This window comes from Acartia tonsa, chromosome 15, assembly GCF_053477335.1.
Source record: "Acartia tonsa isolate MP-2025a chromosome 15, ASM5347733v1, whole genome shotgun sequence".
Taxonomy (NCBI): domain Eukaryota; kingdom Metazoa; phylum Arthropoda; class Copepoda; order Calanoida; family Acartiidae; genus Acartia; species Acartia tonsa.
The window spans coordinates 15,076,551-15,220,729 of record NC_137274.1 but is presented as its reverse complement, the minus strand read 5'-3'; the positions used below and the strand labels follow the sequence as shown (position 1 = coordinate 15,220,729).

The 144,179-nt window shown below is 36.4% G+C and overlaps 6 protein-coding genes across 13 annotated transcripts in view; 3 read left to right on the top strand and 3 right to left on the bottom strand.

Annotated features, from left to right (window-relative positions):
* The first annotated feature begins 25,109 nt into the window (after window positions 1–25,109).
* Window positions 25,110–39,254, top strand: LOC145306935 (uncharacterized). The gene is made up of 16 exons (XM_080149274.1): window positions 25,110–25,589; window positions 25,839–25,916; window positions 26,894–26,959; window positions 27,197–27,231; window positions 28,434–28,569; window positions 28,717–28,747; window positions 29,430–29,504; window positions 29,587–29,702; window positions 30,475–30,537; window positions 31,744–32,006; window positions 32,485–32,835; window positions 33,338–33,525; window positions 33,740–33,782; window positions 33,995–34,032; window positions 34,205–34,352; window positions 39,161–39,254. The coding sequence occupies exons 1-16, from the start codon at window positions 25,236–25,238 to the stop codon at window positions 39,252–39,254; spliced, it is 2,079 nt and encodes a 692-aa protein (XP_080005400.1). The 5' UTR covers window positions 25,110–25,235.
* Window positions 39,255–39,840: 586 nt separating this feature from the next.
* LOC145306934 (uncharacterized) lies at window positions 39,841–82,898 on the top strand. The gene is made up of 16 exons (XM_080149273.1): window positions 39,841–40,045; window positions 40,146–40,231; window positions 69,443–69,541; window positions 69,635–69,727; window positions 69,834–69,860; window positions 70,524–70,616; window positions 72,322–72,420; window positions 73,083–73,181; window positions 79,087–79,185; window positions 81,029–81,130; window positions 81,587–81,622; window positions 81,776–81,868; window positions 82,003–82,104; window positions 82,320–82,418; window positions 82,625–82,708; window positions 82,867–82,898. The coding sequence occupies exons 1-16, from the start codon at window positions 40,029–40,031 to the stop codon at window positions 82,896–82,898; spliced, it is 1,260 nt and encodes a 419-aa protein (XP_080005399.1). The 5' UTR covers window positions 39,841–40,028.
* LOC145307510 (uncharacterized) lies at window positions 54,087–55,679 on the bottom strand. Its single transcript, XM_080149966.1, has 5 exons — window positions 55,498–55,679; window positions 55,202–55,258; window positions 54,724–54,764; window positions 54,215–54,386; window positions 54,087–54,097 (listed from the first exon to the last, which is right to left on the bottom strand). Exons 1-5 carry the CDS (start codon window positions 55,592–55,594, stop codon window positions 54,087–54,089), a joined length of 378 nt encoding a protein of 125 aa, XP_080006092.1. The 5' UTR covers window positions 55,595–55,679.
* Window positions 82,899–82,907: 9 nt separating the features above from the next.
* Window positions 82,908–86,181, top strand: LOC145307262 (uncharacterized). The gene is made up of 6 exons (XM_080149630.1): window positions 82,908–83,008; window positions 83,148–83,249; window positions 83,379–83,477; window positions 83,697–83,795; window positions 84,286–84,326; window positions 86,061–86,181. The coding sequence occupies exons 1-5, from the start codon at window positions 82,957–82,959 to the stop codon at window positions 84,312–84,314; spliced, it is 381 nt and encodes a 126-aa protein (XP_080005756.1). The 5' UTR covers window positions 82,908–82,956; the 3' UTR covers window positions 84,315–84,326; window positions 86,061–86,181.
* A 7,932-nt stretch (window positions 86,182–94,113) lies between these two features.
* Window positions 94,114–117,523, bottom strand: Syn1 (Syntrophin-like 1). 7 transcript variants are annotated; one of them, XR_013875558.1, is made up of 25 exons: window positions 117,436–117,523; window positions 116,678–116,733; window positions 114,406–114,519; window positions 113,708–113,747; window positions 113,056–113,117; window positions 111,942–112,010; window positions 111,397–111,449; window positions 111,001–111,041; window positions 110,391–110,452; window positions 109,295–109,363; window positions 108,611–108,705; window positions 107,958–108,005; window positions 107,049–107,105; window positions 106,496–106,551; window positions 105,857–105,960; window positions 105,139–105,230; window positions 104,724–104,795; window positions 103,719–103,779; window positions 102,758–102,841; window positions 101,245–101,325; window positions 100,054–100,097; window positions 99,236–99,367; window positions 96,750–98,795; window positions 96,305–96,379; window positions 94,114–95,804 (listed from the first exon to the last, which is right to left on the bottom strand). XR_013875558.1 is itself a non-coding variant. In XM_080150163.1 (23 exons), the coding sequence occupies exons 2-23, from the start codon at window positions 116,699–116,701 to the stop codon at window positions 98,786–98,788; spliced, it is 1,470 nt and encodes a 489-aa protein (XP_080006289.1). In that variant the 5' UTR covers window positions 116,702–116,733; window positions 117,436–117,523; the 3' UTR covers window positions 94,114–98,785. The 7 variants fall into 7 exon arrangements, 2 of the variants coding, with proteins under 2 accessions (XP_080006289.1, XP_080006290.1); XR_013875553.1 differs by having other exon boundaries at window positions 94,114–94,279; window positions 94,483–98,795; XR_013875557.1 differs by having other exon boundaries at window positions 96,305–98,795.
* A 25,871-nt stretch (window positions 117,524–143,394) lies between these two features.
* LOC145307288 (protein C19orf12-like) overlaps window positions 143,395–144,179 on the bottom strand; it is a 25,341-nt gene continuing 24,556 nt past the window's right edge. For both annotated transcript variants that reach the window (XM_080149652.1, XM_080149651.1), the window contains exon 8: window positions 143,395–143,475. In XM_080149652.1, coding sequence (XP_080005778.1) covers window positions 143,404–143,475 — 72 coding nt within the window. In that variant the 3' untranslated portion in view covers window positions 143,395–143,403. The remainder of the gene's footprint in view (window positions 143,476–144,179) is intronic.

Sequence of the window (144,179 nt, the reverse complement as noted above, 5' to 3'; positions counted from 1 at the left end):
GATCTTAAGGGATAAGACAATGAACAACAATTTATGTGCATCTCTTTTGATAATAAACAAATTACCCCCTCTGTAGATTAAAATTATTGGTTGAAAATTTTGGACACTAAAAGTTCAAAGTTTAAAATTGAATAAAAGTACCCAAAGTTTTGAGTTACTGCATAAGGTAAAGTTGTTATAAAAACTTTGGGTACCAGCATAGATTACAGGCCAAAGTCCCCTTCCTCTCTATAAAAACTTTATTATTGAACTAGCGGCTTCGTCCCTAGCCTCTAGGGACGAAGCCCCAAGAGGTTTAATTACATCTTCTATTACCGATAATATTTCGGCCGAAATAAATGTGAATGGATCGCAAATAAATGGCGAACTCGAAAAATTCGTAAAAATTCATAAAAATTAGTAAAATTTATAAAAATTCGTAAAAATTTGTAAAAAAATTTTTTTGGGGGGTTAGGGATGTTACACCCCCCCCCCCAAGAAAATAGCCTAAACCACCACAGGACCAGTAGGTATATTCCCTGAAGGGTAGAATCCGATCGGTTCAGTGGTTACCGAGATCTTAAGGGACAGACGGACAGACAGACGGAGGGGCGGAAAGACATCATTCTACTTTGTATTATTGAATTACATAGTAGTTTAATCATTGGTTGAAAGCTTTGAACACTGCCAGACTGGAACCAACCAATTAAAATTCAATCAAAGTACCCAAAGTTTTAGAGCCAACGTTGAAGATAAAAACGTTGGGTCCCAGTTTAATTTACAACCTAATGTCCCCTCTCTAGTTATATGGAAAGCTTTATGATTAAACTAGCGGCTTTGCCCCAGGAGGTTTGATCAACCTAATTTGTCGTATTTTAGATTAAAAAGAAAAAAAAGAAAATATTTTTTTTGAGAGGGGGGGGTATTTTTCATTTTTGAGGGGGTTGAGGGTGTCCTACCCCCCAAGAAAATAGTTATAAACCTTCCCGGGACCTATGAGAATCTACTTAGTTAAGGAGAACCCGATCAATTCTGCGGTTAGCGAGATCATTCGGTACAAACAAACAAACAGACAGACATCGTTCTAGATCGTATTATAAGTTAAGTAAGTAAAATCATTGGTCGAAAACTTTGGACACAAATAGTTAGAAACCAACCAATTAAAATTCAATAAAAGTACCCAAAGTTTTAGAGCCAACGTTTGAGATGAAAACTTTAGGTAATCGTGTAATTTACAGTCCATGTCCCCTCCCTCCGTGGTTTATAGAAAGCTTTATTATTAAACTAGCGGCTGCGCCCCTAACATCTAGGGGCTATATATTAGAAGGAATATGGAAGGGCAGAAAAATAGCCTTAAACCACACCTGCCTAGACTTTTTGTAAAAATAGAATAGCCTAAAACCATCCCGAGACCTATAGGTAGCTTCGCTGTAAATGAGGACCATATTAATTTAGCGGTTAGCGAGATCCTTCGCTACAGACAAAAAAAGCTTACTACTTTATATAATAGGATTAAGTATTAGTAAAATCATTGGTCAAAAAGTTTAAACACAAATAGTTTGAAACCAATCAAAATTCATTTGAAGTGTCTTACATATAAGATAAAAACTTTGGATACTAGTGTAATTTACAGTCCAATGTCCCCTCCCTCCCTCCCTGAGTATATTTACAACCATTGCAAAAAAAAAAAACTTTTATAGTTGTTTAGTTATTTGGAGACGGTGTACTGTTTATGACTCTTTATCCAAGATGATTAAAGACCCTTCACAGATTATGACGTCATACGATAAAATAACAAATAAGAGGCCAGCATAAATTTTACCATTGGTCAATTACGGTGTATACTGGCCTCTCATTGGCTATTCTATCGTATGAAGTTATAATCTGTGGAGGGACTTTAATCATCTTCCTCTTTTTCTTTTGTTATTAATTAGTTTTCTTTAAACAGTTAAAAAAGTTATTAAATTAAGTGATTAAAATTCGGTTTAAAGTTATTCTATACTTTTAAAAAGCGAAGCCTTTTAATAATTAAGGGTCCGTCTGTCTTTCCGTTCGTACGTCCGTCCATACGTTAGCTCTTTTAGTAAAATTAAACTTTGTATGATGATTCCTGTAACAGTTAGGTACGATTTAGAAAGCGTAGCAACTCTATACTCGTTGTCAGATTGTCCGTAAGTCCATTATGTTGTTATTTAACGTTTTTGACAACTATTTTTCATGTGATGTAATTATCCTATTCATCTGATTTTTGAAATACTGATTTCTAGGACAACAAAATACAATGTTATAAGAGAAGCGTCTTTATAATCAAGTCCTAAAAATTTAACCCCTTACAGTCGGGCCCCTTGCCGCACCTTAATCGGTCGGGGGGGGGGGGGGGGGGGCGTTCAACGCCCACCCCCTACTATCTCAGTTCCTATTAGAGCTAGAGGGCTAACAATTTTTGTGCAAGTCCCCTGTGTTATGATAAATTTTCGACCTTAAATAAGTCAATATCAATTTTCGCTTCCTTCACCCTTTTATTTAACAACCTTTGTTTTTAGGTCCTTTTTTACTTAAAAATTTCAAACGGCTGTAATTTTTTTATTTTTGAAGCTAGAAGAAAAATTTTTTTTTGCAGAAAATGTTTATTTTTATGTAAATTTTATGTTTGAAATATCAAAACATAAATTTAAGCGGCCGCAGCTGTACTTGGCAGCTGCCAGCCGCCGCAGTCGGCGGTCGGCGGGAAAACGGCGGCGGATCTTTATGAAATTTTAATACATTATGTAGACATGTAAGAAAGGCTTAAGTTTAAAATTTGAAGTCTCTAAGTCAAAAATTGCGGCCACAGGAGCCTTTTAAAGATTTCTGGAGACCTGGAGGATCAGGACCTGCAAGATCATACCTGGAACCTGAAATTGACTTGAACACCTGTATTTAATATGAGGATGTACTACTAGAGGATATTTTAGTATTTTGGTAAGATAAAATGCTTTGTTTAAGTCAAAAAAATATTTTTGATCTTTACAGGGATGACCCTGCCAGGTTTGCTGGCATCCTGTGCCCGCCAGGATGGAGATATTCAAAAAATTCCAACTCTCAGTTATGTGTCATACCCAAACTTAAAAAGTCAAGCAGTTTGGGCTCTTTATCTTTCACACACAGAAAATGAGATAGAAAAAACCGGATGGGGGGGCGCCCCCCCCCCCCCGACCGTTAAGGGTTAAGTATGTACTTAAATAGTATCCTGTATTTAATCAATTTTTCAATAAATATACTTACAACTTTGTTTATAACTATATACATTTACATTTTGATTATTCAGTTCTAACACTCTACAAGTTCTATGTTCGTTTGTCTTTCCTTTTTATTTTAGAGTTTTGATTTTATGGATGTTGTCATACTTGTTTATTTAGTCTATAGGAGATTCGCCTCATAAATTCACCCTTCTATATTGAATCGTTCGTAAAACTATAGATATATTTTTCAAGATTCTCTCATCAAATTTACTTTATGGCAAAATTTTTTTAAAAATGATACAAACTTCTCCATTTTTTTACAGGGGAGCTTTACCACCCCCCCCCCCCCTCTTAATTGTTTTTGATTAAAAAAATTAATACATACATTTCCTGAAGAGTAGAGCTCAATCGGTTTAGCGGTTATCGATATCTTAAGCTTTAGACAGGCGGATGTACGGACAGACGAACGGACAGACGGACTAACAGACGTATTGACAGATGGACGTAAAGACCTTCAAACAGACAGACGAGCAGAACGACGAACAGATGGATGGACAGTTGAAAGACCAGACATTGTTCTACTTTGTGAAAAAACTCAAAAAAACTGTAAAAATTATTAACGCTATTGTTAAAAAGTTCTTATTTTTAAAAGCGATGCTTTTCTATAATTAGGGTCGGTCAGTTCGTCCGTCTGTATATTCTTCACGGTTAGATTTTATAATGTTGCGGGCTTATTTCATTAATTTAGACATTTAGAAACGTAGCAATTTTTAATCGTTACCAAAAAGTCCGTGCATCAATTTAAAACATGTTGATTTTAACACTTTTTGAATTTTCTTTTTATTTGAGATCATTATTCTAATCATCTGTTTTTTGGAATACTGATTCTTAGTACAACAAGGTGATGCTGTGAGAATTGGTGCAAAAAATATGACGTAACAAAAAAAATTAGCCAATGAGAGGCCGTTATTGACCAATGGCGGCAATGGTAGTGGCCGCCATTGGTCAATAACGGCCTCTCATTGGCTAATTTTTTTTGTTACGTCATATTTTTTGCACCAATTCTCACAGCATCCAACAAGGTACAATTTTATAAGCGTAGCATCTCTATAATAAAGTACGTATGCCCTTAAACAGTATCCTTTAATTAAGCCGTTTTGCAATGAATTTACTTTTGTTTAAACTTACACATTTATATTTTGCTCATAGAGTTCTGACACTCTACAATTGGTAATGTTCGTCTGTCATTCCGTTTCAGAGCTTCACTTTTCTGGATGTTGTCATCTTTGTCTACAAAATTTGTAAAAGCAAAGCTTTTCTATAATTAGGGTTGGTCAGTCCGTCCTTTTGTCCGCGGATAGCTTTTTTCGTTAGTTTAGGCATGTTAGAATTGTCCTATCGATTTCAAACTATACATGATGATTCCTGTAGTAGTTGGGTACGATTTAGAAAGCGTAGCAACTCTATAATCGTTACCAGAATGTCTGTACGTCCATTTTAAACATGTTGTTTTTTTACTTTTTCAACAACAATTTTTTACGTGATAAAATCATCCGATTAATCTGATTTTGGGATTTCTGATTCAATTACAATAAGGTACAATATTAGGGGCGAAGCATCTCTATAATTAAGTCCTCAAAATGTCAGTATGTCTTCAAACAGAATTCTGTATTTAAGAAATTTTGCAACAAATTTAAGTAATTTAATTTTGACACTGTACATAGTTAATGTTCGTCTGTCATACCGTTTCAGAGCTTCAATTTTATGGATGTTGTCATCCTTGTTTACAAAAATTGTTTTGAGGGGTTTTTAAATTTTATAGAGGGTTATTACCCCTTACATCCTTTTTGGGGATGCCACCCCCCCCCCCCCCCTCTAAAAACATTGAATTACCCCTCGTATTAAATTCTTTTACCCATTCCCCTCAAAAAAATGAAAGCTTTTATGTTCTTTAAATAAATAGTTATAAAATCAATATTATAAAAAATATTTTATAGTGGGCGGGGTAAAGTCTAATTTATTTTGAATTTTTATTTTTTTATGGGGGGGGGGACACCCTTTGCACGAATCTGATAGATTGGAAAAGAATCTTTGAATTAAAATGGGTATCATCAAGTTTCGAATCGATAGAACAATTCTAACATGCCTGAATTAATTATAAGATATATCCTTTTGGACGTACGGACAGAAAATCTTTCAAAAATCTAATTAACGTATAAAAAGACCCTAATTGTAGAAAAGCTTCGCTTCGAAAAAGAAGAATATTCACTTGATATATTTAAATATTATTTTTTTAAGGAGTGGCGTCTGGGAATGTTTGTATAGGAAGGGAGGGGACGTTGGACTCTAAATTATTACTAGTACCCAAAGTTTTATAACCACGTTTTCTTATTCATGTATTTAAAACTTTGGGTACTGACTATTTAAATTATGATAGGCTAGTTTCAAAATTGTGGTGACCAAACTTTTCAACCAATAATAAATTGTTTATTATTATAAGAGACATGAGGGATAAGACTATGGCCGATACATTTATATATATCCTACAATAAGTATTCCTTCTGTAGGTAGCAATTAATGGTTGAAACATTTGAACACTTAATGAAACAACCAATCAAAATTAATAAAATGTCCACAACAGTGTAATTATAAAAACTTAGAGGACTAGTGTAATAAACAGCCCAATGTCCCCTCCCTACTTGGATTTTCATGGTATAGCAATAAAGTTTGCAAAAAAAACAAGCTATGCAAATTAATTTAAATTCTTTGTTTCAGAGAAACAGCGTATAGTTTCCAATAAAAATGACCTCATACAATACAAATTACCAATGACAGGCCAGTATACAATTTATTATTGTTCAAACACAATGTATACTGGCCTATCATTGGTCAATTTTATTGTATGACGTCATTTTTTATTGGACACTATACGCTGTTTTTGTTTCAGAACCATATTCAAACTTGTTGATTTACCAAATTCAAAAAAGTTGGAAAATTTAATGTGAAGGTAACAATTTTCTTATCTATAATACAAAGTAGCTTGATGTCTATCTGTCTGTCTTAAGCTTAGGCTTGGGATCTTGGTAACCACTGAACCTACTGGGCTCTACGCTTCAGGGAATAAACCTACAGGTCCTGTGATGGTTTTAAGATATTTTCTTACATCCATTTAAAGGTAATATGATATCTCTAAGTCTTATTGTCTGTGTTTTCTAAATGATCTCATTAACCGCTGAATCGATATGGTTCTCCTTTACAATATTGCTTCCCATAGATTCTGTGATGGGCAAAGGGTACAACCACCCTTTCATGAGAAATCACCCTAGAAAAATTTTCACCCCCCCCCCCCCAAAAAAAAATTAAATTCGAAATTGTGGAGAGTTTTCCCCCTCCCCTTCACGAGCCCCTAGAGGCCTCTAAGGAATACAGACTTTTTGATGCAAAAATTGAAGAAAGTTGCAACTTGCAATACGGTATCCAGTATCATCAATAACAACTGGTTTTAAGACACACTGAAAAACATATATCCTATCATATGATAGACAATTTTCCATTTATAAACAAATAAAAATCCTAATATTTCTTAGCAGTTTTTCACCTTGGCCTTTGGCCCCTCGTGGCCAACAAACATGGAATTGATCTTTCTTTATATTTTACTATTCGTGGAAAGTTGTCTGTAATACATGCAAATAGAATTCAAATAAAAGTTTCATAAAGAGTTTATAACTAATTTATGTCTATAAAGAGACTCAACAAAGTGTCCGACAAAATGAGCCGTGTGACGTCAATAGATCCATCTCTTTTTTAGGGGTTTCCTTTCCCACTTCTAATCTCATCCCTCCCTTTTATGACGTCACACGACTCATTTTGTTGCACACTTTGTAGATTCTTCTATGAATGCTTACTTATACATGTTTCTTATATAGTACATTATACCCTTTAAGTTGAAACAAGGATGACAACTTCTAGAGCATTGATTAAAATCTCAGATGGAAATATTTACAGACAAAGAGCCTTAAAAGATTTGGCCAAAAGTAATTTAAAGATCAAATTGTAGTCTCAAATCTTTTTTGTTAGTAAAGCCACTTTATAATTACAAATGTCCGTCTGTCTGTCCATCTTTCTGTTCGGAAGACATGGATAGGGGGAAACGTGATTTTCTCGCCTTATATAAAAGATAGAAGACTGAAACTTTTTGGCATTATTCCCATCATTAAGGAGCATAATCAACTGTAAAACATCAATGGCGGTCGGACTGCTTTTTAGAAGGTTTTTAGCTATTTTTATATTTTTCACAATGTATTTGGTGTTTATGGTCCAATTTTCAAAATTGTTTTAAATAAGGATATCAAAATTAAATTTCCCATCGCTTACAGAAAACGTCCATAGTGGTCCAACTGCCTTTTAGCCGGTTTTTTTTTAATTAAACACATTTCCCCCCATATTTTTGGTGTTCATTGTCCAATTTTTAAAAGTTTTTTAGTTAAGTTCATATCAAAATGAAATTTCAATTCATTTTAAGAAAACATACATGTACTGGCCTTTAGCGGGTTTTTGGCTATTTTTGAATTTTTACATATTTACTCATATGTTTGGTGTTTTTGGTCCAATTTTCAAACTTTTTTGGGATGACAGTATGAAATTTTTTTTTTTTTTAATTTTCTTTGAACATCAGTCTGTTAGTTATCATATATTTAGTTCTTTTTTTCCAATAAAAGTATATTTGCTTTTAACAAATACTTTTAAAATCTACTTGTATGTATTCCTCTTAATGATTTTTGGTGTTATCCTCAATTTTTTCAATTTCCCAACCCCCCTCTGACAAAACTATGAACAGGTTGAAAACAATAACTCTTTTTACAATTAGGTTGTTTTGTTTTACATTGTTAACAGACAAAGAGTGTTCTATATTATTCCTCACATTATCTGTTTTTATGACTGTACTGTGTTAAACTAGTCATGCTATTAGAGTGTTCTTAGAGTTAAAGCTCAAAGAGTATATTATTGGATATGTCACAGATGATTATAACATCCTCTTCTAAACATCATCCTATTCTAATTTCTCTCTTTTTTAAACAGCTCTTTCTTCCTAAAATCCTGATAGAAAAGTAACAGCATCTCTATTTGTCTCTCTGTTAGTACTAAAGGATCTCACAAAGCTATGAACTGATATGGTTTTCCTTTACAGGGTAGCTGAGAAGGTCTAAAACTAATTTGGGGAAGGGTAACACCTCCCTCCCAGGAGAAATCACTAAAAGAAAACAAAAAATATAACCTCATCCAATGCAATGGCAGAAAAATATTTTGTGGTAAAAATATATAATCTTAGCATATATCACAAAAAATGCTCCTAGAGGCGTCTAGGGGCGTAACCGCTAGTATAATAATAATGCATTTAATGAAATATGTATGTTAATGTGTGGTATTCGGCAACCGTGAGCCATGCCTATGGCACCCCTGACCGGGGTTCGGGGAAGGGCCAAAGGCCCTCCCCCGAGTCCTGGGGAAGGGGTCTGCCGACCCCCTCCCTATGCCTAGAATTAATGATTGAATCTGACAGCCTTATTATGGTTAAGCTGCATTGTTAATTCCCCCCACCCTTCCCAGGGATGGGGGATCATTATTGCCCAAACTGACTATTGTATATGTATTATATTGCTTTTATCTATGATTATTTATTCCTATCTGTGTAGCTATTGTTTGTTGTATATAACTTTAGTAATCCTTAGACCTTCAATAAAGGAACAACTGAATAGATGCTGTTTGTTATTTAGTGATTGCTAGAGAAGCGTAGCTTCTCTATAGTATAGGTGTCCACGTCTGTTCACACTGCCGTAGTCATTTTGAACTCTGGTGTCTGCCATTTATCCTAGGCGGATACCACAACTTTTGGTGACAGCTGTGTGAGATTACGGCAAACCACAAGTGTAGAGCAGACGCGCAGCTGAGGCTAAGGTACTCCCAGCAGTGAAACTGGCAAAACTGACACAAGCAACCTGAATTACCCACCCTGGATAGCAAGGTCTAACTCTGTATCCGGCAGTTGTGGAAGCGAGACAGCGAAACTTGACGGAGAACCACGAGAAGCGCCGACATCTAACGGAGAATTGAGCGCTCAAGGGCTGAAACAGGCCTGCGGACCGGCTGAAACAGGCCAACTAAGTGTAAACGGCTGAAAATAGGCCAACATTTACTGCAAGAGATAGCAGGATTCGAACCAGCGGCGCTGCAGGACGGGACATTCCCTGCCGCCATCAGCCGGATTCAGATACACGTCGCTGCAGGACGGGACATTCCCTGCCGCCGATAGACTGAAACAAGCCAAGGATTCGAACTAGCGGCGCCACAGGATGGGACATTCCCTGCCGCCAACAGCCGGATTCGGATACACGGCGCTGCAGGACGGGACATTCCCTGCCGCCGATAGGCTGAAACACGCCAAATAGCTGCGAGCTGCGAGCCAACATACGAGTGTAGTGTACCAAGCAGAGGAAACTACGTCAACTCCAAGTATCCTGAGAGGCTACAGCGCAGCCACCCATCTAGAAAAGCAGATATTATATCACATTGTAGGGATTACCACCCTAGTGTGATGGCTAAACAATAGATTTATGAGCAAGGATTGGCAAACAATTTGTTGTGTATTGTGATAAAACTAAAAATAGAACAGGCTTGGTAAGCAAATCTGTTATGTATTGTGATAAGGCCAAAAATAGAATCTAGATGTAATATAACAATGCCTTGATAAACAATCTAACCACCCAAGCCTCCAGCACAACAAATACACCCCTTATTCCAGAGGAAAGGGAGGGGCCCACCCTCCATTGAAGAAAATACAATCAAGGTGACATAACAATAAGCCCAGGATTAAGGAGAAAGGGCACCATTACCTCACCACACAGTTACCTCAAACCCACAGCACTCCCCCTTCCCCACAGGGGGAACGGACGGTTTTACCCCGTCCCCTCACGCGCTTCCCCCCTCCTACCCACACTTGACTAAGTCCGCCCACGGTGTGGAGCTAGCGACCGGGAGAACAGAGCGCCATTTACGGGTCGCGCAACAGAGTTCGGGACATATCATAAAATTCAACGGACAAAGCGGACCAATGAGAGAGCGAGTTGAGGGATAAGTGCGCGTTTTACCTGTGTGCGCGGATTTGACGGTGCGTAAGCGCGCTGCAAGGGAAGGATATTTCACGCACACACACACACACAGGAGCGGAGCTACTCCATAGCATCTAACAGAGATATTTTTAGAAAATAAGAATTACAAGCTTCTCCCTCCTATCTATAGTGTGATAAAGGAAAACCCAATCAGTTCCTGACAGCAGTTCAGACCCTCAACAGCTATCTACCCCTACCAGCCTACTCTACAAACTCAGAATAAAACTAGTGACAAGTACATCTAAGTTATATCTTTGTAGCTAAACTACCAACCTAGTGATAAACAGTGTTGGCTGCTAGGCTAGAAAGCCTCAAGTGTAAACCATTTATGATATTGCCTTATAACTTTGTGTCCCGCCGCTGAACCGTTGACCCGATGGAGCAGCCGCAAGCGCCAGGAGGCGACCAAGCCCAAGGATGGCTCCAGGATGACCCCCAGCCGGCTCCAGCCGAGTACCGCAAGCTGATGCTGAGTAACCTGCCGGAGTATAGAGGGCCGCCCAAGCAATCCTGGAGTTCCCACATCCGCAGACTCGAGATGTCATGGGCGGCTTACCGCGTGCCGCCCCATGACACCCTCAACCGCTGCAACGCCCTTTTACTGTCACTGGTAGGGCAAGCGGCGGAAATGGCTTCTCATCTGTTTGGCGAGGCAGGCCAAGCCTTGACATACGAACAAGTCAAGTGTGAAATGTTATTTCGTCCAGCCTTTGAATCCCAGACTTTGAAGCAAGCCTTCAGGGATTACAGGCAACACTCGACAGAACCTATACAAGCATACATATCCACAAAGTGTGCCTTGTATAGGGAGGCCTACAGCCATGAGGATCTCGAGTTATTAATTGATGAATTAAATCGTGGCATTCGTAACGCTAATGTGAAACGTGAAATGATGAGTCATGAGATCGCCTCTGTACCTGAGTACACGAGGCGAGCCATGTTCACCGTCACAATGATTACCAAGCAGCTGAAGGAGGGTGTGTGCCTAGTGGACGCCACCGACGGGCTCACGGGATCAGCCAGCGTCCAGTTGCCCAACTACGACGAGTCGGAGCCAATGGAGATTGGCGCCTTGGCTCCGGGTCTCCACCAGATGGGGAAGGTCGCCCCAGATGACAAGACTTCAGGCCGCTGTTACCGCTGCCAAGGGAAAGGCCACCGAGCCCGAGACTGTCCGACGCCTATGGAAGTCAGCCTGGAGGAGAGACGCACCCAGCCACGCCGTGACCGTCCTGCCAAGTGCGAGCGTTGCCACTATGCTGGCCATACGGCGGCCGAGTGCAGAGCCGACTGGGACCAGGTAGCCGGCCGGAGGCGCACTGCAGACAAGGGCGCTCCCCCAGGAAAGCCCAGCAGAGTAGCCAACATGGAAGGGAGCGCGCCCCCAGCACCACCGCAGCAAGCAGCCGCCCCCAACGCAGCGGGCCGAGCCGACGGAATGCCGCAGTTTGGAACCGTTCCAGCTAGGATCAACGTACTGGGAGGTGCGGCTGAACCCAACCGGGTTGGCCTGGGCTTCAGCCTCAACCACCTGGGGCCGGAGTTTGTGCAGCCCAACAACATTGCCGAGCCAGAAGTTCTGAGGCCCCAGCCCTTTAGCCTAAACATGATGGGGCCTGCCCGACCGAGCCTACCCAGCAAGAGTGGAGGGGCGCTACCCAGCGTCACTGAGACGGTGTACGGGGAGGCCCTGGCGGCCGTTGAACGAGAGAGGCAGGAGGCGCTAGCCAGCGCATCAGAGTCGATGTATGGGGCGCCACCCGGCGCCGCCACCTGTGATGACTGGGGGGTGCTATCCAGCGCCTCCAACCTGGTGCCTGGGGCGACAACCGTCGCCGCCACCGAGATACCTGGATCCTGGAACGAGCCATCAGTCCCAGAGGAAGGGGTGACACCCGTCACCCCCAGTCAGCCAGCGCCACCAGCCTGTAGGGAGAGCCCAGCCATACACCATCCAGCGCCCCCTGCCAGCCGAGGGAACCCAGCTGCCCAGCACTTCCAGTCGAGCCAGGATAAGTTCCTAGGGCAGGGGAGGGACGTGAGTCAGGGCGAGCCTGTGCCACACGCACTTCAGCCCCATGCCACTGGGCATGCCATGGACAAGGGAAGGGACCCCTTGGGGCTAGGGGAGCCGACACCCAGGCAGGCGCCAGTCGCCTGTCAGTCTGTCATTGGGGAGGGTATCGGGGTGCCCCGGACACACAAAGATGACGCTCAATGGAAATTTGTATCTAGCCAGGAGCAGCCCAGCCATGTCCAGCCCCAAGAAGCAGCCGTGACCCGAGCCGAAGATCCCCAGCCGCGTGCGCGAGGTAGATGGCTGTCTGGTAGCTTCTCACACTGGTGGATGGTTCTGTGGGGACTACTGCTGGCAGCCGTGTGGCCTACAACTAGCTACGTCCTGGTAGGGTGGGACTGCGCCAACCCCACCCACGTCACAGCCTACAATAAGGAGAAGATGTGTAGCACGGAACCGCTACACCAGGAGGTGCCCCTGGGCCATGAAGTACATGTCCTGCAGCAAGTAAGATTAGGGAAACAACAGGATACAGTTGTCAGCTCACCGTGTCCCAGTGGACATTCAGGTGTGGGGTATGGGGTCACCTCAAGGTGACCTCGGTCCCCACCCTCATGAGGCCAACCAAGATTGATCCAGAAACGTGCCGAGACCTGGCCAGGAACCGAGTCTACACGCTGCCAGGCAAGACCCAGCCACTGACGTTCCAGCTGAACCATCCCCTGTTCTTCACCCTCGACATGGTGGGCGCCCTGGTCAACAGCCCCGAGGGGGTGGGTTGTGAAGGGGAGGACGTCCACTTCGAGGGCCAGCTGTACCGCAATGAATTAGTGCTCCAGGAACGATGGCTGCTGGTCAAGGAAGAGACCTACGTAGTAGAGGATGGACGGGTGGAGTCCCAATCTGACCACCTGACCCTAGAATGTCCCCATTCTGAGCTGTCTTGCATCACTGGGGAAGCAACCTACGTGTGGGACCACCTGGGGAGAGATTGCCCCTTGAGGCTGATCCGCAGCCTCCAGCCTAGCCTAGTGATGGATGCGTTCCTGGTTGACCATTAAGCCCAGTTCTTCATCAACATGACCACCCCCACCTCAATAGTGAACTGCGACTTTGAGGCCCATGCCACCAACCACCCAGCATTGTTCGTGGCAGCTGACCCGGCCGCGGCCGCGCTGCCCAGAGTATCGGCCAGGGATGTGGATGTCCCCCTGCAGGCCCAGATACATGCAGGCTACATCGGATTTACCCTGGAGACACGCATGAAAAGCACAGCGGCAGAAGAAGTAGCGGCCAATTGCTGGAAGCTCCAGCAGCTAGACCCGGCCCACCCGGTGCGTGTCCAGGGGAGCACGTTCTCTGTGTTGAGGGGAGATGTCCTGCTCCAGCTTACCTGCCAACGCAACAAATACGTTGTCCGTGAAAGCAATGAATGTTGGGACAAAGTACCAGTGGAACCCACAGGATTTGTAGACGCCGTGACACGGGTGTATAGCGGCCACGCCACCAAGATTCCCTGCTCCTCCACCTACCCCCTGACTGTGCACGCGGAGGAAGGCTGGATAGAGCTAACCCCCCCACCTAAGAAGAGGCCACCCCCGCTGGATACGCCCAAGCAGCTGCTGACAGAGCCCTTGGATGACTTTGGTTCAGGAGGCTTGTATTCGCAGGCTGAGTTGAACGACTGGCAGCAGCTGCTAGCGTTCCCAGCGTATAAAGCCGCCATGCTGACCGGCCTGTCCTATGGCTCATGCGTTCAGCAAGGTAGCTGTTTGGCCACCGGAGACCATGGGATCGTGTCCTACAATATCGACCGACTGGCGGAGGAAGGAGAGGCCGCCCTGGATGTCTGGGCTGGGTTCAGACAAGCTATTCACGAGTGGGGAGATGGCGCAGCCATACTGTGTTTGCTGTTGTTGATCCTCAAACTGCTGGGGGATCTGACCATCATTTCCCTGGCAGCCGCACAAGGAGGTGTACGGGCCGCCATGAATGCGATGTCACAAGTGTTCCTGTACCATCCAACCTTGTACAGGAAGGCCTTGGCCAGAGCCCGGCTCACCCATGCCAAGTCCCGGGACATTTTGAACTCTGGTGTCTGCCATTTATCCTAGGCGGATACCACAAATGCACTAAACTTTTATTTTTTTTCTTTCCATTTCATTTGTCATGTAAGTCTTTTTGAATTCAATTTATCATACCAGACATGCAAATTTCAACCCTACCCCCCCTTGAATGTCCTTCATATTTACATTACTTGGGTATGTAAAATTTACAATGTAACATTCCTAATAGGCCTTCTAAAGCTTTTTTCCTTTAATTGACAAGAATATCTTATAATCAGATAACTTGGAACACAGTAAAAGTGTCTGACTGATTATGACGTAACAAAAAAAAATTAGCCAATGAGAGGACATTATTGACCAATGCACATTGGGGCAAATCCAAAAACAAGGGGATTTAAATCAGAGAAATTTGAGAATTTTTCAGTAGCGCAGCTACTCTATAACGTACTTTTTGGGCCCTTGAAAGTGTATCTATGTCAATTGTAGACCGATTTTAGTGTTCAAAGTGTCAAATTAGGGTTGTTGGGGTCTGAAAATTCATTTCAGTAGGAGGGGAGGGGATGGTGTAAAGGGAGTGGATGGGGAATCCTTATTTTAGCTAGCTACAAGTTTCACTTTAAGTAAAAATAAATTCATTTTAAATGAGGGCATGATTGACATCAATTTTTATAACTAATATCTATATTTATATTGATATTAAGATTCTTGTTTACCGTTTTAATGTATATTAGCGGCTTTGCCTCTAGCCTCTAGGGGCTTTGCCCTAAGAGGTATTAAAAAAAATTAAGTATCTCTGGTGTTGCAACCAATACATTAAAAAAAGAATAAGAGGGATTTTTGTTTTTGGGTGGGTTATGGGTGTCCAACCACCCAAGAAAATAGCCTAAAACCACCACAGGACCAGTAGGTATATTCCCTGAAAAGTAGAATCCAATCTGTTTAGTGGTTACCGAGATCTTAAGGGATGGACAGACAGACAGACATTAAGCTACTTTGTATTATAGACTAGCAGCTTCGCCCCTAGCCTCTATGGGCTTTGCCCCAAGAGGTAATTTAAATAAAATACCTCTGGTGCTGCAACCATTACATTTTAAATTAACTGCATAAAAAAATTGAGAGGGATTTTTTGTTTTTTTAGAGGGTTGAGGGTGTCCAACGCCCCAAGAAAATAGCTTAAAACCACCACAGGACCAGTAGATATATTCCCTGAAGATTAGAATCCAATCGATTCAGTGGTTACTAAGATCGTAAGGGACAGACAGACGAACATACATCAAGCTACTTTGTATTATAGATTAAAACCCAGGAATCTAGGGGACAAAACAATGGCTGATTAATGTATGTAAATCCCTAATATTGATGCAGCAAATTGTATTACAAAAAAATTAATTGTCTGTAGATGAAAATTAGTGGTTGAAACGTTTTAACACTCAACTTAATGAACCAACCAATAAAAAATCAATCAAAATTCCTAATGTCGCGTTGTTAAGCCAACCAATATAAAAACGTTATTATAAAACTATGGGGATTAGTGTAATAAATAGCACATGTCCCCTCCCTTTCTAAATAAAACTGCAAACATTAAAAATGAAGACCATGTAACTACATAATATAAAAAAAAGCATTACCAATAGACAGACAGATAGGCTAAAATAATTGACGGGGATTTTTTCTTTTTTTGGAGGGTTAAGGGTGATATATTCCCTGAAGATTAGAACCCAATCAGTTCAGTGGTTACTTTAATCTTAAGGGACAGACAGACGGATAGACATAAATCTACTTTGTATTATAAATAAACACCCAGGGATCTAAGGAACAAAGGGATCTAAGGGACTGATTAATGTATGTAAATCCCCAATATTGATACACAAAGTTATAATACAAAATTAATTGTCTGTAGATGACAATTAATGGTTGAAACGTTTTGACACTGAACGTAATGAACCAACCAATAAAAAAAATTCCTTAAGTTGTTAAGCCAACGAATATAAAAATATTATTATTATTATTTGATTCTTTATTTGTCTTAACTATATACATAAAAAGTTAACATATGAATTATAAGAGTTATTATAACAATATTAAATAAGGACTAATCCAAGATATTCTCTTATAAAAAGTGTAAGTTCATTGTAAAGCAGAAGTAAGCAATACAAAGAAAGAAATTTTGCCGTTTAACATAAAAAGTGTACATTTAAATTAGGTCAATACTAATTCAACATTATATCTTCTCAAAATATGTCCAATTTATACAAAAAAAAATAAAACTTCAGTAAGTTCCAGAAAGAAAAATAATCGTCATCGAGAAGTAAAATATAATATTCATGATAAAAATATTAGGTCAATAGGTACTAATCCTTAATATAAAAATGTGTATAATGGATACACAGCTGAACTTAAAATTGTTAAGGAGGGATAAATAAGTGTGGCCTGTTAAATGAAAACTGCAGAATGCTTTAATGGGCAGATCACCAAAAGCTTCACCTCAAGATTATTGTTAAGGTTGTATACTGACCCTCTATTGGATGAGGTAATTTTTCTTGAAGGTCTAAACGTCACCATATGAAAAACAGGCTTAAATTCATATGGTTAAAGTTAAGAATCACAAGAAATAATTATCCTCGGGATCATTCTTTTTTACCACACTTTATTTATCAATACCCACCTGTAGATTTTACAGGTGAGATGAAGTTGAGGTGAAATACTTAAGTGTGTCTAAAGATTTGGTGTGTTTGTTGTAAGTGTAGAGTATAGTATATATATATTACATACGAATTTAAATAAACAAACACTTTTTAAAAATGCCCTCATTTGCAGGTAGTTTTCTTTCTATACTCGAAACATGACATTTATCCCGGGTCAAATTGAAATGTTGTTAATTTTTCATATCCTAATTTATAATTTTTGTTTTTAAACAAAAATTTTCTTTGAAAGGAAATAAATTCAAGTAGATTTGAATTTAATGGAAGCTTTTTTTTCAGTCTTGACTGAAAGATAAAAAATAACACAAGTGTAATTTCAATATTAACTACATTAATAATATTACTGGTGAGTGTTTTTGGGACGCCTACTAACAGCCAGCTTGAGTCGAAATTAAATTCCATGTTCTGTAGAAATTCTGTGAAGTAGTTTGTTGTAAAGTTTGTGGTGACGGGACAGTCCAGAAAAAAGTGTTGTGTTGTTTCTCTCGGTGCGGGTAGATTCCGGTCCAGCTTACAAAGTGTACATTCTGGAGATTCTAGCCTAAAATTTGAGATATTAGCGTTAAAATAGTTATAATTGTTTATGGACCTAAATGCGAATTCTCGTATATTTATTGGTAAGAAGGAAAAAGTCCATACTTTTTGCCATTTACGCTCTCTCTCTATGTCAAATTCTCTTATTTTTGCCCAGTTAGACCTATTTAAGTAAGACTTACACTTTTCTATCCTCTGATCATCATTTGATAAGAAGTAACGAAAATGTTTTGACTTTACATTTGTCTTTAAAAAAAGTGAACTGATTTTAGTTTGGGGTTTTGAAAGTTTACACCTATATAAAGCAATATTGTGCTGAACAAATCCTCGAAGTCTCAAAAATTCCATGTAATTGAAGTTGACCTTTGATTTGATGTTAAAGTTTCTATAATCTAGACATATATTATCAATATTTAACAGGTCTCCAAAACAAATTGACTTAATATCATTTTCATAGCGTACCCATGTTGTTTCTGTAAAAATTGCCCTGCTTACAATTTGTTTTTCACTATTACAAAAGAAATTATTTTAAAAAATTCTCATATCTTTTATGTTATCATGGTTTAGCCAAAATGAATTTGAAAATATTATATATGATTCAATAATTCTAGATAAAATAGGATTAATATTCTTATCTAATTTTTCATTGAAATAAAATGGATCATTTGCTTGACATCTAGTATTTTTTATTTCTAAAGCCCAAGTATCTACTATAGATAAGGATTTTTTATACAATAAAATATCTAAAGAGCGTAAAAAATCTATTACATTTGGTATTCCTAAACCTCCATTTTCAACACTTGAAAAGATTTTAGATTTTGCAATTGGTCTACTTTGACATAAGAAGGAAATAATGAGATTTTCAATTTGCAAAATTATATCTTCAGATGGAAAGACAACTGCCCCTACATAATTCAGTAAAGGTAACATGAATCCCTTTATAATTGCAATTTTTCCAGGTGTAGTAAGGTAGAAAAGTGCCCAAAAATTTCTAACTTTTGACATTTTAGCGACAATTTTGTTCCAATTATTTTGCATATTAGACAGTTTTGAATCAAAATGTAAACCTAAAATATCAAAATCATCAACCAATTCAATACCAATTAAATCCAATTCCAGAAAAAAATCATTTGATGGCTTCCTTCCTATAAAAATATTATTATAAAACTTTGGGGACTAGTGTAATAAACAGCCCAATGTCCTTCCTAAATAAAACTGCAGACATTAAACATAAAGACCATGTAACTGCATAATTTTAAAACAAAGCATTACCAAATGACAGACGGATAGGCTACTTGCTAATTCCGATTTCAATTGATTATAAGAACATCACGTTGTTTGCATATTGATTTTACCTTTCCGCAGTGAGGGAGGAGACATTAGGCTGTTTATAACACTAGTCCCCAAAGTTTTAAAGTTATGTGTTCAAAGGTTTTAAATACTAATTTTAATCTACACAAGATAATTTTGTGTATTATCATTGGGGATGTACATCAATTTATTGAACTTTGTATTATCCCTTATATTTGTAATAATCTATAGTTACATTAAAACCTCGAACATAAAGAGGTTTAGATTTAGGTTTAGCCCCCCCCCCCCTCTCCCCTCCCCATCATTATTGCAATAGAACTTGAAAATATTTATTATTGACTTTAATTCAAAGTCTGAATAGCTATTTCCCAATATACCTATATTTTTAGTAGCGAAGCTACTCTATAATTCACAATGTCCGTTCTTCCGTCTGTCCGTCCGTCTGTCCGTCCGTCCGTCCGTAATTAATGAATTGGGGGAAACGTGATTTTCTCGGCTCCTATAAAAGATAGAGAGCTGAAATTTTTTGACAACATTCCCATCATTAAGGAGCACAATTAACTTTAAAACATCAATTGCGGTCGGACTGCTTTTTAGCAGGTTTTAGGCTATTTTTTATATTTTCCAAATTTTCCCCATATCTTTGGTGTTTATGGTCCGATTTTCAAAATTTTTTCTGCTAAAGATATCAAAATTAAATTTCCCGTCATTTGAAGAAAACAACAATGACGGTCAGACTGCCTTTTTGCAGGTTTTTGGCTATTTTTATATCTTTCACATTTTTCCCCATATCTTTGGTGTTTATGGTCCGATTTTCGAAATTTTTTCAGTTCAAGATATCAAAATTAAATTTCCTGTCATTTGAAGAAAACAACAATGACTGTCAGACTGCCTTTTTGCAGGTTTTTGGCTATTTTTGTATTTATCACATTTTTACCCACATCTTTGGTGTTTATAGTCCAATTTTCAAAAATTTTTCAGTTAAAGATATCAACATTAAATTTCTGGTGTTTTAAGAAAAGAAACAATGGCGGCCAAACTGCCTTTTAGCAGGTTTTTGGCTATTTTTATATGTTTGACATATTTCCCCATATCTTTGGTATTTTTGGTCCAATTTTAAAACCTTTTTCCATTAACAGTTTCAAATTTTTTCCCCCATTGTTATGTGCATCTAGTTGACTTTGACTTGAAAGGTATTCTGTCTCGTAAGACACTACCGCCCATCTCTACACTTCCTTCTATGTCTGGCTAAATTTTGTACTGTGTACTGTAGACCACAGTGTTCACATGGGGCTCTTCTGGACCTCGGAGCTTGCCCCTCATTCTCTGCGTCAGGATTGCACTTCTTCTTGTGCCTGGCAAAGTTAGACTTGCTGACTATCTTCTCACATTTATCACATTTCTTTCTGTCTGCGTCGATGTATGATCCTGTACAGCTCTTCATGTGTGTTGTTAGATTTGACTTGTAGTCAAAAATTTCTCCACATAAATCACATGTAAATTTCATTTTTTGACTAGATTTCTCGTGGACTCTCTTTCTGTGGTTAATGAGACCTGTCTTGTTTTCGCAAACAATACCACAGTTTTCGTAGGTGCAAATAAAGTTGTCGTCAATGTTGTCTACCGGATTTCTAGGGCCGCTTTCTTCCGGGATTCTCTTTCCTTTCCGTCTTTCCCAGGACTCCAGGTACTTCATCCGTTCCTGGACTGTTGCCTTCCACACTTTCCTGTCCTCTGTCAGCTGTCCGATCTGTGTGTAATCTATACTGGCTTCCCTCAGTAGCCTCTTCCAGTACAGTATGGTTTTTCTCTTCTTTCCTGGAACTTTGTCAAATGACTCCAAATCTTCCATCCAGCCTAATACTACTGCTTTCGTCATTCTGTCGTCATCCATTCTGAAAACATGTCCAATCCGTTCCATTACTCGTTTTTCAATTTTCCATCTTACACTCTTCACGTCCAATTCGTTTCTGACATCTTGCATGTTATAACCGTCCTCTTGCATCTGAATAAGTGGGGGTTTGATTTTCTTACTCCACAGCCACCTATATTTTTTGTCCATTGTGCTCTGGAGTTGCTTGATTTCGCTCAGGTGCCATGTCCTAGTCTGACAATCAAAAAGTAAGGTAGATTCAACACAGGCCTCAATGATTTTTGCCTGCATTTTCTTGGACAATTTAGAGCCTTTTAACCTGTTTTTGACCTTAAGCCAGGTGGCTCCAGCCCTCTTCTTTCTCTGTTTGGTGTCTTCACTCTCACCCATGTAACATCCAAGCATTCTGATCTTTTCACTATCCTCCCTTCCGAAATTTAGTGTCTCCTCCTTGTCATCATTATTTCTCTCCTCAAACATGTTCATGACCTTCTTTGTCTCGTCAACACCCTGATTTAGCTCTTTTTTCTTTCCAGCAATTGTTGTGTCATCAGCAAACAGTCCTTTGTCAATCTTTATTCTCTTAGCTTCTGAATTGTTGGGTTTCTCCCATGTTCCAGTGCTTGGAAAGGCACTGCCTGGGATCCACTTGAAGCTGATGCCTACCTCCATATCTGTCTCGTCCGCTTTTCTTTTCCTTGCTTTGGCTCCTATTCTCATCACTACTTGGTGAAAAATGTTGAATAGGACTGGGGATGATGGGCAGCCTTCTCTCAGTCCCCTCTGTGGTGTCCAACTCTCGCTTGTTCCTTCTCTGCTCTTGATTTTGTACATTGTAGTCTCATGCAAGTCAGAAATAACTCTCAAAGCTTTCTCTCCAATTCCGTATTTCTTTAAAATTTTCCATAGTGTTGGTTTATTTACTCTTGGGTAAGCTTTCTTCAGATCTAACAGACGGGCTCCTGGCATTTCTCCTTCGTCTATGTTAGTTCCTGCAGCTGTTGCTCTGTTAAGTAAGTCTCTGGTGTCCTCTTGTATCCTAAACATGATTTGCGTAACATCTGCTGTTGATCTGTTTTTTCTAAAACCGGCTTGGTCGTCGTCCAGTAGGTTCATTTTCTCTGACCACACTCTTAGTCTGCTGGCCATGATTCTGGCAAGAATCCTGGAACCCATAGCCAACAGGCAAACTCCTCTGTAGTTGTTAGCATTGTTTCTGTCGCCTTTCTTGTATAGTGGAATCACCAGGCCAATTTTTAGTGATAGATCCCACTTTTCAGCCCCGTTTTCAAACATATACTGAACCATTTCTATAACCTTTTCAATAATTTCTGGTCCTCCTTTGAACAGGTAAATTAACCTCACTCCGTCTTCTCCAGGTGCTGACTCTCTCATTTTTTTCATCTCCTTTAGAATTTCTTCTCTCGATGGAGTCTGTTCCAATATGTCCGACCATAATCTTGCTTCTTCAGTGTTACTTATATCTTCAACTAGATCTGCTGCTGCTTCCATGTCTTCAGGGTTGTTTTCAAATCTATCCTTCGAGATTTCCTGAAAATGGTTCTTAAACTGCTCTTTAGTCAAGTTGGTGGAGTCTGGGGCTCTAGTCATACCTCTAGTGCCCAACTCTTTCAATTTCTTGTAAACAGCTCCAGAGTCACCTCTGATCCCGGCTTCCTCACACTCTGATATTATTCCGTCCCACCATTCTTTCTCCCACAGTCTAGTTTTTCTCTGAAGGTCAGTCCTTGCTTCTTTCAGTTGTGTTTTTATCTGGTCTAGTTCTGCTTCCAGTCTTTCTATATCAGCGGCATTTCTTTCTCCTTGTCTCCTCTCCATACAGTCATTTCTCTGGGTAAGGCATCCAGTTATTCTGGCTCTCAATCTCTGTATTTCCTCGTCTCTTCCAACCATCCATGGGTTCTCAATCTTTTTTTCTTGTAAGCCACATATGTCCTCAGCAGCTTTTGTCACAACTTTTGTTATCTCTGTCCAATTCGTAGAGTCTTGCGGCATGTTCAGCCGTTCCGGCACCTCCAGCCGTTCCGGCACCTCCAGCCGTTCCGGCACATCCAGCCGTTCCGGCACATCCAGCCGTTCCGGCACCTCCAGCCGTTCTGGCACATCCAGCCGTTCTGGCACATCCAGCCGTTCTGGCACATGCAGCCGTTCTCGTTCTCTTTCCTCCAGTAGTATTTCTACTCTGTGTCTGTATCTAGTGGCAATGACCTCGTCTTTCAGTTTCTCCCAGCATATTTTTGGTGTCCGTTTTTGGTTAAATGGTATACTCTTCTTTGGTTTTTCTATGGTCAACGTCATTTTCTTTGGTTTGTGGTCTGACAATGAGTTTTCTCCAACTGTGCAAATTTTTCTGACTAGTTTATGTCTTTGGTTATTGCGCATGAGGAATCCATCTAGTTCATACCATCTTCTAAGGGCCGGGTTGAACCATGTTCCTCTCCTTTTGTGATTGAAAAAACTGTTTACGAAACATAAGTTGTTTTCTTCACAAAACTCTATCAGTTCTTGACCTTGTCTGTTTGTCTGTCTCAATCCAAACTTTCCACACACTCCTGCTCTGTCCTCGTTGGCTCCAATGTGTGCGTTAAAGTCTCCTCACACTATTAGAACTTCATCTTTGTTTGCCCATTCTGTGTGTACTCTCAGGTCCTCTCTAGCTTCCTCTATTTCTGCTTCATTGTTTCCCTTCCACACTGGCATGTATGTGGCTGTGAGGGAATGTCCTAGGGATTTGATAGAAATTGTTCTCTCATTGTATTTGGTGCGTTGGCCATTTTCACACCAAGACTCTAATATGCGACCCCTTAAAAGTATTGCAGCTCTGTTGGTGTAGGTGATAGCTGTTAGGTTTTCATTTTCCCCTAACCAAATTGTCCCTTGACTCTCGCTCTTTACTTCAGAAATTAAAACTGCGTCCCAATTGTTTTTGTTAGCTCTGTCTGCCATTGCTCTCAGTCTCCTTCTGTTCTGTTGTCTTAGTGATACTCTCTGAGCATTCCAGGTGATGATATTTAGGGCCTGGTCTGTTCTCCTGTTCTGGTCAGTATTTTCTCTGGCTTGTCTCTTTTCTGTTCTCCTAGTATTCCTCCTTTCTCGTCTCCGTCTCTTTCCCTCCTCTGTCTTGTCTCTGGGTCCTGGGTTGGGGTGGATTGTCCTTAGTTTTATTTTAATCTCAGCCTCTGTTCTTCGTCTGTCTTTGGTAGTAGTAGTTGAAAGTGTATTGATGGTCTTAAGCCGACATGTTTTTAAAGAGGGAAAGGATTTGGCTAGTTTCCATTCCCTCTGTTGCCAAAAAAAGGTATCTGGCGGTTCTTTCTGCACGAAATACATCTCCAGACTTCTCCTCCTTGGCCTCCTGGCCTGTTTGCCACTCCCGGGTGGGAGTGTTCCCGCTTGCACCACTGGGAGGTCTGACCATACCACAAGCATGTGCATCTAGTATGTAATTTACTTTAACCATCTTCATCATACAAAATAAATCAAGGTTTCGTGTTTATTTTCTCCAATAAATCTATTCTTGATTTTAATAAATACACTTTAAATCTACTTCTACGTATTCCCATCCACAATTTTTTGTGCTTCGCTACTTATGGATGTTGTCATCCTTGTTGTGTCTTTATTTAATTGAATTATATCTTAAGTTTTGACTTTAAAAGCGCATTTAAAAGCTTTTTCTTACAAACTTTTCGTGCACCCACCCTCAGAAAACGCGCTAAAAACCCCTACGGGGGCGCGGGGGGGTAAATGAAACCAGTACAGGCGATTATAATATGTCTTTGGGCAATCAAATATCGTATTTTTAGCCGGTGGCAACCTGTGAAAACATGTTTCCTCTAACTGTCTACTTAAATGTTGATTATAAAACAAACAAAAAAAAAACTAAAATCTTAACTTCAACTAGAATTATTTAGGACTTATTTCTTTAAATTGTGCTTTTTTCTTTTATATTGTCAAAATACATGTAGTTCATGACTCACCTGAAGTTATTTTGTCTAATTACGTTAATTCTAAGAGATTTTATAATACTTTTAAATTGTTGGTGAAATACAAAAAATATACCTTTTTCTGTAAGAAAATTTTTGCATTTCTTGACTTTCAGGCATTAGAAAGCTTACTTAAAAAGCGTATTTTTACGATTCCTTTGAAACCTGATGTACATTGGGTATGATAAAACTCATAGAATGATTAAAACTTGATTTGGGGGTGGTGAATTGAATCCCCTTGTTGCCCCTATGTGCAATGGTAAAATTTATAGTGGCCTCTTATTGGCTATTTTTTTTTTACATCATAATCAGTCAGACACTTTTACTGTGTTCGATAACTTGCAACTTTTTTTTTTAAGAAAATGACCTCAAAGAAAACTGATGAAACAGATGGTTTACCTAATCAGCTGGGATTATCAAACCCAACTGACTCAACTAATCAGATGGTTTTAGCAAAGCAAGCTGAAGATATGACTAAACAGTTGGAATCCAAGCCAGGAGAAGACTCACTGCATCAGTTGGTATTATCAAACCAAGGAGAGGACTTACCTCATCATGTGGCATTATCAAAACCAGAAGAAGACTCAACTAATCAATTGTTATCATCAAACCCAGAAGATGACTCACCTCACCAAGTGGCATTATTAAACCCAGAAGAAGACCCAACTCATGAATTGGCATCATCAAATCAAGCAGAAGATCTACAATATTTAAAGGTACATTAAACTATTCTAAGATAAAAATTCTTTTGTAACAAAGCAAAGTATTGAGTGTAGTTAGCTTTTTGATAACCTTAAACATCAGCTATGTGCTAATTGTGTATAAAAGAAACTAAATTTCCTAATATAAATAAAACTTTGATGAGAGCCATATTATAATATAGTAGGGAAGATTTTATCCATACCCAACCTCCACCCACCATGCTTCCGCAGGCACTAAGTAATTATAGTTTAAATTTTATTTAGGTTGAAACCAGGGAAAACCAAAGCTGCAATGATACTGTATCATTAAACTTAGGAGAGGGGAAAGTTAGGTATTCAAAGGTAATATTTTCTTCATTATTCACATTTGTCAATTACAATCTTTGTATTGTGTCTTACACTTCTGTTTTACACATTCTGGACAGAAATTTAAAAAAATGTGACTTTTAAATGCTAAGATAACAACAAACCTCTTATTTGTGTTCTAATCTACCACAGTCATCTAAAATACAAAGTAGCTTGATGTCTGTCCGTCTGTATGTCTGAAGCTTAAGATCTCTGTAACCGCTGAACCAATTGAACTCTACTCTTCAGGGAATATACCAACTGGTCCTGTGATTGTTTTAAGCTATTTTCATGGGGGTTGAGACACCTTCAACCCCCACCCCCCCAAAAAAAATAAAAATTAAAAACTGAACAAATTGGGTTTCACCCTTCTTGGAATATACCTACTGGTCTTCTGGTGGTTTTATGCTATTTTCTTGGGGAGTGGGTCACCCAAAAACAAAAAATCCCCACTTTCAAAAATTTACATTTTTTTCATTTTTGTAAACAAAAACCAGTTATTGGGGTGAGGGAACCCCACACCACCATAGAGCGAAGCCCCCATTAACCCCCCCCCCCCAAAAAAAAAAATCACCATAAGAAAAATAAATCGGCTTTTTAAAATTTTAAAAGTTGACATCTTTTAAAAGGTATTAAATAAATGTACAGAGGAGAGTTTTAAATAGATAAAAGTATATGTTTTTTTGCAAGACAAGAAATGTTGCAACAGAGAAACAATTTCGCTGCATTTTTGATTAAAATACAAAGGATGAAACTGTATTTCAAATTTATTTTATTATATTATATATTATACACATTATTCACATGATGTTTAGATTGGTAACTGAATAATGACACACAATAACAAAAAGGGGAGGGGGTTGGACTTTCATACACGACTTGGGGTGAAGGCCCTATATGCTAGGGGCGAAGCTGCTAGTAATACCTAAAATACTAAAAAAAAAACTGGATTATAAGTGTGTTTCACATTACAGGAAGAGATCAAATCTAGTTGCAAAGATTCTGCTATAGAAGATAAAAATGGATTTATTGTTGATAAGGTATTCCTGTTTCTTATCCATATCAGTGAGTGCCTAATCAAGTGATCATGAAGAAATTTAAAAATAGATGATTGATTTACAAAATTATTTTTTTCTCTTAACACAGTAGGAATTATTAAAATCTATTCATTTAAAAAAAGTAAAAGTAAGAAACATTGAAAAATATTGCACCACTTTCTAAATAAAAATTTCTGTAATACACTACCAAAATATTTCTTCATTTTGAAAAATTTTTAGGTTAAGGAAGGATACTTCACAAAAAGATATCCAAGGTAAGCATTTTATGTATTAAAAACAAAAATTTAAGTGTTAATGTAATAATAATAATTTAAAATATATCTTATTAATTAGTTGTTTTTAAAAGTAAAGCTGCTTAATATTGTGTGTTTGTGTGTCTATCCTCTGCAATGCACTGTTGGCTATAAAGAAACAAATCTTATTATTATTTTTAACTTTAGAGCAGAAATATGCTCAAATAAAAACATTTTATTTTGTTCACACATGCTGTACATTAAACATTCAAATATTTAGAAATATATTAGAATATATTTGTTATATTTCACATAAATTATTAATTTAGAATTAAACCTGTAATGTTTGTTTGAGGGTGCAGGGAAAGTGCAATTCTTCCTATTTCTAGTAGCAAAGATACTGTATAATTTGAAATGTCCCTCTGTATGTCTGAAACGTTTTGTGGGAAACGTGATTTTCTCAGCTCCTAGAAAAGTTAGAAGGCTGAAATTTTTTGGCAACATTTCTATCATAATGTAGCATAATTAAGTATAAAACATCTGTAGCGGTCAGACTGTTTTTATGCAGCTTTTTAGCCACTTTTAAATTTCAAAACTGATTTTCTTGGCTCTTGCAAAAGAGAGAAGGTTGAACCTTTTTGTCAACATTTCCATCAGTATGAGGCATAATTAAGTATATACATAAGGCTGCAACTTCTTGTCAACATTCCCAACAGTATTTAGCATAATTAAGTAAACATCATCAATAGTGGCCGGACTGCTTTTAAACAGCTTTTTAGCAGCTTTTACTTTTTGCAACAGATTTTCTCAGCTTCTACAAAAAATACACTACTGAAACTTCTTGCCAATATTACCTTCTTTATGCTCCATACTTAGGTATGAAAAATCTTTGGTAGTCTGACTGCTTTTAAGCTGCTTTTCTTTTAAAACTTTCAGACATAAACCTTATTTTTTTTAAGGTTTCGCGATTTTAAGTTTTTGCATATATCTCTCTTTCTTTTCTTTATTATGATAACAGTTAATCAGCTCTATAAATCATTTTGTCCATCTGTATATTTTATTATAGATTTTAGCTTCGCTACTTATGGATGTTGTCATCCTTGTTTAATTTAATCTTTGTTTTACCTTTTTAATTTTTTTCTCTTTTTTTCAACTATGCCCTAACATCTAATACTATTTCATTTCAACCAAATTGAACCAAAAAGGATTTTATTTATTTTTAGTTTGGTAAAACTATGGAAATTGATGACTTGGGCAAATTTTGTGTTCTTGGTTCTTGATGTTTGTTTGCCTGCCTGGGATTTTACCAGTGACATCTTTGTTACCACCAATTACTGGATCAATTCTAGTTTTAATTGGGTAAGGAAATTTAGATATATTGAATTTTGATATGATAAAATAATTCCATGTTTAGGTGTCTTATTGCTTAATACAAATATATATTATATTCATTAATATATTTATCTTATTTTGCAATATATAAATATTATCTGTTATTTGTTTTAGAATGAATATGTAGAGTATACTCAGCAAACAGGAAATGTTCAAATAAATATATTTTTTTATTTTCTTCTCTCCGCGGATAATCTACAAGTTTTAGCAGCACCGCTTCTCAATAACTGCTTTTTTTGACTAATTCAATGATTTTCTAGATAAGTTTCAAAACTTCTCTCCAATTTCCTTAAATTATCAATAATTTAATACAGAATAATTTCTATCCATCTAATAGAAGCCTAAGATCATAGAAACCCCTGAACTGATTAGGCTCTGCTCTTCAGGGAAATTAGCTGATGCTTCCCCCCCCCAAAATAAAATCACCAAACCCAAATTATTGTTTACACTTTATGCCTTTAGTTTAGATTGTTATAAATTTGTTTTGCTAAATTGCTATAAATTGATTTAGATTACTGAAGGTCAATAAAGAGTGGTAGAACTAAAAAATTAATGATTAAAGAAAAAAATAGAACTTGTAATTTAAAATCTTTAAACAACAAATAAATAACAACAAAAAGGAAAATAACACCATATAGCACAATTTATATGCAAAAAGATCTAAAACAGTTTTAGATAAAAATATTTATTTTACTCAGAATATGGAGTATAAAGGATTTAATTTTCAACATAAACAAATATTATACTTATAAAATGTGTATCTTTCTATATTGTTAGCAGAGGGCTTATGGAATTAATTTAGATAATTTGTTTAATTGCACATTCAGAAGTTGCCAACTACACATACAGATATACAAAGTTTGGTAAAGAACAGACAAATTCAATTGGATTCATTGCATCAGGTTCTCATTTCATTTGCCATTTTTTTTACAAATTTTATAAGACTTTATTCAAAATTTTTACTAACGTCTTTTTACCTTTTAGTTTTCATATTAGTCCTACCAAGCATATCACTTATACTGGATTTGTTATTAAAGAAAACTTGGGATTGGAAAAAAATCTTGTTGGCATTTTTTTATCAGCCTGTAATGGTGTTCAAGGTATTCAAAACTTTATAATTATATAAATAGATTTTTTATCCAAATCAAAATATTTATGAAGTCATTGACTGCATTTAACCATCATTAATTGTTTATAATAAAAAAAAATATTTTGCTATGTTTATTCAAAAGCAACTCATATAAAATTCACTCAACCCACTTAACCTTTTATATTCTAATTTTACAAATATATTTAAATCAATTAGATATGTAAATATTAAATCTTGCTATTATTTTGGGCACAAAGTTAGAATGCCAATAACTTATTATATCTTTAAAATAAAAACACAACTTTTTATAGTCAAAATCTCTCAAAAAATTCAGCCTATCTTCTGTGACTAAACATAAAATCTGGCAGCAAAGTTAAAAAAACTAATATTTTACTGTAACAAACTAAAATACTAAAAAGTGATAAAGATAATATAAATTTTTTCTCTGTAATATACATTAATTAATGTACTATTGATAAAGTACTTTACAAAAGGATGCTTCTAACATTATACCCAATTTTGCTTCTAGCTTGTGAAATTTAATATTAAAATTTTGTGTGAGGGTTAAAAAAATTAAATATTTCAACTGCATAAAATGTCATTTTAAATGCCTATTGCTTTTTGTTATTGAAGCTGGATGCTTCATATTTGGTGTATTGGATCTACTTGTGGCAGTGTTTTAGCATTTATGTAGTTTATTTTCTACAGACTTCCTTTAAAGAAGTACATTTAGCAAATGTCTAGATACTTTACAGATAAACACAGTCTTAATAATTATTAAGGGATTACAATGTTTTATGAATCCGCATGATGATAAAAAGAAGAAAGAATATCAAAGAGAAAAGGTAACTTTTATAAATCAAAATAAAAGTAATATATTTCCTGGTTTTATTAAAAATTGGTGTAAAGACTATTTGCTTCTCAATCCCTTTAAGTAAGAAATGACAGTATAGTAAATTTCCAGGGATAAGGGATAGGAAACCTGGCCATTAATTAGGTACCAGCCTAGATTCTAAAGGGATATTGCAACTATTACAAATTCCTATCAAACTGATGGACGCTCCCAAGTAGCTATCGCTCTAAACCAATAAGAATCGGCCTGTTTGTAACAACCAATCACCAATTGGCGGAAATTTTAGAAGCAGACAATTCTAGAAAAAATAATGATTTTGTCTGCTACTAAAAAATAAATATAAATGGTGTTAGATCACATTAGCTTAATTATAAAATCTGCTTAGAGTTAAACATTAAAAAAAGAGCCATATAGAAAAAACAAAAATAACGGGATTATTTTTTGGAAAGAAGGTAGCTACGAATTTTCATTTGGTAGTTTATAAATTAGATGTTGTATTTTGAATTTTTAAAAATTAATACGGAATTGATACAACACCTTAACCCTAATATATGTACAATACAACACAGTACAAATCTATCACTACGTAATAGTATCCAAAGAACTTGATAAAATGTTACCCAAGTGCATATTAATTTGTTTATTTTGAATTTTAATTAGCAATGAAATTTTCAAATAAAATTTTTACTCAATAAAAATGCAAATAATACAAACTAAAATCTGTCTGAGGGAAACCCAACGTTAGCTTTCTGACAGTTCAATTACCAAAGTAAAAGATAAAAAAATTTTGGGAGAGAAAAAACTTCATTTTAACAAAAGCCATTAATATATAGGTTTATAAAAAATTATGTTTTTTACTTTAAACTAGCTACCTGAATTTGATTCTATACTTTATCTACTTTTCATTAGTGTTTTATACGAATCACTGCGCCATCCCAAAACTGGTTTATTAGGCTAGAAATAGGCCTAGGCTTGAAATAGGCCTGAAATAATATTTTCTTACGTTTCCCATCCCTTATCCCTGTAAATTTCTAAAAGAAACTATATTATTGTAAGCTCCATAGGATCTCCATAGGACCATATCCAACTTGGCGACCATATTCATAGAATGTTTAATTTACCCTGTGATTTTTTTAGGTGGAGTGTATAATGTTTTTAAAAACTGTTTTAACCTCATTAATTTAGATTTTTATTACAGTTGTATGAGGTATGTGTTGAATCCATATTGCAACTTTTCCTTCAATCTGGTATCATTCTCTTCAAAATATTCCTAACATTACCAGGCACTTATGAATTCCTGGATGACAGCAGTTATTATCTGGACATTATCAGTATCACAACATCAATAGTAACAATAATCTGGGGGCTCAGCAGTTACAAAATAAATGTGACCCAGATAGAGCAAAAGATTATTGACAAGTTTGTTCTGATGGTTAGGAGTTCTGTGGATATTATTGCAAGGTTTGGTTATAAATGACTCTTAACTCTAAGTACACTTAATTTAACTGTAGATAAAGAATAACTTCTTTATCAAGTAAATTGTTTTTTTTTATTTAATATTCAAATCAATTTCTACTTTGAAGAGGTAAATTTTACACTTCCTTGCCTTATTCAAACCTACCCACCATTTATTGCAGAAAAGTTTTAAAATTCCTTGAAAATTGTCTCTAAGTAATAATTAGGAAGATGGAACATTGTTAGAGGAAACATTGGATATTAATTAGTTTTTAAGCCATAGTGGAAAGAATTTGCGTAGACTTTCCTATATATAAACATTATTCAATATTCATTTAGAAAGCTTACACGTAAAATGCTACTTGGATGTTTGCTTAAAATTGACTTAATGGATAATATATAATATGTATAACTGTTGGCTAATAAAATTCTTGGAAAAAAGTTTAAATAATTCGAGTTTTTCTAATATTTGTTATTTTGATAGGTTGGCCACAATGGTGAGCATTATAGTTTTCAGCCTTAGCTGGAAGTTTGGAGTATTCATAGTAACTTCTTCTTTGTGCTTGATGGTGTTTATCTTTCCCTCACTGGCTACATTGTTCAATGGAGTACAAAGTTGTAATCATGATCTTGGAGACCGCTCTTTTCTGTTTATTCCAGTACCTACCTTTCACCAAAATATTTTTTCTGAAAATTCCAAAAAAAATTCTGCAGAAAATATCCAGAAGTCCAGAATTATAAACAAAGTAATTGCTTGCATTCTGATTGTATTGGTTGTTGCACTGCAATATCTGATTACAAAACAAGTCATTCCATTTCTTCCACCAGACTTGTGGTAAGATTATGATTATAATTTCCAATGAAAAACTCAGGTTTTGAAATCTGATCATGTATGGTCCATAGACATTTTGGATCATGGAAAGAAAATGAAGTTTCAGGTTCCGTCATTTTTTCACATTAGCCTTTCTCCTATTTCTAGCCCCTGCAGGGGGCTCTAGCCCTGCTGGGCATATTTTCTAACCCTGCGGGGCAATCATTAATATTTACTTAACCTAACCTAACCTAAAATAACCCTTCAAAAGCTACTGTGAAAATAGATGAAACTGGCAACTTTGTTTTCTTTCCATGATCCAACATTTTCTTAGGCTTTCTGGTCAGATTTTTTTTTAGAATTGATCAACTAACAAACACACTCTTAATACTGGTACAAAGATAAAAAAAGATTTATTTTTTTCCATTATTACTTTTTAAAATTAATATTATGTACCTAGATATTCATTAATCATTGTTAAATACATTTAATTATTTTCTTTGGAAAAAATAGTTTATATATTTAGGTGGAACTGTGCAGAAAGAGCCAGAAAGTTACAAATTCTTCAGGAGATTCTGTGGATGACAATTACCACATGTCTTGTGATATCAAGTATTGAATTTATTCAATATTTGATATTCAAGACATGTTGGGTCAATTTCTTGTTTATTGAAAATAATAAGGTCACTCAGGAAACAGTAGGAAAAACTACAGGTTAGTCAGAGGAATTTTTTTCTCATCTAAGACACCTGGAAGACCACAAAAACTAACAAAGGACATCTCGGGTGGGTACGATGCCAATAAAGATGAGTGTGCCAAGAAATTGTTTAAAATTATAATAAATTTTACCAAATCCCCTAAAAAATGTTTTTTATCCAAATATTTAAATACTTCAGAAGTAATCACTGATTCATACATTGTTTTTTAGATAGAAATATTGGTGATATGTTTGGAATTAAAAATTTGAAAAGGTAAGAATTAATTTTTAAAAATCATTGATTTTAATATTTTGTTTGAGAACAACAACTTCCTAGCAGACTAATTTTGGAAGATCTTTTAAAGTATAGATAATTATCAAAATATGCAGTTTGATCTAGGCTGTAATTTACACTGTGATTCAGATAGGTGCTATCAAAAGTTCTTTTAATATCTTCAATCTTTAGAATTCAACTTGTTTTTTTAGGTGGTTTTTCAAGAGAAGAGTTATTGATTTGGCTGCAGGTAGGATTTACACTGTAAGCAAAAGATGTTCTGGTGGTTTCAATCTCACAATTTATTATAGGTAGTAAGGTAATATAAATAAGAAATTTGTATGATCCCCCCCCCCCCCCTAAAAAATATTTATGTGCTCAAGTCTAGTATTACAGTTACAGTTACATGTTACTATGTTTAGGTTTTCTTCTTCTTGGTTTCATCATTACATCTTTTGTACTGTCAATTATGGAAACTTCCAAGGAATCCGGATTTGTTGAAGTCCAAGAAAACATAAATAGAACAGCAATAGATCAACTAATGCAAGACATTGAAAATGCAATTGCCAGGTAATTCATGTTAAAAAAATAATATTCTAGGGCTACAAAAATATTCATTAATTTCTTGCTTAAATATTATTTTGACTTCTATTGTATATTCCATATTAAAACTTTTTAAACCTATTTTTAAAATGTATATCAAAAATATAGAATATATACACCTGTAGAATCATATTGCAGAGCTAAGAATACAAATAGGCCCCCAATTAACTTTTTTGGGGAAAAATCTTTATAGATTCTAAACACAATATTAATGTCTACAGTTTTATGCCTCCATCATAACTTTTAGCATAACAGGGATATATTATATGAAAAATGGAAACCTAAAAAATCTTAATTTTTATTATAGTATAAAGGTTTGACATAATATATGCGATTTCTTCATGATTATCATGATTATAACAGTAATCATATTTTTTTTACACTTATAGATGTTGAAATTAAGCTTTTCAAGTTTATTTTTAAACACTTTTGATATATATTGTGATTTATTTATTATTATGTCAATTTTATATGCTAAAAAAATCTTTTTATCCAACATAATTTTCGACTTTAAAAGGTTTACTTGAAAAAAAAGTAAACAAATTACAATGCAATGTAACTGATATTTTTTAAACACAAGAAACAATTATAAATTTTTAACTGCATTATTTCAAAGTCTATAAAACTGTATATTTGTTCAAATTTTTTCATTCTTTTTATTTTTCAAAAGTATGTATCTTTTATGTGTATAGTTTTCATTCTTTTGATATTAACCCATTAGTGCCGAACCGGGCATTAAAACCCGGTTCCGAAAAATGGAAAAAAAAACGGTTTCCGGCTTCATAATTGCATCATTCTCAGTTGGAATCCCCCCTCTACTACCCTGGCTTTCATTTCCCCTGGAGCAGGCAGTTTAGCTTACTTCCGTTTTCCGGTATAGCTCAACAAAATTTGAAAATCATGAAAATTCAAAATACCCCTTCTAACTTTTTTGTTTTTATAGTAAAGTCGCTGATTTTTTTTGTGAAATCTAATGTATATTGACAAGTACATCTATTTGTGAATTCAATTTATTCAAATTATTATTTTTTATATGATTTTTTTATCGTTTTTTTACGCCCTGTTATGACCCGGTTCGGCTTGGCCATAAATACCCGACAGTTTTAAAACCCGGCTCGGTTTCGGATTTATTATCCGGTTTTAACTTTTCAACCAATAAAAATAACAGTTTACGTCATTAGTAAGGGTTTGAGCCACCCTAAAAACCCTAGTAATCTCTATAGGTGTCACCCAATAGTTTTATTCTCGTTTTCTGATATGTAACACCAAAATTTTGTATGTTCTTTTTTTGTATTGTGTGTCTTTTAAAACTTCGAGCAACGGGTTTTTTTTACCCGAAAACGGCGGCACCTATAGCCGAAACACTAAATTTGAAATAAATCGCTTCGTATTATACTTGTAGCTCTATAGATTACATGAGGTTGTGTAGTTTTCAATTTCGTATCGTATCAAAGTTCTAAAAAGTGGTCATCTCACCTTTGGCGTTTAAAAATTACATTTTTTGATTTTTGGTCGAAATAACCGGGTTTTTACAGCAAAACCGGGTTTTTACAGCAAAACGGGGTTTTAACGCCGGCGGAAACCGCTCAAAACGGGTAATAATGCCTGGTTGGTATTTATGGCCGAACCGGGTTTTTTTGCAACTTTCCTGTGCACGCCACTAGAGCAAAACAAAAAAATACGAATTCCGTTTTGACCATTATAAAGCTTCCCTGAAACTTTCAGCTCGATCGGCCCATAAAAGTGGCGCTCGGCACTAATGGGTTAATAAAATAAAAAAAATATTTAATGAAGTAAATGGCCCCCCTCTATGTCTTTGACCACAACTCAATAGATATAGAGTAGCCTGACTACTAGGATAATTAAAACAATCACCCTGTTGGTGCGGAATAGTTATTATTTTACACAATAGGCAAAACAATAGATATATAAGAATAGATCTATAAGCATATAAACTATCCTGTTATTCGGTTAGAGCTCCTATGTCCAATTGATATTGCGCATAAGCTAACAACATCAAAGACAAATCAGAACTAACTAAAGACAGGACATCTAGCTATATTTATAGATGTTGACACTCTCATGCAAAGACAGCTCTCAAGCTTTCCAAGCATGAATTATCACCATAATAAACATACCTATGATGCCACAAATAACTTAATATTATATTTCATTCAATGAAGATAAAGGTGTGCACATAATATCACATTAATTATATTGTAAATAAGTCACTTTGTGAAAATACTCTTTTTAAGATTTTTTATCTGTTAAATCTGAATCTTCATAGTTTGTATGTTAATTCATTGATATATTGTAAAGAATTATTTTTAATGAATTAATCTAATTAAATCAAATGAACTAATTTTATTCTACACTAGAGTAGACTATTAACCCATAACGGTGGGGGGGGGGGGGAGAGGCGTTGATTGCCCCCCCCCCTCCCACTCAGGTGTTTTCTATCTCATTTTCTGTGTGTGAAAGATAAAGAGCCCAAACTGCGTGACTTTTTAAGTGTGGGTATGACACATAACTGAGAGTTGGATTTTTTTTAATATCTCCATCCTGGCGGGCACAGGATGCCAACAAAACTGGCAGGGTCATCCAGGTAAAGAGCAAAAATATTTTTTTGACTTAAACAAAGCATTTTATCTTACCAAATACTAAAATATCCTCTAGTATTACATTTTAAACATAGGTGTTAAAGTCAATTTCAGGTTCCAGGTATGATCCTGCAGGTCCTGATCCTCCAGGTCTTCAGAAATCTTGACTTAGAGACTTCAAATTTTAAACTTAAGCTTTTCTTTGCCTACTGTGGCGGCTGGCATCTGCCAAGTACAGCTGCGGCCGCTGAAATTTATGTTTTGATATTTCAAATATAAAATTTACATACAGACATTTTCTGCAAAAAAAGATTTTCTTCTAGCTTCAAAATTAAGAAAATTACAGCCGTTTGAAATTTTTAAGTAAAAAAGGACCTAAAAAAAAGGTAGTTAAATAAAAGAGTGAAGGAAGTTAAAATTGACTTTGAATTAATTAAGGTCGGAAATGTTTTGGAATTTTTTTTTGCTTAGACAAAACTATATACAAAACAAGACTTATTTTATTTAAAAATGTATTTACATTAATAACAAAATGATAACAAATAATGATAAATTTTATTATATAACATTTTAATCAAACATCCTGATTTGAACTTGTTCGAACCAATGTTGAACTGAAATAAAAGATATTTTTACTTAATGTTGAATTTTCACTGATTTACCCCAGTGTGTGAATTAAATTTGACCTTAAATACCCTAAATTCTGACGAACGTGGTTTTAACCCTAAATTCCCCAAATCACAGTGGGGCGAATTTTCTCTTAAATCTAATCAACTTGTCTTAAATCTGAGTTTTAAGTTACTTTAACTGTCCCATTGCTTAAATAAAGAAATTGGATTATGCTAAATAATATTGAGTATTATTTAGTATTCACTTCAATGGAAATAATTTAATTAATCAACCTTTAACTTTATAAATATATAGCAATATAATAACTTAACAAATATTGTTCACTTCAGCTCTGATTAGATTAGACGTTGCTGTATCCATACAAAATAACCCAAGGAAATATTATAAAATAAAGAGACAACAAGGAAGGTCATCAACTTTGTTTTACAATATGATATATATAGAAATACTTTAAAAATTAAGGAAGGACAAGTAAGGTCATTCTTTTTTTCTTAAAATACCACTAATATATTTCCAAGAGCTTAAGTACTATACAATAGATAAACTAAGATTTCAACTGAGCATCAAGAACCATAAGTAACTTAAACTTCAAAAACGCAACTGGTTCTATATAATGTTATTGAGAACTGTTTAAAATTACACAACTTTATTTTCTTTCCTAGTTAATCTAATGCGACTATTACTATAATAAAATTCTGCTTATTGAGTACTAAGCCTCTTTCTTATAGTAGACGAGTACGTAAACTGATTTGTTGGTCAGCTGTTGCTTCCTTAAATAGACTTTATCATATTAAAAACTGGTTTTCCGTACACAATTTTGAACATTTTTGTATTAAATATTAAAAAACGCATATTCTTTTAAAATAAACGATTTCCTATTATTTATGCAATAAAAACGTTTTTTAATAAAATTCATAATTTTCTCATTTTCCATAGATTAATAAAAAAATAGATCAACAATAAAGTTTAATATTTCTCATCTATTAAAATTACGAAATAAGCGATTTTTTTTCTGAAACATGAAATTCATCATAAAACAGGGGACTTGCACAAAAAATATTTGCCCTCTAGCTCTAATTTGAACTGAGATAATACCTGACCAATTAAGGTGCGGCAAGGGGCCTGACTGTTAAGGGTTAATGAAGTAAAACACTCTAAAAGCTGTTAATTTTACCCCAAAATCAAAGAATCTTAAGATCTGTAAAAACTTTCTCAGTCTATGTTAAAAAATAAACTTTAAAATCCCCTAAAAAAGTTATTTGGTGGTCTATTAGTAATAGCTCTGCAGTGTGATTCTACAGGTGTATATTTTTGATATACCTTTTAAAAATAGGTTAAAAACAGTTTAACAACAAATTTAATATTTTTTTTCAGAAAGGATTTGATTTCAAAATGAGTTTTAAAATTCAAATTGCAGCTGATATTTTTCTCTTACTTATTCTAAACTTTTAGACTAAATAAATTTAGGACCATTAAATCCAGCAATTTACTAAATATTTTGAGACATTGAAACATTAGAACTAATTTATGAACTTTAATATTTAGAAATGAGAGTGCATGTGAACTCTTGGAAAAATCACCAGAAACACTAGGAAAGTATTTATTAAATTATACTTCCCTGAATCTATTAACCCATTAACGAATCATTAGGACCATTTCTTCAAAATTTTAAGTTTCTAATCTAATTTAATCTAATAGTGCAATAAGACATAGTAGCAAAACTAATGTAAAATCAAATAAACCCTATACATGCCTTAAAAATGTATTTATTTATTTTTTTTACAAAATTTGCAATGATTTTGCTTCAATTTAGGCCATAAAAAATAATTGGACCAAGGACGTCCAAGGGGGGGGGGTGGGATAAAGAGGTGATTACCCAATCCCCAAACCGAATTTGGGGACCCCCAAAATATTGTCCATGTAAAATTTACCCCTACGTTGGGGGCACCCCAATTTATGATTTTCAGCTGTTGTTGGGGGGCCAATACTTTAACACCTTTTCATCTGCCCCCCAAATATTATTACTATCTATAATAACTAGCGGCTTCGCCCCTAGCCACTAGGGGCTTTGCCCCAAGAGGTTTAATCAAACCAATATTTCGTATTTTAGATTTAAAAGAAAAATTTTAAAAAAAATTTTTAGGAGGGGGGAATTTTTTGTTGGGGGGGGTAAAAGAATTTGTCGGCATTTTACCCCCCCCCCCCAAATAAAAAAAGCTTGGACGTCCTTGTATCCATATATAGAAATTTAAAAATCACATTACAAAATTACATCCACATTATTCATACAAAAATACTCATATTATCAGCTGTGTCTGTTCTTCATGATATTATCACCAGCAATTATGAATTTGGCAATGTCAAATATAAACTAGCAGATGAAATTGTTTCAACCTGCAAGCCTAGACATAAAATGTGGACAAAAAAAGAGTAAGATCACATATTTTAAATTTAGCATTAGAGTTATAATATAAATTAAATTTATTTTATATAATAAATATCTAACATTAACACTTCTATTATTATTAAGGAACAATATAAAAATCAAGACAGCCCTTCATACAACTATAAATGAATGTAAATTTTATGAAGAGGCTGTGTGTACATTTAATCAAGGTACCATTTAAAATTTTCTGTCCTAAATGATGGATACTAACTAAAACCTGAAATCAACATGGACATCGTGATAGCGTGACATCTTAATAATTATTTTAAAGGGTTTACAGCCCTTATTTTCTAAAGTACCATCAAAATCAGCATATTTTCTTGTAAATTATCAATACAATTTTACATCTTAATCAGAAAATGAATTAAATTTTTATAAAATTGGTTAACCTAAAACTTCTATAGGTCAACCTAAAATTTCCAGAGGTTGACCTTTCTCTTTTGTGAACTGGGATTAGAAGTACTTACTGTGGATGATAACAAGTTGTGTCTATTTTTGGACAAGGTATTCCCTCCACTCTAATTATTTATGTTATGCATCTGACATAGAAGCAAGAACCATTTTCACCTCTTCAGTAGTGATGATTTTTTAAGCCAAGACTCAAACCCATCACCTTCCTGACAGCAAACTGATGCACTACATGTTAAGCCCTGGTTGCGGGTTATTAGAAAGAAAAAAAACAAAGTTTACAATTTATAACTTTTTAAATTATATGAATTATTAATTGCAAAAAAGAATGAGCTGTTTATTTGCTAATTTTAAGTAAATATTATTTACTTTGTTTTCCCTTACTAATTTAAAAGGATTATATGATTATTTTAGTTGCTTCAATTTTTAAATGTTATTCATTTGGAAAGTGGTTCATTATGCTGTTATAAATGAAATTATTTTAATTTTGAGATTTTATTAGATTGATATTTTTTGTTAAGTTAGTAATTTAAAAAAAAAATATTTTTTGCTATATTTTTAAATGGTGTGTTAATTGCCAAGTTTACCACAATTCTGCACTACCTCTTATTTTTGTAATACTCTATGAAATATGAATTAACAATTATAAACTGTAGTTTTGTGAATTTTAAAAAGTCTTACTAAATTGTATTAATTTTTGAACAATTTGTAATACAAGTTTAAAATGATTTTTTTGTGCAAATATAGAAATTTATTGTGCGGAGTCCTTGGTGGGGGTAAACTGCATAAAACTAATTTATATAAAGAAATTGAATAAAATAAGTTTTCTTACAAAACACTTTAAAAAATTTATAAACAAAGTTTAAATATAGAAATTACACAATTTAAAGGAAGCCTGGAAAAAATACCACTCTTTAACTGCTGAAAGACTGCCACAAGCAGATCCAATACCCCAAATTTGAAGCCTTCGGCTTTAATAACAAAATAGTTGTAGGCATTTTAAAATGACATTTTATGTACAATAAAAATTTTAAAAGCTTTTCAATGCTCATGTTAAAAACTTTGAAATTAAACTACATTAGATTAGTTATTTATCATATTTTTGTAATATTGATGAATGCTGGAAAGGATATTAATATATTTTACCAATTTTGGTCATGTTGTGGTAGAGGTGAAGCAGTATAACCCTACTGAGCGAGTTCGATTCAAAAGAGCCCCTAGCCTTAAGGATTCTATCAATAAAGTACTACAAGTAGTTACTGTTTGAAAGATATATTTGAACTGAATACATATACAACAAGTTAATAGCTTTATATACAAAACAGATTACAAATGGGTTAGGTAGAGAAGGGGTGTAGAGAAGATGGGGGAGCCCCAGCCAGGTGAATAGTAGGTGGGTAGGCTCCAGTAATGGGTAAGGTAGACGTCCCCTGGAAAAGGGTAGGTTACTGGAACATGTAGAGGGGAGGGGCAACTCCCTCCCTATATCATCGATGATTTGTGGAACATCAGGCTTAACTAGCTCCCCTGCCACAGGGAGGCCAGCATCCAGTACGAGGTAGTGCTCCCCTTGGTTTACCACCAGGACTCGGAAGACGCTTGCCGACCTTGGCCGATGGTCATATGATCCTTTAGGTACAATGAGGTACTCCCCAAACTGCTGCACTGGGGCGGCCAAGCGGATTTCGGCCTGAACAGGTCTGCCAAGTAGCTGGCCGAAGACCATCGTGAGGCTGCGGGCCGGTAGGGTGACTTGCTTGGCCGTGATTAGCTGGGCCGTGTGCCCATTCAAGGGGAAAACGGCTTTCGGGGTGTGCGCATCCTCAGTTAGGAAGGCTTCCGGGAGGCAATCGGTCTCCGGGAAGGCTGTTGGCAAGTCTACTGTGGACGTGTCTGGTACAGGTGGAAGGGTCACAGCCGGCAGGTTGGTTCCCTTGCTGGCGGTGAGGGCCGTGTCCATTCAGTGGGTTCCGCTCTCATCGACATGGGATGATTCTGGGTTCAGGCCCGGCAGCGGCTCCTTGTGGCTTGGTTCATGTTCAGTGTCGTCACGAGTGGCCGACCATGATTTCACGGGCTTGGCACCGTGGGTGCGAGAGATTCCTAACCACGGTCACGTGGTACAAGTGGAGTATGAGCATATGGCTGACTGCCATATACAGCTCATGAAGTTTCCCTATTACCTGGGAGGCTGCCCTTCTTCATTGGCGGTCAGGATATGCGTATTGTCCGGGATTAACATTCTCTGCACGCCCATGGCGTGCATGAGGGACTCGGAGATGACGGCAGACCCAGGCATACGGTTGCCGGAATCTACCATGGCGTCGACCTGTACGTGCTGGGCAGGGTCCTGAGTGGGGAACCGCACCCTGATGTGGCAAGGAAAATGCAAATCTTGGCCACTAGATAAGGGGTTCTCGCGTTCTGCTGGGGTCGGGCGGAATTTCGGCAGCGGCCAGGCCGCAGCTATGGTGCCCTCTCCTACCATGGTGGGGGCACAGAGCTCCAGAGGCTGATCTGGAGGCGGTGGCTGCAGGGGACACTCGTCCTGCAAGCCAGATGGTGGGCGCAAGCGGCGCCGCGGGTTCGTGTCCTGGGGCTTGTCCCAGCTACACGATAACACGGGCAGACCAGCTACTCAGCTGTCCGTCGCAGGGGGCACAATGGTGCAAATCTCGTTGGTGTCCTGGGGGCTCATGCCCAGAAACACACTCTCAGGGGGACCAGCTACTCAGCTGTCCGCTTCCCAGCCACACATTGCCTTCTCAGGGGGACCAGCTACTCAGCTGTCTGTCTCGGGGGTCTGGTCTTACTTGTGTCTGGGCGCTGCCCAGCCAACACGTTGCCAATTCTCAGGGGGGGGGACCAGCTACTCAGCTGTCCGTCTCGGGGGTCTGGTCTTACTCATGTCCGGGCGCTGCCCAGCCAACACGTTGCCAATTCTCAGGGGGAAGACCAGCTACTCAGCTGTCCGTCTCGTGGATTCTCAGGGGGAGACCAGCTACTCAGCACTCTGTCTCATGGGTCTGGCCTTGGTGCCCTGGGGCTTGTTCCCAGCTGCACATGCCAAGTTAGAACCTGCTCTAACCGTATCGGCTAACACTTCCAATCACCGCGGAAGTGCCCCTATCACAGCTACCCAGTGGTGTGGCAAATGCTGTACTAAGTGGTGTACAATTCCCCAGTAATTGGGGAAAGTACGTGGACACCACTTCCAACACTGCGGTATCACCCCAATCGTGACTACCCAACAGTGCGGCAAGTGATGGACACCTCTGTGATGCAATACTTATGCTCCTTCCTAAGCACAGTTGTTACACTCCGCAGAGGGTGCCCCACACTTCCGACAATGCGTTCATATGCTTCTTCCTACGCGTAATCGCAAAACATTGCGGCAAATGTGGTCGTTTCTATTCAAGACTCCCCTCTAGGTTGTTTCTCACAGGAGGCAACTGCAACTATGCTAGCATTCTCCCTGCTTTTAGGAGTGTCGGCTAGTGTAACTGCTCGTGAACGAGGCTTTCAGCTACAGCTGCGTCTGGACCTTTAGTCCGTTGATACTCGCAGGAGGCAACTACAACTATGCTAGCATTCTCCAAGCTTTTAGGAGTGTCAGCTAGTGTATCTGCTCGGGGACGAGGCTTTCAGCTACAGTTGTGTCTAGACCTTTGGTCCTTTGAGCCCTAGAATTAGGTTGTCAGACACTTATCAAAACCCGCAAAACCCGGAAGTGCCCCACTGTGGGATCCTACCTTTGCTGGCCTAGACGCTAAGGCGTTCAGTAAGTGTAGGACGAATCCACAAAGCGGCTTGGACGGTCACTAAGTCTTGTTGGATGTCAGTTGACTGTACCCTTACTTGCCAAAGGGTCCAATCTTTCGGCCAGTAGTGCTTCTAAGGTTGTCAGTTGACTGTCCCCTTACTTGCAAAAGGGTCCAATCTCTCAGCCAGAGATAGAATCGGCTATTTTAGCGGGGCTCGATTGAAACACGCTGACACCAAATTGTGGTAGGGGTGAAGCAGTTCAACCCTACTGAGCGAGTTCGATTCAAAAGAGCCCCTAGCCTTAAGGATTCTATCAATAAAGTACTACAAGTAGTTACTGTTTGAAAGATATATTTGAACTGAATACATATACAACAAGTTAATAGCTTTATATACAAAACAGATTACAAATGGGTTAGGTAGAGAAGGGGTGTAGAGAAGATGGGGGAGCCCCAACCAGGTGAATAGTAGGTGGGTAGGCTCCGGTAGGGGTAAGGTAGACATCCCCCAGAAAAGGGTAGGTTACTGGAACATGTAGAGGGGAGGGGCAATTCCCTTCCTATATCATCGGTGGATAATTTGACCGCTTTCTTTGATGATCAAACAATGGCAGAATGGGTTGGCTAGAATTGTGATAAGGCGGGGATTATCGTCTTGGTGTTAGCGGTAGACACGGAGCATAGCATACTCTAGGAAATGACAGTCCGTATGCTGACTACCACAATGTTACTAAAAATTTAAATCTTCCCTCTACTGTTGCCCCCATTGCACAGTGGGCCAGCAGGTGTCAAAATACAAAAATTAGTTGGGTATTTAGTTACTTGGTATTATATTTTTTCTTTATAAGACTAAATTACATACATTAGGGCTTTTAAAAATGATATTTTCAAGGTCCGGTGTATTTCTGAGTGCGTTCAGTGCCTAACATCATAGTAGGGTCGCATTCTTTTAAAGTTATTTTTGACCACTACCAACCCATCTTCAAACATTGATTACTCAGGCTAATGATGGCCGATTTTCAAAAAATCAAGCTTGAGATAAACGTTATAACAATAGTTATCAGATTATAAAAGTAAAACTTCAAATATAAAAATAAAATGGGATTTAAACAATGAATTATATAAAAAATATTCCTAAAATATTGCTTTTTAAGCATAGGTCAACTTTTAAAGCTTGTAGCAAATTTCGCCCAGACTTGCCCGGTCTAGGATCTTAACCATCATAAAATTTAGTTCATATTAAATTTAGTTTATAGGCCAGGAGCAAATATTTTGTGTGCATATTATTTATAATAGTGTATCTTTCTTTTGTCCATAAAAGTAACCCTCCCCCCTGACCTTAATTTATCCCCCTTTTTTTATCCCACAAAAAAAAGCATGTTGTCCTTGTATTATGTCCTGAGATAGTGCAAAAATAACTAATTTTATGTTAACAAGGATTACAACATCCATAAATCGAAGCTCTCTGAAACGGTTGGACAAACGAATATTACCACTTCTAAAGTGTTATATCCGTCGTACAATTAGCGTAAATAATAGCATGCCTGCTTACTGTCAAGGAGGTGTCATGTTTGAGTCTTGTTACACCCTGTTGTTTTAATGACTTTTTGAATGGACAAACTGATAGAAAACCTTAGCTTATAACAATTGTTGCTAATTCATAACTATGCTACTATTCAGGGACAAAAGGGATATGACAATGGCCAATAATTTGATGTACATCCCCAATGTTGATACACAAAATTACCCCTTCTGTAGATTACAATTATTGGTTGAAACGTTTAGACACTCAACTTTCTGAACCAACCAATCAAAATTCAATAAAAAAAGTTCCCAAAGTTATTTAGTCAATGAATAAGAAAAAGTTATTATAAGACTTTAGGGACTAAAGTAAAAAACAGCGAAAGAGGGGACATTGTGCTGTTTATTACAATAGTCCCCAAAGTTTTATAAAAATATTTTCTTATTCCTTTGCTTTTCAACTTTAGGGGCTTTAGTTAGTTTTGATTGGTTGTTTCATTAGGTTTAGTGTTGAATCATTTCAACCAATAATTGTAAAATGAAGTTTGGTAGTAATTTTTTTAAATCCGCGAAAAATACACCAAAACCACATGAAGGAGGGTTCAGAGGTTAATTGTACATAAGAGAAAAGTTGCTTAAAATTCAAAAATATGAAATTGTTCTTTTAGTTTTAAAACTGTCAGATGAAATTTAATAGTGACTTATTGAAAAATCCGCAAAAAATACACCAAAACCACATGAAGGAGGGGTCAGAGGTTAATTGTACATAAAAGCAGAGTTGCTTAAAATTTGAAATTATTAAATTGTTATCTTATTGATAAAACTATAAAATGAAGTTTAGTAGTAATCTTTTTTAAAATCCACGAAAATTCCACCAAAACTGAGTATACGGAAATAAGCAAACTTTTAGTTTTGCATAAATATACATTTTATGTTTTACATTTTTTCCCTAAAACCAATTGTTTTTGAGTTATTGAATTTTGAACCGTTTTGGATAATTCTGGCCACTGTCCATTGGGGCAAAGTTGGTGGAAATTAAAATTTTTGTCACTTGACCTTAATATTGGTGAAATAATTTTGAATGAACTTTTTTTGTATAAGCAATATTAATAAAATATGATACTTGGTTTTGTCTCATTCTTTATCTTTTTGTTAAATTCAAAAAGTCTATCTAAAAAGTTTACATCATCTAAGGGTTAACACTGGATTCTGATTTCAATCTCTCTAATTCTTCTAGTGGGTTTTTTATTCTTATTCCACTCTTCAAGACAAAATTAGAAAGGTGCATAAAGCTATACTTCGAAAGAAAGGAGAGAGGGGTTGAGGGGGGTCTCCCCCCTCAGAATAATGCTTGGGCTCAAATCTTCAACAAATAAAGAAAAAAAAATATTTGAAAAATTTCTCTTTCATGTTAAATATTATTATTTTTATGAAACTTGATTTAGAATGCCAAATAAATGTTGAAATAACTATTACTGTATGCAATGTTAAATTAAAAATCAATAATAATGATGGAAAATTTATTCTCCTTTCATACTCTGAAAAAAAGGAATTGACAAACAAATAAAATCTTCCAAACTTTTAAAATAGCATGCCTATTTCTTATTGGTTGACACTAGAATTGAAAAAAAAAATATTATTTTAAGACCAGAAATAAAATTGAAAAAAAAATAATTTTCTTTCACCCTATATTTATTATTCCAAAATGCCAAGAATTAATTTTGAAAAAAAAATAATTTTCTTTCCAATATTTTTATTCCTTTTTCTTATTGGACATCATTTCATGTCCAAAAGAGACTAGTGTTTAAATATTTTAGGCTTATTCCAGCATTTATTTGAATGTGATAATAGCAACTAAATGGGATAAACAAAATTATAAGCTTATTTTTGTAATAAAGAACCACGTACATCTTAATTTTGGAACATTTATTTTTTGTTAAAATCATAGAATAATTAATATTATAGGTTTTTTTCTACTTATTTTTTGTGTAGATTCAATATTTGAAGCCAGATTAAATAGAGGATTTGTAGTTTTTGAGATATTTGACCTATTAAGAAGCCCCTTAATAAAAAAATTTAAAAAAAATAAAAAGCCACTAAAAATAATACTAACTTTATAGGCTTGACGTAAAAATGATAAAGGTAATGGTATTAATTTAAAAATGATATTTATAATTTGGTTTACTTTACAATAAGCTTTCGCTGCATGATATTAACATCCTCAATATTAGAATTTCAGTAAAATATAAGTCTAATAACAGTTCATCAGTGCATACTTTTTTGAGAAAGAGCATAAGTCACCCCTTTTTTCTAAAATCTCCAATATTTCTGTTGATGGAAAGGATATTGAGGACTTTTGATGCATCATATATAGAAAAGTGGCACAACTCCAGTCTGTATTGCATCTATGAGGCATGCAAAATTACAAAATAGGAGTTTATTTTACAATTTGAGGCCGATTGTTAGGTCTAGTGTAGAAAAATAGTTGGATTTATATGAACAATACTGAGAACCCTTAAAGGATAGAAGCTTTGCCCTTTGGGATGACTTTAATCTTCAACCTCCTTCCCATAACATAAAATGGGCAAGGTATGATATTTTTACTAAATGAGAAAAAGTTTCAGATAAATTAAATGTTCTGGATCACTATCTATCTATCCTTCAGATTGGATGAGCTTTTCTAATTTTGTTGTGTGTATTCTATAAGGTTTTGTTGGTATTACACAATTATAAATAAGGGGCTCTTAATTAGGTATTATATCTCAAAAATAACCAATCTTGCATAAAATCTAACTTGAAATACTGACACTAAAAATAAGTACAGAAAACCTTTAATATTAACTGTCATATATTTATGTTGCGATGTCATATATTTAAGTTTGCAGACATATGTTAGTTGTTACTCTTAATTACTCTTTAATTGCTCTCAGAAAGAATAAAGAGAAAATATATTTAAGTCAGTTGATATTGAGAGTCCTAACACAGAACATTATCTGGTTTGGGTTCGAGTCTTTATTAAGACCAATACAGCTATTCACAGACATCCTACTACTTTAGATAGTTTGTATAGGCAGATATTCTACCCCTTCAAAGTGCATAGTTAATTAATACATTGTATTAATTAAACAGACAGTCATCCTGTTGATTGGTGTCCTGATATACAGACAGACATCCTGCTACTTCAGAACTATCCAGCTTTGAATAATCAGTAGTTTTGACTTATTAACATATTTAATCATTTCTAAATATAGTATCAATATATAATCTTATTTACTCAAAAACTGCATTTAATCCAATATAATAAATACTTAAAAATCTGTTTGCATTTTGAATTGAACATTAAGTCTACTCTATCATTAACTTATGTAAGTCTGTCTATATCACATTTGGCGCAGTCTTATTGTGCTACGTGTTATTTAGACCTGCTGCTGAGTTAAGGGTGGGGGAAGTGGTGTTTAATTTGAAGTCAATCACTTTTTGAGATATTTTTTTATCTCGGATTTTTCACAGTTTTGTTTTAATTTTTATATTTCTAACTTGATTTATATTTCAGGTTTCTGTGGAATTTCATTCTTTAACTCTTTTGATCTAAATTTCACGGCGGATCTAGTTCCAGTGCTCGGATATGGCTGATGGAGAAAAAGGAGAGCGGGGTAAAAATGAAGGCAAGCGCGGTCGGCCGCCTAAACGTCCTCGGGAGACTGACAGTCAGGATGATGATGGAACTCCTGATAATTGGGAGGAGGAAGATGCTGCGGCTGAGGATGTTGGTGCAGGTGCCAATGCGAATGTGGAGTCGGCGTTGGGCGAGGTGGAGAATGACGTTGTGCCTGAAAGCATAAAAAAATATGTTAGGGCAATGTTAAAGGAGCATACGACTGTCAAAGGTCAGGTGGATAAGTTAACGGCGGCGAATAAACGGCTGGAGAATAAGGTGAAAGAATTCAAGAATTCTGATGAGCATAAGAAGTTAGGTTATGATGTTGATTTGGCTACTATTAAGAAAAAGGTGGCGCAATTGCCAGCGGATGGAGATATTAGCGGTTTTTTGTATGAGACAAGTATGGGGGCTAGTGTATCTGCAGTCAAAGCGACGGGAGATGATTCGTTTAATACATCTTTCATTAATCGTTTGAGTGTGGAGGCTAAATTGGATTCTACAAATTTTGAGGCTAAAAGGGTGAAAAGTGCTCCTGGACATTTGAAGTTTTCGCAGATTGAGTTTTTGGGTCCTGTTGGGAATGGAAATTGGATGAATGTTCGTGAGAGTTGTCTGACCGAATATGAGAATCAATTGTTGGATATATTTCCATTAATTGAGGAAAGGGCTGAAGTGCTTAAGGCCTATAAAAAGGTGGCCGGCGGAAGTGTAAGCCAACAGAGTGTAGAGGAGCAGTTTAAGGAGTTTTGTCTTGTAAGAGGAGTCAAGTGGGATAGTGATTTTGTGCGGGATGCTCCATTTTGGGATGGAAACATTGATTTTGAGGATTATTTCTTATCCTTATGGAGGGTTGCTCGGTTCGCAAAGTTGGAGGATCCTATGCTTTTCAAGGACGTCCTGTACAATAGGATTTTCGAGTGCAAAGGGAAGAAGATGGGGAGGCTTATTACGCCGGAGGCTAATGCTTCCCTAAGTGCTTTAGGTTATTACCTGTTGATAAGAAGGTTGGTGATACCCTTTGCTGATACAGAGTCGGCTACCGAATTCTTTTACGCCCTGAAACAAAAGAGTGGTCAGAATGTGGATGTGTTTTTCAATGCTAAATTGCGTCTGTTTAGGCTTATGCATCCTGGTCAAATTTCTAGACAATCTTGGCGTGATTTCTACAATAATGTGGCTAAGAATTTGCTGTTTTCTGATTTAGCTAGAGATATGGCTAATTTCATTGAATCTATGCATTACCTGGAAGATTAAAGTGCTTTCTTGACTTATTTGATTCGCAGAGGTCAGCATTATATAAGCTGGGCTCGTTCTGGACACGTTTCACCTGAAAATGTAACGTCCTGTTATTCTCAGGCTATGGAAGGGTTGAGGCTAGAGGATTCTAGGGAGGTAAAAGCTAGGCCTGTAATCAGTGAAGTGCATGTATCTGATATGGAGGGCAGGACTGAGATTGGCGATAATAATGCGTGGATTGAAGGGGATGATGATATTCCTTGGGATCAGGTTGAGAACGTGATTGGGGCTCTGAATTCGAAGGCTAAAACTATGATTTGTTGGTATTGTGGGAAAAAAGGTCATGTAGTGGCTAGTTGCTGGCAGAAGAGAGACGGCAAGCCGCCAGCTCCTGATTCTCGCATAGGAAAGACCAAAGCTAAGTTTTTCTCAGCCGGTAGCGAAAAGAAAGAGGGTCCTGGAGTGCCTAATAATAGGGTAATACCTGAGCAGTTTCTGAAGAAGACAGTCAATCAGGTGGGGCCTGTTGTGGATAGGTGGGGCAATCAGGTGGGGCCTGTTGTGGATTCTGAAAAGAGCAGAGATGAGAAACAGTATGAGGCTATGATTGCTGACATAGCCAGAAACAATTTTCAGCAATATCCTATGTAATGGATATGATTGATTCGATGTATAAATCTCATTTTAGGATGAAATTTATAGATCGTTCTTTTATTCATATTCATTATATAGGCTATAGTACTGTAAATAGTTAATTTTGCTGTTTTGTATTCACATTATTGCTCTCAACTTTATAAAGTATTACTGTCTTGTTTATTCTTCAGTCAAGGTGTGATCGTGTTAATGAAAACATTATATATATATATTTATATTTTTTAAAAATTATGTTTATTTCTAATTCAAATATTTTTTAAAAATCCTCTAAACTTTATTGAAAAAATCTATGAATGCTAATATTATTGGCAGTATTAAATTGTAACTGAAGATTGCTTAATGCATGAAACATGATGTTTTACAAATAAACTTTTGTTCATTCTATGTGGACTATATATATCTCCATACTTATTAGTTCTAATAGTGTGTCGAGAACTCTGCATTTTCTCCGTTGCAGATGTATCTAAAATACATCTATTACGTGAGTATTCTCCTGGTTTTACAGTTGAGATCTTTTTACGTGGAAAATCAAAGCATAGAAACTAATATGCAAAAGTTTCATTTTAACCACTCTCTGAAGAACATTCCCTTGGGTAACAAGAAGCAGTATCAGTCTATCATCATCGCCAAGGTAGAAAGTTTTATTCAAAGAATGAGATGGAAGCTATTTGCTGTCAAAGAAAAACCAACCAACACCAACAACAACTATGGATTCAAAACTACCAACAGGGCTCCCCAGATGGACGAGCTTAAAGAGTTTGAGGAAGATGTTTACAAGCTTATTACATCAGTTGAATTCAGGCAAGTCAACAATGAATTCCAAACATCTTTACAAAGAACAATCAAAACAATCAAAGATTCCAAAGACATCATTGTTGAATCTGATAAAACTGGAAACTTGTACACAGTACCCATTGATGATTATAAAACAATTCTGCATAACAATGTGACAAGTGAATACAAGAAAGCTGATGAATCTGATGTTGACCTTGTAAACAAAGAAGCTGCTGAAATTACATCTACATTGGGTATAGCTGATAGGGTTGATGAATACATAAAACAAGAAGCCTTTGTAACAGTTAAAGACCACAAACCGAACTTTCCTGACAGAAAGCAGTACAGACTTCTCAATCCTGCTAAGTCAAATGTTGGTAAGGTCAGTAAAACCATCCTTGAAACTGCAGTCAGCAAAGTTAAATCATCAACAAATCTCAACCTTTGGCAAAATTCTGATCAAGTTATTGAATGGTTCAGTGGCCTACAAAACAAGAACAAGCTGACATTTTTCAAATTTGATGTCGTCTCTTTTTACCCTTCAATCAGTATAGAACTTTTTGATATTGTTATCAACTGGTCAAAGCAGTACCATAATTTTACATCTGTGGAACTCAAAGCTTTGCAAAACACAAGGAAATCATTTTTGTACCTGAATGAAGATCCTTGGATCAAAAAATCACAACCAAATTTTGACATAACCATGGGAAGTTTTGATGGTGCTGAATGTTGTGAATTAGTTGGTCTCTACATCCTTAGCAAGCTTGGTGACATCATTCAACAACCTCAAATTGGTCTGTACCGAGATGATGGTCTTGCTGTGCTTGATGGTTCTGGTCCACAGGTTGAACAAGTAAGAAAACGAGTTTTTCAACTTTTTAAAGATTTAGGACTGAAAGTAACAATAGAATGCAATATAACAAGCACCGACTTTTTGGATGCCTTTTTTGACCTAAATGCCAACACTTTTCGACCTTTCAAGAAACCAAATACCGACCTCAGCTACATAAACTCGAAATCTAACCATCCTGCTAAAATCAAGAAAGAAATTCCCAAAATGGTTTCAAGTAGAATTTCTAAACTTTCAAGTTCAAGAGAGATCTTTGAAGCTGAGAAAATTCCTTTCAAAAATGCATTAAATTCAGCTGGCTACAATGATGACTTTACTTACTCTCCCCACCAGCCACGCCATCCTACTACAAGGTGCAGGAGAAGAAAGGTTATTTGGTTTAACCCTCCTTTCTGTCAAACAGTGAAAACTAATGTTGCAAGGAAATTCTTACTGTTGGTTGATAAACATTTTAAGAACACACCTCTTCAACAGTACTTCAACCGTTCTACAGTTAAAGTGTCTTATTGTTGTATGCCTAGCATCAAAGCCATCATAGCTGGACATAACAAATTCATACTCAAAGATACAGCTGCTGCAAACACTCAACCTGCAAGATTGTGCAACTGCCGTGGTGGCCAAGCTGTGTGTCCCGTTGGAGGCCAGTGCTTGAAGTCTAGCTTGGTCTACAAAGCAGAAGTCATCAATGCAGTCAAACCTGCCACATACATTGGCCTGACTGGTAACACTTTTAAAGAAAGATTTACTGGTCACAAGTCATCCTTTAACAATGCCAATGCAGAGCACAAAACCAGCCTATCATCATTCATCTGGTCATTGAAACGAAATCAAACCAATTATGACATTAGATGGTCCATCCTGCAGCAAGCACCAACCTACAACCCTAGCTCCGGTGCATGCAAACTCTGCAACCTAGAGAAGGTGAAGATCATGTTCAACAATGACGTCACCATGCTCAACAAGAGGTCTGAGATCAACAGCAAGTGCAGACACAGAGACAAGTTCCTTCTCACTGAACACCTGGCTGCTAATAATACCTGATACTGCCGTTCCAAGATAGTTTTTTAAAAATTATGTTTATTTCTAATTCAAATATTTTTTAAAAATCCTTTAAACTTTATTGAAAAAATCTATGAATGCTAATATTATTGGCAGTATTAAATTGTAACTGAAGATTGCTTAATGCATGAAACATGATGTTTTACAAATAAACTTTTGTTCATTCTATGTGGACTATATTTATATATATATATATATCTACTATATATTATATTTTGATAGGTACCTATGCAAGGTTGAATACTTCGAGAGGTACTTACTTGTATAAGAAAAGGCTTGGAGTGTAGCTGTGTGATGCTGGTAGTCTGGGAGATGTACAGGATTTCATAAATTGAACAGTATGTTGGCGGCTGGTGACAGATGGGGGGCTGACTGCTGTGTAGTGGAATGATGTATATCTAAAATATATGGATATATTAATTAATTATAATGACTAGTGTTTTCAAGAGATTGTGAAGTTTTTGAAGATAACGAAAATGCCTATTTGTGCGGATTTAGAATTTCTCGTGCCTGGGGCTGATATTCCGGTGAAGGAGTTAGGAATTATTGATACAGGAAATAATTTTAATTCTTTGATATCTAGAGAAATTCTTGATAAACATGGAATTGAGTTTTGTCCTGCTAAATTATCAGCGTATTCAGTAGATTTAAAGAAAGTTAATATTATTGGATATGTTGAGTTGAAATTTAGATTTGCTGGAACTCAAGCTGTGTTTACGGAGATATTTTATGTACCTGAGGTGACGAGTAGGTTGGTAAATCTTGGATCTGATTTCCTGAAAAAGAATAAAATTAATATTTGTTTGGATGAAGATAAGTTTGAATTTTGTGGGGAATCTGTTCCTATTAATTCCTGTTTACAGAAACAGGTGGTGGCGGAGATACAGAAAATTCCTATTTTGTCCGGACGAATGAATTCTGAAATTCCATCTAAACCTACCTTGCCAGGGATAAAGGAGGGGGGTGGGTTTGGAGAGTTATATTCAACGAAGTATAATGTGAAGTTGCTGGATAAAATTATTTTTTATCCTGGAGGATCTACCGCTGTGGTGCATGTGACTGGATTAAAGAATGATGGGCTTTGGTACGTGTCCCCTAATTCTTCTAAGATGACAAGTGGCAATGGGATTATGATTATTGAGGGGGTGTATCAGCCACGGAAAGATGGGTCCTGCGTGGTTAATGTGGTTAATGCGTCAATAAAACCTATTACCTTGCTGAGAAATGTGAAGATGGGGCATTGTTTCATCATGGATAATCAAGATGTCACCTGTAATAAAACAATTAATGAATTGGATAAGCCAGAAAAGTTGTCGGGGCAAAAAATGCATGAACGGGTACAGTTTATTATTCAAAAATTGAAGTTAGATGAAAACCAGATGATTAAGGAAAATCCAGAATTGAAACCCAGGATTATTAAAATTTGTTTGGAAAATTTTGATATCTTTTCAATGAATGATTCAGATATTGGTGATTGTAGATTAATGACATATGATATAGAATTGTTACCTGGAGCTAAACCTGTGAAGGCCAGAAATATTCCTTTGAATCCAGAGTACGATGCTAAATTGAAGGAACAGTTAACCAAATGGCTGGATGCTGGCATTATTGAGGAGGGTTTCTCGGATTGGTCTAGTCCTATTTTTGCTGTGAAAAAGAAGGCTGCACCTGGAGCAGAGGCTAAGTTGAGGTTTGTCATTGATTTCCGCAATCTGAACAACGTGACTAAGCGGGTGGCGTGGCCGCTGCCACTGATCTCGGATAATCTGACGAAGCTGGGTTCTGGCAAGGTGTTCAGTACTCTTGATTTGACAGCTGCCTACCATTCGATGACTATGGATGAAGACTCTAAACCGTTGACAGCTTTTAGTGCAGCAAACAGGATGTATTTGTTTAACAGGTTGCCATTTGGGTTGTGTAATGCACCCAGCCTGTTCTGTGCTCTGATGGATAAGGTGCTGTCTATCCTGCCAGGTATGTATGGATTCTGTATCAGTTACTTGGACGATCTGATCGTGTTTTCATCAAGTCCAGAGGAACATGTAGAGCATCTGCAGGCACTGTTTCAAGTTCTTAGGCAGGTCAACCTGAAATTGAATTTAGATAAGTGTGATTTATTGACTAGAGAATGCCATTATTTGGGGCATATTATTAGTGCCGATGGATTGAAAATGAATCCTGCATATTTGGAACGGATTAAGGATTGGGGCAAGCCTAGAACAGGGAAGGAGTTGCAGAAATTTTTGGGATTTACTAATTATTACAGAGGATATTTTGCTGATTATGCCAAGAAGTCGTGCATGTTGGATAGTCACAGGAATGACACTATAATAAAGTGGACAGAAGAATTGAACAGAGTATGGACTGAATTTATGGAAATGTTCAAGACTGAGATGTGTAAAGGCTATCCTCAATGGGATAATCCTAATCTTTTTATCGTGGATGTAGATTATAGTTCTCAGTATTTTGCAGGGATTATTTCGCAAGAACAGGATGGTGTAGAGAGAGTGTTTGGTGTCTGTAGTAAAAAGTGTAATGCTGCAGAACAAAATTATCCTTCCTATAAAGGAGAATTAGGTGCATTAGTATATGCATTAAAGAATTTTTTACACTTTTGTAGGTTTCGTGAATTTTTGGTTCGGACAGACAGTATTTCACTAGTGCATTATAAACGTTGTAAAGGCTATATTGGAAAATTTTGTACCTACCTATGGTTTATTTAGGGCTTTGAGATCGGATAGAGGTACAAATTTTACAAGCAGTGTGTTTAAAGGCGTGATGAAAGGATTGGGGGTGGATACTGTCCTAATTCCCCCCAGGAATCCAAATTCGAATCCTGTAGAGAGGCAAAATCAAAGTTTGTATGCTGCTTTGAAAGTAGATGAAAATCATGGAACAAAGGACTGGGCTAAAAAATTACCTTTGGCTACGTTGGTGATTAACTGCTCCAAGAGTACTAGAACTGGATATTCTCCATTTTTTCTAGTTTTTGGTCGGCAGCCACGTATTCCCCTCGATTTTCTATCACCAGTCCCGTCTGTTGAATCTTCATCCTCGCGGTCGTATTTGGAATTTCTGAAAAATATGGAGGATGTAATTAAGAGAATTTCTACAAAATCCAAGTTATATTTAGAGGTTCAAAATAAACACAGAGTACAGAGGGAAGCATTAAGAGTGACAGATGTTTGTTATGCTTTCTTTAATATTGTGAAAACTGACGTGTCCAAGAAATTACAGTCTTTCTATGGAGGGCCTTTCATTGTAGTTAAGAAATTTTCGGATGCATTGTATGAGTTGGCACCTTTTGGGAATAATCCCATCAAGAAAAATCAGGTTGTGGCTAGGGATAAAATTCGAAAAATTCATGCTCGAACGGAAGTTTTAGGGGAGGAGGTTAATTTTAACGTTTTTCCTTTACCTGAAATTTGTCCGTCCGATGAGATATTTTTGGAGGTTGACAATATGCCTGTAGAGAGAGAAACTGTAGAGGAGAGAGAGAGTGAAGATGTTGTGTATTTGTCATCTGAAAATGATGGTTTTGAATTGGCAGAGGAAAGACAGAGTGACGAGATTCAGGAGAAGGAGAGTGAGGTTGAGGTTGATAATGACAGAGTTTCAGGGGATGGAAATAGAGAAATTATACCTGTAGGTGAAGGAGTAGAGGTGGGAGTGACAGATGAATCTGTGGTGCCTGCTCCTGTAGTTGAGGGTAATTTTGACGAGGTTGAGCTTCCATCGGAACAGTCGTTTTTGACTACGGCGCCGCCGCAATCTTCACCTGAAAGATTAGTTACAATTAAGAAAAGTGGATCACGGGTGGCGAAATATTTATGGGACACTGGGAGGAGGTTAAGATCTCAGGTAGGGGGTCCTGTGGTACATGTTCAGATAGGAACTCGAGGACGGAGAAAGTAGGGAAAGGAGAGCTGATAATAATTATTTTTGAAACAAAATATTAGGGAAAGGAGAGCTGATAATAATTATTTTTGAAACAAAATATTATATAAATACATATAAATATTTAAAAAATATATTATAATAAGAGTTCATGAATTGTTATTTGATTATTTTAATAACAAATATGTGCTGACAAAGCTAGTAGGTAGAAAGTTGTCCTGCAATGAAAGGCTAAATCAGTTGATATTTGCGGGTGAATTGGTGAACAGTTATCAGCTAATAATGTCTGGTCATAATAATAAATTCAAATCAGGTAAATATTTTTTAATTTGGGGATTGTGTTTGATACCCTGTGGGGCTGATGTGATACCTGTGCTAGTAAAGGAGTGTGTTGGCGACGGTCCTGAGTTGAGGGCTTCAGAATGTACAGTATTTGGTCAGCATGAGTTTAATGGAACAATCAGCGGTCATCTGTTAAAAAAAGTGGGAGTGAGATTTTTGCCCGCGGTACAATGTCACGTCGACAGAACGGTTCACACCTGGTATTGTGGCAAATATAGCCACCTACATTTAGGGGCACCAGCTGTTGTTAGTAGTGATGAGTTAATTTCTAGTGAAGATTGTAAAAGGATGGAGGAACAGAGGGTGTTAGACATAGATGGACGACGGTTGCCTGTAGCGTTTTATGACCGGTCACTGACTTATTTCATAAATGGTACCATCCTGTATGATGATATGATGACGTATGGGATTGACCCTCAGTGCAGAGGGGATGGTATTTATTTAAATAATACCTTTGTGCCTAATACTTTTCAAGAAGTTCAGATTACAAGTTATTTGAAAAATATACAAATTTCAATGTTACCTGATAACAGTTGTTTTCTTGAGGATCAGTTCATTGGTGCACATTGTCTGGAGTCTGATCTGCGGCTTGGGCTTGATCGAGTGATAGTTCACAATAAATCACAGGAAGATAGACGTTATTTTAGTTATTTTCGGACTGTTGAAATTGTAAATTTAACTTTGTTTACATTTTCTAATATGGCGGATGATGCTAATAATCAGGGTGGCCAAAGTTGGTTGGCGATTTCTCCACAGTTTTCGTTGGGATTGAAACTGGGGAAAAAAGTGGAGTTTTCTGACTTTCTGACTGACTTGCATTATTTTCATACCAACGTTCCTGATGTATTTTTGTGGATTACAACTGCTAAAAAGAATTTTTTTCCTTGGATGCGAAAAAAGGAGGAGGATGGTGCTTTATTATTACAGTTAACTTCTTCATATCATCAGGTGGAAAGGATTTTGCAGGCAGAACAGGGGTGATGGGAGAATAATTTGTTTCATTCCAACATCAAACAAGTCGGAAATTTGTTGGTACAACATCTAGGGGAGATGGAACTTGTGTCTGTATGTAAAAAAAGATGGTTGAATGTGACTATAGGAGCAAATTTGCCGTGTTATCTTGGTCATTTTTCTTTGTTTATGGATGATAGAATTGTTGCTGTAGAACCATTCACAAGATTAGTTAAAAATGTTTCCTTGTTGATGGTTGTCGAGTGTAGGAAAAATCCAGTATTTGTGAGAGTTAAACCTGGATTATATCTAGGCAACAAGGGGGCAGGAATGCAGCTGGTTCAGACTAAACGGCTGGAGGATAGTTGGTTGAAGGTACCATTGAATTTTGAGCATCTGCTGGATAAGGGAGAGAAAGGACAGGTGTTGGAGTCTGTGGAAGAGGCTAAACTTTCGGAATTGGCTGCTAATTCAAATGCTTTTGTTGTAGAGGTTACAGAAGATTGGTTTGTACATTTGTATAATTCCTCGATTGATTGGTTGACTAATAGTTGGCAGCATTTTGTTATGGCTGTGATGGGTGCTGCTGGGGTGGTTATTGGATTGCTGTGTGTTGGTTGTTTAGGCAGACTGTGTAACTGCGTTAAATTTTCGCGTTATCGGGGAAACAGTAATTAAAATTTGGCATCCCTGATAAATATAATTTATGTAAAGTATTTCGTTTTGAATGTCGTCTTATATATGAAAAATGTTAAAATATTAAAATATTAAAATGTTAATATTTAATTATTGATTATTATCAGGAAATGGAGACGGAAACGAAAGGCGGTATCAGCGGGCGTCTGGTCGGCGGGAGGAGCGTGAACCGTCTGTTGAGATGTTGGATGCTGGTAGATCTAATCGGCGGCATGTTGTGTATAGAAGAGATGATAGGAGGCAGTATGATGTAGAATCGCCCAGGTATGAGCCTGGGTATGATGATGAGGACGATGTTGGCAACGTGAGCCTTGAAGTTGAGCTTGATTCCAGGGATCGTCTGCCTAGTGAACAGAGTGGTTCGGAGCTAGACAGTTGGACTGAGCCTCCAACGGACAAGCCTGAAAAGGTGGCAGATACTGGTTCTGGTGAGGGACGGCGCAGATTTGGTAAGTTTGTGCCAAATCAGGCTGCTGGGTCGGTCAGGACTAAGGGAGCCAGCAAGGCTTATGATGATGCTGGGGAAGGTACTTCCAGAAGGGGAGCCAGCAAGGCTTATAATGATGCTGGGGAAGGTACTTCCAGAAGGGGCGTGGTCAAGCGGCCTGCTGGGGCAGATTCTCTTGGGCCTAAACAAAAGAGGGAGTTACCAGATTTACGTGCTGAGGTTGAGAGAAATAAGGCTGAGCGCAAGAATGATAAACGTGGCTTGGCGCCGCTCAGTGATGAAGATATAGGTAAAATCAGTAATTCTGTTGCTGTGACTCTAAAGCCTATGATTGAGGAAAAAATTCGTGAAGCTGTAAGAGAATCAGTCAAAAGTTTGAACACTGCACAGAAACTTTGGCAGACGGACAGTCATAATCGGATTAAAGATATGTTGGCCTCGCATAAGAGGGATCTAATGGACTGTATAAGGAAGGTAGATACAGAGATGCAGCAAATGGTGGCTACTACTGCACAGCAAAAGACTTCTTATATGGTACAAAGTGTACAGACAGCAATGACTGATAATTGGGAAAGTAGTTCAACCAAGTTGGGACAGCAGGTGGGCCAACAGGTGGAAAGTGTTTTGGCAGGGCAGGGAACTAAGGTTCAAGAGGCTATTTCTGAGATGGCGCAAAAAGAAGCTGAAGTGCAAAGGCACCTGTCCAATATTTTTAGTGAGCTTAGCGAGATCCGGCGCAGAATAAACAATGACTTACCGGCGGCGGCATATTGGCAGTTGCAACAGGCTGGAACTTCTGGCGGTGCTGGGGCTAACAACGGAGTGATGATGGTTTCGGGAGGTGTTCAGGTCACTGGTGGCGTTGAGATGGAGGTGGCAATGCCGGCAGATGGGCCAGCGGTTGCTGCAGAGGTGGCTGTTGCGAATGATACCGCCTCAGCGGTAAATGATGCTGTGATGGTTGCTGTAGGAGGGCCCGTAACTGCTGCAGCGAGTAATGCTGTCATGGCGGCAACAGTGGGTGTTTCGGCTGAGGTTGGTGGAGGGGCGCTGAACACTCTTCCTCCAGTGGGTGAAGGAGAGGAAGGACTGGAGGCCGGGGTTAATTTCGATGTAGGTTCACCCAGTGAAGACATTGATCCTAGTTTATTGGATCAACCTGATGGATGGTGAAACCATGCTTAGCTGGATGGTTTCAGAAGGGGGTAAATGTCATATATTTATGTTGTGATGTCATATATTTAAGTTTGCAGACATATGTTAGTTGTTACTCTTAATTACTCTTTAATTGCTCTCAGAAAGAATAAAGAGAAAATATATTTAAGTCAGTTGATATTGAGAGTCCTAACACAGAACATTATCTGGTTTGGGTTCGAGTCTTTATTAAGACCAATACAGCTATTCACAGACATCCTACTACTTTAGATAGTTTGTATAGGCAGATATTCTACCCCTTCAAAGTGCATAGTTAATTAATACATTGTATTAATTAAACAGACAGTCATCCTGTTGATTGGTGTCCTGATATACAGACAGACATCCTGCTACTTCAGAACTATCCAGCTTTGAATAATCAGTAGTTTTGACTTATTAACATATTTAATCATTTCTAAATATAGTATCAATATATAATCTTATTTACTCAAAAACTGCATTTAATCCAATATAATAAATACTTAAAAATCTGTTTGCATTTTGAATTGAACATTAAGTCTACTCTATCATTAACTTATGTAAGTCTGTCTATATCACATAACTGTTCTATGCTTATAGGGAAACTATTTTTTTTAAATCAAGATGTATGTGCTTCTTTAGGTTGCCAGTAACTAATTATATTTTAAAAATAAAAATGCATATTTTTGCAGTCAAAATCATTAAAAAAAATTTGTTAAACTGTTTTTAACCTATTTTTTAATCATATATCAAAAATATACTATGACACCAGTAGAAACAGACTGCAGAGCCCAAATTTGAATTAAGTCCCCAATAAACTTTTTGGGGGGGATTTAAAAATTAATTTTATATGTTGCTGTGATCATTTTGACGGAAGCAAAAGCAACTTTTATATTGGGGTTAAATTGTTTCTTACAGAACAATTTTATATGATTTAGTTTATATCAATACAATAATAAAAAACTCTACTCTGTTCGATGGAAATAATTTTTTTTCTAAAACAATCAATTTCAGTAAAAAATTTAACATAATACAATAAAACACATTTGCTAAAGTTAAACCAATAAGATTTCTTGTTTCATTTCAATTTTTTTATGATTTCCGAAAGAGTGTTTTCACAAAGCGACTTATTTACAATGTAGTTAAATAATTTTTATTTAATTAAAATGAAAAGAATGAAAACTATACACGTAAAAGATACATAATTTTTAAAGATATTTTAAAAAAATAAGTTTGAATAATCTTATTTTATATCATATTTGTATATGTGTCAAAAAATTTTTGTTGTAATGCATAAACATTTGTTGACATCTTGTCATGTTGACATCAAATTTAACCCTTTACAGCCAATTTTTATGTGTTTAAAATAGGTGAACGAACACAAACATGTTAATGTTAATTCATTGGTATATTGTAAAGATTTAACTTTTTAGTGAATTTTTATAGTAAAATCATAAGGCCTAATTTTACTCTATACCAGAATACAATATTTATGAAGCAAAACACTCTAAAAGCTACGAATTTTACCCAAATAAAAAAAAGACCTTTTGCTTTGATCAAAATGACTACGGCAACAGTAAAAATTAATATTTAAATCCCCCCAAAAAAGTTTATTGGGGACTTAATTCAAATTTAGGCTCTGCAGTCTGATTTTACTGGTGTCATAGTATATTTTTTATATACGTTTTAAAAATAGGTTAAAAACAGTTTAAACTTTTGTCTTTCTGAGAGTACTGTATTATTTCCAGCCAATCAGAAGGCTCAACAAGCAATCACAGCTGAGCTTATTTTAATTTCATTTGTTTCCGCTATGATTTTATGCTTACAAATGCAAATTAAACCTATTATTTTCAAAGATTTTGACTATGAAAATATTGTTTATTGTAAAAAAGTAATCTGTTAAAGGCAATCTAAGTTTCTGACAAAGATAAGATTATAATTTTTTGTCTAGGTGACGTAATTTAATATTGTATTTTTTTTATAAGCACTGGAAATCTTTCAAAATTATCATTGTAGAAAAATTTTATTTTGAAATGCCTAAAACTTTTTTGTTATTGAAGCTGAAGGCTTCTTGGGTATTGGGTCTACTTGTGGCAGTTAAATTGTTGTATTACTTACAGGGTTCCTTTAATTATATGTGCATAAAAACGTTTAAATCATCTTAGCTGTATTTGAATTGAATTGAAAAGTATTTTTAATGCAAAAGTGAAATTTCGCGCAAATGTATAAACTTTGACTTGTCTGTGTCCTCCAGCCAGATTCCAACAATATGGAAAAAATAATTTATATAAAAATCCATGGTTACATTATTCTTGCCCAACACCAAAGATTATTAAATTCATCCTTAAGTCTTTCTTAGAAACCAACTTGTCAGAATAGAAAACAAACCAAAGCTGTTATGAGTTGATTTCGACTCACTACTAAAATTTTGCCACCATATTCAAAATGCAATCGATAATGCTAAGAAAAAAATCAACATTTTAAAATGCTTAGCTGGCACCAACTGGGGCTGTCATGGAATAAGGCTGCCAAAATTGGGCACCTATAATTTCTCCCCACCTTTGGAATAAACTCCAAATAATTCAAAACCAAGCCCTAAAAATTGCCACTGGATGCTTGAAATTTGCAAGTTTAGACCACATCCACCATGAGACCAAGGTTCTACCCATTCAACCCAATGCTATGCTTCTGACTAAACAATTCTTGCTCACCAACCATCTACCTGGCCACCCTGGACAAAAACATCTCTACAGACCACCACCACCAAGAAATATGAAGAAAATCATCCTTCAATAACAAGACAACATTCAACAATGCCTTCCCATTATTGTTAAATCCAGCCACAAAGCTGGATTAAAACAACTACATACTACAGCGGGATGGGAGACCAAGTACGTGCACGCCTTCCATCCTGCACCGTGCATTAATAATCCTAGGAGCTACATCAGAAGAGTTCTAGTGTGCTGGAAAGGTCCTAGGGTAGATTCTGGTCACTTCCCCCAGTACAGTGGGTTTGAGTAGGGCTAACATTCCTCCCTTAGAAAAAACCTGCTCATGTTCAACCCCCACAAAGTAATGACTAATTTATCTTTGGTTTAGGGAATGAAGAAGAGATTGGAAACAACAATATGATGTTTGGCTGGGAAACTGCTAACCGACCAGTCAGGCAGATAATTCTGAATTCCCGCAGACCAGCAAAAATTTGCACCTTGAATGTTCGGACAATGTTTCAGTCAGGGTAGTCAGAAAACATTTGCAGAGAAATGCTAAAGGCCAAGGTTGACATCCTGGCTTTCACCGAATCAAGGTGGACAAAGTTGATCTATGATGATCTAGGACATAACCAAGGGGTGGCTTTTATGCTGACCAAGCAAGAAGAGCAGGCCATGATCAGTTGGTAACCCCATGGTACTAGAATTATGGAGGCTTATTTCAAATCCTCAGATAAAAAACATCAAACTGAGAATTATAGTAGTATATGCTCCTACAGAACAAGCAGATGCAGAGGTCAAAAACAAATGTTATTACCAGCTTGACTCTGTATTTAAGAATGGTCATAACCATGCTCCTAGGAGATTTCAATGATCAAGTGGGGAGTAATAATGAGAATTTAGAAGAAATCATGGGCAGATATGGCCTAGGCTTAAAGGGTGGGAATGTAAAAATTTCTCATCTGATTATCAAATCTTAACATTTTATAAGCATATTTCACTAAACTGATCAACCAAAAACATCCTATTAACAAAAATATCCAGGAATAATGTCTTGATTTTATGGTATTTTGGAAGGGAAATAGGAACAAAAAGGAAAAATCTGAACGTTTTGGTTTCTTATAATGTGTGTAGGGATATTTAACTTGTAATATATAGTTGAAACAATTTACTTACTGTTAAGGATTTATTTTATGATATAAAATTGCCAATTAGTTTTTTTATAACGTAGTAATTAGGTTTATTTATTTGTATTATTGACAAAAAAAATTCCTCACTGTCTACAAAAAAGGGTTGAATCTCAAAGGTTATTTAAAATAACAATATCCTTTTTTATTGTGTTGGACAATAAATAACCCACTTTGGAGAATTAGTTTACAGTTTTATCAGACTGTTAATAAAGAAATATCGCACATTTATTATTTACAAATTTGTAATTAAAGGTGGGCGAGAGATGGGCCATCTAAAAATACTTGGGTACTAGTAAAAGAACCTGTTTCTAGCTTTGTTATTGTATTTGGTTTTCAATAAAAAATATTGCTTATTTTATCAATTTCTAAGTATCTATACATTGATTTCAAGCAAGGATTATGTTAAAAGTCAGCTCAAACATTAGGAAAAATAGAGAACTATGTCAAAAAGTTTACTTTTAACTGTAGAAGGAAAAAAAGACAATTAACTACAGATTTATATAGTCCGGAAATTTTTTTCCAATCTTGGACATAGTAAAAATCGGCGGAAAAAGCCGTTTTTTAAGGAAACGAGGGACAGTTTTGCCCTATCTTTGAGATTATGTGAATGAGATGATGTTAAGGTTTGATAATCTGTTGAGAAATTTTCTCATTCACAGTCCCTTTAAGTAATGGCAAGGAAAATGACAATGGTGATAGACTTGTGAATGAGATGATGTTAAGGTTTGATAATCTGTTGAGAAATTTTCTCATTCACAGTCCCTTTAAGTAATGGCAAGGAAAATGACAATGGTGATAGACTTGTAAGTTTTTGTACTGAAAACAAACTTGTCATTGGTGGAACCATCTTTAAACACAAGAAGATTCATACTGCCACCTGGAGATCACCAGATCAAAGAACCTTTTACCAGATAGACCACATCTGTATATCTAGACGTTTTAAAGGTTCTCTCCTTGATGTCAGGATAAAAGAATGATGTTAATTCAGACCATTATCTTCTATATTCTAAAGTTCGGCTTAGATTTAAAAAGCAGGACTCAAAGCCTAACCTCAAAAAGAAATATAATTTAACAACCCTTCAAAACTCTGAAAAGCTACAAGAGTTTAAGCTCAGATTTGAGTTGTTGACTCTTCAAGAGGAATATGGAGTTAAAGATATTTGGCAAGGTATCAAAAAAGTTTATAATGATACTAGCCAAGAAAACTTAGGTTTCAATAGGCTAACCAAAAGCCGTGGATCACTCTCCAGAAGATAAAGACCTGTATAAGATGCTCAGCAGAGAAATCCAAAGAAATGTCAGAATTGACAAAAAAAGAACACTTGGAAAACCCTGCTATGCAATCAGAAAATGCTGCTAATCAAAATAGAATGAAAGATGTCTATGAGATTACTAAGAGCATTGCAGGTAAAGTACACAAATCAGGATCACACATCAGGGAAAAGGATGGTTCACTCCTTAAAACTGATTAAGATATTCTAAATAGATGGGCAGAGCACTTCACTGAACTGCTAAATCTTCCAGTTCCAGAGGAAGAAACTGAGATTCCACCCTCAGATGCACTTGACATTGACTGTTGAGCGCCAAATCTATTGGAAATCAAAAAGGCCATTAAAAGTTTGAAAAATAACAAGGCCGCTGGACCTGATAACAGCCAAATATTTGGGAGATCTGGACTTTGCTGATGAGATTGCTTTGTTAACAAGCAATAGAAGTCAAAAGCAAAAGACATATGTCAACAAATGTCTTAGGAGAATCCACAAGACCTTTTGGCCTAATAAGATCACAAATGCTAAGCTTTTAGAGCGCAGTGATATGTCAGACATCAAACAGAGAAAATGGAGATGGTTGGGACACACTCTAAGGAAAGGGCATGATGATTTAACCAATCAAGCCTTGACTTGGAAACCCTTCACGGTAAAGAGGAAACCAGGTAGACCAAAAACAACCTGGATGAACTAAAAGAGAAGAATCTATCATCGTTCAATGATGCCTCTACTGAGGCCCAATTCAAAGAAAATGGAGAACAATTGTGCAAGGCCTATGCTCTGAAAAGAAGAGATAAATAGCGATGATGACATACTACAGCAGTAAATAGAACCATCGCCCATTATGCTGATAACAAAGTCATTTATTTTAAAGTTAGTATGTTTTTCAACCTATTTTTAAGAAAATACACTATTCTAAGACATGGAGATATATTTCGATTTTATGTCTAAAAAATATAGGTATGAGACATTAGATAACAGCAAATATGATCAAAGATATTAAACATACATTTATATAGAACAATGTCACAAATTATTTTAACCTTAGGTATCACCATAAAATACAGATGACAACTGAAAAAATTTCTTGAAAAGGAGGAGTAGGGAATAATTCTTGGAGTTATGGGGCGGGGCATAGTTTTTTTATTTTTGAAGCTAGAAGAACAATTTTTTTGCAGAAAATGTTTATCTTTATGTAAATCTTATATTTGAAATATCAAAATATAAATTTAAGCGGCCGCAGCTGTACTTGGCAGCTGCCAGCCGCCACAGTCGGCGGTCGGCGGGAAAACGGCGGCGGATCTTATTCATATCGGAATTAGACAAAGCGGGGATATGCAACAGATAAAATTAACCTTAAAAACATTTCTGACCGAAAAAGAATTTTAAAAAATTGAGTTTTAGAACACGACCACTTAAAAATATAATTCATTACTTATTAGTATGCAAAGACGACATTCAAAAAAAAATTTAATCAGAACTATGGCTTCATGGTGCTTCCTGGAAAGGCCTTGAGGAGCTGAATCAGGAACTTTTGTCCGTTTCAAAATATCTCGTTCCTAGCCTTAGAAATCACTAAAAAACCAAAATTTTTTAAGGTTTATTGAGAATTGTCCAATTTGTAGAGGTTTTTTAGATTTTCTCAGGCTAGGAACGAGATTTTTTGAAACGGACAAAAGTTCCTGACTCAGCTCCTCAAGGCATTTCCAGGGAGCACCATGAAGCCATAGTTCTGATTCCATAAATTTTTGACTCCCATTTACAAATAGCTATACAATTGAATGTCTGGTCGTCAGCGGTTTTAAGACTTAGGATAAATTTTAAATCATCCAGAGGTGTATTATATCTATATAAATTGAGTGCAGATCCCCGCTTTGGCCTCAGAAAAAAAATGTCCAAAATCGACCCACCCTATTATGTAGACATGTAAGAAAAGTTTAAGTTTAAAATTTGAAGTCTCTAAGTCAAAAATTGCGGCCACAGGAGCCATTTAAAGATTTCTGGAGACCTGGAGGATCAGGACCTGCAGGATCATACCTGGAACCTGAAATTGACTTGAACACATGTATTTAATATGAGGATGTACTACTAGAGGATATTTTAGTATTTTAGTAAGATAAAATGCTTTGTTTAAGTAAAAAAAATATTTTTGCTCTTTACCTGGATGACCCTGCCAGGTTTGCTGGCATCCTGTGCCCGCCAGGATGGAGATATTAAAAAAATGTCAACTCTCAGTTATGTCTCATACCCACACTTAAAAAGTCAAGCAGTTTGGGCTCTTTATCTTTCACACACAGAAAATAAGACAGAAAAAACCGAATAGGGGGCATTCAACGCCCCCCCCCCCCCGACCGTTAAGGGTTAAAGGACTTTTTTAGGGGTCATGCTGTAAATCATACATTTCTTGCACTATTTAAAGCTGATTCAGTATATTTACAATTTAAAATGTTTTTTTTTTTATCTCTACTGGGCATTCAGTGACTGCAAGTTATGGATATTAAAAAAAAACAATTTCCACTGGTGACTTCCATAATCCTTTTGAAACTCAATTAGTAAACCAAGTGGGGTGTTTAACCCCACCCACACCACCTGAAATATCAACAGTAGATACAATTAAATATAGTATGACATGGTGTGTTAAAAATTTGAAACAGACACCTCATTGACATTAATTACATTAATGCTACAGGTTAGTTTACCCAGCAAGATGACCAACAGGAATGTAATGTTAAAAAATGTATACTAAAACTCATTGTAACTCTAAAATTTATATATCAGGAGATACGTATTGTACTCATGATTTTCCTGATTGTATGAACTTATTTGATACTGTGATAATGGTTTACAAAGAAGATATGAATATTCAAGATGAAGAAGGTACAATTTTGAATGATAACAGGTTTTACAAAAATTGTAACTTTAGATCAACTTACAGGATTCATCAATAAAATTTGTTTGTTTTTTAATCAGGAAGGACACCTCTATACAAGGCAGGTGGGGATTCACGTTTTGCATTGAAAATCAGAGAGGCTGGTGGTGATTTTGGACAAAGTCAATGTGGAGGTTTGACTATTTCTTATAAGATACTAGATTTGTGTTTATTTTTAAGTCAAATTTTAAGAAACATATATTAGATATTGAAGCAAAATAATGATATTTCCTTTTTTAGCATCAGAAGTAAGTTACAATAGCAAAGGTAAACTTTTATTATACTTAAATAAAATGCCTATAAATTTTTGTTATTGAAGATGAAGGCTTCAAATTTGGGATACTAAGCTTACTTATTTATCAAAGTGAACAAGAATGAAAATAGCAATTAAAGTGAAGCTAAAAATCAGTAGCATACAACTAGCATCATCTGTAAAGGGCGTGGAACACCACACACCCTTTAAATTTTTTCTAGCTCATTTTCTTTGTGTAAAAGCAAGAAATGAATTATTGATCAAGATAAAAGTGCAAATTGAAATATTTTAAAGGTCACCATTATGGTGGTCACAGGATGTCAGCAAACCTGGCTGTGTTTTCCAGGTAGAGAGTAAAAAATTTAAATATATGTGTGTCTAGAAATTTGCGCAGTTTCTAGATTATTTTTGACTGTCACATGATGCATCATTCCAAGTTTTTAATTCATAGGAAAATTCTAACATACCTAAATAAATAGTTAGGGCTAGCTGTTATGGACTCACAGACAAGCCCTTATTATACTAAATCTGGCTGTTGTGAATAAAAAATTTTTTCACAAAAGTAATTTTGTTGTTAAACATTCATGTTTCTCTACTTCACTGTTGTTGCAATGGGACTGTAATTTCAAAACAGGTGTAGAATAATAGAGCATGACTATTTAAATATTTATTTACAGCTTTGATTGCTGCATCAACACTTGGAGATGAGACTGAAGTTAGAACATTATTGAAAACTGGCCAATTTGTTGTTAATGCAACTGACTCTAAAGGTAATATTAATGAGAGTTAGAGTAAAAAATTACAGGCACAGAAGCCACTCAAAGTTTCTTTAAGATTCTTTCAGATTATTTGAATTATTTGAATCATAGAGAGCTATCTATCTATTTTCTTTTCTATCTATCTATCTATTATATCCATCTATCTATGCAGTATTTATCAATATATCTATCTCTGTTTACAACTATCTATGTATATCTAAAACTATACCCTTGAACTAAAGTATATTAAGTATATATATTTATATCCAAGAAAGACCCAGGGATCTAAGGATGGGACAATGAATCAAATATTTAATCTAAAACCAGGGGGACTCACTTACAGTGTTTGAGGAGGAATTAGCAAGTTCTGACTGACTTCTGGGATTAGCACACAATTGCCTCTAAAGACAAAACCAGCCGCTAAATTTTAAACCAGCTGTAGAGCGGCCATTTTTGCAGCTAGGATAACCAAATTTTAGGACGAACTTTTAATTTTCATCACAAAAAAATACTTTTTCTGCTCATCGCCAAAAAACGGAAAATAACGGAAACCGCCATTTTCGGCGGTTACGGCGGTAAAACGGCGGTTGGCGGGGCCAATTAATATTTTTATCTGTTTATTGTTGCTCAAGGATTTACCATAAAAATGTATAGGTCTCTAGTTGTAATAGAAGCCACGATATTCATGATATATGTCTAGTATAGTAAAAGCTGGACAAAAAACCGGTCATAAAGTCGGCCATGGAGCGGTCTAATGGTCATAACACCACTTTTCTCAGAAGGTCATTGAAATCTAAGTATTCACCTAAAAAAATATAGGTTTCTACCTTATACACAAAAGTCATAATGAAGAAATTAAGATTTATTTAGAATTTTTTTCTAATTTTGGTGCTACCCAACCGACTTTGACCGGACCTCACAACCGACAGAGACCAGATATCCTAATAAAATCAACTCTTGCCGACGTATAATTACTAAACTTAAAAAGTCATGAAGTCACAGCTCTTCATCTTACCTACAAAAAAATGAGATTAAAAAAACCAGAGGGGGGGCTCTTGGAGCCCCCACCCCGTCCCCGATCTGTAAGGGTTAATAGTAGAAAAATGTTAGGCATACCGTTAGAACCATTATAAGCTCTAGTTTTTGGTAATATAAGAATGGATCCTGTGATACAAAATAATTTAAGAGCTATGTGGTAAAATGACCCAACTGAATTAAAACTTTTTTTAACCTTTCTCAAATTTCCAAAAAACAAGAGTTCATGAGGGTTCTAACAATATGTATATATTTTTACTACCATTAACACATGCCGCGCATTTTTTAGCACATTTTATACTTTAATCTATAATGATTTACTTGCAAGTTAAGTTTTAAGTCAGTAGGAACATTTTACCACGTCGCTCTTGAACTAGAAGTAGCACAGGAATTATTTTATATTTTCAAAAACTAGAGTTCATATCAGTTTTTGACAGTGTGCATAACATTTTTGTACTATTAACACAAGCCTCGCAATTTAGATTTCAAAAAGGTCCGCATTTTTTTGCTCTCCCTTTTCTTACATAACAATAATATACTATATTTAAATCTTTATAAATTTTATCTAAATAATTATTTTTAAAATGTCTCTTTATTTATCTTACCGTTTTAACTATCATTCTATACATCCATCTACTTATTTCTTTTCTGTTTATATTTTTATCAATAAATTTATATTTAGGACAGACCAGTCTCATGAAGGCAGCAGAGAAGGGAAACACGGATACAGTAAAGACACTTCTGGAACATAGAGCTGATGTCAACACTATTGATAATTATGGTTAGTATAATATTACTATACTTTAGGTTGTCACAAGAGAAATATCTTTTTTAAAAACTAAAAAAAAACAATTATTCTAAAAGCTTTAGTTAAAAACCTGTTATAGTCCATTTATGTTTCAAATATTTAAAAATGTCTATTTCAATAAATTAAGATATATTAATAACCGTTTTTTCCAAAGTGCTATATTTTGAAGATTAAGGAATCATGAATATTTTATATTATGTGCAAAACAGCAAACATTTAAATAATTCAAACTGTGTGGCTTGTGTTAATAGTAGAAAAATATTATGTCTATGGTCAGAACTGTCATAAGCTCTAGTTTTTAGTATAGGAGTATAGTGTAGGAGCTATGTGGTAAAATGTTCCAACTGACTTTAAAATTTTTTCAACCTTTCTATCTATCTATCTATCTATCTATCTATCTAATGGTATGCATAACATTTTTTCTGATTAACACAAGCCGCCCAATTTGGCTGTGGAAAAACCGGTTTTAAGGCATAATTTGTTGAAATAATCCTTTTTTTAATATTTGAAACATAAAAGTACAAGAAAAGGTTTTTCAAATATATAAAGCATTTTATATAATTGTTTTATTTTCTATGCATAACTAAGTTTTTAAGAAAGACATTTCTCTTGAAGCACCCTATATATTTATGTAGGAGGGACAAGTCTAATGAATGCAGCAATGTATGGAAACACACATATAGTGAAGATACTTCTAGAACATGGAGCTGATGTCAACCATAAAGACTACAATGGTTAGTTACAAAATATTACTACATTATATTTTTTAATTGTATCTTAGTTTGTCAAGTTAGTTAGCCATTTCCGAGATAAAGCTCACTACAGAGCAGACATCCTCTACTTCCCCAGTGAACTAGGCAGTGTTTCAAATGATTGTTTATTGAACAAACCATGAAACATATGTACCTAAAATAATATTAAAATTAATACATAATTTTATATATTGTTTTTAGAATAAAATAATGATTCAAAAAGAATTAATTATAAGAATTCCGAAAACAATAGGTTTAGTGATTTTAAAATAATGAAACAAAAATAATATTTAAAAAATTCAAACTTAAAATTGCATAAATCCATATAAAAACATAATAGAATTAAATGCCAATCAAATAGAATTATCATAAATGCATATAAAAACAATCGCATACATAATAAATTAAAAAATAATTGGTCTTTCTTTGAATATTAAAGAAAATACAATTGTCTTATTTTTCCATAACCAAAAAGATATTTTAATATTCAAATATCCAGTTTCCTATGTAAAACAATGTAAAAGAAAATTACCTAGATTTTGAACACATCAAGCCAGGAAGTATTTGAGGGAAATACAGCACAGCTAACAACACATTTCATACAAAACATGAGTTTTCATTATCATAACAATGACGCTCGTGCGTATATAAACAAATAATGCACTTGTTATTGTTTGGTGTGCCTCTCATGGGAGGGATGCCACATAAACGAACAGCACAAAAAGTCGTCTTCATATGTGCCGCATTAGGAATAAGGGGACTCTGGGGTCAATTCCAGATAGGCAGACATACACCACATAATTACCAAGACACACCCGCCATGTTGACGGTGGAATTAGGCACATAAACTCACATTTTTGAAAAATTTGAGTGCAGACAGGGTCCACAAAAGTCAAAACACATGACCACATAAATCACAAGAGTTCCAAAAATGGCCTTAAATCTTAATTTTCTCTGTGTAAAACATTCTACCAACGTTCACAAGGACTCAAACAAGCCTCACTTACACAGTAAAGGACAGGAATGAAAGGGATAGGATGAAAAATGCATACTTAATACTGAAGACTTACACATTCTCCATTCAACACATAACAATTGTGCCTCACAGCCTCAACAACTAAAACAAAAAGAAATCTTGAATTTGCTTTTGGATTAATTTGCTAGACCATAAATTACGAAGGTACCCAACATTTATTAGGTACCCAACAAAATAGGGTAAGATATTATCTTATACGATAAAATTAAGATAACCTTAAAACTAATTATTTAGACTGTAACCTGAAATCATTAAAAATTAAATCTTAAATAATTGCATTTGCACTAATGCAAATTTTAAAAAGCTCAGAAAATTTTTTTATACTAATGTTATTAATTTTGCTTATTGATAACTGAAAAAGTTGCAATTAAGGTTAAAAAATGTTTGACCAAATGACAAAAAAGATATTTTTCAGCTTATTTTAGTGCAACTAACATATCAGGCAATCAGAACTAGTGTAGAATAATGTATTATGGAAACACAATTTAAGGGGCCCTTAAATGGTTTTAGAGAGATGTAGTATTAGTATTGCACAGTTAAATTCAGTATAATTTTTGTTATCAATGTTGTGTCAAAGTGTCTTAATAAAATGATCCTTAGAACAGGAAGAAACTGGTGGTGGATGTATCATATAATAAATAATAATATAGATATCCAATTTAAAATCTTTTGAAGGTGGAATCGTATAACAATAAAACATGTATAGTCTAAATATTTTTTAAAGTTCCTCATTGATATTACAATTACCAAAGAAGACCATTAGAGCTCCACCAGCAATCATTTGGGCTATGAGGTGAAAGGGCATAAGTTAGTATTTTAGTAATAAAATAATTCATGCATACCTCTTCTGAATGCAAATAAATGGCTTCAGTATGGAATAACAAGCATGAGGTACTCTAAAATCAGAAGAAACAAATCATGTGAATGAATTGCCATTCTAAATCTTCATGCCATCTATTTCTTTAATAGGCAAAAATGCCTTCTTGTAAGGTTCCATTTAATTATCATTTCAAGGGGAATTGGAAATCTAAATATTACTTGGTATTGGGAAAGCTTATTATTGTACACAAAAAGGGCAGGGTGAAGGAATTATTGTCCCCTCATCAAAGATCATCTATATATGTATAGATGTTTAAAATAAAAGGATTGAATAAATTCAAAAATGTTTCTAGTGGCATTTCTTTTATTGTGATAGTAGTGTGATTAGTATACATTCATACAATTACTTTATAAAGCATTTTCAATACTCCTCTGGTCAGATTGTACTTAAATGTTCTGCTCTTAAATAACCCAAGGATTTAGAATATGCTTCTATATATTTATCACTAAAATATCACTTTTAATATCAAATATAGCAAAATTTCTGTCATAATTCAAAATAAATAAGTAATTCCAAATATATATCAAATTTTATGAAATTTTTATAACTTGCTTTGTGATCACTTTAACTTAGACTCAGACTCAGGTATCCTAGGATTTATTTCAGCTGACGTCTTGACCGGCCACTGATCCTGTTCCAAGCGCAGCCAGCTAGGACCACTTTGATACACGCTACCTGGAGATACACTACATTCTCCATGTGTCGCCAAATCGCCGATGTTCTCATCAGTAGGCAACCATCTCCATTCTTCGGGCTGGCTTAACTGTTGGATTTCGCTACATCTGTGTGAGTTAAAAACATTTAACAACACACTCTCGCTGGAAATCTGTGCCAGTGCACAGGTACTGTCAGTCAAATACATCCTGCCAGCCAACTGGAAAGGCAGAGCTTTGGAAACAGCATCCACAAGCCTCATAAGGATAAGACATGAAAGCATTTCTAAACGGGGAATGCTTTCACAACGTAAAGGGGCCACTCTGGTCTTAGCACAGACCAATACCACCTTATAACCATCTTCGGTGGGCCACCTCAGGTAAACAACAGCAGAGTAGGCTGAACTTGAACTATCGCAGAAGCCCACAGCTGTCGGCAAGCCTAGCGGCTTATCAGGAACCAAAGACCTGCTGAAAGAAACATCAGCCAACGCAGCACGGTCTCTAAAGCTGTCCACGAACTTGTCTCGTAAAATCTCTGGAACAGCTTGATCCCAGTCAACCCCGGTGATGCACACCCCACGGTGGTGGCTGGATGCCAAGACTCTCATAATTTAAAAAATCCATTGACTTACTCTCCAACCTGATGGCTTTACAGACAATTGGCCTTTCCTCCACTAGGCCCTCAGCAGACACGCAGAGCCAGCCGCTACCAAAAAAGCTGCGGTACAAGCACGACTCGCCTTTTAAGCAGTTGGCGGCGGGAAACAGAGATGGCCGTATATGGCTGATGAGGACATCCACTGGCCCATTCACCATAGTAAAATCATCTGGGCTCATGTTGAATATCTTGGGGTCAATGGAGCACAGTCCTTCTGTATGACCAATAGTTGGGACAACTGCAGCCTCCAGCAGGTGCAAGTTGTCATTCCTGTCCACCAGATACATCTTAACAGTAGGACAGGATTGAACTATTCCGTCAGCTAAGAAGATTTTTGCTGAGCGTCCAGTTTTAGGTAACTTCAGCCGTGTGGAAAAATCTTGAGTAATCATGGTAAGATTTGCTCCGGAATCCCACATACACCTCACCAAAACTTTCTGGTGCTTGTGATCCACAGCTGAGATGATTTGAAACATCATCATCAGATTAACCTCAAGAATAAAAGGTGCTTCCAGCTTAGGTGCTACCTACAGCTGTGGTGGCTGCGGCAGCATTGCCTTGCCCTTTGCCGGAACAGGAACTGTCGGACAGGAGTAAGGCTCCTCTGTGTTGCTCTAAAATCTCAAGCAACTTTGACACATTTGGGGAATCCATACATCCCAAAGATAGATTTATTTTATGGCAACTTCTTCGAAAATAAATCCAACAATAACACAGTTAACCATTCACCCGTAGTGACTTTATCATCGGCCTTAGTCAACTGCTTCAACTGGGTAATGGCACCAGTAAATTCTGCCATTGCAGCAATTATCTGACCATTAGATGACATCTTCTCCTTACCATTCCACTTGTTGAAAATACATAAAAGCTGTCTGATCCTTGATTTAAAGAACTGATCCTTTAAACCCACTGTTGAGCATGAGTAGAGATCTGCTGGAGCTGCAGCCTCAGATCTTTATTCTTCACTACCCGTTCTGATGCTAAAAGCATTTGGAGGTAGCTTTTGTCGTACGCCGCTGTAAGCTTGATAAAATTCTCCTTAAAGCTTACATATGACGTCTCAGAGCCATCAAACGTTGGCAACAATTTTTTGTCCAGCCGGTGCATATACGTCGGTGGCGAAAACATAGACTGCTGGCTGGCAAACAACTGATTACCATACAAAGGCATCAAACTAGGATCCACCAAACCATTAACGGGAGGTGACACGGGCTCTGGATTGGCCCTCACTAATCTGCCCATCATAGCAGTCATATCTTGAATAAGTTTGCTAGGTAGCTTTACAAAATCACCTTTGATTTTACCAACAACCTTAGCAAACTCAAAATAGCTTTATATGCATATAAATCATCACCAGCCATATCCATAAGGCTTTTAATTGACTTAAGTTCATTTATAGCTTCAAGAGTTTTGTTCAGTTCACAATAACTTTTTTGCGCAGCAACAAGATCACCGTATATATCACTCAGGCCTTCCTCACTATGGATTTCAATTTCATGGCTGATTAAGCCGCTCACAACATGTTCACAATTACGGTGCATGTCATGCAAAAGGAAACAATCCTTCTGGAGATTAACTTCAAGATTTGCAGTGGTTTTAACAATCTGCATCACTCTTTCTAACTCAGCACTTAAATCGTCCACTAATTTAAGCAACCGTTCTTTAAGGATAGATAGCCTGGTCATTTTTGGAGGCATTTCGTCACTATTACTTTGCACTGATTATAATTTAGTAATGTCTAAAATTCAATAAATCCCGCTCGTCGGATAAGCAAAGCTACCCGCTGCACTTGTTCTTCTTGCTGATGAACTGAATCTATGTTTCATTGTCAAGGAATATGGACAGACATAGCCATTTCCGAGATAAAGCTTGCTACAGAGCAGACATCCTCTACTTCCCCAGTGAACTAGGCAGTGTTACGAATGATTGTTTATTGAACAAACCATGAAACATATGTACCTAAAATAATATTAAAATTAATACATAATTTTATATATTGTTTTTAGAATAAAATAATGATTCAAAAAGAATTAATTTTAAGAATTCCAAAAACGATAGGTCTTGTGATTTTAAAATAATGAAACAAAAAAAATATTTCCAAAATTCAAACTTAAAATTGCATAAATCCATATAAAAACATAATAGAACTAAATGTCAATCGAATAGAATTATCATAAATGCATATAAAAAAAATCGCATACATAATAAATTCAAAAATAATTGGTCTTTCTTTGAATATTAAAGAAAATACAATTGTCTTATTTTTCCATAACCAAAAAGATATTTTAATATTCAAATATCCAGTTTCCTATGTAAAAGAAAATTACCTAGATTTTGAACACATCAAGCCAGGAAGTATTGTGTGTATATAAACAAAATAATGCGCTTGTTATTGTTTGGTGCGCCTCTCATGGGAGGGATGCCACGTAAACGAACAGCACAAAATTATATGTGCCGCATTAGGAATAAGGGGACTCTGGGATCAATTCCAGATAGGCAGACATACACCACATAATTACCAAGACATAGTTTATGTTCTAGAAAACTACAATTATGTATCTATCCATCTATTTATTCACATTTCTCTCTATATTGATCTATATGTCTCTGAACTAAAGAATTAGAATTTAAGATAATTATACTATATTTATATCTAGGACAGACTAGCCTTATGGCAACAGCATATAAAGGAAACTCAGAAACAGCCAGAATACTATTAGAACATGGAGCTGATGTCAACCATATAGATAATGATGGTTAGTTACGTAATTTACATAAGGGGGCTTTATGTCTCACTGGTAGCACACTCTCTTTGAAAGATTCAAAATGTAAAGACATTGTTACACTCTTTTTTAAAATGTAAAGACATTGTTACACTCTTTTTTTTAACAATTTAATTGGAATATATACATTTTAAATTAGTATTGTACGAATAAAGTAATAAAAATATAAGTTGTGTTTCTATCTGTAGTTAAAGGGAGTTTAATAAAAAACCAATTGCTTCACTATAGTCTTAGTCAAAAACTAACATAAATTGACCCAATTCATGTCCAAGCATTGACAATGAGAAAACAATATTGAATTTTGAATATACTGACCTCTCAAGAGTATTACAACTTGAGACCTAGCCCTGATTGGAAATTTTTCTCTACATGGAGAGTGCACATTTTATTACTAATTAACACAGTTTTGTCTTTTTTAAAAAAAGAACATTTGTCTAAGGTACTTAAGATCTTGTAAATAGACCACATAAAGTTTATAGTTTTTGAAGGGGCATATAAAGACCTTTCTTTAGATGCGTTAACCAGGTTTCTAACTCAATCCTTGCCAATTTGGCATGAAAATGACAGCCTCACCAAATATTGAGACATGACAGCTCTGTCTTAAAAAAACATCTGAAGTACTTAAAATCTTGTAGATAGACCCCATAATGGTTCCACGACAAACGTAGGAGTCCCAAACGTAGGAGTGGAAAAACATCGGAGTGGACAAACGCAGGAGTCCCAAACGTCGAAGTGGGACAAACGCAGGAGTGGGACAAACGTTGGAGTGGACAAACACAGGATTTTTGAGACAAACGTCGGAGTGGACAAACGCAGGAGTCCCAAATTTTTTTTTTCAATTTTGAATTTTAAAAAAAAAAAATTTTTCAATTTATAATTTTTTTTTCAATTTTGAATTTTTTTTAAATTTTGATTTTTTTTTTCAATTTTGAATTTTTTTATACATCCCCCCCCCCCACCTCCCTTGGTCCCCTTATTTTTCTTAGTTAGGTTAGGTTAGGTTATAGACCAGGGGGCCGAGCGCTGCGGCCATAACCATTTTTTTGTATATAGAGGGATATAAAAAAAATTTCAAAATTGTCATATTATTAAAATAGCGAGGACTCCTTCGTTTTACTTAAGCAATGTCCACTCCGACATTTGTCCACTCCGACGTTTTTCCCACTCCTATGTTTGTCCACTCTGACGTTTGGGACTCCTGCGTTTGTCCACTCCAACGTTTGGGACTCCTACGTTTGGGGTAGGACCCTCATAATGTTTAGAATTTTTGACGGGGCATGTCAAGATATTTCTATAGACACCTTAACCAGGTGTCTAACACTATCGTAGCCATTTTGGCATCAAAAAGAAAGACCTGTTAAACATCGTGTACTAGAGAGACCCATCATGTCTCAGTGTTTGATGGGTCTGTATTTTTTGTGCCAAATTGGCTAGGATTGTGTTAGAGGCCTTGTAAAGGTGTCTATAGAAAGGTCTTGACATGCCTAGTAAAAAAAATCTGAACATTCAAACTAAAAGATTTCAAGTACTTAAGACGATTTGTTCATTTTTAATCTCCATGTAAGGAAAAATTTTCTATAAGGGCTAGGTTGAGCTGTAGAGTAAATTCAAAATTCAACAGTGCTTGGATATGAATTGTGTCATTTTTTGTTAGTTTTTGACCAAAACTGAAGGGTTTACATTGGAAAAAGTTAAGCAATTGTTTTTTTTTTTTAAATACACTTTATATTCTAATGATATAATGACTTTATAACTAAGGTGATATAACTATAAATTTTGACAGGGTAATATATTAAGTAATCAATAAATAACATAGGTAAAACAGCTGTAGATCATGCTTTACGATACAACCCAATGGATGAAGAGAGAGAAAGACTAAAAGAAAGGTTTAAAATAGCAGTAATACTCAAAGAAAGCGGTAAGCTTATTTTTAACTTGAAATTTTTAGGTTTAAACCAAATTCATTAGATTTTTGTAAGATTTTTTGGAATTCTTTCTGCTATACTAATAACCTAAAATTTAAGAAAATATAGAGGGGAATGGGAGTTGATAGAAATTATCATGAATTCTATTTAATATCTTTAAGCTTAAAGTATAATTTTCATATTTGTTATTTCTTTTGGTTGGTCACACACAATTTAGTAAATAAATATTGTTAGGAGTAGGAGAGTGGGAAAACTTTAGAAAATTATCATAAATATGCCTTTAAATCAATTATTACATTGTTCATAAAAAAATATTTTAAAAAAGAATACCAAGAATGATAACTTAATTAAGAAATTTTACCGATTTTTAAGCTGTTTGGAATCAATCTTAAATTAAAGTTATGTTGCTAAAAAATTTTCATAAATATATTCAAGAGTTTATATTTTAGGAGCTAAGTGGGGAGATAAAATCTTCTTTATAAATGGTTAGTTATCTAAAATTTTAAACATATTTATACTCTTTGAAATTAATTATGCAATAGAAATTTTCTTTGATTTTTGTCCAAATTCTGTCACAAATCTCTATCTATCTACTAGAAATACTGAATATATAATGTATATAAAAAATTACCTTCTAGAGAGTCTTATTCGTGCATCCTTTTCTGGAGATGCAGATGTAGTGAAGATTCTTCTAAAACTTGGAGCTGATGTCAACTATAAAGAAAATGATGGTTAGTACATAATATTATCTTACTATATTTTATTTATTTATGAATCTAACTATCTTTGTACTCCTCTCTCTGTATATCTATAACTGTACTCTGAACCATAATCAATATAAAGTATCTAATACATTTATATCTAGGAATGACCTTTCTTCATAATGCAATAGGGATGGGAAACACAGAAGTAGTAAAGACACTTCTAGAACTTGGAGCTGATGTCAACCTTAAAGATAATTTTTTTGGTTAGTTACTTAATATTATTACACTATGTTTGTATATTTACTACAACTTATTTATTTATTTATATTTGTCAATTATAAAGATAAAATGTTTAGTTACATTTCTATCAAAATTTGTATAAGACTATCTATCTACATTCTACATCTATCTATCTATAGCATATCCATTGATCTAATAATGTTTTTGTGTACATTTTTATCAATATATTTATATGTAGGAATGACCAGTCTTATTTATGCAGAACTGTTTGGAAAAACAGAAATAGTGAAGATACTTCTAGAACATGAAGCTGATGTCAACACTAAAGATTCTGAAGGTTAATTATTATGTCATATTTGAATATTTACTATTCTTTATCTATTTATTTATATTTTTAATTTAATTACATAATATTATTAGACTATACTTGTATATTTTATTTATTTTGTTATAAATCTGTCTATCTCTATACACCTCCCTCTGTATATATATATATAACTCTAATCTAAATTATTATAATGTATCTAATATATTTATATCTAGGAGGGACCAGTCTTATGGATGCAGCAGGGAGTGGACAAACAGAAATATTGAAGATACGTCTAGAACATGAAGCTGATAATGATGGTTAGTTACATAATATTATTACAGTACTATATTTGTATATTTACAATATTTTATATATTTAAATATATTTCTGTCTATCTCTGTACACCTCTCTCTCTGTATATATATATAACTCTAATCTGAACTATAATTAATATAACTAATATATTTACATCTAGGAGAGTCCAGAACTATAGAATACATAATGTAACTTATATCTAGGATGGACAAGTCTTATTAATACAGCAATATATAGAATCACAGAAATAATGATGATACTCATAGAACATGGAGCTGATGTCAACACTAAGAAGCTTGATGGTTAGTTACTTATTATTATATTTGACATCTATATTTGTATCAAACTGTCTGTCTATTTACTTTCTATATCCATCTATTTAATATCCATTAATCTAATAATCTTTTTTGTGTATATTTTTATCAATTTATTAATATCTAGGATGGACTAGTCTTATGTATGCAGTACTGAATGGAAACACAAATACAGTAAAGATTCTTCTAGAACATGGAGCTGATATCAATCATAAAGATAATAACAGAGGTTAGTTACAGATCTATAATACTTACATAGACTATCTATCTATCTACCTTCTACATCTGTCTATCTATATCATATCCATTGATCTAATAATGTTTTTGTGTATATTTTTATAAATATTTTTATATTTAGGATGGACTAGTCTTATGGCTGCAGCAGGGTATGGAAAAACAGAAGCACTAAAGATACTTCTAGAACATGGAGCTGAAATCAATTGTAAAGATAATGATGGTTAGTTACATAACATTATTCTATCATATTCATTTTCATTATCTATCTATCTAATTTATTATATTTATCTATCTATCCAAACTGTGCATTTACTTTGTTAATACTTTTTGCTGATATGCAATTACAGTACCTTATGTTGTTTATACAGAACTAAAATAGAACTACATCATATTTTAACAGTAAAATTATCTGTGTAATTAATTATATAAAATAACATAGATGAAACAGCTCTAGATTATGCTCTTACAGAAAGTTTTTTGTACAGTGAAGAAAGAATAAAAGCAAAGAGAGAAATAGCAGAAATACTTAGAAAACATGGTAAGCTTATTTCATAGTTTTATATTTAAAAGTATAACTATTATATTCTATTTTATTGCATCATAGGAATTCTTTCTATTGGTCACTTACAACTTTGTATTAAAGAAAAGAGGGGAAACAGTCAGATTTGTGAAGGAGATAAAAAAATTACATAAAATTATGTCTTTTGTTCAATTCTTACATTGTTCATAAAAAAAATATTAATAATAGAATAACAAACTTAACAACATCCATAGTACCAATGCACGATTATATAAGATAATAAGTAAAATATAAAATAGATACTTTTGAATAATTGTTCAGCAATAAAGCTACATGCTATCCCAGAATGATTTTACATGGGCTTTTTTGTCTTGGGATTGTTTTATGCTATTTTATGTGCTCACCCAACACCCTCCTAAAAACAAAACCTCTAGATACTAGAAGCACAATTGTTATTAAATAATACTTCTTTTGACACATAGATTTTAAAATTGAAACATTTATTCAGGAGGTAAGAGAGGAGAAGAAATTGAGTAGAGTCTTAAGAAGGTAAAACATTTTGATTAAATTGATATGAAAAAGGTTGAAGCTAGCTTTATTTAATTGGAAAGATTAGGCTCAGAGACATATATTTGTAACAACTATAATTTAATAAGCAAAGCATACCTATGTTCAATTGGTTTAATTTAATTAAAGTAAAAAAATCTAGGAATTTTATAAAGATGTCTATAGAAATAAGAATTCTAGAGAGAAAAGGAATTGTATTAAAGTATTTATCTATTTATTTCTCATTGTAAATATTTATGACAAATCTTTTATATGCATTTATGGTCTTCTAATTATTATTAAATACTAAATCAATAATATGATGTAATTATATATAATTTTCTATTTGCTTATGCCAAATTTCTCTAATTATCTTTGCTTAACAAGTTTCATGAATGCAGAAAAATTATTTTTGATTATCATTGTCTCTCTAGAATTATTAAAGGGAGTGTGAACGTAAAAATTTCTCATCTGATTATCAAATCTTAACATTTTCTACATACACTGATCAACCAAAAACGTCCTATTAACAAAAATATCCAGGAATAATGCCTTGATTTTATGGTATTTTGGGAGGGAAAAAGGAAAAAACAGGGAAAATATGAACGTTTTTGTTTTTGTTTGTAAGGATATTTAACTTGTCATATATAGTTGAAACAATTTACTTACTGTTAAGGATTTATTTTATGATATAAAATTGCCAATAAGTTTTTTTTATAACCTAGTAATTAGGTAATAAAGACCTATTTTAAATTTGTATTATTGACAAAAAAATACCTCACTGTCTACAAAGGGTTGAATCTCATAGGTTATTTAAAATAATAATATCCTTTTTTATTGTGTTGGACAATAAAAACCCACTTTCGAGAATTAGTTTACACTTTTATCAGACTGTTTATAAAGAAATATTGCGTCTTTATTATTTACAAATTTGTAATTAAAGGTGGGCGAGAGATGGGCCATCTAAAGTTAATTGGATACTAATAAAAAACCTGTTTCTAGATTTGTTATTGTATTTGGTTTTCAATAAAAAATATTGCTTATTTTATCAATTTCTAAGTAACTATACATTGGTTTAAAGCAAGGATTATGTTAAAAGTCAGCTTAACCGTTAGGAAAAATGAAGAACTATGTGAAAAAGTTTAATTTTAGCTATAATGGGAGAAAAAAGCAATTTAATGCACATTTTATATAATACGGAAAATTTCTTCCTTTCCCTTTACCTTATAAAAATCGTCGGAAAAAGCCGTTTTTTAAGCAAACAAAAGCGCGTTTTGCTCTATCTGTGAGTTATTATGAATGAGATAATGTTAAGATTAGATATTAAGATGAGAAAAATTTACGTTCACAGTCCCTTTAATTCATGAAGTTATGTAAAACGTTTATGGATGATTTAGGAGTTTTGACTGACTGGGGACTAGTGCACAATTGCCCCTAGAATTGGTTATGATCCTATCAGACAAAAGTCTGATAGGATCATACAAAAAAAATTTTTCTAGCAGACAATTTTTATTGAATAAAATTATTTGGCTGCTTCTAACATTTTTTTTCTGAAAAAAATATCATTTTAAACAATCATTTTTCTCAAAAAATATCAGTTTAAACAATCATAACATGAAACTATGACCAATTATAGAATATACACTTGCTCGTTATCTTATTATATCATCATCTGATTATACAATATACACCTTGTATCTGGTATTATTATTTCAAATAATATAACTGTTATTTCAGAATACTTTCAGAACTACTTTGGCTGGATAGAATGATTACCTACAAATCCTGCCATTAACAACTTACCTTTATCATCAAATTTATTAATTTATTAATCATGATTATGAAAATAAGAATATCTAAAAAGAAATTATTTAAATTTTCTTTATAGTCTAGCTACTTTCTTTGATTTAGTTTGTTTATGATTTCAATAGTTATTATTCTATACCTATATGATAAACAACTTATTCTGTTTTTTATCTTATGAAAAATTTTGGATGGATTTTTATAACAATTTACTTGCTCTAAAAGAGCTTAATTAGTTATGGTGAAATATGTAATGTCAGAAGTCTGACAGAATCACCAACGGCTAGTTTTATAGAAATGCTTCACTTCAAAACAATACCACAGGTTAATTACAAAGTAGTACTTTATAATAGGCAAGCAACTGTGGTATTCGGCAACCGTGAGCCATGCCTATGGCACCCCTGATCTGGGGTTCGGTGGAGGGTCAATGGCCCTCCCCCGAGTCCTGGGGAAGGGGTCTAGTGACCCCCTCCCTACGCTTAGAATTAATGATTAAATCTGTCATGTTTATTATGGTTAACTGTATTCTTAATTCTCCCCCACCCTTTTCAGGGATGGGGGATCATTATTGCCCAAACTGACCATTGTATATGTATTATTTATGCTTTTATGTTATGATTATCTATTCCTATCCATGTAATTATTGTTTGTTGTATATAGCTTCAGTATCTTTCAAACCTTCAATAAAGTGACAACTGAAATAGATGTTGATCATTATCTAGTGAAAGCTAGAGAAGCGTAGCTTCTCTATAGTAAGGTGTCCACGTCTGTCACACTGCCGTAATCTAATTGAACTCCGGTGTCTGCCCTTTATCCTCGGCGGATACCACAACTTTGGTGACAGCTGTGTGAGATTACGGCGAACCACAAGTGTAGAGCAGACGCGCATCTGAGGCTAAGGTACTCCCAGCAGTGAATCTGGCAAAACTGACGCAAGCAACCTGAATTACCCACCCTGGACAGCAAAGTTTAACTCTGCATCCGGCAGTTGTGGAAGCGAGACAGCGAAATTTGACGAATAACCGCGAGCAGCGCTGATATCTAACGGAGAATTGAGCGCCAAAAGGGCTGAAACAGGCCTGCGGACCGGCTGAAACAAGCCAAATAAGTGTAAACGGCTGGAAATAGGCCAACTTTACTGCAAGAAATAGCAGGATCCGAACCAGTGGCGCTAGCAGGACGGGACATTCCCTGCCGCCATCAGCCGGATTTGGATCAGCGGCGCCAGCAGGACGGGACATTCCCTGCCGCCGATAGGCTGAAACATGCCACATAGCTGCAAGCTGCGAGCTAACATACGAGTGTAGTGCACCAGAACAGAGAAAAACTACGTCAACTCCGAGTATCCTGAGAAGCTACAACGCAGCCACCCATCTAGAAAAACAGATATTATGTTACATTGCAGGGATTACCACCCTGGTGTTATGGCCAAACAATAGATTTATGAGCAAAGCTTGGCAAACAAATTGTTGTGTTGTGATAAATCTAAGAATAGAACAGGCTTGGATTATTGTGTATTGCGATAACAGCTAAAAATAGAACAGAGTTGGTAAACAAATCTGTTATGCAATTGTGATAAGGACAAAAATAGAAGCTAGATGTAATATAATAAAGACCCTGATATACAATCAAAACATCTCAAGCCCACAGCACAATAACAATACACCCCTTATTCCAAGGGAAGGGGAGGAGCCCCTCTCCATTGAAGGCAAATACAATCAGGGTGATATAATAGATAAGCCTAGGATTAAGAAGAAAAGGCCCTATTACACCAGCACACAGTTACCCCTTCCCTCACAGGGGGAACGGACGGAGTTACCCCCGTCCCCTCACGCGCTCCCCCCCTTCCTACCCACACTAGACTAAGTCCGTCTGTAGTGTGGAGCTAGCGATCGGACACACAGAGCGCCATTCACGGGTAGCGCAACAGAGTGCGGAAAATATCATAAATCCAACGGACGAAGCGGACCAATGAGAGAGCGAGTTGAGGGGTGAGAGCGCGTTTTCCCCGTGTGCGCGGATTTGACGGCGCGGACGCGCGTTACAAGGACAGGAGATTCCACGCACACACACACACACACACACTCACACCGGAGCGGAGCTACTCCATAGCATTTAACAGGGGTATTTTTGGCAAATAAAGAATTGCAAGTTTCTTTCCTTCTAGCTCTAGTGTGATAAAGGAAAACCCAATCAGTTCCTGACAGCAGTTCAGACCCTCAACATCTATCTACCTCTACCAGCCTACCCTACAACCTCAACACCTCACTAGTGATAAGTACAGCTAAGTTATATCTTTGCAACTAAACTCCCAACCTAGTGATACAAACAGTGTTGGCTGTTAGGCTAGGAAGCCTCAAGTGACAAACCATTCATTTTAGTACTGTATAACTTTGTGCCCGCCGTTTCACCGTTGACCCAATGGACCAGCATCAAGCCCCAGGAGGTGACCAAGCCCCAGGATGGCTCCAGGATGACCCTCAGCCGGCCCCAGCCGAGTACCGCAAGCTGATGCTGAGCAATCTGCCGGAGTTTAGAGGGCCGCCCAAGCAATCCTGGTCGGCACATATCCGCAGACTTGAGATGTCATGGGCGGCTTACCGCGTGCCACCTCATGATTCCCTCAACCGCCGCAACGCCCTACTACTGTCACTGGTAGGGCAAGCGGCGGAAATGGCGTCCCATCTGTTTGGCGAGGCAGGCCAAGCCTTGACCTACGAACAGGTCAAGACCGAGTGTGAATTGCTATTTCGCCCTGCTTTTGAATCCCAAACGCTTAAACAAGCGTTTAGGGATTACAAGCAACACTCGACAGAACCTATACAAGCGTACATATCAACTAAGTGCGCCTTGTATAGGGACGCCTACAACCATGAGGATCTTGAGTTGTTGGTGGACGAATTAAATCGTGGAATTCGTAACGCCAATGTAAAACGCCTCATGATGAACCATGAAATTACGAGTGTACCTGAGTACACTCGTAAGGCCATGTTCACCGTGACCATGGTTACTAAGCAGCTGAAGGAAGGTGTGTGCTTAGTGGACTCGACCGACGGGCTGACTGGATCTGCCTGCATCCAGTTGCCCCAATATGACGAGTCGGAGCCAATGGAGATTGGCTCCTTGGCTCCGGGTCTCCACCAGATGGGGAAGGTCGCTCCAGATGACAAGGTTCCAGGCCGCTGCTACCGCTGCCAGGGGAGAGGCCACCGAGCTCGAGACTGCCCAACGCCTGTGGAAGTTAGCCTAGAGGAGAGACGCACCCAGCCACGCCGTGACCGTTCTGCCAAGTGTGAGCGTTGCCACTATGACGGTCACACGGCGGCCGATTGTAGAGCTGACTGGGCCCAGGTAGCCAGCCGCAGGCGCACCGCCGACAAGGGTGCCCCTCCAGGGAAGCCCAGCAGAGTGGCCCACATGGAAGGGAGCGCGCCCCCAGCACCACCACAGCAAGCAGCCGCCCCCAGAGCTGCGGACCGAGCCGATGGGATGCCGCAGTTTGGGACTGTCCCAGCTAGGATCAACGTACTGGGCGGCGCGGCTGAACCCAACCGGGTTGGCCTAGGCTTCAGTCTTAACCATCTGGGGCCAGAGCTGATACAGCCCAACAACATAGCCGAGCCAGAGGTGCTGAGGCCCCAGCCTTTTAGCCTCAACATGATGGAACCTGCCCGACTGAGCCTACCCAGCAAGAGTGGAGGGGCGCTGCCCAGCGTCCCTGAGACGGTGTATGGGGAGGCCCTGGCAGCCGCCGAACGAGAGAGGCAGGAGGTGCTAGCCAGCACCTCTGCATCGATGTATGGGACGCCACCCGGCGTCGCCACCTGGGATGATGGGGGGGTGCTATCCAGCGCCTCCCACCTGGTGCCTGGGGCGACAACCGTCGCCGCCACCGAGATACCTGGATCCTGGAACGAGCCAGCCTCCAACCTGATGTCTGGGGCGACAACCGTCGCCGCCACCGAGAGACCTGAGTCCTGGAACGAGCCAGCGGTCCCAGAGGGAGGGGTGACACCCGTCACCCCCAGTCAGCCAGCGCCACCAGCCTGCAGGGAGAGCCCAGCTACATGCCAGCCAGCGCCACCAGCCTGCAGGGAGAGCCCAGCTACATGCCATCCAGAGCCCCCTGCCAGCCAAGGGAACCCAGCTGCTCAACATCAGGATAAGTTGAATTTGTTAAATGTGTTGTATCCAAAATATTGTAAACACCCAGCCTTGCCTGTGCCCCCTGCACCTGAGGCTGGGGAGATTGAAACTTGGGAAAATAAGGACTTGCCTGTGCCACATGCACCTGAGTTCCTAGGGCAGGGGAGGGCAGTGAGTAAGGGCGAGCCTGTGCCACATGCACTTCAGCCCCATGCCACTGGGCATGCCTTGGACAAGGGAAGGGAGCACTTAGGGCTAGGGGAGCCGACACCCAGGCAAGGGCCAGTCGCTTGCCAGTCTGTCATTGGGGAGGGTATCGGGGTGCCTCGGCCGCATACAGATAACGCTCAATGGAAATTTGTATCTAGCCAGGAGCAGCCCAGCCGTGTCCAGTCCCAAGAAGCAGCCGTGACCAGAGCTGAAGATCCCCAGCCGCGTGTACGAGGAAGATGGTTACCTGGAAGCCTCTCCCATTGGTGGATGGTCCTGTGGGGCCTCCTGCTGGCAGCCGTGTGGCCTACAACCAGCTACGTCCTGGTGGGGTGGGACTGTGCCAACCCCACCCATGTCACGTCTTACAATAAAGAAAAGATGTGTAACACGGAGCCCCTACACCAGGAGGTGCCCCTGGGCCATGAAGTGCACGTCCTGCAGCAAGTCAAGGTGAGGGAAACCACTGGGTACAGCTGTCAGCTCACCGTGTCCCAGTGGACATTCAGGTGTGGGGTATGGGGTCACCTCAAGGTGACCTCGGTCCCCACCCTCATGAGGCCAACCAAGATAGACCCAGAAGCGTGCCGAGACCTGGCCAGGAACCGAGTCTACACGTTGCCAGGCAAGACCCAGCCACTGACGTTCCAGCTGAACCACCCCCTGTTCTTCACCATCGACATGGTGGGCGCCCTCGTCAACAGCCCCGAGGGGGTGGGTTGCGAGGGGGAGGACGTCCACTTTGAGGGCCAGCTATACCGCAACGAATTAGTGCTCCAGGAGCGGCGGCTGCTGGTCAAGGAGGAGACCTATGTGGTGGAGGATGGACGGGTGGAGTCCCAGTCTGACCACCTGACCCTAGAGTGTCCCCATTCTGAGCTGTCCTGCATCACTGGGGAAGCAACCTACGTGTGGGACCACCTGGGAAGAGATTGCCCCTTGAGGCTGATCCGCAGCCTCCAGCCCAGCCTGGTGATGGATGCATATCTGGTTGACCATCAGGCCCAGTTTTTCATCAACATGACCAACCCCACCTCGATTGTGAACTGCGACTTCGAGGCCCATGCCACAAACCATCCAGCGTTGTTCGTGGCAGCTGACCCAGCCGCGGCTGCGCTGCCCAGAGTGTCGGCCAGGGATGTTGACGTTCCCCTTCAAGCACAGATACATGCAGGTTATATTGGGTTTACCCTGGAAACGCGCATGAAAAGCACCGCGGCAGAAGAAGTAGCGGCCAACTGCTGGAAGCTCCAGCAACTAGACCCGGCCCACCCGGTGCGTGTCCAGGGGAGCACGTTCTCGGTACTGAGGGGAGACATCCTGCTGCAGCTGACCTGCCAACGTCACAAGTACGTTGTCCGCGAGCACAAGGAGTGTTGGGACAAAGTGCCAGTAGAGCCCACAGGTTTTGTAGACGCTGTGACACGGGTATACAGTGAACACGCCACCAAGATTCCCTGCTCCTCCACCTACCCCCTGACTGTGCACGCGGAGGAAGGCTGGATAGAGTTAACCCCTGCTCCCAAGAAGAGGCCACCCCCGCTGGATACGCCTAAGCAGTTGTTGACAGAACCCTTAGATGACTTCAGTTCAGGTGGCTTGTATTCGCAGGCTGAGTTGAACGACTGGCAACAACTGCTGGCGTTCCCAGCATACAAGAGTGCCATGCTGACCGGCCTATCCTATGGCTCCTGCGTTCAGCAAGGCAGCTGTTCGGCCACAGGAGACCATGGGATAGTGTCCTACAACATTGACCGACTGGCGGAGGAAGGAGAGGCAGCCCTGGATGTCTGGGCTGGATTTAGACAAGCCATCCACGAGTGGGGAGATGGCGCAGCCATACTGTGTTTGCTGTTGTTGATCCTCAAACTGCTGGGGGACCTAACCATCATTTCCCTGGCAGCAGCGCAAGGAGGAGTCCGAGCAGCCCTGAATGCGATATCACAAGTGTTCCTGTACCATCCAGCTTTATATAGGAAAGCGCTGGCTAGAGCCAGGCTCAACCATGCCAAGTCCCGGGACTTTTCAGTGGACTGGGATGCCATTCCCATAGGCAGGGAAGCAGCCGAGGAAATGGTGTCTATGAAATCAACCGACAGCGGGCATGACCGCCCAGGTAGGCCAGGACCGCCCTCTGGCAGACCCCGCGGCCCCTCAGGAGGCCAGGCCGCTGCTCAGACGATCAACCTGGCAGCCAGTGCCCCAGCCGCTGCCAACAACAACCAGCAGGCCCCACTGCTGACTGTTCCAGCAACAACTGTGCCACCAGCAAACCTGATACCTGCCGGCGCTGACCAACGTGTCCAACCCAAGCCAGCCTCTGCCTTCTACCCCACATTGGGAGCCCATCAACCCTAAGAAGATACTCACCACTAGGATTCCATTGAATCATTATCGTTTGTATATATTTTAGCCCTAAGGAGCGGACCGAAGGCCTCAACCACTGTCGGAAGTTTGGTAGGGAAACCGCCTCCCAGCCTTCCGAGGGGAGAGTTGTGGTATTCGGCAACCGTGAGCCATGCCTATGGCACCCCTGATCTGGGGTTCGGTGGAGGGTCAATGGCCCTCCCCCGAGTCCTGGGGAAGGGGTCTAGTGACCCCCTCCCTACGCTTAGAATTAATGATTAAATCTGTCATGTTTATTATGGTTAACTGTATTCTTAATTCTCCCCCACCCTTTTCAGGGATGGGGGATCATTATTGCCCAAACTGACCATTGTATATGTATTATTTATGCTTTTATGTTATGATTATCTATTCCTATCCATGTAATTATTGTTTGTTGTATATAGCTTCAGTATCTTTCAAACCTTCAATAAAGTGACAACTGAAATAGATGTTGATCATTATCTAGTGAAAGCTAGAGAAGCGTAGCTTCTCTATAGTAAGGTGTCCACGTCTGTCACACTGCCGTAATCTAATTGAACTCCGGTGTCTGCCCTTTATCCTCGGCGGATACCACACAACATTGAATATACTGAATTAAATATATGCAGATTACAATAGTAAGGACAAGCAAGGGGTAAAAACATGCGAATGCAATAAAACCATCTAAAGGACAAACGCTCTAGGGGGACATACAAAAAACGCTCTGGGATTTTCTAAGAATTAGGAGATTTTGTTTTTTAATTGGACGATTTTTTTTATTGAATTTTTTTAGTAGCACCTAATCAGCAGGATTTAGTTCAGATTTTCACTAAAACAAGATACCTATCTTTGTGTTTTCCATCTAGGATATTTCAAACAGCAGTTTAATAAGATTTCCCCCTCATATAAATATCTTCTGGCCATTGAAAGAAAACAATTATAAAAAATATTTGGAAAACCTGTCCTGGTACATTTATGTTTCATCAAAAATGACTATTTAACAGATTATTATTTTACCAAATACCTTATTTTTTTGTGTGAAGATTTGTTGATTTAAAGGTTGTGCAAAAATGCGCACATGTTCAAATTCAAATTGCGCTGCTTGTATTAATAGTAGAAAAATGCATATATACCGTTAGAAAGGATAAGATAATTGACAGTAAAATTGATGTACGCCTCCAATTATTATAAATAAAATGATAATGATCCCTTACGGACGGAGGAACCGACACTATTGTAAGAAAAGCTTTGCTAAAAAACACAATTTTAATATGTTAATTTATATTTCATGATACAACAATAATATAATAATAAATGCCAATAATTATAAATCATAAATGTCAAAAAAAAACACAAAAAATACAATATTAGAAAATTTAACATAAATAAAAATAATTGATGTCAGGGATCTTAAGGAATAAGACAAAGGACTATAAAGAGGGAGGTAGGTTGTGCTAAAATTCCGTAAAGGTGTCAGTTTTAAGGCTTAAAAACAGTAGTAAAATGATAACTTAAAAAAAATTTGTCTATAGATCTTTTCAATAAGGAATACAAATATTTAGTGAATATTATTGTTCTACTACTGTTTTTAAGCCTTAAACTCACACCTTTACGGAATTTTAGCACAACCTACCTCCCCCTTTATCTAACCCCTTCCATAATATGATAAACAAAACTACCCCTTCAGTTAAAATTTTTGGTGAAATAGTATGGACAGATTCAGCAAGTTTAAATTATCTTTATCAAGTTTCAATAAAAGGACCCAAAGTTTTTAAGCCAATGAATTGGAGAATGTGGCTTAAAAACTTTGGGTATCAGTGTAATTTATAGTCCAATGTCCTCTCCCTCCCTTATATTTTCCCTACACTCAATTAAAAAAGATTTATATGGCAATAAATCAAAGTGGTTATGGCCGACTTGAAGACTAAAATACCTAAAAGAATGTCCTTACTAAAATATAACAAGGATGACAACATCCATACGTAGCAAAGCACAAGAAAATCATGGATGGAAATTGATTTAAAGGAGAATAAATCTAGAATAAATTTATTAAGAAATTACGAAACCTTTATAATTTGTGTAGTATGCCTTACAGACTGACTAACGGACTAGGTAAATTATATATTTGTTTTAACTGTTTGCCTAGAAAAACTGCTGAGAAAATCAAATTTCCCCAACGGTTTTATAGACGGACGGACAAAGTGAATTATCGAGTAGCTTCGCTACAAATTATAGAATCACAAAGGGGGTTGTTACATTACGAAGGTGGATCGTGAAAATTTAGCCAGTTATTAAAGGGATCTAAAGGGACAATGGCCGATAAATTAACGTACATCCCAAATAATGATACACAAAATTACCCTTTCTGTATGTTACAATTTGTGATTGAAACGCTTGGACAACTCAACAAACCAACCAATCAAAATTCTGTACAAGTCCCCAAAGTTGTTAAGTCAACAAATAAGAAAATGTTATTATAAATCTTTGGGTTTTCTTATTCGTTGACTTAACAACTTGTTGTTTAATTAAGTTGAGTGTTAAAACATTCCAACCCCAAAAGTATTCTACAGAAGGGGTAATTTTGTTTATCAATAATGGGGTTGTACATCTATTTATCGGTCATTGGCTTATCCCTTTAGATCCATGAAATTCACCTTACTCATTTATAGTTGTTCATTAATGATGTATCAATTTCCAGTATGGCTCCGAATCCACCTAATATCCGCTGGATTAGAGCCAGGTTCTGAGCCATACTGAAAAATCACGTATTGCAGAAATTTTCCATGAGTTTAGCAGAACAAAAATCATAAAATAAAAAAAACCTGCTTTGTTTGCCCTTATGGGGACTTACAATGGAATATTATCCACGGAAAATAATACGATTCAATAAATAACTATTAAGTTATAGGTTAAATATTACAATTTGGTCAAAGTTATCACTTAGGGGTTATATAACTCAAATCACAAATCCGGATAAAATAATAACCTAACTTTGCAAGATTGCTAACATGGACATCATCTATTGGCCAGTTTGTCCATCCAGTAGGAGGGAATGGGATGGTGTGCAAATGGGGGGTTCGTTATTTTAGCCAGCTACAAAGTTTCACTATATTAGAGTATGTGATAATCTGATGTAAGATCCAAGAAAAATAAATCCATTATTTGGATCTTAAGGGATAATAGTAAATTAGATTTAGACCCCAAACTTTCACGTTCTAGAATTATTGGTTAAAAAGTTAAAACACTTCTTGTGTGTGCCATCACATTAACAGAACCTTTTATATTCCTAGGGGTCTTAAAGGACAATGGACAATAAATTAATGTACATTGAAACTAAAACTACTGGTTGAAATGTTTATACACAAGGCTTTTAGCCAACAAATAGGAGAAATTTCAACCCACAAACAACAAAGCTTGCCAAAGTTAGGTTAAGGTTTAAAACTAAATATTGTGACTTGAGCTATTATGATTGTTTCAATACTACAGAGTCAGACAACGGTTAAAAAAAACATACATATAATAATTAGGATCTAGTGCATTTTACGGTAAAATGTTCCTAGTAACGATTATCTATAAAAAATCAATTAACTTTAAAGGCTGCAAATGGCCAAACGATGGAACGTATAGCTTTTGCTAGCACAAAAGAAGGCCTACAAATAATCTGGGAATAGTGATTACTTAATGCACAGTTACCTTGTGGTGCACATGAATGCGCGAAAAGGACTTATTTTACGCGATTTTTCTTCAGTAAGCTTTCCCAGTGCATCTTTGGATCTTGGCAATTCCAGATTATTGATAGGCCTTATTATGCCGCTTGACATAGTGTGCTGGCAAGTTATGTACGTTAAGCTTTTATAATTCATAGATTTTTGTAGATAATCGTTACCAGGATTATTCTACCATGAACTGCACTAGATTCAATGATTGCAATAATTTGGAGACCACAATTGTGTGATTATCATCATTTCTTACTTGATTTTTGTTTTAGATATGTTATAATAATTTTATACTAGCAGATACACCCGTAGAAGCCTCTAGGGCCGGGGGAATTTTTAGAAGGGGGGTTAACCTATAATAAAATTATTTTTATGGGCGAGTATTGATGTATATACAGACAACTTCCCCCCTTTCATTTTCAATGACCTTTTTTCTGATTCAAAATTATTTTTTGCTACATGGCTGTGATCATATAAGTGACAACATTGGTTGATTTTCAATGACCCAATAAAAAGGTTGCACATGGTTGATGCGATGGTGAGATACAGTTATTTCACCCTTTTTCCCTCCAATGTTGTACTCTAATCTTGGGAGTGTGGAGGTAACCTTGCCTAAAATGAATAAAACCCTTTTAGGCAAATAAAAGAAGCTTCACTGTAAAGGTGAACCATATGGGTTCAGTGATTACAAAGGAATAGACAGATAGACATCATGTTACTTAAATACAAGGATTAGATGAAGAAATTAAACAATTTTTGTTGAATCGATGTTTCGGACACAAAGATTTTAAAATTTTTCATTTTTTTGATTGGGATAATGATAATATTATATAGGAATAGAGTTAGACGGAATAATTTACTTTGAGAAAATCTATTTCCAGTATGACTTCGATACTTATTAATATCCGCTGGATTGGAACCGGTTCTCGGCCATACTGAAAAATCATTTATAGTATTGTAGTATATAATATCCAGTTTTCTACAAACAATGTACAATCATAATGTTAAAACCTTTTTTGTTATAACATGCCTTTGGCATCTCAGGGTTAACAAAACTGGTGTTAATCTTATAATTTTTCATTTAAATATTGACAGAAAGCTGTCTATGATATGATGTGATAAATAACTATTCTTACTTCATAAAGTTAATATATTATTATATAGGCCATGTACTGTGAGTACACAATTAGGATTTAAGGACAGAAATTTGAGACCAATAAATAAACTTTTTTGACTCCAAAATAATATATTTTTCGCAAAGTTAGGAAATCAAGTAATTTCACACATTAAATTCCTAACCCCCTTATTTTGAATTAATTTGAAAGTTTGCTTATTAATTTAGGTCATGCATAGGCCCCACAGGGTTAGAACCCCTACAGTGGTTAGGCCTGAGAAGAGCCCCCCTCCCCTTTTTCGATCTATTTTGTAAAAAAATAAGGAGATGGGTATCATTAATCTCCATGCGCATCATGCTGTAGTAAATCATAATGAAATATAGAACTATTGGAGGCAAAATAGTTTGTTTTTAAGGTGCCATAATCCCAACCTTTACATAGATTCTTACAGGATAGAGTATTAGTTGATATATTAATATAAAAACAAAATTAGCCCTATAGTAGATTCAAATCTATCAATGGAAAATGAGTCTCAGAATCTATTACAATTCATCATCCCATTTCTGTTGCTTATCATCACGTAGATTTACTAAACAAGAAAACTCTTTTTCGGATCCCATATTGACAATTGAGGATTTTCTTTACTTGCTTCACCGGTATTAACAGCAGCACTCTGGGACAACACTGACAGATTAGAGGAGGAGGATGAAGCTGCCATGCGGCTGCCACCAGAACAAACTGCAGAATTTGCAGTCGATGATGGGGTAGTCCACAAATTAGACGCGGAGGTTGCTGGAGTGGCAGACCACATATTAGAAGCAGAGGTTTCTGGAATGGCAGACCATAAATTAGAAGCAGAGGTTGGTTGAGACGTGGAGGTTGCTGGAATAGCAGCCCACATATTAGACGCTGACACCGCTGCATTTGAGGACCAAGTATTCGAGGACAAGGTCATGGATGGATTGGCGCCACCAAACGAGGTGGCAGCAACTCCAGAAGAAGAGGACATAGGAGGGAGAGTGGCTGAGGACATATTGGCTAATGAAGCACTGCTGGCCAACATTGCAGTGGAGGAAGATGGTTGGGTGGCCGTGGTTACACAGAGCTATCCCCTGTACACAGTTTTTATTACACGCCTTGACTGAAATGCTGCTCTCTCTAATCTTTATTTAAAATAACAGGATATATGTGTAAGTCCGTCTATCTTTGCGTATCAAAGGATCTTGCTAATTGCTGTATTAATATTCAATATGGTTTTCCTTTATAATGTAATTTTGTGGTACCACCATCCTCTCAAGAGAAATTGCTCCCAGAAAAAAATACTTTAATAATTTAATAATTGAATTAGTACCTTCCCATAGTAGAAAATTACTTTTACTTTTTTCTTTGGAGTACTTTCACCTAACCTTCTTTATTGTCATAGTTTGTCTTTCATGTTCATCATGTAAATTCATTCACATTCAAGTAGAATAAACAGATATTAAAGCATTCTAAAAAGGTCTCAATGTTGTCATCCTTATTTTTTCCAAGCAGCAGCATAATAAAACTGTTCCTGGAGCTGCCAGTTGCTGATAGCTGCTGGATCTTGGCTGACAAGAATGTGTGTATTACAAAGACAACTGGTTTAGGATTCTTCCCGAGGTCAAACTCCTCCTCCCCTCCTTGTTGAAACTGCAGCCATAGCAACCTAAAAACGTAATTAAGTTTCATAATAGTTACCCTTGTAATAAAGTAACATGATCTCGCTAATTGCTGAACCGATTGGGTTCTATTTTACATGGTTGCTTCTCATAGGTCCTGGGAAGGTTTATAGCTATTTTGGAGGAGGATACCACCACCCGACCAAGAGAAATCACCCGTAGAAATAAATTAGCCACCCCCCCCCCAAAACATTTATTTTTTAAAACTAAAATTAAAAATGGAGAAGGGTGGCTAACTTCTCCCCCATTATAATATTAAAACTAAAACCAAAGTCCCTGACCCAAATATGGCAATCACTCTTTCCAATTTTTTTTTCAAAGAATCAAAACGGGTTTAAACTTGAGGCTTAATCGCGGTTTACGCACGGCTGCCAAGCCCAGAGATGGGTTTTTGAAAGATGAATGCCGCGTTTCTTGATTGATTGATTGACTAGACAGAGTATACAACTATCTATTTAATCATTTCGCTTTTGTTGGTACGGCCTTCACAGAAGAAAAACAAATTATCTTCAATCTATTTTTGCTGCATATTAATTAATGCATCTTTTTAGAGCTGTATTAGACATTATACAAATGGCTAAAATAATAATTTTAAAATTTGGAATTCTTAAGTTGTACACTCTGTTGAAATGATATCGTCTTCGACAGACAAAGTGAATTATGAAAATCTCACCTCGTCCCATCATCATTGCTATGCAGTAGTTCAGAGAAGGGCCTAGGGAGATTTTTTTTAAAGCTTCAATAAAAACTAGCGAGAGAGGGGATAATGGGATATTTTTTACACTGGTCCCCAAAGTTTGAAAAAAACCGTTTTCTTATTTGTTGCCTAACAACTTTTGGGACTTTTTATTGGTTGATTTATTGAGTTGGGTGTTCATACATTTCAACCACTGATTTCGATCTTTAGAAGGAGTAATCATTGAGTATCGTCATTGGGGGTGTAAATAAATTTTCTGACCATTGTCTTATCCCTTTAGATCCCTGAACAAACCACATTTTAATTTTAATAAAAGTCTCCAAAGTTGTTAAAGCAACGAATAAGAAAGAAATTATAAAACTTTTTGTTCTAGTGTAATAAACAACCCAATGTCCCAAGATATCTGTCTGTCTGTCTATCTGTCTGTCTGTATTGAAGCTATTCCTGTGTAATACAGTAGTATTAGTAGCAAGATCTCTGTCTGTCTGTCTGTCTGTCTATCTGTCTGTTTGTCTATATGTCTGTCTGTATATCTGTCTGTCTGTTCGTCTGTCTCTCTGTCTGTTTATGTGTCTCTATTGAAGCTATTCCTGTGTAATACAGTAGTATTAGTAGCAAGATCTTTGTCTGTATGTCTATCTGTCTATCTGTCTGTGTGTCTGTCAGTCTGTCTGTCTGTATTGAAGCTATCCTGTGTAATACAGTAGTATTTGTAGAGAGATCTTTGTCTGTGTGTCTGTCGGTGTGTCTGTTTGTCCATCTGTCTGTCTGTATTGAAGCTATTCCTGTGTAAGACAGTAGTATTTGTAGAAAGATCTTTGTCTGTCTGTCTGTGTGTCTGTCTGTCGGTGTGTCTGTTTGTCCATCTGTCTGTCTGTATTGAAGCTATTCCTATGTAAGACAGTAGTATTGGTAGCAAGATCTCTGTCTGTCTGTGTGTCTGTCCGTCTGTCTGTGTGTCTGTCTGTCAGTATTGAAGCTATTCCTGTGTAATACAGTCGTATTAGTAGCAAGATCTCTGTCTGTCTGTCCGTCTGTCTGTCTGTCAGTGTGTCTGTCTGTCTGTCAGTATTGAAGCTATTCCCGTGTAATACAGAAGTATTTGTAGCAAGATTTCTGTCTGTTTGTCTGTCTGTCTGTCTGTGTGTATGTATTGAAGCTATTCCTGTGTAATACAGTAGTATTTGTAGCAAGATCTCTGACAGTAAACCCTTCCTCACAATCAACTAACAGCTCGCAAGAGTTACCCTGAAAAAAAATAATAATCAGGGATTCTAGGGGATCAGACAATCATGAAATAAAAACAGGATGTATGTCTGTCTGTGTATCTTTGTGTTTGTAGCTTCACATAGGTCCTGGGAAGTTTTATAACTATTTTGTGGGAGAGTACCATCACCCTCCCAAGAGAAATCGCCCGCTGGAAAAAAAATACCCAACCGCCCTCCCCAAGAGTTACCCTGAAATGATATATATATATTATAATGGGTAAGGAACAAAGAAAAAAACTCTAGCCCCTTACCCCCATGATTGAAATTTATTTGGAGCTTTTTAGAGTTAACATTTTTCTCAAGGAATTGAAAATTTTTGAGACAAACTTAAAAATTCTCTTATATTTGCACTTTTATTGATTAAATTTTTTATTAAATAATGCCATATTTGAAATAGTTATTATTAAATATAAAAAGAGACATTTTTATGGAAATTATAAGTTTGTCTTAGATCATTTAAAATTGTTTAATTTGGCGAAAAAAAGCAAAAACATCTCGACTAGAGCGGCGGTTTTGCCGTTTTTTTTCTCAATTGAGTACCTCTGTTTTGTTAGGTTTTGTTACAAAAATTGCCTCTCATCCAACCCCCCCCCCCTTACATTGTTAAGGAGTATATTAACGTTTAAACTCATTCTCTAGATATTTTTAAATTTGTTCATAGAGGGATGGAGATCGGTTTTTAATAAATGCCGCGTTTTTTCGACAATTTTTTCGACATTGATTGATTGAACGAAGACGATGGGAGAGTATACAACATAAGAATTCAAAATTTTAAAATTATTATTTTAGCCATTTGTATAATATCTAATACAACTTAAATCCATTTTCGCTGCATATTTATTAATGCGTCTTTTTAGAGCTGTGTTAGACATTATACAAATGGCTAAAATAATAATTTAAAATTTTGAATTTTCAAGTTTTGTATACTCTGTTAAAATCGTACGGGGCATTGATCTTCAAGATTGAATAAGGTTTTTAGCAGAGTATACAACTAAAGTATACAAAATTTTAAAATTATTATTTTGGCCATTTGTATAATGTCTAATACAGATCTAAAAAAAAGCATTGATAAATATGCAGCGAAAATTGATTTAAGTTGTATGGCTAAAATAACAATTTTAAAATTTAAATTCTTATGTTGTATACTCTCCCATCGTCTTCGTTCAATCAATCAATGTCTAAAAAATTGTCGAAAAAACGCGGCATTTATTAAAAACCGATCTCGGGGGTGGGGGCATTAACTATGAATTAAACTATACCCTGGAAAATACAAACTGACATTCGCTATCTAAAACATTGTAAGGATTATTGAGGTGCATTACAATCAACAACAAGAGTTAATTTTGCTTATCATAAATTGGGGATACATTAATCTATCGACCATTGTCCCATCCCCTAAGGGTAAAACATACCTTATAGCTGATAGGAGTGACCCACTTCCTAACCCTGCGGGCAGCCGCTAGCGTGCTTGTTACCAACCTACTCGCCCAGGCAGCCTAAACAGTGGCACGTATGTGCGTACGAGAACAAATGAATCTAAGCAGCTTCCAGCATTAGTTTAAGCTTTATTTGTCTGTCTGTCTATCTTTACTGTCCGTCTGTCTATCTCAACTGTCTGTCTGTCTGTATATCTCCACTGTCTGTCTGTATATCTCCACTTTCTGTCTGTATATCTCAACTGTCTGTCTGTCTATCTGTATATCTCAACTGTCTGTCTGTATATCTCAATTGTCTGTCTGTATATCTCAACTGTCTATATATATCCACTGTCTGTCTGTATATCTTAACTGTCTATCTGTCTATATCAAATGTCTGTCTGTCTGTCTAACTTAACTCTGTCTGTCCATCTCAACTGTCTGTCTGTATATCTCAACTGTCTGTCTGTCTATCTCAACTGTCTGTCTGTATATCTCAACTGTCTATATATATCCACTGTCTGTCTGTATATCTTAACTGTCTATCTGTCTATATCAAATGTCTGTCTGTCTGTCTAACTTAACTCTGTCTGTCCATCTCAACTGTCTGTCTGTCTATCTCAACTGTCTGTCTGTATATCTCAACTATCTGTCTGTCTGTCTTCTCTGTCTATCTATATATCTCAACTGTCTGTATGTATATCTCAACTGTCTGTCTGTCTATCTTTACTGTCTATCTGTATATCTTAACTGTCTGTCTGTATATCTCAACTGTCTGTTTGTCTATCTTGACTATCTGTATGTCTATCTACTGTCTGTCTGTCTGTCTAACTCAACTGTCTGTATGTCTATCTCAACTGTCTGTCTGTCTGTCTATCTATCTCAACTGTCTGTCTGTCTGTCTAACTTAACTCTGTCTGTATATCACAACTAACTGTCTGTCTATCTATCTATGTACCTGTTCACTCCTGGTATCAAATGAGATGAGATGACAAGAAACTCCCTCCTCTCCTCCGTGCCTTAACAAATTAAACATAACCATTAAGATCTCAGAAACTGTCTATCATTTCAAATTTATAGATAGGGGCAGATAATTTTATTTTAGCGAATAATTTTCAATATGGCTGAGAACCGGTTCTAATTAATCGGATATTAATCAGTCTTAAAGCCATACCTATTGGAAATCAATATCTGCTGGATGAGAACTGATTCTCAGCCATACTGAAAAATCATGTATATAGCATCGTATTACAGAAAACTTTCAAACAAAACTTGTAGGTATTTAATTTTTTCTATCCGCGGAAACCTGTCTAGAATACGATGCGATAAATAACTATTCATAACTGGTACCCAAACTGTAACATACCTTAGACAAATACAGAACTGCTCCTCAGACTGAATATAGGGACATTGGACTGTAAATGATACTGGTACCCAAAGTTTAACTGGTACCCAAAGTGTGACCTACAGAACTGGTCAGACTGAACAGTTGGATATTGGATAATAAATGATACTGGTACCCAAAGTTTAACTGGTACCACTATACCAGTGTGACCTACTATACCATAGACAAATAAAGAACTGCTTAGACTATACATTGGGAAAGTAGACTGTAAATAATACTAGTACCCAAAGTTTAACTGGTACCCTGGTTTAAAGTGTGACCTACTATACCATAAAGAAATAAAGAACTGCTCAGTCTGCACATTGAGATATTGGACTTTAAAATATACTGGTACCCAAAGTTTAACTAGTACCCAAAGTGTGACCTACAGAACTGGTCAGACTTAACAGCTGGATATTGGACAATAAATGATAATGGTACCCAAAGTTTAACTGGTACCCAAAGTGTGACTTACTATACCATAGAGAAATAAAGAACTGCTCAGTCTGCACATTGAGATATTGGACTTTAAATTATACTGGTACCCAAAGTTTAATCAGTACCCAAAGTGTGACCTACCTTAGACAAATACAAAATTGGTCAGACTGAACTGCAAGGCCTCTGTGGTTCACAAGTCTCGTCAAGATTAATCTAAAATAGATAGATAGATGAATAGAAAGGTAGATAGATAGATGAATAGATAGGGAGATATGTAGATAGATATATTAGTAAAAAGGTGGAAAAATGAGTAAATAGATAGTTAGATAAATAGATCTATAGATGGATATGTAGACATAGATCGATAGATGAATAGATAGATAGTAGATAGATGGATATAAAGATTAAAAACCCACCCAAATAAATACCTATTCAGTTATGAGTTATTAAGGATTATCAAAATTAAGAACTAATAAAAAGACATATTTTCTTCATTTTTTTATTAGGTAACATTAGGTAAGTTTGTTTCACGCAGAGAAACTGCACAGAAACTTACCTGAGGCTTTTATTAGGATTGGTCCACTGTTGTTGTGTGCTTGGTATTCCATCCCACCATAGCAAGTGGGAGTCTGTCAGGCCTAGCAACACCTACAATTATATCATTTTTAGGATATTATTGGTATATTAATAGAGTATTATTGGAATATTATTGGATTGTTATTGGTATGTTATTGGAATATTGTTGGAATGTTATTTAAATGTTATTGGAATAATATTAGTATGTTATTAGAATGTTATTGGAATACTAGGTATACTATTCTCCAACGTTTTATAATAACGTTTTCAAACTCGTAGTCTTGACAACTTTGAAATTGTTTAATAGAATTCTGATTGGTTAGAAGTTTAGTGTCCAAACGTTTCAACAAAAAATAGTAATCCAAATAAGGGGTAATTATTGTGTATCATAATAGGGTTGTACATAAATTTATCGGCCATTGTCTCATCCCTTTAGATCCCTACTAAGTATTTAATGCATTGTATCATAGACAGTTTTCAGCTCTTAGTGTGCCTCAGAACCAGTTTTAAACCAGAGGATATGGAACGGATTAAAAGCTGAATTGTGTGTACCTGAGTCCAGCCGCCGCCAGACGAGGTGCCACTGTCAAAGAACAACGAGGTTTGGTGATGTTTTAGAATATTTGAATACAAGAAGACGACATTCAATTATCATAATTTTACGGAGCATTTGTACATATAAGTACATTTACGATTACCTGAGTCCAGCCACCGCCAGACGAGGTGCCGCTGTCGAAGGAGCTGTCGCTGGACGCAGAATTGGGTTGATCCTGCAGCTGAACCCGGCCCCATCCTAGCCGACCTAAAAAAAAACAGGATAAGATGCCGTGGGAAAATTTTACTGACCGTGAGAAAATTATTCCAGAGAGAGAGAAAGGGGACAATCATCAATGGGCTATTTATTACACTAGTCCCCAAAGTTTTATAATAACGTTTTCTAGGAACAGGGATCTTAAAGGATAAGACATTTAATTAATATATACTTGTACGATACAGTAAATGATTTTTCAGTATAGCTTAGAACCGGTTCTAATCCAGCGGATATTAATCGGTTTTGAAGCTCTAAAATCAGAGGGACTAACAATATCTCCTGTCAAATGTTAAAAAATCAGCATATTTTAAATGGATGTACGGACTTATTGGTAATAAATATAGAGATGCTACGTTTTCAATATAGTATATAACTGTCATAGAAATTATCATGCAAAGTTTGTGGTTGGATAGGATAATTCTAACGTGTCTGTATTAACGAAAAAATCTAACCGTTTCGGACGGGCGGACGGACAGACAGACAGACATACCCAAATTAAAGAACATCTTCGTTTTTAAAAACTTACCAACATTGCAGCCCAGCTGTTTGCCCGCCAAGCTAGCCGCCTCGCAAAAAGTATCTCTAAATAAATACGGCTTATACCAACAATGAAATTATCCGGAAAAAAATCACGAAACCTATTTTTCTGCGGTCGTTATGGGGGGGGGGGGTGCAAGACATAGTAAAATTGATGACCTCTCCATCTCCCCCCCCCCCCCTCCCCCAAATATTATTTAAGATTTATTTCGCTTGTTGGCTATACCTTATTCCTGAAAAAAATAGGATAGATAGATAACAAGGATGAAAACATCCAAAATGCAAATGGATGGACAAAGTTGTTGTAGAACAGAGAGAAAGAGAGAGGGGAGAGAGAGAGTGAGAGAAAGGGGGCTAGAGAGAGCCGGAGAGAAAGAGAGAGGGAAAATGAGAGAGGCTAAGGATTTTTAAAAATCACGAAACCTTTAAGATAAATACCCAAATATCCTTGTCTTTGAAGCATGACTGACAGACAGACAGACCAAGTAAATTATGTACAGGTTGCTCATAGTTACAAAGAGAGAGAGAGAGAGATGTCTAACCTGATTACACTGCTGATAGATGTGGCCCATTCTCCAGCTGACTGAGGTGACTCCGCTCTACAAACAAAAATAAAGGGTGTATTTATGACATATAATAATAAAAAAAAATTGGCAAGAAATGGATGTATAATTGACAATTTTGGATGTTTAAATACCAGCGTTAGATGTATTTATGGCAGAAACTTTAAGTGCGACTGTATTTTTGGCAGAAGTTTTTACATTTTGACAAAAAAACAACTAGTTGTATTTCTGCCAGTTGTAGAATCGCCATGTACCCCAACATACATCCATAACCCGCGACTGTGGCTCAACACGTAGCGCATCCCCTCGTTGTCGGGGAGGTGATAATTTTGAATCGAGTTCCGACACCGCGTCATAACTAAAGACGTTGAAAATGGTTCCTACTGCTGCTATGTCAGGTGCGCGACATAAATATTTAATATTTAGAGTAGGGGGAATGCCTTGGCTCATAAACTGGCGCAACTCATTACTATGCACAGTTAGGACTTCTTAGACAATGGTTGTGCAATCAAAGGGATGGTTGTCTTTTGGATGTTACTAAACCTAATATCCACCATTTGGCGTTAAAGTATTACATCCCATTACAAGCGGATGATGCCCTAGCTTGGGTCCTTTAGATGATCTTTTCAACTCGAAGGAGAATCCTGCCCCGATTAGGTAAAAGGTATGACAACATCCATAAATATTTCAGACACTATTAATAATTTTTTTGTACATCCCAATCAATTTAACCCACCAATTTCCAGACCATAACAAGCTTTAGACTTTTAAAAAAGGGTAAAGGGGTGGGGAACAAACAATTTACAATGCATTTCCCATCCCTCCTTTATAATCTTAATATATAAGGTTTGACTTGGATAGAACAATTTTAATAAATAATAAAATCACCTAAATACACAAGAAATCTTCTGATCAGGTGAAAATATCTCAAAACATCTAAAAAAAGCAATTGTATAATGGATGTAAAATATACGTGGATATTATGACAGGAGAAAAACTGTAGGTAGTCAATTTAGATTGCAATTTCCCCTCGCTCTTATCCAGAAGAAGGGGAGGGGATGGGGTAAAGGAGGTTGAAGGGGGAGGTCTTTATTTTAGCCCGCTGCATAGTTTACTTTCCAACCAGAAACTCTCTTTCTAGACAGGATGGAAATATAATATACCTAGAATTCTGGTCACCAGAAACTTACCTGGAATCCTGGTCACCAGAAACTCACCTGGAATCCTGGTCACCAGAAACTCGCCTGGAATCTTGATCACCAGAAACTTACCTAGAAACCTGGTCACTAGAAACTTACCTGGAAGCCTGGTCACCAGAAACTCACCTGGAATCCTGGTCACCAGAAACTTACCTGGAATTCTGGTCACCAGAAACTCACTTAGAATCCTGGCCACCAGAAACTCACTTAGAATCCTGGTCACCAGAAACTCACCTGGAATCCTGATCACCAAAAACTCACCTTGAATCCTGGTCACCAGAAACTCGCCTGGAATCCTGGTCACCAGAAACTCACCTGAAAGCCATGACACCAAAAACTCACCTGGAAGCCTGGTCACCAGAAACTCCCTGCCTGGAGAGAATGGAAAAGTGAAGTGGAATGCTTCTGGAGTCAGCTCTCACATTTGTTGTTACTCTGATCAACATCATTTTCAGTTGAAAACCCCAACAGATAACCATCCCTTTAATTGCTAGACCTTTGTCTGGGGTCCTAACTGCTTTGTGCTTGTTTCTCCCCAACTCAATGGACGGTAAATTTTTATTCATCCTCAATGATGATAAACAAAATTACCCTTTTTGTAGATAGTAAAATTATTGTTGAAAAAACAGAGAGAAAGAAAGGCAGACAAACATTACAGAGAGGGAGGAGACATTGGTCTGTTTGTTTATTACACTAGTCTCCAAAGTCTTATAATAGCGTTTTCTTATTCTCTGGTTTAACAATCATGGAAACTTTTATTGAATTTTGATAAGTCGGTTCAATTAGTTGAGTGTCCAAATGTTTCAACCACTAATTGTAATTTTGTGCATAATCATTGGAGATGTACATCAATTTATAGACAATTGGGTTATCTCTTAAAATCCCTACTCCCTGCCTATTAAATTGGTTATCTATTGCATCGTATCAGAGACAGTTTTCTGCGGTTAGTATGCCTTAGAACCGATTTTAAACCAACAGATATCAATGGAACGGATTTACATTGTGTGTAAACTGAAAATGATTCCTTCTGTTGGTATCCGGAGTGACTAGGAAAGTATCCACAGTATCCCACCCAATACTGCTCAAAAGTGTCGCCTGAAACAATATACTTTCATTCAAAGTTGGGGTGGATACAAATTTGGCCGGAAATCGGATATCCGGCTGATTTTTAATACTGAATATCCGGTCATCTAACCGAAGTAGTGTTAAAAACTTTTCTTCATAAAACAATGTTGTTAAAATACAATTAGGATCGGTAACACAATATCTACATGTCCGTATGTCCGTCTATATGTCCATAAGGCCGTCAATCTGTAATATTTATGAAATATTGACGATATCAAGCCAGATAGTTTCAATATCCGGTATCTGGTCAAACCCTATATCCATTATCCCTTTTTAAAATTCTGTCTATTGGACTGTCTGAAGCTTAGGATCTTGCTAACAGCTGGAACTATTAGTTCTCCTTTACAGTGTAGTTTTTTTCAACTACTTAGGAGAAGTACCCTAACCCCCCAAGAAAAATCTACAGTATCCCACCCAATACTGCTCAATAGTGTCGCCTAAAACAATATTCTTCAATTATCCCTTTATAAAAGTAACAGGATGTCTGTCTGTCTGTAGCGTAGGATCTCGCTAACAGCTGGGTTAATTGGTTCTTCTTTTACAGTGTAATTTTTTTCAATTATTTTGTGGGGGCACCTTAACCCCCCAAGAAAAAACTACATTATCCCAACCAATGCTGATAAAAAGTGTCGCCTAAAAAATATACTTCCATTATCCCTTTATAAAAGTAACAGGATGTCTGTCTGTCTGTAGCGTAGGATCTCGCTAACAGCTGGGTTAATTGGTTCTTCTTTACAGTGTAATTTTTTTCAATTATTTTGTGGGGGCACCTAAACCTTCCCAAGAAAAATCTACATTATCCCAACCAATGCTGCTCAAAAGTGTCGCCTAAAAAAATATACTTCTATTATCCCTTTAAAAAAGTAATGTTTGTCTGTATGTAGCTTAGTTTCAACCACTAATTTTAATATAGATTATTTAATGTATCATCATTTTGGATGCACATCAATTTATCTGCCATTGTCTTATCCCTTTAGATCCCTGAGATAAAGCTGACCTTTAGGAAATATGGAGTGACCTCTTTCAAATATCTGACCTCCAGTTTCACCTCGGGTCCTGCTGCCACATATCAATGCTAAATTTATCTTTTATTCCAATGTATATCCGCTGAATTACAACTAGTTATTAGCTATAATATCCGCGGAAAACTGTCTATAACACGAAGCAATAAATATCTAACTTGCTAAGACAATCATAGTTTTAATTTAACAATTACATATTGATAAACAAAAAGTTTCAGACGTCTAGCTTTTATAGGAGCCAAGAAAATTAAAGATATGTGGATATAAGTGAAAATATAAAATAGCTAAAAACCTGCCTATTATCATTCCGACCGCCTTGGGTGTTTTATACCTAATTATGCTACGTATTTAGGGGAATGTTGACAAGAAGTTTTAGCCGTCTTTCTTTTATGCAGGCCGAGAAATTAAAAGGTGTGTGGATATATGTGAAAAATATAAAAGTAGCTAAAAACCTTCTTAAAAGAAGTCTGACCGCCATGTGTGTTTTATACCTAATTATGCTAATTATGCCGCCTATCTTTTATAGGAGCCGAGAAAATCACGTTTGAAAACTTTTAAATAACTAAATTTAGCATTTTTTTCCTGTGTTTTTTAAAACTCTAACGGCATCATCATGCGTAGCGTCCCTGAAAAGACAAAGAAATCAATTATTGCAGCTTATACTCTTATAAAAGTAACTGGATGTCTATAGGTCAAGTGTCTGTGTATGTGTTTGTCTGTACCAAAATCGATGTGGTTCTCCTTCTCATAGGTCCTGGGAAAGTTTATAACTATTTTGAGGGAGGGTTTCACCACCCTCTCAAGAGAAATCGCGCCTGAGAAAAAATTACCCCCCAAAATTTTGTTTTAGTTCTTCTTCTTTTGATAGTCTTAGCAAATAAAATATTTATTGCATCGTATCATAGACAGTTTTCCGCGGTTAGTGTGCCGCAGAAGCGGTTTTAATCCCCCGGATAAGGAACGGATTAAAAGATTGTATACCTGAGATCTTCGCCGTCAACACTGATGATAGCGTCGCCAACATGAAGTTTTCTGCACAAGTAACATTCACAATAATAGCTAGGTACCCAAAGTTTTATGTTGTCATATTTATAGCCTTAAAACTTTGGGTACACAGGGGGGGGGCGTTGGAACGTAAATTACAATGGTACCCAAAGTTTTATAACTATGTTGTCTTATGTTCGTCTGTGTGTCGTCAGGGAGGTGATTGGTTCGAATCTCGGACCGACACCGCGTCATAACTAAAGACTAAACGATTCCTACTGCTGCTGTGTCAGGTGCGCGACATTAATAGTTAGAGTAGACGGAAAACCTTAATCCAAAACAGGACTTCTCAGACAAAGGTCGTGCAATCAAAGGGTTGGTAGTCTGTTGGATGTAACTTAACCTAATATCCTTGAGTGTTATAGTATCGCATCCCATTACAAGTGTATGATGCTCTGGATTCTCTAGTACAGGAGCACTTAAAAATCGAAGGAGAATCCCGGACTTTACTAGGTAACTAATATTTGTTGTGAAATGTTCCTTGTGAGGTCGGCGGCCATACCAGGAAATATTTTGGAGATTAATATCGGCATCTTGTTCTCCACTCCTCCCTAGAAGAAAATTGGTACCCAAAGTAGAACAATGTCTGTCTGTCTGTCCGTCTGTGTGTGCGTCCGTCCGTCCCTTAAGATCTCGGTAACCACTGAACCGATCGGATTCTACTCTTCAGGGAATATACCTACTGGTCCTGTGGTGGTTTTAGGCTATTTTCTTGGGAGGTGGGACACCCCCAACCCCCCCAAAAACAAAAAATTCCCCCCCCATCTTTTTTTTTTTGTAGAAGATTTTCTTGGTCCTTTTACGTATTTCGCCCAATTTTTTTTTTATTACCTCTTGTGGCAAAGCCCCTAGAGGCTAGGGGCGAAGCCGCTAGTAAAAAATAAAATGGTACCCAAAGTTTTATTAGTTGACCTAAAAACTTTGGGAACACATGCTGTGTATAATCAGGAAGAGGGGGGATATTGTAATAAAAAATAAAATTGGTACCCAAAGTTTTATAATTATGTTGTCTTATTAGTTGGCCTCAAACATGTTTTGTATAATCAGGAAGGGAGAATTCTTAAGATTTTTTCCTTTTTAAAATTAATATTATAAAGTAACAAAATTTGTGTGTGTACTGAAGGATCTCGCTAACCACAGAACCGATATGGTTTTTCTTTACATGGTAGCTTCCCATAGGTCCTGGAAAGGTTTATAACTAATTTGGGAGAGGGTACAACCACCACCCATGAAAAGTCACCCCTAGAAAAAAGTGATTTAGATACTAGATGCTCAATGTTTAAATGAATCTACACAAAAAAATCAGCTATTAATCTTACATAACAGCCAAGTAAATCCAAAGAGAGAGAGAGAGGGGACAATGGGCTGTTTAATACACTAGTCCCCAAAGTTTTATAATCGCGTTTTCTTATGAGTTGGCTCAACAACTTTGGGAACGTTTACTAAATTTTGATTGGTTGATTCATTATATTGAGCTTTCGAACGTTTCAACCACTAATTGTAAATTACAGAAGGGGTAATATTGTGTAGTATCATTGGGGATGAACATCAATTTTAACGGCTATGCTTATCCCTTTAGATTCCTGCTTTGGTTACCTTAATAGAAATACCCAATCCACCGCTTTCATGCGACTTCGCCACCAGCACCTCGCGTCGTCCTGAAATAAAATTGGTACCTAAAGTTTTCTACTTATGTCGTCTCTTTAGAGCAAAAACAAGGATGACAACATCCATAAGTAGCGAAGCTCTAAAATCAGAGGGTAGGACAAACTAACATTAAAAAATAAAATATTTAATATTCAACATTGAAGGTACCTATAGAAGTTGGAACATAATTTCTTTAAAATTTCGTAAATGCTGTACCTATGCTTATTATACAAAACTTACAGTTTAGGACTTAATTAGGTATAGAGTGGATGTCTGTGTGTTTGTACCGAAGGATCTCGCTAACCTTTTGGACCACTATGGTTCTCCTAACAGAGAAGGTCCAAGTTAGAGTAATGGTAATGCCTTGGCCCGAAACAGGCGCAACTTATTACCATGCACAGTTAGGACTTTTAAAACAAAGGTCGTGCAATCAAAGGGTTGGATGTCTCTAGGGCGAAAGAACGCTTTAAGCCGGAAATAAAACTTGGAGTATGTTTCAAGGTGCTTGAGTGGTCTAGAACCCAAAGCGACACCAAGCCCCCTAGGTCATCATCCCTCAAGTGGTCCTAGAGGCTTCTATGCAGCTAGTCTATCTTATTACCTTGTGGAACATCTGTAGGTATGGTGATTTCGGCGTCCAACTAAAATAAGAAAACAAGGATGACAACATTTATATGTAGAGAAGCTCATATATTATTGATGGAAATAATGAACTATAGAGCAGTGGGATAAAAAATTAACATTAAAATTAGGTACCTAGTAAAATAAATCTCAAAACCTTTTTAAAAATCATAATGATCTTAAAATCATGACAACTTGAAAATCGACCTAGCACTGCAATTTTTAGACAAATCTTAATGTAACTTGGTGAAAAAATGTAGTATCTAAAATGATTTAATCCCTAAAAATTCAGCTCTCTTTCTTGAATATGAGCCTAGACCGAGCAAATCGCGTTTCCCCCTTAGCGTTATAGACTGACTGACTAACGGACAGACAGACTGATAGACTGACTCAGTGACTAAAGAACAAAAAGACTGACTGGTGGCTCTAGTACTACTATGATGTTACTAGATCTATAGAATAATGTTAAGAATGCTCTAATTCTACTATACTCTTGTGTACTTACTTGTGATGTTACTAGATCTATATCATCATCAAGAGTGATGTTGAGGTGAGGTGTCTCTAGTACCACTGTACACTTGTGTACTTACTTGTGATGTTACTAGATCTATATCATCATCATCAAGAGTGGTGTTCAGGTAAGGTGGCTCCAGTACTACTATACTCTTGTGTACTTACTTGTGATGTTACTAGATCTATATCATCATCTAGAGTGATGTTCAGGTGAGGTGGCTCTAGTACCACTGTACACTTGTACCAATTTGTCTTTATCAGAATGTCCAGTCCACCACTCTTAAAAAACAATTACTGATCAGAGAGGGAAGGGACATTAGACTGTAAATTACCCTGGTACCCAAAGTTTTATTCATTGGCTCCAAAACTTTGTGTATTTTTTAGGGTTGGCAATCCGTATCCAAATCCGGGATCCGGAATCCGCCCAATATTTGGTTAATTTTGGAATCCAAATCCGTATCAGGAATTTGTTTTTTAATAACAGATTTGGATTCTTAATTGGTAAGCTAAAATTAGCGTCTTAAGTTTTTTCTTTCAACTCTCACTTTCTGAGGGCAAAGATTATAAAATCTTTTAAAATCTGGTTCGATTATCGGAAGTGAATTATAGAAAACACTTAATTTTTTAAATTAAAAAAAAGCCTTTTAAAATATTGCTAAAATCCGGAATCCGCCAAAAATAAGAATCCGGAATCCGCGGGAATCTGCCATTTTTTTGACAGATTCTTGTAAGAATCCGAATCCGAATTCGGTCCAAAAATAGGACAGATTGCCATCCCTAGTATTTTTATTGAATTCAGAATGTAAGTTAAACTAAAATGATCTATGTCATTTAGACTGAAGAGGGTGCCATGTTCACCGAATTACTAATCAGAAAGGGATGGGACATTTGACTGTAAATTACCCTAATACCTAAAACTTTATTCGTTGGATCAAAAACGCATGGTACTTTAATTGAATTTTGATTTATGTCATTTAGACTGAAGAGAGTGCCATGTTCACGAAAATATATTTCAAATAAATGTCTAAGAAGAAACAGACTTTTTCTCACAGAGAATCTATCATTTAATTTGTTGCTTCACAATTATTAATCTAGAGATGGGGTAATTTTGTGAATCATTTTGTGATAAGTACAGTTTAGATAGATAGGTACCTATTGAAATAAAAACTGATTATTTTACTTTGCACTTATTGAATTACAACCAAAACTTTCAAAATTTGTGATAGTAAAGTTAACATTTTATAAAAATAACAGAAAGCATAAGTTACAAGACTAGGTACTATATAACACTTAATATATACTTATCTATAATACAAAGTAGAACGATGTCTGTCTGTCCGTCTGTCTGTCCGTCTGAAGCTTAAGATCTCAGTAACCACTGAACCGATTGGGCTCTACTCTTCAGGGAATATACCTACTGGTCCTGTGATGGTTTTAAGCTATTTTCTTGGGGGGTGGGACACCCCCAACCCCCCCAAAAAATGAAAATACCCCCCCCCCCCAAAAAAAAAAAAAAATTTTTTTACTTTTTCTTTTAAAATCTAAAATACGAAAAATTAAGTTGATCAAACCTCTTGGGGCAAAGCCCCTAGAGGCTAGGGGCGAAGCCGCTAGTCCATAATACAAAGTAGAACGATGTCTGTCTGTTTGTTTGTTTGTAGCAAAGGATCTGGCTATTTGCTGAACCGATCAGTTTCTCTTTTACAGAAAAGCTTCTCATAGGTCCCAGGAAGGTTTACAAATATTTTCTTGGGGGGTGGGACACCCCAAACACCACAAAAAATGAAAAATCCACCCCCAAAATTTTTTTTTTCTTTCTAAAATTAAAATAGGGGTCGACTAGTAAAAGGATCTCAGTCTGTTTGTCTTTCTGTGTGCGGTGTATACCGAAGGATCTCGCTTACCACTGAACCGATATGGTTCTCCTTTACAGTGTAGCTTCTCATAGGTCCTGGGAAGGTTCACAGCTATTTTGGAGGAGGGTAACACTACCTTTCCAAGAGAGGAAAAAAACATGACTAACCACATTTAGCGACGAAAAAAATATATTAAGGGTAGACCGCTGATTTTAACGTAGATTGAAAAGAGAAACATTTAACATGCCCCTCAAGGCCTCACGGGGGCGTAGCCACTAGTCATAGTTATAGCAATGAATAGAATGCAGTTGGGAACCTCTAATATAAATAAGAGTTAAAACTAAATGACGTGGTAATAGTTATTTATCGCATCGTATTTAGACAGCTTTCCGCGGATATTAAAATGAAAAATTTCAAAACTGGTAGGTTTTTATGATGTGATTTTCATTTTAATTTTCGTGGAAAATTGTCTGTAATACGATGCTAAAAATGACTTTATTATGGCTGAGGACCGGTTCTCATCCATCGGATATTAACCGGTTTTTAAGCCATACTAGAAAAACTTTACAAGAAGAGATCACCTTCCCGTTGAATTCGTCCTCCATGATTACTGATAACTATACTGCTTCTCAGAAGTCTACAAATTAAAAAATTATATATTAATATTATAACCATTGCCCTTCTTAATTGCACAAAGAGAGAGATAAAGAGAGAATAGATTATAAAGCAGTATTTCAAAAAAAAGAACATAAGTATGGCAGGTGTCACTTTTTACAATAATGAATGTCATGTTTTGCTGATATTCATTGGAGAGAGAGTGAGAGAAAAAGAGAGAGATGGATGGAGAGAGAAAGAGAGAGATGGAGAGAGGAAGAAAGAAAGAGAGAGAGAGATAGAAAGAAAAAGAGATAGAGGGATGGAGAGAAAAAAAAGAAAGAAAGAGAGTGAGAGAGAGAAAGAAAGAGAGACAGACAAACAGAGAAGGATAGAGAGAGAGACTGAGAACCGATTCGAAAGAAATTTTCTGACAAAAAGATTGAATAAGGTAATTTGAAGAAAAAGCATGGTTGTATATCTTCTTTATACATGAGAACAATATCCTCATAATTAAGTAACAGGATCTGTATGTACCAAAGAATATCCCTAACTGCTGAACCTATATGGTTCTCCTTTACAAGGTATCTTCTCATAGGTCCTGGCAAGGTTTACAGCTATTTTGTGGAAATTTTCTCTAAGACCCCCAATTTTTTTTTTTACTTTTTCATCTCAAACAACGGAGAGTCTACCTCGAGTGCCCCTAAAGGCCACTAGGGGCGTGGAAAACAACAAAATTACTTACCTACCGATAATTAGATGAACTATTTTCTATTCCAGCCAAGGAATTGTTTTAGTATTTCACTTCATTTTAAAATATCTATCTGAAAAGTATAAATAAGGCATGAAAAATACAACATCCATAAAAGCAAAGCTCTGAAACGGAAGGACAAACATTAACTCTTATTGAATAAGAACTTAGATGTATAAGTCTAAGTATCCAGATTTTAAATTATCAAATGAATAGGACAATAATATCACATAAAAAAAGTGTTGTCAAAAACATGGACGTATGGACATTCTGGTGACGATTATAGAATTGCTACACTTTCTTAATCGTACTTAACTACTACTGAAATCACCATGCTAAATTTTAAATTGATAGGACCATTCTAACATTCTTAAATTAATTTTAAGAGCTATCCGTTATGGACGGACAGGCGTACGGTCAGATTTTTAAAACTTTGGGTACCATTGTAATTTATAGTCCAATGTCTTTTCCCTTCCTGCAATTCCTAAGCTTCTTGAATCCAAAAAATGAGAAATCAACTGCTCTTTCTTACAAAAATGTGTAATTCTATATCTTTCTGATAATAAATTGGAAGATTTTTTCATTTTTAATTTGGAAGATTTTTTTCATTTAGGTAAATAATCTTGAAAGACTTATTATATAACAGAAACAGAATGAGTAAAACCACTAACCACTGAACCGAAATGGTTCTCTTAATCAGTAAAGGTTCCTATTATTGCATGAAAGGTCTATAACTATTTTGGGAAAACATGCATAATAGTTCTTTATCGCATCGTATTATAGATAACTTTCCGCGGATATGAAAATGAAAAATTATTAGATTAATACCAGTTTTGTTAGGCTAAAGAGGACAAAGGCCAGGACAAAACTGGTGTGAATTATATTATTTTATTTTAATTTTTTTTTAATTGTCTATAATACGATGCTTTACATGATTTTTCAGTTTTGCTGAGCTAGAACCGGTTCTAATCCAGCGAATATCAATCGGTTTCGAAGCTATTCTGGAATAAAGTTCAAACTGAAAGTTTTTTTTAAAATCCGGAATAATATTGATAAATCACTACTTAATTATTTTACTTTATAAAATTAACAACTTTTTCTTCTTAAATTTAAAGATAACAATATAATAAGATGTTTACTTTTAACAAGGATGACAAAGAGAGAGAGAGGGGACAATGGACTGTTTATTACACTAGTCCCCAAAGTTTTATATTAACATTTTCCTATTCGTTGGCTTATGAACTTTAGGGAGTAGAGTGAATTTTGATAAGTTGGGTCATTAAGTTTCAAGTATTTAAACTTTTCACAATCACTAATTTCCATCTGTAGAAGGGGTAATTTTGTGTATCATCATTGGAGATGTACATCAATTTATCGTCCATTGTCTTATCCATTTAGATCCCTGGATGACAGTATTCATAAAAGTATAAAATCTAACAGTCAGATAATCCAATAATATATAGTAGTAAGGTTTTTTTTGTCTGAAGCTAAAGATCTAGAAAATTAATGGTTTTTACTTTTTATGGAAGGTTTATTAATTTTGTTGAGATGGTATTTGGCTATTTTCATGACATTCCCACCTTCCCTAGAGGCTATAGGCGAAGCAACTTGTATTACATAAAGTAGTAAGAATTTTTTTTGTTTTGCTTAATATAAAGCTTTTGAACTTTTAGAGTTCTCAAAGTTTAAAGAGGCTTATCAGAGCCTTGGGAGGTTTTCGGCTATTTTATTCAGGAGCTGATTTTCACGCAGCATACTTCTTTTTTTGTTATTGGAATCGCAATATAAAAGTTAATTAATGTTAAAAAATATCTTTACAAATTCACCAATTTAAATGAACGCACGGACATTCTGGTACTTAATGATTATATAGTTGCTAAGCTTTCTACGATTATACCAATCCTAATAGTACCAGGGAGGGAAGGGACATTAGACTGAATATTAAACCAGTACCCAAAGCAACTGTTCATTGACACAAAACTTTGGATACAATTGATTTGTAATGGTTGGTTCCCAATTAGAAGTGTCCAAACTTTTTAACATATAATTTTAATCAACAGACAGAGTACCTTACTTTGTTTTCCATTGATTTATTATCCATTGTCTTATCCCTATCAAATCCTCGACTAGCAGACATATTGAATTAAGAATATAAGCTCCGCTTTATTAAAGTACAAGGTTAAATTTCTAGAATCTTAAGGGATAAGACAATGGACGATAAATTGATTCACATTCCCAAATGATTTTATTTCAATTATTGGTTGAAAAGTTTGGAACAAAATAATCAAAATTTCATAAAAGTGCCCAAAGTTTTAGAGCTAACAAATAAGGATAACATGGTTAAAACACTTTGGGTACCAGTGTAATTTAATGTCCCATATCCCCTCCCTCCCTACATTCTACATATTAAAATTAAACACCATAGTTTGTACAACCCAATCAGAATCCATATAAGTCCCCAAAGTTTTTTATGTCTACGAATGAGAGATTGTGTTTATTAAACTTTGAGTACCAATATAATTCACATTCCATTGTCCCCTTCTTATATCCTTGATTAATTTTTGAAAGATAATTAAACAAGGATGACAACATCCATAAGTAGCGAAGCACAAAAAATCGTGGACTGAAATACGTAAAAGTAGATTTAAAGTGTATTTATCCCAAAAAAGTTTGAAAATTGGACCAAAAACACCAAATATATGGGGAAATATTTAAAACATAAAAAAATAGCCAAAAACCTGATAAAAGGCAGTCTGACCGCCATGGTTGTTTTCTTTAAACGACGGGAAATTTAATTTTGATATCTATAACTGAAAAAATTTTGAAAATCGGACCATAAACACTGAAGATATGGAGAATAATGTGATAAATACAAAAATAGCCTAAAACCTGCAAAAAGGCAGTCTGGCCGTCATGGATGTTTTCTTTAAACGACGGGAAATTTAATTCTCATATTTATAACTGAAAAATTTTTGAAAATTGGACCATAAACACTGAAGATATGGTGGAAATGTGAAAAATACAAAAATAGCCTAAAACCTGCAAAAAGGCAGTCTGGCCGTCATGGATGTTTTCTTTAAACGACGGGAAATTTAATTCTCATATCTATAACTGAAAAAATTTTGAAAATCGGACCATAAACACTGAAGATATGGAGAAAAATGTGAAACATACAAAAATAGCCTAAAACCTGCTAAAATGGGGTCCGACCGCCCTTGATGTTTTATAGTTAATTGTGCTCTTTAATAATGGGAATATTGTCAAAAAATTTCAGCTTTCTATCTTTAATAGGAGCCGAGAAAATCACGTTTCCCCTATTCTGTCTTACACGGACGGACAGACGGACGGACAGACGGACGGACGGACGGACATTTCGAATTATAGAGTAGCTTCGCTACTAATAAGTGAATAACAAGGATGACAACTTCTTTAACAGCAAAGCTCAACAAAACAGACAGACAGACTAAAATTAGGATCGGGTTGTCCGTTTCTTTTATTTAAACAAATAAGAATTGTCATATCAATTTCAAACTTTGCATGATGATTCCTAAAACATTTTGTCCGTTTGTTTGTTCATTATTTGTCTTAGGCTTACAGGGATCTAAAGGGATAAGACAATGGCAGATAAATTGATGTAGATCCCCAATGATGCCACACTAAATTACCCTTTCTGTAGATTGAAATTAGTGATTGAAACGTTTGAACACTCAACTTAATAAACCCAATAAAAATTTAGTCCCCAAAGTTGTTAAGCCAACAAATAAGAAAACATTATTATAAAAATTTGGGGACTAGTTTAATAAACAGCCCATTGTCCCCCTCTCTCTCTTTCTCTGCTAGGCTTAGCTGTATTACATATGGATGTTTTCATCCTTGTTTTCTTATCTCTCCCTCTTCAGAACAGATAAAGTTATTTATCACATCGTATTATAGACAGCTTTCCGCGTATATTAAAATGAAAAATTATAAGGTTGAACCAGTTTTGTTAGACCCGAGGGACCGAAGGCCCTGGCTAACAAAACTAATAATAATTTTTATTTTAATATTCAAGTAAAATTGTCTATAATACTATGCTATTAATGAATGTCCAGTATGGCTGAGAAACGGTTCCAATCCACCGGATATTAATCGGTTTCAAAGCCATACTAGAAAAAATGTAAGTACGAACAAGATTAGCTTTTTATAAAAACAGATGCATTTAAGTTTCAAAAAAAGATTAGGTAGATACTAGGCTGTCCAAGCTATTTAAATAAAAATTGACATATATACAAATTTCTGACTAACAGATATAAATATAGGCATGCAGAGAGACAGACAGACAAACATACAGCCTTACAGAGAGACAGTCATACAGAAAGAGAGACAGAAATACAGTTAGACAGACAAACATACACACTTACAGAGAGACAGAAATACAGAAAGACAGACAGAAATACAGTTAGACAGACAAACATACACACTTACAGAGAGACAGAAATACAGTTAGACAGACAAACATACACACTTACAGAGAGACAGACATACAAACAGATATAAATACTTACAGAGAGACAGTCATACAGAAAGACAGACGTACATACAGACAGACAGACAGACTGACAAACATACAGACATTACATACAGACAGACATACATAGAGACATGCAATTGCAGACAGACATGCATACATACAATTGCAGACAGACATTCAGACTATCAGACAAACACACAGACTTACAGAGAGACAGTCCTACAGATAGACAAATAAACATCATACAGATATCAGATAGACATACTGACAGATATTAAGAGAGACAGACATACATACATGCAATTGCAGACAGTCTTACAGAGAGACAGACAGACATACAAACATACAGACAGATAGAGATACAGACATACATATACATATACAGAGACATACAAACATACAGACAGAGATGCAGACATACATACAGACTTATAAGAGAGACAGTCATACAGAAAGACAGACGTACATACAGACAGACAGACGTACATACAGACAGACAGACATTACATACAGACAGACATACATATATACATGCAATTGCAGACATACATTCATACATACAATTGCAGACATACATTCAGACTATCAGACAAACACACAGACTTACAGAGAGACAGTCATACAGATAGACAAATAATCATTCATACAGATATAAGATAGGACATACTGACAGATATTAAGAGAGACAGACATACATACATGCAATTGCAGATTTCAGACTGTCAGACAAACATACAGACTTACAGACAGAAATACAGAGAGACAGACACAGACAGATAGAGATACATACATACATATACAGAGACATACAAACAGACAGACATACAGAGAAACAGACATAAAGACAGACATACAAACAGACAGTCATACAGAGAGGCAGACACACATACAGAGAAACAGACATATGGACAGATTAACAGACAGACATACATACAGACAGACATACGTACATGCAATTGCAGACAGACATACAGAGAGGCAGACAAACCGATTTACAGAGAGACAGTCATACAGAAAGACAGACATACAGACGTATAGACAGATATAAATACATACAGACTTACGTACAGAGAGACAGTCATACAGAAAGACAGACAGACGTACATAGAGACATAAATACAGACAGAGAGACAGACAGACATACATACATACAGATATAGAGATACAGACATACAATTGCAGACAGACATACAGACAGATATAGAGACAGAAATACAGACATACATACATACAGACATGAATCATCATGGTTGTGAAAATTTTTTTGTCTGATATAGCAAGTAAAGGTTATATTCTTTGAAATTGCGTAATATAGCCTTGAACCTGATTACCTTACTGAAATTATATAATATCAGACACATGCTACATATGTGTAACCCATGATAATATTAATACTGTAGGTTGTGTCTTGTCGTATTACGAATCCTTATTCGATTTAGATCACACCGACTTCTGAAATAATAAAATTCTTATTTTTAGGGAAACTTTAGTAGACTCCAGGAGGGTTTTAGGCTATTTTACTGCAATTTTCGTATTATGTTGAGAAAACGAAGTAGCAGGTTTCAACGTATATTTACATAGTAGCTATTTAAAAGGTTATTTTAGGTTAGGAAATGTTAATGATTGTTCTGAAGGGTTAGAGCCTCCGGTAGGGGTTATAAATAGGAGAAAATCTACTGTGAAAATACGACAAAACCCGCTACTTCGTTTTCTTTTTCCATTGTCCTAACCTCTCTCTGAATGCAATAAAATTGGACGCACTTACATTAAAATTAATTGACTATAGAGTTGACATCCTCCCTTAATTATCATTAATCTTCATTTAAAAATTCTATCTTGATAGAACGATTTTAACATCACTAAAAAAACTATATCATAACCTCACAAAATTTTGAAATATAAAAGGTTTTCTTTTCATAATCTTAAGAATTTCAACTCGATAGGACGATTCTAAATATATTATAACCAAAAATATACACAGCTGTCTGTAAAGAAAAAAAAATAAATAATATTATTAATATATGATATATGTATGTGTGTGTGTGTGTGAGTGTGCGTTTGTTATGATTAGGTTTCAGAACATGGTTCCCGGATTTTCTCCTCAAATAAATTCGCGGATTTTTATTCTTAAAATGGGGGATTTTTATTGTTTTGTTTATTTATAGTCCTATTTTCTTTAAAACTAGTGGTTGCACCCCTTGTATCTAGAGCCTCCAAATTCGAAGGTTGTAAAATTAGACTGCTTTTATCTAAAAAGTTTAATAGCCTAAAACCAACATAAGTAAAGCTTCCCTATAACGATTTATTTAAGGAAATCTAAAGCTTCAGACCAAAAAAAACTAATATTTAATTTGTAACCCTTTCAGGCCACTATGCCTTTGTAGCTTTGTTAAACTATAAACAAAAATGTCCTTTTCCCCTAAAAAAAATCGAATGTACATTTGTTCGGCAACTTTGTTAGAGGCTCTCAAATATTGTCCTTCTCTTTTATACCTCCATATTATTTCCCCTTTATTTATTGGGTAAATTTTAGTGGGTATGGGGTAAAGGGGAGTTTTTTATCAGGGATCTTAAGGGATAAGACAATAGATAATAATTTTAATTAAATATTTCTACCTAAATTATCTTTAAAACTAGATTTATCTAGAAAAATTTGATAAATCTAACTTAAATATTTTTTTATAATATTGTATACCTTTCTTCCTTTATTTAAGTCCTTTCTCGTCGCTGCCTTTCTAGCAGACAGAAGGAATAATATTATTAAATTCTAGCAGACAAACTGCTTATTATTTAACGTAAAGGGATAAGACTATATGGACTATCTAGCGGCTTCGCCCCAAGCCTTAAAAAAATTAAGGCGAAATTCGTTAAAGGACCAAGGAAATCTTCAGAAAAAAAAATGGGGGGGATTTTTTTTGTTTTTGGGGGGGTTGGGGGTGTCCCATCCCTCAAGAAAATAGCTTAAAACCACCACAGGACCAGTAGGTATATTCCCTGAAGAGTAGAATCCGATTGGTTCAGTGGTTACCGAGATTTTAAGCTTCAGACGGACAGACATCAAGCTACTTTGTATTATAGATGAATGAATATTCATACCCAATGTAAAAGATAAAATAACCCCTTCTGTAATTTACAAATATTGATTAAAAGGTCTGACACCAACCAATCAAAATTGAATAAAAGTTTTAAACAGTTTTTAACCTATTTTAGATAGGTATATCAAATATATACTCTGACAACTGCAGAATCATCATACAACAGAGATAAAAATACGAATACGCCCCAAAATAACTTTTTGGGGCATTTTAAAGTTTTTTTTTTACTATAGATTGAAAAACTTTATCAACGAATAAGAAAGCGCTATTATAAAACTTTGGGGACTAATGTAATAAACAGCCCATTGTCCCAGGTATAAGGTATAATCAACAAGAAAATTAAATCTAAAATAATATATGGGGGGCAAATGGAGAGGTCGTCAATTTTACGATGTGTTGCCCCCCAACGGCAGCTGAAAAATGCGTATAGGTTTCGTGATTTTTAAAAAATTAATATCGTTATTGGTATAGGCTGCCATTGTCCCCTCTTTCGTGAGTGTTACGGACTGACAGACAAAGTAAACCAAGCATTTAGATTTGCTACTAAAAAGATTTAATTCTTTATTTTTAAAAGCCAAGCTTTTCTATAATTAGGGTCGGTCCGTCCGTACGTCCGTCCGAGATAGATAGCTTTTATTCGTTAATTTAGGCATGTTAGAATTGTCCTATCGATTTCAAACTTTGCATGATGATTCCTGTAGTAGTTGGGTACGATTTAGAAAGCGTAGCAACTCTATAATCATTACCAGAATGTCCGTACGTCCATTTTAAACATGTTGATTTTTCTACTTTTTAACAACAAATTTTCAAGTGTTCTAATTATCCGTTTTATCTGATTTTTGGTATATTGATTCCTGGGACAACAAAGAACAATATTATAAGCGAAGCAACTCTATAATCAAGTCCAAAAATGTAAGTATGTCCATAAACATTACCCTGCTTCAAGCAGTTTTTCAACAAATTTATTTACAATTTTGCTTGGACTCTTATACTTTTAAATTCTGATTATTCAGTTCAGATATATACAAGTGTTAATGTCCGTTTGTCCTACCGTTTCAGTGCTTCGCTTTTATGGATGTTGTCATCCTTGTTTTATTTTCATATCCCCGAAGAACCGTTTATAAAACAAATTAAGAATAGTTATTTATCGCATCGTATTATAGACAGCTTTTCGCAGATATTAAAATGAAAAAAAAAATTATTTCCGCGGGGCTAAAGGCCCGTGCTAACAAAACTGGTATTACTCTCAAAGTATATAATACGATGCTATACATGATTTTTCAGTATGACTGAGATCCAGTTCTAATCCAGCGGATATTAATCGGTTTCGAAGCCTACTGGAAATATACAATATAATTATACATATAGGGACATGTTACAATATATATGATCACAAAAATATATTTGATTAAGGGTAAATTTCTGTTTGTTATAAACATACAAAAATTGGGGTATAGTCCCTTCCGTGGCAACGCTCCTTAAGGGGCGATTTGTCGTATTTTCAAAATGACTTTCGATAGGTTAAGTTAGGTTATATTGGGTGATTGCCCCGCAGTGTTAGAGCCCACCGCAGGGGCTAGAAATAGGAGAAATGCTACTGTGAAAATGCGAAGAAACGCCCCTTAAGGGGCGTTGCCCCAAAAGGGACTATAACCAAATTTTGTAAACAAGGATGACAACTCCATACAAGCGAAACTCTAAAATAAGAAGGAAAGAAAAACGGACAATAACTTTTGTAAAGTGTCAGAAAAATTGCGTGGCTTGTGTTAATAGTACCAAGAGTTCATAGCGGTTGTAACGATATGCATAATTTTTTTCTACTGTTAGCACAAGCCGTGCAATTTTAATTTTAAAAAGTGCCTGATTTTTTTTGCACATCCTTTTAATTCAAAAAAGTCAAAATGGTTCAAAATAAGCATGTTTATAATGGACGTACGGACATTCTGGTAACAATTATAGAGTTGTTTCGCTTCCTAAATTGTACCAAACTATTATTAAAATCAAAAAAAAACTTCTCGTTTAAAACTTTTAAAAACCGATAAAAGAACAAGATTAATAATATTTTAACAACAAATCTTTTTTAATATTATTTTAGATTATCAAATACTAGTATTTAAATTTATCACATTTTCATAGTTATTATATATATACAATTAGTGGCTACGCCCCTAAAGGCAGTTTAAGGGACAGATGGGCGGGGGGGGGGGGGTTGAGTGGACACCCCCCACAAACAACTTTAGTTAACTGAAAAAATTTAATGGGGGGGGGGTGTATTCTATGGATGAAATATCTTAGAAGGTTAAAGTATCCCCCCCCCCCTCCCAATATAGTTAAAAACCTTCACTAGACTTACAAGAAAGGTTCAGTGGTTACTAAAAATCCTTAGCTACAAACATACAGACAGTCATCCTATTACTATTATAAGTTCAACAAGTTTAATAATGTTTAAAGTTTTTTTCATTGAAAAACTAAATTTTCAGGGATCTTAACCCTTAACGGTCGGGGGGGGGGGGGCGTTGAACGCCCCCCCATCCGGTTTTTTCTATCTCATTTTCTGTGTGTGAAAGATAAAGAGCCCAAACTGCGTGACTTTTTAGGTTTGGGTATGACACATAACCGAGAGTTGGAATTTTTTGAATATCTCCATCCTGGCGGGCACAGGATGCCAGCAAACCTGGCAGGGTCATCCAGGTAAAGAGCAAAAATATTTTGACTTAAAAAAAAACATTTTATCTTACCAAAATACTAAAATATCCTCTAGTAGTACATTCTCATATTAAATACAGGTGTTCAAGTCAATTTCAGGTTCCAGGTATGATCCTGCAGGTCCTGATCCTCCAGGTCTCCAGAAATCTTTAAATGGCTCCTGTGGCCGCAATTTTTGACTTAGAGACTTCAAATTTTAAACTTAAGCTTTTCTTACATGTCTACATAACGTATTTCATAAAGATCCGCCGCCGTTTACCCGCCGACCGCCGACTGCGGCGGCTGGCAGCTGCCAAGTACAGCTGCGGCCGCTGAAATTTATATTTTGATATTTGAAATATAAAATTTACATAAAGATAAACATTTTCAGCCAAAAAAAATTTTTATTCTATCTTCAAAAAAAAAAAATTACAGCCGTTTGAAATTTTTAAGTAAAAAAGGACCTAAAAACAAAGGTTGTTAAATAAAAGGGTGAAGGAAGCGAAAATTGACCTTGACTTACTTAAGGTCGGAAATTCATCATAACACAGGGGACTTACACAAAAATTTTTAGCCCTCTAGCTTTAATAGGAACTGAGATAACATGGGGGGGCGTTGAATGCCCCCACCCCCCCTGCCCCCCCCCGACTGATTAAGGTGCGGCAAGGGGCCCGACTGTAAGGGGTTAAGGGATAAGACAATGGATGATAAATTGAAATACATCCCAAGTTCAACAAGTACAATAATGTTTTAATGAGTTTTTTTTAATGGAAAAACAAAATCTGATAATGGGTAGGAGGGACAAAGCCCAATTGTGTTATAATTGTGTCAAAAATGTGACGTAATAAAAATGAGGGAGGTGAGAGGAGAAGAGGGAAAGAAAACCCCAAAAAAGAGATGGATAATCCCTTATTTTTATGACGTCACATGGATAATTTTTTACACAATTTTAACACAATTTGGGCATTATCATTGGTAGTTACAATATATATGAGACAAAATTGACTGGAATATTATAGAACTCACAAAATATTTTTTAATGCCTAAAAACCATCCTAAATTGTTAAACATACATAAACAATTGATAGTCTTTCAAAAAAAAATTCATTTAGTCATTAAATAATACAAAATTAATTTTTTTTCGTTTTGACTTTAGCAACGCCATCAATTTTAACACATTGAAGAGGAGATACTAATTTTGTTCTAAAACGCACAATTTTCAGAGTTAAAACATGAGTAATACCTTAATCTCTTCCTTTAAACTTGCTTGAAAATCGAAAACTTTTAAATCAACACATTTATCAATGTGTAGGGGTACAGCTCTTCACAAGTCATTTTTACCTGGAAGTCGATTGTGGAAAAACCCCTGCCTAATATCAAATTTTTTTTTTCATAAATGGATTAGTCTATACTTGGGTAAAATATGGTATCAATTCTAGAGTGGAGACGTTATTCAAACTAGTTCTATAACTGATTATATAATCTGTTTCCAAAAATTTAGCTTTCTTTCTTTGCACTTCTTTGTACTTTTTTTTCTTTTCAAAATGATAAAATGTTTTAACAAATAGTCCTAAATATATGAGGTAATATAGATAGAAAAGGATATCCAGGGAGTTTGGCTAAATCTTCCCTTATTACCTCTTGGCAGATGAACTATCCCTTCCTGTTAAACCTACATAAATGGGACACAAAAAAATACATTATGCATGAAAACAACTTTACAGTAGCGAAGCTACTTGAAAATTAATTTTGTTTAAACCATAGGGTGTGTTTTACTTAATTATGAGAAAATATATCAACAGTAACGAAAAACTGCTGAGCTGCAAAATTGTTGTAATACTTATTAATAGCCACAGCCAGCGGCTGGTAGTTTGCAGCTCAACAGTTTTTTGTTACTCTTGATATATTTTCTCATAATTAACCAAAACAAACCCCCTAAAATAAACAAGAATGCATGTTCAATTTTACAAGTTTAGCTGAATAATTGCACCAGTGGTCAGCCGCTAAACCGCCAAATTAAAAGTTTTGCAGAATATTTATAGACTGACCCATAGTATTATAATTCAGAGCTCTATCTTGAATATGGGCCTCAGAGCGCACTGTTACTGTGAAAGTGTACAACCCCCTTCCCCTTATTTTAAAAGCACAAAATCTATTCTGAAATAGACAAACGGACAAAATGAGTTATAGAGCTGATTATCTGTTATCACAAGTGTGATATAGACAAACAGCATAAGCTAATGATAGAGTAGACTTAATGTTCAATTCAAAATGCAATCAGATTTTTAAGTATTTATTATATTGGATTAAATGCAGTTTTTGAGTAAATAAGATTATATATTGATACTATATTTAGAAATGATTAAATATGTTAATAAGTCAAAACTACTGATTATTTAAAGCTGGATAGTTCTGAAGTAGCAGGATGTCTGTCTGTATATCAGGACACCAAACAACAGGATGACTGTCTGTTTAATTAATACAATGTATTAATTAACTATGCACTTTGAAGGGGTAGAATATCTGCTTAGGCAAACTATATAAAGTAATAGGATGTCTGTAAATAGCTGTATTGGTCTTAATAAAGACTCGAACCCAAACCAGATAATGTTCTGTGTTAGGACTCTCAATATCAACTGACTTAAATATATTTTCTCTTTATTCTTTCTGAGAGCAATTAAAGAGCAATTAAGAGTAACAATTAACATATGGTCTGCAAACTTAAATATATGACATCACAACATAAATATATGACATTTACCCCCTTCTGAAACCATCCAGCTAAGCATGGTTTCACCATCCATCAGGTTGATCCAATAAACTAGGATCAATGTCTTCACTGGGTGAACCTACATCGAAATTAACCCCGGCCTCCAGTCCTTCCTCTCCTTCACCCACTGGAGGAGGAGTGTTCAGCGCCCCTCCACCAACCTCAGCCGAAACGCCCACTGTTGCCGCTATGACAGCATTACTCGCTGCAGCAGTTACAGGCCCTCCTACCGCCACCATCACAGCATCATTTACCGCTGAGGCGGTATCATTCGCAACAGCCACCTCTGCAGCAACCGCTGGCCCATCTGCCGACATTGCCACTTCCATCTCAACGCCACCAGTGACCTGAACACCTCCCGAGACCATCATCACTCCGTTGCCAGCCCCAGCACCGTCAGAAGTTCCAGCCTGCTGCAACTGCCAATATGACGCCGCCGGTAAGTCATTGTTTATTCTGCGCCGGATCTCGCTAAGCTCACTAAAAATATTGGACAGGTGCCTTTGCACTTCAGCCTCTTTTTTCGCCATCTCAGTAATAGCCTCTTGAACCTTAGTTCCCTGTCCTGCCAAAGCACTTTCCACTTGTTGGCTCACCTGCTGTCCCAACCTGGCTGAACTACTTTCCCAATTATCAGTCATTGCTGTCTGTACACTTTGTACCATATAAGAAGTCTTTTGCTGTGCAGTAGTAGCCACCATTTGCTGCATCTCTGTATCTACCTTCCTTATACAGTCCATTAGATCCCTCTTATGCGAGGCCAACATATCTTTAATCCGATTATGACTGTCCGTCTGCCAAAGTTTCTGTGCAGTGTTCAAACTTTTGACTGATTCTCTTACAGCTTCACGAATTTTTTCCTCAATCATAGGCTTTAGAGTCACAGCAACAGAATTACTGATTTTACCTATATCTTCATCACTGAGCGGCGCCAAGCCACGTTTGTCATTCTTGCGCTCAGCCTTATTTCTCTCAACCTCAGCACGTAAATCTGGTAACTCCCTCTTTTGTTTAGACCCAAGAGAATCTGCCCCAGCAGGCCGCTTGACCACGCCCCTTCTGGAAGTACCTTCCCCAGCATCATTATAAGCATTGCTGGCTCCCCTTCTGGAAGTACCTTCCCCAGCATCATCATAAGCCTTGCTGGCTCCCTTAGACCTGACCGACCCAGCAGTCTGATTTGGCACAAACTTACCAAATCTGCGCCGTCCATCACCAGAACCAGTATCTGCCACCTTTTCAGGCTTGTCCGTAGTAGGCTCAGTCCAACTGTCTATCTCCGAACCACTCTGATCACTGGGCAGACGATCCCTGGAATCAAGCTCAACTTCAAGACTCACGTTGCCAACATCGTCCTCCTCATCATATCCAGGCTCATACCTGGGGGATTCTACAGCATACTGCCTCCTGTCATCTCTTCTATACACAACATGCCGCCGATTAGATCTGCCAGCTTCCAACATCTCAACAGACGGTTCACGCTCCTCCCGCCGAGGTGGGGCAGACGGCCGCTGATACCGCCTTTCGTTTCCATCTCCATTTCCTGATAATAATCAATAATTAAATATTAACATTTTAATATTTTAATATTTTAACATTTTTCATATATAAGACGACATTCAAAACGAAATACTTTACATAAATTATATTTATCAGGGATGCCAAATTTTAATTACTGTTTTCCCGATAGCGCGAAAATTTGACGCAATTACACAGTCTGCCTAGACAACCAACACACAGCAATCCAATAACCACCCCAGCAGCACCCATCACCGCCATAACAAAATGCTGCCAACTATTAGTCAACCAATCAATTGAGGAATTATACAAATGTACAAACCAATCTTCTGTCACCTCTACAACAAACGCATTTGAATTAGCAGCCAATTCCGAAAGTTTAGCCTCTTCCACAGACTCCAACACCTGTCCTTTCTCTCCCTTATCCAGCAGATGCTCAAAATTCAATGGTACCTTCAACCAACTATCCTCCAGCCGTTTAGTCTGAACCAGCTGCATTCCTGCCCCCTTATTGCCTAGATATAATCCAGGTTTAACTCTCACGAATACTGGATTTTTCCTACACTCGACAACCATTAACAAGGAAACATTTTTAACTAATCTTGTGAATGGTTCTACAGCAACAATTCTATCATCCATAAACAGAGAAAAATGACCAAGATAACACGGCAAATCTGCTCCTATAGTCACATTCAACCATCTTTTTTTACATACAGACACAAGCTCCATCTCCCCCAGATGTTGTACCAACAAATTTCCGACTTGCTTGATGTTGGAATGAAACAAATTATTCTCCCAACACCCCTGTTCTGCCTGTAAAATCCTTTCCACTTGATGATAGGAAGAAGTTAACTGTAATAATAAAGCACCATCCTCCTCTTTTTTTCGCATCCAAGGAAAGAAATTCTTTTTAGCAGTTGTAATCCACAAAACTACATCAGGAACGTTGGTATGAAAATAATGCAAATCAGTCAGAAAGTCAGAAAACTCCACTTTTTTCCCCAGTTTTAATCCCAACGAAAACTGTGGAGAAATCGCCAACCAACTTTGACCACCCTGATTATTAGCATCATCCGCCATATTAGAAAATGTAAACAAAGTTAAATTCACAATTTCAACAGTCCGAAAATAACTAAAATAACGTCTATCTTCCTGTGATCTATTGTGAACTATCACTCGATCAAGCCCAAGCCGCAGATCAGACTCCAGACAGTGTGCCCCAATGAACTGGTCCTCAAGAAAACAACTGTTATCAGGTAACATTGAAATTTGTATATTTTTCAAATAACTTGTAATCTGAACTTCTTGAAAAGTATTAGGCACAAAGGTATTATTTAAATAAATACCATCTCCTCTGCACTGAGGGTCAATCCCATACGTCATCATATCATCATACAGGATGCTACCGTTTATGAAATAAGTCAGTGACCGGTCATAAAACGCTACAGGCAACCGTCGTCCATCTATGTCTAACACCCTCTGTTCCTCCATCCTTTTACAATCTTCACTAGAAATTAACTCATCACTACTAACAACAGCTGGTGCCCCTAAATGTAGATGGCTATATTTGCCGCAATACCAGGTGTGAACCGTTCTGTCGACGTGACATTGTACCGCGGGCAAAAATCTCACTCCAACTTTTTTTAACAGATGACCGCTGACTGTTCCATTAAACTCATGCTGACCAAATACTGTACATTCTGAAGCCCTCAACTCAGGACCGTCGCCAACACACTCCTTTACTTGCACAGATATCACATCAGCACCACAAGGTAACAAACACAATCCCCAAATTAAAAAATATTTACCTGATTTAAATTTATTATTATGACCAGACATTATTAGCTGATAACTGTTCACCAATTCACCCGCAAATATCAACTGATTTAGCCTTTCATTGCAGGGCAACTTTCTACCTACTAGCTTTGTCAGCACATATTTGTTATTAAAATAATCAAATAACAATTCATGAACTCTTATTATAATATATTTTTTAAAATATTTATATGTATTTTAATAATATTTTTTTTTTCTCAAAAATAATTATTATCAGCTCTCCTTTCCCTACTTTCTCCGTCCTCGAGTTCCTATCTGAACATGTACCACAGGACCCCCTACCTGAGATCTTAACCTCCTCCCAGTGTCCCATAAATATTTCGCCACCCGTGATCCACTTTTCTTAATTGTAACTAATTTTTCAGGTGAAGATTGTGGCGGCGCCGTAGTCAAAAACGATTGTTCCGATGGAAGCTCAACCTCGTCAAAATTACCCTCAACTACAGGAGCAGGCACCACAGATTCATCTGTCACTCCCACCTCTACTCCTTCACCTACAGGTATAATTTCTCTATTCTCATTCTCTGAAACTCTGTCATTATCAACCTCAACCTCACTCTCCTTCTCCTGAATCTCGTCACTCTGTCTTTCCTCTGCCAACTCAAAACCATCATTTTCAGATGACAAATACACAACATCTTCACTCTCTCTCTCCTCTACAGTTTCTTTCTCTACAGGCATATTGTCAACCTCCAAAAATATCTCATCGGACGGACAAATTTCAGGTAAAGGAAAAACGTTAAAATTAACCTCCTCCCCTAGAACTTCCGTTCGAGCATGAATTTTTCGAATTTTATCCCTAGCTACAACCTGATTTTTCTTGATGGGATTATTCCCAAAAGGTGCCAACTCATACAATGCATCCGAAAATTTCTTAACCACAATAAAAGGCCCTCCATAGAAAGACTGTAATTTCTTGGACACGTCAGTTTTTACAATATTAAAGAAAGCATAACAAACATCTGTAACTCTTAATGCTTCCCTCTGTACTCTGTGTTTATTTTGAACCTCTAAATATAACTTGGATTTTGTAGAAATTCTCTTAATTACATCCTCCATATTTTTCAGAAATTCCAAATACGACCGCGAGGATGAAGATTCAGCAGACGGAACTGGTGATAGGAAATCGAGAGGAATACGTGGCTGCCGACCAAAAACCAGAAAAAATGGAGAATATCCAGTTCTAGTACTCTTGGAACAGTTAATCACCAACGTAGCCAAAGGTAATTTTTTAGCCCAGTCCTTTGTTCCATGATTTTCATCTACTTTCAAAGCAGCATACAAACTTTGATTTTGCCTCTCTACAGGATTCGAATTTGGATTCCTGGGGGGAATTAGGACAGTATCCACCCCCAATCCTTTCATCACGCCTTTAAACACATTGCTTGTAAAATTTGTACCTCTATCCGATCTCAAAGCTCTAAATAAACCATAGGTAGGTACAAAATTTTCCAATATAGCCTTTACAGTTGTTTCAGTTTTAGCATCAACCAACGGACATGTAAAAACATATCTAGAAAATAGACAAACCATGATTAGGACAAATTTAACCGTCTGTCCCTGATGATAACATGGAGTCCAAGGTCCAACCAGATCTACGGACATATTAGCAAAAACTTCACTACTTTGAACAGAATGAGTTATAGGTGAAACATGTTTAGGATTACTTCCAGCCTTTTTCAAACATGTAATACAACTTCGTATTCTCGATTCCACAAACTTGTTCACGCCAGGCATAAAAAATCTCTCATTTATTTTACGTATTGTCTCCTGCACACCTCTATGTCCAGAACCATATCCACCATGAGCTGAATCAAATATATCATTGTATAAAGAAAGAGGCACTACAGGCCTCTCGACGAAACCCCCTTCGGCCAAAGGCTGTCTGAAAATTACAACCCCCTCTAGCACATACATGTGGCCAATAAGATTGTACAATAGTTCTTTTCTGCCCGATAACTCCGCCCTCTCATAAGACGACAACTGTCTCCTTTCCAATATCCATAACCTTATTTCATTTAGGATCTCGTCCTGCTGAAGACTACTTTGCCAGACAAACTCAACATCCGCCTCATCCTCTGCAGAATGTACCTGCATAATAGAGTAGTTTTGATCCAGAAATGGTGAATCATCCAGGTAAGGATCCAAAATTTTATTATCTGTCTCTCTACACTCCTGACAATCCTTCAGTCGATGATTCTTACAATCTAACTCAGTTCTCGACAAATAATCTACGTTCACATGCTTAGTCCCCTGTCGATGGATAACTGTAAAGTCAAAACTTTGCAAGAAAGTTATCCATCGATAGGTGACACCGTTTATTGATCCTTTAGCCCAACGTTTATAATGCACTAGTGAAATACTGTCTGTCCGAACCAAAAACTCACGAAACCTACAAAAGTGTAAAAAATTCTTTAATGCATATACTAATGCACCTAATTCTCCTTTATAGGAAGGATAATTTTGTTCTGCAGCATTACACTTCTTACTACAGACACCAAACACTCTCTCCACACCATCCTGTTCTTGCGAAATAATCCCTGCAAAATACTGAGAACTATAATCTACATCCACAATAAAAAGATTAGGATTATCCCATTGAGGATAGCCTTTACACATTTCAGTCTTGAACATTTCCATAAATTCAGTCCATACTCTGTTCAACTCTTCTGTCCACTTTATTATAGTGTCATTCCTGTGACTATCCAACATGCACGACCTCTTGGCATAATCAGCAAAATATCCTCTGTAATAATTAGTAAATCCCAAAAATTTCTGCAACTCCTTCCCTGTTCTAGGCTTGCCCCAATCCTTAATCCGTTCCAGATATGCAGGATTCATTTTCAATCCATCGGCACTAATAATATGTCCCAAATAATGGCATTCTCTAGTCAATAAATCACACTTATCTAAATTTAATTTCAGGTTGACCTGCCGAAGAACTTGAAACAGTGCCTGCAGATGCTCTACATGTTCCTCTGGACTTGATGAAAACACGATCAGATCGTCCAAGTAGCTGATACAGAATCCATACATACCTGGCAAGATAGACAGCACCTTATCCATCAGAGCACAGAACAGGCTGGGTGCATTACACAACCCAAATGGCAACCTGTTAAACAAATACATCCTGTTTGCTGCACTAAAAGCTGTTAACGGTTTAGAGTCTTCATCCATAGTCATCGAATGGTAGGCAGCTGTCAAATCAAGAGTACTGAACACCTTGCCAGAACCCAGCTTCGTCAAATTATCCGAGATCAGTGGCAGCGGCCACGACACCCGCTTAGTCACGTTGTTGAGGTTGCGGAAATCGATGACAAACCTCAACTTAGCCTCTGCTCCAGGTGCAGCCTTCTTTTTCACAGCAAAGATAGGACTGGACCAATCCGAGAAACCCTCCTCAATAATGCCAGCATCCAGCCATTTGGTCAACTGTTCCTTCAATTTAGCATCGTACTCTGGATTCAAAGGAATATTTCTGGCCTTCACAGGTTTAGCTCCAGGTAACAATTCTATATTATATGTCATTAATCTACAATCTCCAATATCTGAATCATTCATTGAAAAGATATCAAAATTTTCCAAACAAATTTTAATAATCCTGGGTTTCAATTCTGGATTTTCCTTAATCATCTGGTTTTCATCTAACTTCAATTTTTGAATAATAAACTGTACCCGTTCATGCATTTTTTGCCCCGACAACTTTTCTGGCTTATCCAATTCATTAATTGTTTTATTACAGGTAACATCTTGATTATCCATGATGAAACAATGCCCCATCTTCACATTTCTCAGCAAGGTAATAGGTTTTATTGACGCATTAACCACATTAACCACACAGGACCCATCTTTCCGTGGCTGATACACCCCCTCAATAATCATAATCCCATTGCCACTTGTCATCTTAGAAGAATTAGGGGACACGTACCAAAGCCCATCATTCTTTAATCCAGTCACATGCACCACAGCGGTAGATCCTCCAGGATAAAAAATAGTTTTATCCAGCAACTTCACATTATACTTCGTTGAATATAACTCTCCAAACCCACCCCCCTCCTTTATCCCTGGCAAGGTAGGTTTAGATGGAATTTCAGAATTCATTCGTCCGGACAAAATAGGAATTTTCTGTATCTCTGCCACCACCTGTTTCTGTAAACAGGAATTAATAGGAACAGATTCCCCACAAAATTCAAACTTATCTTCATCCAAACAAATATTAATTTTATTCTTTTTCAGGAAATCAGATCCAAGATTTACCAACCTACTCGTCACCTCAGGTACATAAAATATCTCCGTAAACACAGCTTGAGTTCCAGCAAATCTAAATTTCAACTCAACATATCCAATAATATTAACTTTCTTTAAATCTACTGAATATGCTGATAATTTAGCAGGACAAAACTCAACTCCATGTTTATCAAGAATTTCTCTAGATATCAAAGAATTAAAATTATTTCCTGTATCAATAATTCCTAACTCCTTCACCGGAATATCAGCCCCAGGCACAAGAAATTCTAAATCCGCACAAATAGGCATTTTCGTTATCTTCAAAAACTTCACAATCTCTTGAAAACACCAGTCATTATAATTAATATATCCATATATTTTAGATATACATCATTCCACTACACAGCAGTCAGCCCCTCATCTGTCACCAGCCGCCAACATACTGTTCAATTTATGAAATCCTGTACATCTCCCAAACTACCAGCATCACACAGCTACACTCCAAGTTTTTTTTTTATACAGGTAAGTACCTCTCGAAGTATTCAACCTTGCATAGGTACTTATCAAAAAATAATATATAGTAGATATATATATATATATATAAATATATATATATAATGTTTTCATTAACACGATCACACCTTGACTGACGAATAAACAAGACAGTAATGCTTTATAAAGTTGAAAGCAATAATGTAAATACAAGACAGCAAAATTAACTATTTACAGTACTATAGCCTATATAATGAATATGAATAAAAAAAAAACGATCTATAAATTTCATCCTAGAATGAGATTTATACATCAAATCAATCATATCCATTACATAGGATATTGCTGGAAATTGTTTCTGGCTATGTCAGCAATCATAGCCTCATACTGTTTCTCATCTCTGCTCTTTTCAGAATCCACAACAGGCCCCACCTGATTGCCCCACCTATCCACAACAGGCCCCACCTGATTGACTGTCTTCTTCAGAAACTGCTCAGGTATTACCCTATTATTAGGCACTCCAGGACCCTCTTTCTTTTCGCTACCGGCTGAGAAAAACTTAGCTTTGGTCTTTCCTATGCGAGAATCAGGAGCTGGCGGCTTGCCATCTCTCTTCTGCCAGCAACTAGCCACTACATGACCTTTTTTCCCACAATACCAACAAATCATAGTTTTAGCCTTCGAATTCAGAGCCCCAATCACGTTCTCAACCTGATCCCAAGGAATATCATCATCCCCTTCAATCCACGCATTATTATCGCCAATCTCAGTCCTGCCCTCCATATCAGATACATGCACTTCACTGATTACAGGCCTAGCTTTCACCTCCCTAGAATCCTCTAGCCTCAACCCTTCCATAGCCTGAGAATAACAGGACGTTACATTTTCAGGTGATACGTGTCCAGAACGAGCCCAGCTTACATAATGCTGACCTCTGCGAATCAAATAAGTCAAGAAAGCACTGTAATCTTCCAGGTAATGCATAGATTCAATGAAATTAGCCATATCTCTAGCTAAATCAGAAAACAGCAAATTCTTAGCCACATTATTATAGAAATCACGCCAAGATTGTCTAGAAATTTGACCAGGATGCATAAGCCTAAACAGACGCAATTTAGCATTGAAAAACACATCCACATTCTGACCACTCTTTTGTTTCAGGGCGTAAAAGAATTCGGTAGCCGACTCTGTATCAGCAAAGGGTATCACCAACCTTCTTATCAACAGGTAATAACCTAAAGCACTTAAGGAAGCATTAGCCTCCGGCGTAATCAACCTCCCCATCTTCTTCCCTTTGCACTCAAAAATCCTATTGTACAGGATGTCCTTGAAAAGCATAGGATCCTCCAACTTTGCGAACCTAGCAACCCTCCATAAGGATAAGAAATAATCCTCAAAATCAATGTTTCCATCCCAAAATGGAGCATCCCGCACAAAATCACTATCCCACTTGACTCCTCTTACAAGACAAAACTCCTTAAACTGCTCCTCTACAGTCTGTTGGCTTACACTACCGCCGGCCACCTTTTTATAGGCCTTAAGCACGTCAGCCCTTTCCTCAATTAAAGGAAATATATCCAACAATTGATTTTCATATTCGGTCAAACAACTCTCACGAACATTCATCCAATTTCCATTCCCAACAGGACCTAAAAACTCAATCTGCGAAAACTTCAAATGGCCAGGAGCACTTTTCCCTCTTTTAGCCTCAAAATTTGTAGAATCCAATTTAGCCTCCACACTCAAACGATTAATGAAAGATGTATTAAACGAATCATCCCCCGTCGCCTTGACTGCAGATACACTAGCCCCCATACTTGTTTCATACAAAAAACCGCTAATATCCCCATCCACTGGCAATTGCGCCACCTTTTTCTTAATAGTAGCCAAATCAACATCATAACCTAACTTCTTATGCTCATCAGAGTTCTTAAACTCTTTCACCTTATTCTCCAGCCGTTTATTCGCCGCCGTTAACTTATCCACCTGATCTTTGACAGTCGTATGCTCCTGCAACATTGCCCTAACATATTTTTTTATGCTTTCAGGCACAACGTCATTCTCCACCTCGCCCAACGCCAACTCCACATTCGCATTGACACCTGCACCAGCATCCTCAGCCGCAGCATCCTCCTCCTCCCAATGTTCGGGAGTTCCATCATCATCCTGACTGTCATTCTCCCGAGGACGTTTAGGCGGCCGTCCACGCTTGCCTTCAGTTTTACCCCGCTCTCCTTTTTCTCCATCAGCCATATCCGAGCACTGGAACTAGATCCGCCGTGAAATTTAGATCAAAAGAGTTAAAGAATGAAATTCCACAGAAACCTGAAATATAAATCAAGTTAGAAATATAAAAACTAAAACAAAACTGTGAAAAATCCGAGATAAAAAAATATCTCAAAAAGTGAGTGACTTCAAATTAAACACCACTTCCCCCACCCTTAACTCAGCAGCAGGTCTAAATAACACGTAGCACAATAAGACTGCGCCAAATGTGATATAGACAAACAGCATAAGCTAATGATAGAGTAGACTTAATGTTCAATTCAAAATGCAATCAGATTTTTAAGTATTTATTATATTGGATTAAATGCAGTTTTTGAGTAAATAAGATTATATATTGATACTATATTTAGAAATGATTAAATATGTTAATAAGTCAAAACTACTGATTATTTAAAGCTGGATAGTTCTGAAGTAGCAGGATGTCTGTCTGTATATCAGGACACCAAACAACAGGATGACTGTCTGTTTAATTAATACAATGTATTAATTAACTATGCACTTTGAAGGGGTAGAATATCTGCTTAGGCAAACTATATAAAGTAATAGGATGTCTGTAAATAGCTGTATTGGTCTTAATAAAGACTCGAACCCAAACCAGATAATGTTCTGTGTTAGGACTCTCAATATCAACTGACTTAAATATATTTTCTCTTTATTCTTTCTGAGAGCAATTAAAGAGCAATTAAGAGTAACAATTAACATATGGTCTGCAAACTTAAATATATGACATCACAACATAAATATATGACACAAGGAAGAAAAGAAAGAGCAGTCTGACCGCTACGGATGTGTTCTACTTAATTATGCTCCATATTTATGTGAATAGCTACAAGAATTTTCAGCATTCTATCTTTTACAGGAGCTGAAAAATCACGATTCCACCCCCCCCCCCCCCCCCACCCCGCTTTGTCTCTAACAGACGGACTAACAGATGGACATTTCAAATTTTAGAGCAGCTTTGCTACTAAAAGAAATAATACATTGAGAAAATTAGTTGTGAAAAATATAAGCGGCTTAACAGCAGTCCGACTGCTATGGATGTGACCGCAATTTTTGACTTAGAGACGTCAAATTTTAAACTTAGGCTTTTCTTACATGTCTAACGTATTAAAATTTCATAAAGATCCGCCGCCGTATCCGCCGACCACCGACTGCGGCGGCTGGCAGCTGCAAAATACAGCTGCGACCGCTGAAATTTATGTTTTGATATTTCTAATATAAAATTTTACATAAAGAAAAACATTTCCTAGAAAAAAATGTTCTTCTAGCTTCAAAAATAAGAAAATTACAGCCGTTTTAAATTTTTAAGTAAAAAAGGACCTAAAAACAAAGGTTGTTAAATAAAAGGGTGAAGGAAGCTAAAATTTACTTTGACTTATAAAAGGTCGAAAATTCATTATCAAACAGGGGACTTGCACAACAAAAATTACCCCTCTAACTCTAATAGGAACTGAGATAATAGGGGGGGGGGGCGTTGAACGCCCCCCCCCCCCAACCAATTAAGGTACGGCAAGGGGCACGACTGTTAAAAGTTAAAAGGATGACAATATTCATTAAAGCAAAGATCTTAAGATCAAAAAGAAATTGATGTAAAATCATGGTTGCCGTTTAAGATTTGTAATATTTACTAAACCTTATACATACTGAGCTGTGAAGCATATCATGGATGCTTATATTCATCACAATCACTGGATCTTCGTTTAGGAAGGCCTAAACAGCTATTTGTTAAATCATTTTATCATTTTGACAAGAAAAAAAGTACAAAGAAGTTCAAAGAAAGAAAGCTAGATTTTTAGAAAAAGATTATTCAGTTATAGAACTAGTTAGAATAATGTCTCCAATCTAGAATTGATACCATATTTTACTTAAGTATAGACTAATCCATTTATGAAAAAAAAAATTTATATTAGGCAGGGGTTTTTCCACAATCGACCTCCAGGTAAAAATGACTTGTGAAGAGCTGTACTCCTACACATTAATAAATGTGTTGATTTAAAGGTTTTCGATTGCCAAGCAAGTTTAAAGGAAAAGTTTAAGGTATGAAACTCATGTCAACTCTGGAAATTGTTGAAATGAGAACAAAAATACGGTTTTAACATTTTTGTGTTGGCAGCCATGTCTTCACCATAGACGATAAGAAAAATATAAAAATCTCTTTTAATTGTTGGAAAAAATATTTTTTTTCAACACACCATCATTTCTTAATGTATTTTTTATAATAAAGGATAGTTTTTAGGCTTTTTCCGTTCATGCGTGATTTTTTTGTATAAGGAAGTAAGAAGTGCTCATATATAAAAAATAGTATTCATAAAAGATAAAAAGCTTCAGGGATCTAAAGGGATAAGACAATGGACGATAAATTTATATACATCCCCAATAATGATAAACAAAATTAAACCTTATGTAGATTTTAATTATTGGTTAAAAATTTGGAAAAATCAAGATTTTAAGCCAACAAATGAGCCAACGGGTATAATATTAATTTACAGTCCAATGTCCCCTCCCGCCCTGGGTTTCTCTCTCATTTTCTTTAATTTTCTAGATCACCAAGAGTTATATACATGATAGTTCATGTTATCTCTCATGAAGGCTGTCAGGGCGTTCAGTATGTTCCTCTGAAAGTAAAGAAAAGTTATTTCTCGTATTCATTCGAATCCGGTGGATAGGAACCGGTTCTCATCCATACGAAAAAACTATGTCTAGCATCGTATTATATCCAGCTTTCTATGAATATAAAAATGTACAATCATAAGATTTAAAACAGTTTTTTTAGCCCGTGCCTTCGGCATCTCTGGGCTAGAAAACTGGTTTTAATCTTATAACTGTACATTCTATATCCGCGGAAAGCTGTTTATAATACGATGCGAGAAATAACAATTATCGCGTCGTATTAAAGACAGCTTTCCGCGAATAGTAAAATAGAAAATTATACGATTTAAATCAGCTTTGTTGTCTCCTAGCGGCCGATGGACCAACTATCAAAATATTTTTCTGATTTTTATTGGAATATTCATGGAAAATTGTCTGTAATACGATGCAATACATAATTTTTCCGTAAGGCTGAGAACCGTTTCTAATCCAGAGGATATAAATCGGTTTTTAAAGCCATACTGAAATAGTTATTTCTGGTATCGTATTTCCGCGGATATATAATGTACAACTATAAGATTAAAACCAGATTTTTAGCCCCGAGGTGCCGAAGGCACGGGCTAAAAAACTCGGGGCTAAAAAAACTGGTTTTAATCTTATGATTTTACATTTTTATATTTGTAGAAAGCTGGATATAATACGATGCTAGACATAGTTTTTTCGTATGGAT

What these genes read in the sequence shown, in the direction of transcription:
- LOC145307510 (XM_080149966.1), bottom strand. Translation starts at nt 55,594, where the DNA reads ATGCCAGCATCCAGCCATTTGGTTAACTGTTCCTTCAATTTAGCATCG. An exon ending in CTTCACAGGTTTAGCTCCAG is followed by an intron (nt 55,259 to 55,497) that starts GTAACAATTCTA and finishes GTTTTATTACAG; the next exon opens with GTGACATCTTGATTATCCAT. An exon ending in CAACCTACTCGTCACCTCAG is followed by an intron (nt 54,387 to 54,723) that starts GTACATAAAATA and finishes CATATATTTTAG; the next exon opens with ATATACATCATTCCACTACA.
- Syn1 (XM_080150163.1), bottom strand. Translation starts at nt 116,701, where the DNA reads ATGGAGGACGAATTCAACGGGAAG. An exon ending in CGTTAGAGTTTTAAAAAACA is followed by an intron (nt 110,453 to 111,000) that starts CAGGAAAAAAAT and finishes GATATGTGGCAG; the next exon opens with CAGGACCCGAGGTGAAACTG. An exon ending in TCACTCCTATCAGCTATAAG is followed by an intron (nt 101,326 to 102,757) that starts GTATGTTTTACC and finishes ATTTTTTTTCAG; the next exon opens with GGTAACTCTTGCGAGCTGTT.
- LOC145306934 (XM_080149273.1), top strand. An exon ending in TGTGTGTACATTTAATCAAG is followed by an intron (nt 40,232 to 69,442) that starts GTACCATTTAAA and finishes TTTATATATCAG; the next exon opens with GAGATACGTATTGTACTCAT. An exon ending in CAACCATATAGATAATGATG is followed by an intron (nt 79,186 to 81,028) that starts GTTAGTTACGTA and finishes TAAATAACATAG; the next exon opens with GTAAAACAGCTGTAGATCAT.
- LOC145306935 (XM_080149274.1), top strand. Translation starts at nt 25,236, where the DNA reads ATGACCTCAAAGAAAACTGATGAAACAGATGGTTTACCTAATCAGCTG. An exon ending in AAGAATATCAAAGAGAAAAG is followed by an intron (nt 30,538 to 31,743) that starts GTAACTTTTATA and finishes TTTTTATTACAG; the next exon opens with TTGTATGAGGTATGTGTTGA. An exon ending in TTTCTTCCACCAGACTTGTG is followed by an intron (nt 32,836 to 33,337) that starts GTAAGATTATGA and finishes TTATATATTTAG; the next exon opens with GTGGAACTGTGCAGAAAGAG.
- LOC145307262 (XM_080149630.1), top strand. Translation starts at nt 82,957, where the DNA reads ATGATGATACTCATAGAACATGGAGCTGATGTCAACACTAAGAAGCTT. An exon ending in CAACACTAAGAAGCTTGATG is followed by an intron (nt 83,009 to 83,147) that starts GTTAGTTACTTA and finishes ATTAATATCTAG; the next exon opens with GATGGACTAGTCTTATGTAT. An exon ending in TCATAAAGATAATAACAGAG is followed by an intron (nt 83,250 to 83,378) that starts GTTAGTTACAGA and finishes TTTTATATTTAG; the next exon opens with GATGGACTAGTCTTATGGCT.